This window comes from Lycium ferocissimum, chromosome 5 (assembly GCF_029784015.1).
Source record: "Lycium ferocissimum isolate CSIRO_LF1 chromosome 5, AGI_CSIRO_Lferr_CH_V1, whole genome shotgun sequence".
In the NCBI taxonomy this organism is placed as follows: Eukaryota; Viridiplantae; Streptophyta; class Magnoliopsida; order Solanales; family Solanaceae; genus Lycium; species Lycium ferocissimum.
Window position 1 is genome coordinate 7,059,306 of NC_081346.1, and position 135,362 is coordinate 7,194,667.

At 34.6% G+C, this 135,362-nt stretch overlaps 10 protein-coding genes across 12 annotated transcripts; 5 read left to right on the forward strand and 5 right to left on the reverse strand.

Annotated features, from left to right (window-relative positions):
* Positions 1-6,692: 6,692 nt before the first annotated feature.
* Positions 6,693-15,501, forward strand: LOC132055707 (uncharacterized). Its single transcript, XM_059447657.1, has 18 exons — positions 6,693-6,998; positions 7,094-7,198; positions 8,417-8,499; positions 8,656-8,740; positions 8,828-8,914; positions 9,302-9,363; positions 9,463-9,644; positions 9,727-9,787; positions 10,131-10,308; positions 11,791-11,829; positions 11,917-11,978; positions 12,095-12,131; positions 12,644-12,693; positions 13,238-13,307; positions 13,793-13,865; positions 14,321-14,397; positions 14,484-14,552; positions 15,054-15,501. Exons 1-18 carry the CDS (start codon positions 6,930-6,932, stop codon positions 15,111-15,113), a joined length of 1,449 nt encoding a protein of 482 aa, XP_059303640.1. The 5' UTR covers positions 6,693-6,929; the 3' UTR covers positions 15,114-15,501.
* Positions 15,502-16,912: 1,411 nt separating this feature from the next.
* Positions 16,913-20,032, forward strand: LOC132055705 (probable receptor-like protein kinase At5g61350). The gene has a single exon (XM_059447653.1). It carries the CDS (start codon positions 17,148-17,150, stop codon positions 19,710-19,712), a length of 2,565 nt encoding a protein of 854 aa, XP_059303636.1. The 5' UTR covers positions 16,913-17,147; the 3' UTR covers positions 19,713-20,032.
* A 259-nt stretch (positions 20,033-20,291) lies between these two features.
* On the reverse strand, positions 20,292-27,025 carry LOC132055706 (serine/threonine protein kinase OSK1-like). Of its 3 annotated transcripts, none has more exons than XM_059447655.1 (11): positions 26,957-27,025; positions 26,275-26,473; positions 25,947-26,131; positions 25,664-25,846; positions 25,442-25,573; positions 25,154-25,339; positions 24,595-24,684; positions 22,024-22,107; positions 21,177-21,302; positions 20,875-21,102; positions 20,292-20,621 (listed from the first exon to the last, which is right to left on the reverse strand). In XM_059447655.1, the coding sequence occupies exons 2-11, from the start codon at positions 26,456-26,458 to the stop codon at positions 20,505-20,507; spliced, it is 1,515 nt and encodes a 504-aa protein (XP_059303638.1). In that variant the 5' UTR covers positions 26,459-26,473; positions 26,957-27,025; the 3' UTR covers positions 20,292-20,504. The 3 variants fall into 3 exon arrangements, with proteins under 3 accessions (XP_059303638.1, XP_059303637.1, XP_059303639.1); XM_059447654.1 differs by having other exon boundaries at positions 26,275-26,486; XM_059447656.1 differs by having other exon boundaries at positions 26,275-26,462; positions 26,957-26,989.
* Positions 27,026-37,444: 10,419 nt separating this feature from the next.
* LOC132055708 (uncharacterized) lies at positions 37,445-39,033 on the forward strand. Its single transcript, XM_059447658.1, has 2 exons — positions 37,445-38,686; positions 38,777-39,033. Exon 1 carries the CDS (start codon positions 37,717-37,719, stop codon positions 38,683-38,685), a length of 969 nt encoding a protein of 322 aa, XP_059303641.1. The 5' UTR covers positions 37,445-37,716; the 3' UTR covers position 38,686; positions 38,777-39,033.
* A 3,252-nt stretch (positions 39,034-42,285) lies between these two features.
* Positions 42,286-58,847, reverse strand: LOC132055709 (formin-like protein 20). Its single transcript, XM_059447659.1, is given in 18 exon segments — positions 42,286-43,208; positions 44,436-44,502; positions 44,601-44,669; positions 45,357-45,473; positions 45,551-45,622; positions 48,809-48,903; positions 49,852-49,936; positions 50,009-50,059; positions 50,129-50,209; positions 52,497-52,538; positions 52,674-52,772; positions 53,681-53,752; positions 54,034-54,160; positions 54,240-54,918; positions 54,921-56,601; positions 56,697-56,918; positions 57,002-57,708; positions 58,314-58,847. Coding segments are annotated over 18 exon segments (4,491 nt in total). The 5' UTR covers positions 58,387-58,847; the 3' UTR covers positions 42,286-43,056.
* A 9,062-nt stretch (positions 58,848-67,909) lies between these two features.
* LOC132055711 (protein IMPAIRED IN BABA-INDUCED STERILITY 1) lies at positions 67,910-75,576 on the reverse strand. The gene is made up of 9 exons (XM_059447660.1): positions 74,984-75,576; positions 73,512-73,796; positions 72,910-73,227; positions 72,350-72,577; positions 71,659-71,756; positions 69,742-69,832; positions 69,064-69,594; positions 68,752-68,881; positions 67,910-68,385 (listed from the first exon to the last, which is right to left on the reverse strand). The coding sequence occupies exons 1-9, from the start codon at positions 75,353-75,355 to the stop codon at positions 68,366-68,368; spliced, it is 2,073 nt and encodes a 690-aa protein (XP_059303643.1). The 5' UTR covers positions 75,356-75,576; the 3' UTR covers positions 67,910-68,365.
* Positions 75,577-85,598: 10,022 nt separating this feature from the next.
* Positions 85,599-88,014, reverse strand: LOC132055712 (eukaryotic translation initiation factor 5A-1). Its single transcript, XM_059447661.1, has 5 exons — positions 87,793-88,014; positions 86,579-86,701; positions 86,422-86,478; positions 86,266-86,340; positions 85,599-85,899 (listed from the first exon to the last, which is right to left on the reverse strand). The coding sequence occupies exons 1-5, from the start codon at positions 87,913-87,915 to the stop codon at positions 85,798-85,800; spliced, it is 480 nt and encodes a 159-aa protein (XP_059303644.1). The 5' UTR covers positions 87,916-88,014; the 3' UTR covers positions 85,599-85,797.
* Positions 88,015-90,468: 2,454 nt separating this feature from the next.
* Positions 90,469-93,107, reverse strand: LOC132055713 (uncharacterized protein At5g01610-like). Its single transcript, XM_059447662.1, has 3 exons — positions 92,962-93,107; positions 91,224-91,278; positions 90,469-91,034 (listed from the first exon to the last, which is right to left on the reverse strand). Exons 1-3 carry the CDS (start codon positions 93,061-93,063, stop codon positions 90,655-90,657), a joined length of 537 nt encoding a protein of 178 aa, XP_059303645.1. The 5' UTR covers positions 93,064-93,107; the 3' UTR covers positions 90,469-90,654.
* Positions 93,108-97,377: 4,270 nt separating this feature from the next.
* LOC132058152 (WEB family protein At1g12150-like) lies at positions 97,378-100,750 on the forward strand. Its single transcript, XM_059450707.1, has 2 exons — positions 97,378-98,108; positions 99,047-100,750. The coding sequence occupies exons 1-2, from the start codon at positions 97,998-98,000 to the stop codon at positions 100,571-100,573; spliced, it is 1,638 nt and encodes a 545-aa protein (XP_059306690.1). The 5' UTR covers positions 97,378-97,997; the 3' UTR covers positions 100,574-100,750.
* Positions 100,751-113,804: 13,054 nt separating this feature from the next.
* Positions 113,805-117,910, forward strand: LOC132055714 (probable LRR receptor-like serine/threonine-protein kinase At1g74360). Its single transcript, XM_059447664.1, has 2 exons — positions 113,805-114,330; positions 114,516-117,910. Exons 1-2 carry the CDS (start codon positions 114,261-114,263, stop codon positions 117,725-117,727), a joined length of 3,282 nt encoding a protein of 1,093 aa, XP_059303647.1. The 5' UTR covers positions 113,805-114,260; the 3' UTR covers positions 117,728-117,910.
* Positions 117,911-135,362: the final 17,452 nt, after the last annotated feature.

Consider the following 135,362-nt stretch of genomic DNA (forward strand, 5'->3'; position numbering starts at 1 on the left):
AACTAAAATTAAACCTATATAAAGATCTACAACCACAAAAAGAAATTATAGTTAAAAAATAATTAATGTATATAATTTGACATATTTGTAATACAAAAATATAGTGTTTCACCATGTGGAAGAAACGAGCACACTATGAGCCTGTTTGAATTGACTTATAAGTTGGTCAAACCAACTTATAAGCCATTTTAAATTTATTTGGGTGTTTGAAAAAAATAGAAAACAGCTTAAATTAAGTTAAAAAGTGCTTAAAATAATTCAAAATTAAGAGGTTCCTCGACCCCAACTTAATTTTTTTTGGCTTGAAAGCTATTTTGGTTTGACCAACAACTTTACCCTTTTATCCCTTATATATTCTATTAATTCCAATATTGCCCTTACTTATAAAAATCCTTTAAGCACTTTTTTTCAAACACGTAATTACTTATTTATAAAATAACTTTCAGCACTTAAAAAGTATTTTAAGCACTTATGCTTAAAAGTCACTTTTTTTCCAGCTAATTCAAGCAGGCTCTATAAATTATGATTGTGAAAAATATTGGGAAAAAAGGTGGTAGGCTTGTAAATTGTTTTTCATAGTTCGATCCTTTTCAGTAAAACAAAACGTATTAAAATTCTAATAGTTTTTGTGTGAGAAAGGAGAATAGTTTGATGCCCCGACCAGAAATGTCAAACGTAGACATTCTCTCTTTTTGTAAAATTCTTTATTTGGCAGCACTTCCATCTCATAAGAGGAAAAAGTAGGAAAAAGATAAAGAAGATGATGATGAATATCAGTGGCGGAGCCATCCGATCACCCTCGGCGGAAAAAAACACTGTTTCTATAAGGTTAAAATTATTTTTTATGTATATATAATAGATGTTGAACCCCCTTAGACTTATTTTTTTATATTTTGAACCCCTCGGCGAAAATTCTGGCAACGCTACTAATGATGATAATGATGGAAATGGTGGCAAGCGGCTTCTCAAGTGTTTTAAATGATTGATTAGCCATCGAGAAACCACAAAATCACGAGTTAGATATTCCGTGAATTTTGGCAAATGCTCTCCCATTGGATTTACCCTTTTGCCCCGATGAAATATGTGAAAAAAGATCAGCTGTATTTTAATATCTGAAGATATCTTCCATTTAAAAATTTAGAACTAACTAAACAGTGGAGTCAATTCATGAATTTCTTTCGTATGATACCAAACCTTTGTTTCATGAATTTTTTAATGACTATAACTCTATAAGGAAAGAAGATAAGTCTTTTGCTTGAGGTTGCGTCCATAAGTAGAGTGGGGTTACATGTTTAATCCACCACGCGCGCGCGCACACACCAAAAAAAAAAAAAAAGAGGAGAAAGACACGTCAAAAGTTGTTTGTCTAAATACTTATATTGGTGAAGAAGATAGGAGTATATATTATAGACTAGTTATGTGAGGCTCAAGATATAAAAGTAGATATTTTAATTAAAGAAATATAATTTGTGTTAGTACAAGTACACAACAACAATAATCATATACCCATTGTAGTCCCACAAGTGGGTAATTACGTTAATAATAATTAAATTTCATATAAGTATATTTTCAATATATGAAAGCATATACCCATTGTTGTTGTGCACTTGTATTAACTTTCATATAAGTATATTTTCAATATATGAAAGCAAAACTTTCATTCCACTCCTTTAATATTTTAACTTTTCATTTTGATGAAATTATTTACTTCAAATCAAATGCGAAGTCAAAATTTGACATTTATAAGTTATGTATCCTAATTTTCTGAAGTTATTTAGTTCTAAATAAATAATCTATACATAGTTAATGAACTTTTAAGACAAATACATAATTTAACTTGTGCAGCGGATGGAGCTGTTCCTCCCTTAATTAGGGATTAGGGGTTCGAACATGGATATGGAAAAAAAATCTTTGGAGGAGGCGCTTCCCAGAATGGCACGATACGATGCGAATTATACGGATTAATTGGGCTCAAATGCGGATATCGAGCACCAAACAGAAAACCAAAGAACATGAAAAATGAGGTAGGAGGTTCGATAGCTTTTGAAAAGTAGACCTTGAAAACAAAAAAAATAAAATTGACTTAAATAAATAAGATTAGGACCTAAAAGTAATTAATTAAAAAGTTTAAAAAAAAATTGAAAATTCTTGTGAGGACTACAAAAGTCCCTAAGTTTGCCCTTATATATAGTAGTAATATAACGAGGAAATTTTTGTACGTTTGCCTCTCATTATATTATTCATGATGAAAGAGAAAGTAAATTTTTCCGCAGATGATGATAATTTCCACCCCTGATTCGATGTGTTTAACCAAAAAAACTTCTTAAATTAAGAAAGAATTTCATTTATAATTAACTTGTATCCTTTAAATGAGTTGGAGCGGGGGGAGGTTGTATAGTAGCGGTGCATCATTTAGGGACAGAGTTAGAGAGCTGTGTAATGGACGACCATTTTGCGTTGTTTGGGAGACACTTGAGTCAGCTGCCGGCGTTTGACCCCGTCCCTTCTTTTTGTTTTATAAATTGGCGAATCTAAAAGTATAAGATTTATGTCCACTAATTTGTAAAATGAAAAAACTTCATACAACTTGCTTGAGTTGTTCAGTTGTGTGACACACATTAAATGGAATCTTCGGATGCCCTGAAAAAAAATATGAGGTGCTCGAAAATAGCCGAGGTAGTTGAATATGAGGGTTTAATACCAGCATTTTAGTTCTTGCATAACTTGTCTCTACCAAATGACCCCTTTAAGTTATAATGGGAACTGGGAAAGAACCGAAGAAGGGACTACGAAGAAGTAAGCTTATTTGCAGAGCTACTTGGCCAGCAGACAAAAAGGAATTGATTGGACATCACGTCACAAAGAAGTTGAAAACAAGACTAGATTGTAAATGATGCTTGGTTTGTTTTGATAACAAAACAAGCCGTGACAGACAACTCTTAACCAATTCCTAAAATTCTTGAGACTCGACTAAAAGTCGTAATATTTGCATTGCTTTCGTTGTCTGCCAGAACTCTAGACTGCACATATTGAATCTCGACATTGTAGGTTTTATTTGTGGCTGTCCTCCCTATTAGGTGTCACAATTCAATCTGTACAAAGTTGTCTAATTTAGCTTATTAAATTTTCATGAGTCCAAATTTAAACGGGTCGACTACATATACTTGTTTTTATTTTATTTTCATTCGGTATTCGATATTCACTTTGGGTCTTGATTAATCCATATTTGTGTCGCGTAACTCAGGGCTCAAATCTAAAATCTTTGATTAAAGGTAGAAGAATCTTATTCATCCTACCACAACCCTCGGTGATACACTAAAATATTTTTTTATTGATGAATCAGCTTGAAAATTAGTTAATTAATTTAATTACAATTTTGGGTAATTTAGACTATATATCAGGGAGCTAAACTGATCCATAATACAACTTAGTTTTGTTGCGTTTTTGTTTCTTTTCTAAATTTTTACACATAGAAACACACACACAGTGTGAGGAAAATAATAACCTTTCTAGTGGTTTGTGATTAGTTACGCTAATAAGGAAAAATGTAAATGAAAGAACAATTTCGAGTTAAGCGAGCTGAACTATTTTTGTAAGCTCAAATTGACACAACAATCTCTATCTAGTAAGGCTGAGCGGCATGTATTTCCACGGTGCTCATTTTTTTAATTATGAATCGTGGCTAAGTGATCCAACTCACATTGGGCCTAGTGCCCAGGAGGTTTGGCCAATAGTGGGCAAGAAATATTAAATGGTGACGTAGGCGGGGGTTTTCCGCGAGATGGGAAATGAAAACGATTTTCCCCACACGAAGTTTGTGAAAAAATGATTGTCTGATAATGAGTAAGAAATATCTGTCTTTCTGCTAAACTGGATGGATTGAATTCATAATTCATTAGATGCTTTTTATGAATGTCAACTAAGTATTGTAAGTAATTGCTCCCGGTTGTTCAATCATTTGATAACCGAGTCATTCTTTGATAAATGATCACTATGAGTCGACTCAAGAATTTGATCAATCCTATTTTCTCCGTCGTTAAGGTGGAGAACTGAACCAAGAATTCTCTTTCTTCATCAGCAATCGAATCACTATTCGCAACCCAGGATTCTATTTTATCATCATTCCAATCCCCGTTCACGTTTTTTTTTTTCTTATCAATGAATAGATCTCTTTACGATTCTGTTATAATTTTGACGAAAAGAGAATAAAACAAAGTAAAAAAATTCATGTTTTCTCTTTGGATGGATTAGTTTGATGAATTAGGTCATGATATTTTGTTAATTCAATTCATTTTAATTTGAGCAAGTTTGATCTAATTCGCCTATTTGACATCGCTAAATTTGTATAGACAACTTATCCTATATTACTATGCTCATCTTCAATCTTGATCCAAATGAATTCAATAAGAATATATTAATTTATAGCGGGGAAGAATCGCTATGCACATGGTTCTACATCCATACAGTTTTCCATGTTTCTTTTTCACCATCTGGTGTTTTGAAAGACGATACACCAGGATTTTGTTATGTTCTTTTTTATTATATATGTCTATGGGACAAAAGATTTTGCTTTGAGGTATTTGTTGTTAGGATCGTCAATAGCTGATCGGCTTCTTCCAATGTTTATAAGGATCCAACTCATCCTTTGAGCTTTACTTAACAAACAGTGTGAAAGTCAGCGCTAGTGCTATTTCGAAAAAGTTCAGTTTATTTTATCTTACATTAGCAACATGACGCCAACAAAGTGACAAATCGCCTTAACTCCTCCCCCCTGTCACCTTTCAATAATTTAGATTGTAAATAGGATCAATTGATTCTATAGTCTTTTAATAATTTATTTTTAATTCATATCTTTTATGAGAAAATTTCAGTTTTACATGCAAGAAATTTTAAAATTCCACACAAGAGATTAAAAAGGGTTATTTTCTTATAAGCAGTCATAAGAAATCATTTCGTAAATATTCGTTAACTCGTAATACTCTCCGATTCGTATTATCTGTGCATAAAAGTATTTTGTCTCTTTATAAAGACATCTAATAGCTCAAATTATAAGAATGTTTGTCTAAATTGTGATTTTTCTCTTCATTAAAAACTCATTTATCTCTGCATTAAAAACTCACTTAATCAATACTCCAATAACTAGAGCAATATGTAAGGTTATTTTTTACTGATCTCATGGTATCAGAGTCAGACTTATTCTCAAACATTGTTTAGTTGATGTCAGACACTATCTTATAATAATGTTGTTCATGCTTTAGATATTCGGTTGTAAATATGTAGGGAGGGTTGAGTGGAGGTAGATTATGTGCTTCTATAATCTTGAACATTCTTCAAATTATGAATTGAGTTTTGAGTGATTTACAAGAATGACTTTGAAAGTTTGTGGCCTTGAATTTTTGCCCCGCTTGATCCATGACCGAAACTTGAGTTTAACAAATTTTGATTTTCAACCGACGAAATTTTATCCATGTGATAGTGTAGATCAATGGTTCAAAATCACCGATTTTCAAGGTCGAATATAAATTTTTATTAATTTTTGAAGTCGAATTAGATCAAAGATTCATTTTCTTTATCACTTATCGCCTAGCTACCATATTTATCGAAGTACTTTGGTTCCTACTCCAAGGAAAAAATTTATACGCACTAATGACTCAACCATACTTACTTGGCAATTTCCACCTGGCCACTTCAAAAGAGTTGTACTTGCGAGGTAGGTTACGGATGACAATTTTTTTTTGATGCTCCCAAGAGAAACACCCGAAAGCAAACAACATTACATGAATTATTTTTCCACAGAACAAGAATTAATCCTCCATTATTCTCATCATGCACTTGTCATAAATCATTCATATGTTAGAATTAATATTTTATACATTTTCAAATATATATTTATAATAAATTGTAGTTTACAATATTTAATAATAACTTTTAAATATAAAATTTCAAGTTTAAAATATTATATTTAAATATTGACATTGAAAATTAACCTATTATTCCCAATTTCAATTTATGTTGACGTGATTTGATTCCACATGGTGTTTAAGAAAATATGAATGACTTTTGAACCTTATGATTTTAAATATGTCATTATATTTGTGTTACTATAAACCTTTTGACACTTATGATCTTCAACTTGTCATAATATCTGTGTAAGTGCGACTACAAAAGCTTTTCTTCCAGGATTAAATAAGAAATGCAGAATAAAAAAATTTCAAATATAAAAATAACACTAAGCTCCCGTTTGGCCATAGATTTTGAAGTTGAAACTTGAAATTTGTGTTTTTAAAGTAGTGATTTTTGAAACTTGAAATTGTGTTTCGATGTGCATTTTACTTGGAAAAATTTGAAGTTTTGTGAGTGGAAGTCCTAGAAACCCAAAAATTAGCCTGGATCAATTTTGGGAACTTGAAAATTTATTGAAGACAGATTTTTAAAATCTGATCCAAAATCTATGACCAAACGCTAGCTAATAGTATTTATTCTGAGCTAATCAATTATTTAAGTGGAGTACTTTGATTGTCTTTTATTACACACGGCTGGCAGGTGCTTCAGCGGATGGTGCAATTGTGGCCTATAAAAAAGTACGAAAGACTTTATCAGTGAATCCCTTTTTCCCCAAGTGAAAATATTTGGGTGGGCCTTTACATTCTTGTTTATTCTTGAGAACGAAAGCTCTCGCAATAACTCCAAATGTATCCGATTGACATCTAGACAGATAAATTGAAGACCAAAGAGAGAGAAGGACCACGTAAACGAATACAGTCCATGTATATAACGAAGGATTCTTGAAAGAACACGATATAACTCTTCTTTGCTTTTAAACGACGCCGCTAATCGTTTTATTTTGTTATACTCACCAAGGTTCTTGAGACTAAAGTACTTCTCTTACAGCTCTGTCTTATTTTTTTTTTTCCTCTTCTGGCTTAACAATGTCTGGCGAGGCTTCTTCATCTGGGTTTAATCTGGAAGGCATTGATGATGTTCAAGATTATCCATGGGTCAGTTTTCTCTCTCTTTCAATCTCAATTATATGTTGACTCTTCTCGGGCTTTCTTGTTAAATACTTGTCTGGAATTTTTGTGAGGAAATGCAGGCGAAATCAGGAGAAGTGCCAACTATTTCGTGGGACAGGTATAATCATCTATGTGAGATTGTGCAGACGGGTAACAAAGCATATCGTGACAACAGATGGGACGAGGTAAACCCAATTCTCTTTTCATAAATAAAATACTTCCTTTAATTAATGAACCTCTGTCCTCCGTTATTCTTTGTCTACTGGTGATTATAAAAGAATTGACAACTGAAGATTTGCTATTCTTGTCCGTCTAACATATCCCTATAATTGGAAAACATAAGAGAATGGTTTATTGGGTCTGCATTTCTCTGTTTGTCTGGAGTGGAGTGAAGAAGAAGTGGATCTTTTAATATGATTATGTGTTAAAGACTGCAATTGGTGAATCCTATGAACATGACTTGTTTCCAGGGGTAACCTTAAATAGAATTGATCACATGTATTGGGACCACTATATTCATCTTGCACTGTCATGAATCTACATGTACTACCTAGTTCCTTGTGCCAAATAACCATTAGCTAGTGATTCTGCCTGTAAGTCTAGGAAGTGTTTCTGCTCTTCATACCTCACAAAGGCGGGTTTTGAATGGAGGAAAATGTTTTCCATGTGGGAAATCATCTTATGGATCGGTTTCTAGCAAAAAGATTGAAAATAATGTTTATGTGTTCGTTGAAGCAAGTGATATAGAATATGCATTAGTGATATATGGAAAGGAAAAATGACCTCCGCCCAAAATTTATCGCAAACATCTCTTGGTGACTGAATACTGGAAATGATTGATCATGAAAAATAGTTTTCTCCATACTAAAATAAGCCCTTGTTTCTTTCATTGTTTTCTTATTTCTAAGAGGTACGATAACGTACTGTATTCTGTAACTTGAAATTTTTACTTCATAAGCCAGCAAAGGTTTACTCTTAGGAATAGGAAAGATACACAAGATTTAAAACCAAATTGTTTATGAACTCTCTTTTTCTCATGGCTGATGAAGAATGGACTAGGTCTGTTGTTTTATACTTGGTTTTGTGAAGAAAATCTTGAGACTTAGGGAGCTAAAATCAAGTGCATGTGGTCCAATATTTCTGCTATAACTACCTGACATAATAGTTGAAGGTGGTTGAGGGGCCTCTGGTTTGGAGAGATGTTCTAGAGGTTGTTTTGACAACATACCAGTGCCTAGTCTAGTGATCAACTTTTTTCTTTAATGTTGTCTGTTAACTCAAAAACCACCTCCTTCAACGAGTAAGATTTTCAGGCTTTAACTGTATTATTTGATCATCGTAAAGTGTCTTTTATGCTTGCTTGTATCTTCTTGTTTTCTCAATAAGTCTGCTTCCTTGGTCAGGCTATCAATCGTTATACAAGAGCTAGCAACATTAAGCCGAATGATCCTATTATTCTTAGCAACAGATGTGCTTCATACCTCAGGTGAAGTTTAGTTTATGCCTGGTATTTCTGATGCATATCGAATGTTTTATTGCATGTCATCTCTGTTGACATTGCCATCTTTACGTTTTGAGTCTATGTGAATGCTCACCATTTCTCAAGTAGCTGAACTTAGTTTTTTTATGACTGAATTTCCAGGTATAGCCAATTTCTGAAAAGTAGATCTGCATCAGATTCAGAATACAGGCCATTGAGTGGGTTGGATCCTACAACATATGCTGGGGTGTGTGCTTTTTGCTATTATCTATGATTTCAACCTTCTCAGTAGAGGGTTTTGCAGCAAATTTAAATTGTTTTACTTCAATATCAGCTTGCGTTAAAAGACGCTGAGAAGGTGATGCATCTGGAGAACAATTCAGTTAACTCACATATTTTGAAGGCGAACTCACTCATTTTGGTAAGGAGATTAATCTGTTGTGCATCATTAACTTGAAAAACACATGATTTCAACGTATGTGGACTTTGGAACATAGCCTTATTTTCTATTTCCTTTTTTTGTTGTTTCCTAAACTCTTATACTTTAAGGGTGGGGGAAATAACTAAAAACAGGTTTGTTCTAGTGTGTTGGGACCACCTCGTAAACGTTGTTCTATCATGAGAGTAGCAAATACTTCAACTGTCTAATTCACTCAATGGTCTTATGTTATCTCATCAAATGCTTATTTCTTTATTTATTCTGCTGGCTGTTAGTTTGTAACTGTTTGAATGTAGTGAAGGAGATTGCCATACTTCCAATCACTTGTTAAATTTTTGGACACTCATCTCATATTTCTTGAATTGGCAGTTGGAAAAATATGAGCTCGCCCAAGAGGTAATCCGTTCAGGACTTCAAATGAATCCTCTAAGGTAAAGCACATTATGGTGATAAGCATAACTATAACATACTTTCTCATCTCATTATCTGTTCAAGAAAGTTTGTTAATTGTTGTTTCTTCTGCAATATAGCAATTCCCTTCTAAATTTGGAGAAATCAATCACAGCCACACTTGGAAGGAGAAGCCACGGGAGACCACAGCGCAGTGATGATTTTGACTGCACTCTGTGCTTAAAGCTATTATATGAACCTATAACAACTCCCTGTGGACATTCTTTTTGCCGTGCATGCCTTTTCCAGACAATGGACCGGTGTAAGTTTTACATATTGAAGTACAATCATCATATTTTCTTCTCTTACTCTTGTTCCTTACCCTTTGGATAAAAATTTTGTAGATAACAGATGTCCATTGTGCCGGACAGTTCTTTTGATTAGTCCCAGGACATGTGCAATCAGGTTAGTAGCTTATGGTACATCCTCCCATTGTAGTTGTTTTACACTTTACTGCTGAGACTGCAGCTTCTGTATTTATCTTTTTCTCTTTTACTGGCATTCAGTCACATGCTTTATTGCTTCCTCTCTTGTAATGCTGTTAAAAGAGAGTGATTTCTCTAGACCACAAGCCTTCCTGCAAAAGGAATAAAAAGAATATTGCATCTGTACCCTTGCATTCCTTGATGACTCTTCACAAAATATTAACGGGTTAATTGAACTCATTTTGTCCATGGGGCTAAGATTGCTTTATCTATATTTTGTCTTGTGTGGATAATATGCCTCATTCTTATTTGCACTTTTTCAGTGTAACATTGAATAACATAATACAAAAAACTTTTCCTGAGGAATATGCTGAAAGGAAGGCTGAGAATGACAGTTTGATAAACCTTGGTGTTGACTTGCTGCCTCTTTTTGTCATGGATGTAATTCTGCCATGCGAGAAACTTGCACTTAACATTTTTGAACCTCGTTACAGACTTATGGTGAGTGTTACTTGACTCTTATTTTCTTGACTATTAGTGTAGAATCCAGATATGCCTTTTACGTATGGGACCTAGATGAACCATCATTGTTATATTTCTATATCTTGATGATTATGATTTATTTAGGTATTCTATTACCTGTGGTCCGAATCATTGTGTCTTAGTTTACCATATATATAATTTAAGAAGAATAGGTCTGAATAAAACTTTTCTGCTACTTCATCAAAAAAAAAAAAAAATGAACTTTTTGTGCTACTTTGACATAAGAAAAAGATGAGGTAAAAATGTTTGGATATTGGAGCTTATCACCAATAGTAGAGGTGTTGTTCTATTATTAAAAAAAGTACGATTATCCTATTTTAGTTAATTCTCAAAAATAAAAATAAAAACAACAGCAACCACGACTGAACTTCGCGCCCAAATTAAAACTGGGATCTACTTTACCAATCCTATATGTCCAGCCTGCGCACATTTGGACCCCTATCATATCCCTGCTCAATTAATTTGTTAGACATCCTCTAAAATTATATTTTAGGGATTCTTTAAATATCACACTTATCTCTATACTTCACGCAATCTAAGAAAATTAAAGAGACTCATGTCAAATCTGGACCTAATTTAAGTTCCCGAAAAGAGGCAAAATTTGAAATCGGGATATTTTAGATGTTGTTTACTTTTTTGTCTACGCTTTTTGAAGACATGATACAATATGTATGCCTGGTTAAGGAGGAGCAGATCTGGCAATTGTGGTTTTCTTTTGCAAATTTGTGCAATTTTGAAAAGACATCTAAAGCATCTCTGAGAGATGGCTCCTGCAAGTAATCTAAGTGTATTATGAAGTTATACATGCCTGAGTAAATGTACTATCTGGTTAAAACAAAACGTTCATCAAAGTAACTACTGAGCATGCCTCAACTATTGCTAGCTTTAGCTAATGAACGATATGTTTAGAAGCAAAAGAGAGGGAACGAAGTTTGAGAATCTTCTTCTTCTTCTTGTTTGATTGTAGAAAGATAAGGGAACAACATAAGAGAGGATGTTTTTGCAATTCTTTCTCCCGGACATAGAATAGGAATGTGGAATGTATTTTTCTTTCTGACTTTCCAACTCGGACAAAATAAATGAAAAACATTAATACTTAGAGCCTGTTTGGATTGGCTTATTTTAGGTGCTTTTAAGCACTTTTGTATTGTTTGGGTAAAATAAAAAGTGCTTTTAAGCACTTGTTTTTAAGTCAAAATGACAAAAATAAGCCAAAAGCCTTCTAACTCATGACTTTTAGCTTATAAGTCAAAAGCCGTAAGCCCATCCAAACGGGCTCTTATTCAGTGCTTTTTTTTTTTCCTCATATTTATATTTATTTTCTCTTGTTTTCCCTAGATTGCAAACAAGCCTTTCAATCATGCATAGTTGAGATGGAACTTCATAGATCTCATGTGCATACTGTCTTGCAAAAGCTTACAAATTTTGTTGTTGAAACAGGTTAGGAGGATAATGGAAGGAAACCGTCGAATGGGAATGGTAATTTTTCCTTTGGTTTTCCCCCAGTTGTTATAATTGGTTTCGCAGTCTTCACTTTTGGCTGACGCTTCACCGTTAATCATGCAGGCTGTTCATGATCCTATGACGGGTTCGGTAGCGGATTATGCTTGTGAAGTGGAGATTATAGAGTAGGTTTTTTGCGAGCTATTCAGATTTTGGGGATATCTTTAATGTTATTTCGTCTCAAGATTCCATCATGTTATTCTTGTTCGTAGAATTTGATAACCTGCGTCTCTTCGTGTAGGTGTGAACCACTTCCAGATGGGCGTTTCTTTCTGGAGGTGACTATCAGCTTTTTGTCCCATTATATGCTTTTCTTTTTGTACCATGAGTCTGCCTATTAGCATGGCGTTTATTTACTACATACGAGTTCATTAACATGAGGGTGCAAACTGCTGTAGGAGGACTTTAAAGTGTAAACTAGTCAAGGTTCGTCACCACACACACCAAGTCATGTATAATATTGCATCCATGTAAGATGCTGTCGGTGCACCTGACGGTTTGTTCAAAGTGAACGCTGTAGCTACTTTTGCCCATATATGTTCTTCTTGAACACTTTGAGCATTTCTCCTTTCAGCACATTTAGAATTCAATTTCTTTGTCAGATGAACCCTGGTTTTGGTTGTTTCTCTTTTGAGTATGAATTCAAAAGGCTATTAGTTCCACCAGAGGTGGTGTCATGTCTTGATATCCCGCCATAAGAAAGACAAATTTCTGCTGAAGCTTTTCTTTCCTCATAAAAGATCTTCAAAGTTCTTTTAACTTGTATCTGATTTAGCACAAATTTATGCAGATTGAAAGTCGACGTAGATGCCACATTGTACGACATTGGGATCAAGACGGGTTAGTTCAATTATTGACTCTTTATTTGTGGAGATGGAAATGGGTAATTAAGTTTTAGAAGTAGTAAGAAGGGCACAGAAACATAGGTTCAGGTACCATATGGTTGCCAAAGGAAAACAAAAATGCAGAAAAGTAATTTCTGACCTTTTCTGTTCGTTATGTAAGCAGGAGATTCGTAAGAAGAACAGTTCAAATAGTTCACAAGAAAAAAAATTATCAATAATAAGTCCTGGCAAAAGTGTAGGAAACCTTTCTTTTCCTTTCATATAAACGTAGTGAAGAAAATGATTATCCTTTTTAATTTATTTCTGGAAAGTAAATTCTCAAACTTCTTATAGAAGAGGCCAACAATTTTAAATTCTAGAAAGTGAGGGGATAGTAGGAATCTCTGGGTTGGTCCAATTGTTGCTTTGCGTTGAGTCAGGAGGTTGGATCCAATATGCTATCCCAAAATATTATGTGCAGCACCTACACTAAAATTTTCTATTATTTTGCTATTTTATGCTTGCTTTTTTATTTTTTTTCCTTGGCCATTATTATGAAGGTATCGTGTTGCTGAGGTTGAATGGATACATGATATATCTCCAGCTGAAGGAACAAGAGAGAGGCATGAAGTAAGTTGTACTGCAATGCCTCTGAGAGAGATTTATCGATCCATTTTATATATGATCCTTATTTTTGTGCTATATTAATCTTTTCTTATTTTACTGCTAAAAGAAAGATTCTTGTTTCTTGTGTCTCTTTTTGAGGATTTTGGGGCAAACTGTTTTTATTGGGATTCCTCTGAAATCCAACTATTATTGACTGCCTTATATTTCATATGAGAGAATTTTCTGTTCTCTCTTACTAACCATGTAATTCATGCCTTTTCAAGTTGAATTATGATGGAAATAGCTTGTTTTCCTCTCTCTTATATGCTTACTGATATATACTCTGTGCACATTTGTGTGTATGTAGTACTTGTATACTGTGTGCACAATTGTGTGCCTTGCTTTTCAGGAACTAATACATTGTCAAGCTGTTAATGCTTTCAAACTCCAGCTTGTTCGCTCAAGTTTCTTAGCTTGTATATTAATTGTTATTTGTCAATTGCTGATAGTTACTGGAGATGACAAATAAGGCGGCGGCATATGCTCAGCAATGGTTGAGGAACGCACAAGAAGTAGCTGGAGGTAAAGTCAGTATTAGAGTTTTTCGTTTCTGGTCTTTTCTTGTGGCAAATGATTGTAGTAGGTCCATTTATAGGATGACATTTGATGTCTTTTGATCCTTCATACATAGCTACAACACTTCTATAGATAGGTTTTGAAAGTAGATGTACCACTTGCATAGATAGGTGTTAGCTTTTTGGGATGCTTGATGTACATGCTACAACACTTCCATAAATGCTACACCTTCTTGGTGCGATACGTATGGAACCTTCTGAATTATCAGAAAAAGATGACTTTATCAATCAAAAGCGGTGAACATGACCTGGAAACTTGTTGTCCCTATCGATCTATATTGGAAGGCTTTAGGCAGAATGCTGAGCTTTATGTTTCTGTTTTGTGTATTTTAGTACAGCCTAATTATTCTATTGCTTAATATCCTTTCAGTATAAACATCATAACCTAGACTTTGCCTTCAGATCGTAGACGTGCAGAACTCTTCAAAGCTGAAGGATTGATGCCATCTCCACAGGATCCTGAGCGCTTAAGTTTTTGGGTACGCACTTGAATCCATGTTCAAGTTAAAAACAAGAAGTAGATGTGAATTAGAATTTTTATATTTTGGTGCCTGAACAAATGCAGCTTAACACTCTGACGAGTCGTAGACCAACAGAGAAATTAGACCTGCTTCAGATAAGAGATACACATGAGGTATTTGTTCTTTCACATTTCATTTAAATCGTCTTTTTCTTGAGTTCCTTTATTCGATAATAAGGTTTTGCTACACGATGGAGCTTGCTTGTAGCACGTCGTGAGACTAGGCTAAAAGGCAGTTGAGCAACTCAAGCGAATTGCCTTGTTCTAACGTAGGACAAGAACGATTTTTTTTTTTTTGATAAGGACGTAGGACAAGAACGATTAGAAACATACATGTAGAAATAGCAATCAGAGGGGGGTGGATCCAGTGCTTTCGCACTGGAACTTAAATCCATTATTCTAAAAGTACAACGAGTTCCATACTAAGTATCTTAAAAGTTGAATCCATCAAATTAAAATCCTTGATCCGGCTCTGTCAAAAGCCATGTTTTATGGCACTAATATCCCTAGAATAACTCAACTATACAAGCGGAGTGTTCTCTTTCTTTTTCTCTCTGATTCTTTCTTGATTAGTCGCTTTTATTATCTGTTGATTGTGCTTAATTTATTCCGCAGAGGATAAGGCGAGGCCTCCTGTACATGAAACAAGAAGAGCAAGGTTGTCGACTACAATAATATTTGGTGAACATGTAATTAGTTCCTTTTACATGAAAGCAGGAGAAGGCTGCCACCTGCTACAAGTTTTGGTCAACCCGTAATTAGTTCCGTTAGTTGTACTATCATTGGTTGTTGTGTAAAGCTCATTTTGATTTCAATATTTTTTGATCCACATTCTGGTGGATCCTCAACCCAATTCTCCTTTCATAGAGATATATTGTTGACTTCAATTTTTTCTTTATTGTAAAGGCCTGCACTGTTATTGAATTAGACTATTCTTTTTGTTGTAAACAGTGGGTCGACCCCGCAATACATTCAGTAAAGCCAAAACGACGATTATGTAAAGAGTGGATCTTTTCGTTTGGGTAGCAATACAATCCATATTGTGTTTGCTTCCTTCACCAAATCCATACCTTGTTGTTTCTATCTAATTGCTGCTACTTGTATCGATTCCTTCAAGTTATGCTCTGGAAGCTTGTTCAAGATCATCAATAAGATATTTACTGTTTTTATCATCTACTTTTCCGTCTTTATTCTGATTTTCTCTATACTTGTGGTGCTAGTGTCGGTTCTTCGTAATCGTTGGGTTTTTAGCGCAATGAGATAGGACTGTGAGTTGTGTTTCTGGAAATTATCTGTTACTATGTGACAGCTTTTTCATGGCATACAAGGAAGACTTGTAAATTTAGTTCATGGAGTAGTGGCTAGTGGACTTATTTCTATATTTATTAGGGCAATTGGCAGGAATGCCCTTATTACAGGGTGGTCTTTAAGTTTTGCCCTTCAAAATGGTGGTCTTTAAAGTTTAAAGCCCTTTAGGGAGCCATTTGTCGCGGGTTAAACCCCCACCTGCGCGAAAATTAATTTTTTTTTTTTGCAAGGCATAGAGTTATAACTTTGCCTTAAGACAGAAAGGGCAGAATTTGCAGACCCACGCAAGTTCTGCCTTTTTTTACAACTTCTGTTTTGCGAAAAAAATTTAAATTTTCACTGAGCGGGGGTTTGAATCTGTGATCAAGGGGTTCCTAGTGAAGGGGCAAACCTTAAAGACCACCAATTTGAAGGCAAAACTTAAAGACAACCCCAAATGAAGGGCAATCCGCGCAAAAAAAAAGTATTTATTACAGCTGCACAGCTTAGATTTTAGCGTGCAAGGAAGCAAAAACATTTGAAGGCTCTTATTTTTTTTTTTTTCCACCGTCACTCGTTTTGACTAAAACGATCCTTGTTTTACAGCATAAAAATCCCAGAAAATCAGGTGGTTAATGTATTAGAACCAATTTAATCACGTGAATGAGAAAGAGCAACATTTGACTATTTGTGTCGTAAGACAGACCATAATCCGAACTTACTTAATTGACATTTGAGTAAAAGTTATAATCACTAACGATGTAAAAAAAATTCAACATTATCCATGTAATTTAACGTGTTATAGTACGTTATTTACTCTATTTTTTCAGGGTATCACGTCTGGTTTGTTATCAATAGTTACTTATTATTGCCCGTGATTTAACCTGGCAGTGAAAAAAATACTGTACACGGTTAGTCAAAAGGTTAAACTCTTGGCATTAGTAGAGAGAAATTAACATACCTAGAAATTCGGTGATTGGTCCCACATCTTGCATAACCAAAGGCTGATTATCTGATTCTTCTGTAATGATAGCCGTTTCCCTTCTCAAAGGTCAACCAATAAAAGAATTTCTTCAAGCATTATATTCCCAGCTGGATACGCGGTTTGGACTTTTGTGTTTGTTGGAAGTTAATCACATCATTTCTTAATTATAAAACGTTTTGAAGAAACAGTTTGTGGATAATTAACAGAATGATAATTCTTTCCCGAAAAAGTCTACAACTTTCAAAAACTACAAGAAGGCACGTTCTATCCTAACATGTTAACAACAAATGTTCACAATACTCTTCATTACAACTTACAAACATAAACGTGCTACACTCTCTTTCAAGAATTGCCTTTCATCATTTGCTATTCCTATTATGTCCATTCAACAATTTTAGTGTTCTGACATCTAACATCTTGCTCTCATACAACAAAAGATGAGAGGAAGAAAACACCCTTTTGTCACTTTTGCCTTTCTCGTAGTACTATTTTTTGCAAATGTAGCCACTTCAACTTCAAAGGGGACAAAATTTACGCCAGCCGATAACTATCTGATCAATTGTGGATCCCCTGATACCACTTTGCTTGATGATGGAAGGACTTTTAAGTCTGACCCTCAATCTGCTTCTTACTTGTCCACTGATGAAACTATTTTAGCTTCTGTTAAGTCTTTACAAGAAAAGGTCACTTCTTTTTCCTCAGAATCTTTGTTATATCACACAGCAAGAATATTTGAAAGTGAATCTATGTATAGGTTTCTTGTTTTTCAACCAGGCAGGCATTGGGTGCGTTTGTATTTTTATCCTCTTTCTCATCCAGATTACAATCTAACAAGTGCTATGTTCACTGTTACTTCTGATAGTATTGTTTTACTTCATGATTTCTCAGTGAAGGATACTAGTAAAGTTTTGTTCAAAGAATACCTTATCAATATTACTTCATCCCAATTCACCCTCAAATTTTCACCTTTGAAGAAATCTTTTGCTTTTATCAATGCCATTGAGTTTGTCTCAGCACCAGATGATCTCATTCCTGATTCAGCTGCTGCGGTTTCACCTGTTGGTGATTTCAATGGCTTGTCTCAGTTTGCTTTTGAAGTAAGTTATCGGCTAAATATTGGAGGGCCAATTGTTACACCTAAAAATGACACATTGTGGAGGACATGGTTGCCTGATGATCAGTACATGTCATTTCCGGAAGGGGCTCAGAATGTGTCGGTTCCTCTAAAGACAATCGTATATCCAGATGGAGGGGCGACGTCTTTGATTGCCCCGAAATCTGTTTATGCAACAGCTGATAGGATGGTGGATGCTGGGGTGCCAAACTCGAATTTTAAGCTAACATGGGAGATGGACGTTGATCCGAACTTTTCCTATTTGATCAGAATGCATTTCTGTGATATTGTGAGCAAAGGCCTAAATGAGTTGTACTTCAATGTCTATCTTAATGAGATGGTGGGAGTCTCAAGTCTTGACCTTTCAACACTGACTTCAGATTTGGCCACACCTTATTACAAAGACTTTGTGCTCAATGCCACAGCCATCACCAACGGCTCGATCATCGTACAGGTGGGCCCCGCGTCAAACGTTCAATCTATCCTTCCGAATGCCATCCTCAATGGCTTGGAGGTAATGAAGATAAGCAACATAGCTGGAAGCTTGGATGGTCTGTTCTCGTCTGGCAGACCCCACCCAGGCGTAATGCCAAGATCACGCGGAATGAAAATTGCTGCTGCTTTTGGATTAATATTAATGGTTACAACATTAATATTGCTTGTGATGTACATTGTTCGTTGGCGAAGGAGGCCAGCAAAGGGTTGGCAGAAGCAAAAGACATTCTCTTCATGGCTTCCTCTTAATGCCAGTTACTGCAGTTTCATGTCAAGCAAGAGCAAGACTAGTTGTTCAACAATCATATCCGCGGGCCTAAACTTTGGCCGCGTCTTTACTTTCAACGAAATCAAGAATGCAACGAAAAACTTTGATGAGAAAGCAGTCATTGGTGTTGGAGGCTTTGGAAAAGTGTACCTTGGTGAATCGGAAGATGGAACGAAACTAGCTATAAAACGAGGAAATCCATCATCCTCTCAGGGCATCAACGAATTCTTAACTGAAATTGAATTGCTATCCAAGCTTAGGCATCGACATCTTGTTTCGCTCATTGGTTATTGTGATGAACAATCAGAAATGATTCTAGTTTACGAGTACATGTCTAATGGTCCTCTTCGTGACCACATTTATGGTTCCGATTTGCCAACTCTAACATGGAGACAGAGGCTCGAAATCTGCATAGGAGCTGCTCGAGGGCTACACTATCTTCACACTGGATCAACTCAAGGAATTATACATCGCGATATAAAAACTACAAACATCCTCCTGGATGAGGACTTTGTTGCAAAGATGGCTGATTTTGGCTTGTCAAAAACCGGTCCTTCATTGGAGCAAACGCATGTCAGCACAGCAGTGAAGGGTAGTTTCGGGTACCTTGATCCTGAATACTTCAGAAGACAACAACTAACAGAAAAATCTGATGTGTACTCATTTGGGGTTGTTCTTTTCGAGGTATTATGTGCAAGGCCTGCACTTGATCCTGCATTGCCAAGAGAACAAGTGAATTTGGCTGAGTGGGCAATGCAGCAACACAGAAAGGGGTCTCTAGAGAAGATCATAGACCCTCATCTTGCAGGAACCATTAGCCCCGAGGCTTTAAGAAAATACGTAGAAGCGGCAGAGAAATGCTTGGCAGAATATGGGGTTGATAGACCTACAATGGGAGATGTTTTATGGAATTTAGAGTATGCTTTGCAGCTTGAATCAGCATCCCCACAGAGTGGTCTTCCATTGGAGAATGAGAATGAGAAGGAACATTCCAAGCCAAGTTCTTCAGAACAGCCTGTGATGAATTCGAAGGGCAATAAAGAAGATCAGCTCATTGACATCAATGATGATTCTGGAGTGGTGGTTGGTTCTCCTTTGTTTTTAGAAGGTTTTCAAGGAAGATAACTGAAATAACTTCAATCAAAGATGATCAGCCTTTTTATTTTTTTGGTTTTTCTGCTTTTATGTTTTTTTCACTTTACTTTTCAAGCAATCTTTGGGTTCTCTGTGGTTGATTTCCTGTTTAGTTTATGATGACTGGAGACATGCCAGATGTTTGTCTGTATCCAAGGATCTAATTGACTTTCCCTTCTAGTGCTTGTAGTTGTATTTTACCGATTTATCTTCGCTCAGGTGTTAATTTTCAAAAAGTAATGTTGCTATGTGATTTAGTATTTATAAACCCACTAAACTGTAAAATGGTGAAATATATGGTAGAAGCCATTCGTTAACACATTTGACTGGAAATACGAGTTACGCTAATTCTTGTTGGGTGGCGTTTCGGTGAATATATCGTCTTTCTACGCATAAAAAGAATAAACGCAAGTATACCAATAGAACTTCTTGTAGTAGTATTGAAAATACAGATGTAACATGCATCACATAACAAAAGCAATGACTTTTTGAAACCGACTAAAAAGAAAAGTAAGAGAACTAACGACTCTAATTGAAAGGAAACGCCATAACAAGTGACTGTCGAAAATCCTAAAATTAGTTGGAATGAGAGACCCACACTTTTACTGAGAAAGTATATCATGTGTGCACATCTGGCAAAAGCCAGAACTATAGAAACATGATCACAAAATTGTTAAAAGTATAGGAAAGGAACATTACAAACCCATTAACATTGATATGTACAACAAAGTTTCTTATTGTTAACAAAATACACAATTGCACCAGACATCCTCTTCTTTCCAATCATTGTGGTGCCTCCAGCTGAATAATGAAAACAGCACAGAAATCCAGGAATAGGAACTGTGGACCGCTAATTCTTTGGAGATCAAGCAGGTATTTTTCGTCCTGAGTTTTGTAGAGCTGTAACAGTATTTTTGCAAATCCACATTAAAAAGATTAAATAAACAAAAAAAACTCCTACTAGTAGAATCAATGGAATTTTGTATTTAGTTGGTCTCCCTTTTTTTTTTTTTTTTTTTTTTTTTTTGGTGAACGCAAGTTCAACAATCGATGCAACTGAATACCAGAAGCTAAAATTGTTGTCCAACATTATGCCTTAAAAAAGAAACCACTTTGTTGAGAGCAAAAGATGATTTAAAAAAGATAATCATACCTGCATTTCAAACTTCACAGCAGGTTGTGGCTGTAAATGTGTACTTATGGCAGTTGCATTGCTAATAAAATGATCATCATTCATATGATTGCTGGTCATGCTATGAAGATCCAGATCATGACACCATAAACACCTCATATTATAGTGCCCAATTTTTTTCCATCGAACATTTAGTTCTTGTAGAGTCCCAAGAACCTGATTCATGATCTCCCTTGGATTTGCTGGAGACTGAAAAAGTAATCAACATCAAAATGAGGAAATTCACACAATATTTCCATTACATATACAGCAAGAAAACTAACCTGAAGTCCAACTAGCCATTTTTTCTCTTTGGAAAATGGGTGTCTCAAACTCGATTCTTGAGAAATTCCGTTCCCAGTAGACAGTTGTAGATCAAGGTTTGGAAACAATCCTGGGGAATAACAATCCTGAAGAAACACAGGAAAGTAAATTACAAGGACCACCTAATGAGGGTGGAATACCTAAGACTATAGTAAATAGTTATCTGACATTTGAAGAAGCATAGCTCTAAACTTAAGGGAATAGGGTACGGAAGTTACACAAGTAATATTGTTTAAAGCCAGAGCCCAACTACAGTGCTCTCAAACTTGTAGTAAGAGCGAAATGTGAACCATAGTAGTGTATCTTGAAATTAGTCATATGCAGAAGACTATGACTCTTGACATGCTTTGCAGTTTTCAACTTCATATTATAGGAAGCCAACAGATTCAATCAAGCAAATATCAGGGTAACTGTCCCAACCGCAAACATGAAAGAGGATGGAAAATGCGCCACCTACTGAATTATAAGATTATTTTTAGACTCTCATACTATCAGTAAGAAGTTCAGAGGTAATAAGAAATTACAAGGTGAATCTAGAGTTAGGATATAGTTGGAGAACCGCAGAACATAGTAACATCTCTTCTTCCTTATTTGTACAAAAAGAGAGCAGCATGACTGTAGTCGGAGTATCTTCATTGTTATGGGATTTTCACAAATTCTAATTTTCCTATCTGACTCGTGACAATCACACAACAGCATGAACAGTTCTGCAGTTCACATATTCTTGTTGACAGAATGGATAGTATATGCAAGCCCAAAAAATTTATGCTATGAGAAACAATGAACTAAAAATAAGAGAGGGCATACCACAGATTCCTGAAACTCAGCTCCTAGATAGCCACTGGAAGCCATGGAACGGTTGTCGTACAGCAGATAGTATGCAACAGTAGCCTGGGACAGACACATAAAGGTATAAAGCAAGCTGAAGTAATTAAAAGGTTTACTACATTTCATCCCTTTGCAATCAATTTGATTGAAATCATGGAATGCGACCTCAAACTTAGTTGAATATATCTATAGATACATATACACTCACAGATATATATATACATATATATACTAGCAAACTATGCCCGTGCGATGCACGGGGCCCAACATGATTAATTTGGTTACTCAATTTAGTTAGTCTTTATGGTTTGTATATTTTGCAAAGGATACCGTGATTCTCCTTAGTGAGTCTCCATATTTTTTTCTTTTCGTCTTATTTTTCCCCTTAATTTCTCAATTGTTGTTAAAATTTGTCTTATTTTGGTTATGTCCGCCTTTTTTTATATTTAGTAAGTTGACAATTCAAATATCCTACATGTCAAGTTTATAATCATAAGATTCAAAGGATGTTTTATTATATTATACACATTTTTAATTTAGAACCACAAGATAGTCTATCTTTATTTCTTAAACTCCGTGTCTAGTCAAACGTAGACATTTAAATTGAGACAGAGGGAGTATATGCCAAATGAAGGAAATGAAAGGATAATTGAGACACTGCGGACACGTGGGGACTTAAAAAGTAAACACACATGAGGTAATATTAATGTTACCTCATGTGTGTCTATCTTTATTTCTTAAACTCCGTGTCTAGTCAAACATAGACATTTAAATTGAGACAGAGGGAGTATATGCCAAATGAAGGAAATGAAAGGATAATTGAGACACTGCGGACACGTGGGGACTTAAAAAGTAAACACACATGAGGTAATATTAATGTTAAACTTCTGAAATGTCCACATGTTAGTCCTGGCTTAGAGTACAATTTCAGTTGCTTTTTGTACAACTTATTGTTGCTGTGTTCGTCCACTTGGGCGTTTGTTGTTAAAAAATACAAAAAAAAATTATCTTATTTTGGTTATGTCCGCCTCTTTTTATATTTAGTAAGTTGATAATTCAAATATCATACATGTCAAGTTTATAATCACAAGATTCAAAAGATATTTTATTATATTATACACATTTTTAATTTAGAACCACAAGATTTGAAAGTCTATCTTTATTTCTTAAACTCCATGTCTAGTTAAACGTAAACACTTAAATTGAGACAGAGGGAGTATATGCCAAATGTAGGAGATGAAAAGACAATTAAAACATTGTGGACCTGTGGGGACTTAAAAGGTAAACACACAAGAGGTAGAATTAATGTTCAACTTCTTAAATGTAAACATGTTAGTCCCTGCTTAGAGTACAATTTTAGTTGCTTTTTGTACAATTTATTATTGTTGTGTTCATCCACCTTGGGGGTTTATATATAAGAAGAAGAAAAATATAGAATAGAGTACAATTTCAGTTGCTTTTTGTACAACTTATTATTGTTGTGTTCATCCACCTTGGGGTTTTATATATAAGAAGAAGAAAAATATAGAATAGAAAAATAGACATGTACTTTTAGTAATGTGGCCAAGTAATATGGGACGAAGGGAGTACTTCATTTATTAATTCTTAAAGAACGTGAAAAGTCAAGTAATGTGGCCAAGTAATATAGGATGGAGGGAGTAATTTATTTATTAATTCTTAAATAACGTGAAAAGTCAAAAGTGAACAAGTAAAAGTGCACGGAGGAAATAAATGTGTCGGAGAATTAAAATTGAAGTGCATACATGTATACATGTGAAGAGAACAAATATTCAGCAAGAACGTGAAAAGTCAAAAGTGAACAAGTAAAAGTGCACGGAGGAAATAAACATGTGTCGGAGAATTAAAATTAAAGTGCATACATGAGAAGAGAATAAATATTCAGTACTATGACATATATCAACGTGAGATTTATTAATTCTTAAAGAACGTTAAAAGTCAAAAGTGAACAAGTAAAAGTGCACGGAGGAAATAAATTTGTGTAGGAGAATTAAAATTGAACTGCACACGTCTATACATGAGAAGAGAATAAATATTCAGCAAGAACGTGAAAAGTCAAAAGTGAGTAAAAGTGCACAGAGGAAATAAATGTGTCGGAGAATTAAAATTGAAGTGCATACGTCTATACATGAGAAGGGAATAAATATTAAGTATTATGACATATGTCCACGTGGGATAAAAAAAAATAGTTGGGTAAAGTGTACAAGTTTTATGGCTTATGGTACAAGCATTCATTGCGTGTACAGTTTGTAAAGCTTTTGGTACAAGTATTTGGTGTTGTGTTGGTCCTCCTTAGAGGTTTATATATATATATATATATATATATATATAATCTCGCCCCAAGGGTCAGCAAATACACTGAAAAGCCTCAATCTCTAGTGTAGAAATGTAAAACACAAGTATATCTACAATCGCTGGATTTTTTTCATTTTCCAGTGCCCTATTATCAGGCATATGCAATATAGGAAACCCACAAGAATAGAACAGTAGCTACGACAAGAGACAGATTCACAGGTGTAAGAAGTAACATACATCATCTTGTATTCTCTTTTGCAAGGATTCGAGCAACTGGTCTCTATCAAACCCCGTCCTAGTTACACGCTGGACAATTTCCTCGTCAAGCTGCAGCAAGACAGCTTATAGTTACAGCAAGAATGAGTAGATAGACAGAATTGCATAGCATAGTATTTAACAAACAGACAATTATATGCATGAGGAGCGAGGTATACGGGATAGATGTGACAAGTTTTTGGCATCTCCAGTCAAAACGAGATTCTCTGCGATGGCAGCAAGAAACATAAGTTTTCCCTGATCCCGTTAAAAGGAATTGAAGATTGATAACAGTGTTTTGATGTTCGTTGGAAGTATACTTGATGATTCTTTTATGTCACCACTTGAATTAATACAAGAGTAAAAAGTGGAGAAACCACAAGAGTCAGTGTCCAGTATGAGTTTCCAGATATGCAGCAGCATATCTAGCAGGATTTGAAGGTAGCAGTTGACAAAAAGGGGTAAAACCAATTGGAACCGTTTCAGCATCGTACAAGATAATCTTTGTTATTACTTATTAGCATAATAATGTTACAGTTACCTTTTTAAGATGTTGCGTAGCATCAGGTGGAGGAACCGCCAAATAACGAGGAAGATGAATTTTGAACCACTGGTGCTGACGAATATCAGATATGGATATGCGCTTCATAGGGTCAACAATTAGCATCCTTGGTATCAAATCCCTAGCTAAAGGTGACAGATGACTTGGAAGGGTGTAGAGTCCACCCTGAATGAAACATGGTCAACCATGTAAAGAACCACTACCTCAAACTGCCAAAACTTGGAAAGTCTAGGGAAACCAGACAGAGAAGTAGATCAATGGATGTACCTTTATTTTCTTGAAAAGGTTAGGAATATTCTCATCATCGAAAGGAAGTGTACCACAAAGAAGAGCATATAAGATAACGCCACAACTCCAAACATCTACCTCCGGACCAGCATAAAGTTTCCCAGAGACAACCTGCAAATAAATGTTGTCTATTGAACTTCGGCCCTCCAGCTCAAAAGAGAAATGGTTATCTTAAAAATTACAAACTGTACGGTTTTCCACCTCAGGAGCTGCATAATTTGGACTTCCACAACTTGTCTTCAGAAAATGGCCATCTCGCATAATGTTGCTCAAGCCAAAGTCTGCTATCTTTACATTGCGTCTTGCATCCAAAAGCAGATTTTCAGGCTTAAGGTCCCGATGAACCACCCTATTCCTATGGCAGTACTCCACACCAGCAATAATCTGTCCCCAGTGAAACAACCAAGATCTTGTAAGACCTAAAGCCACTGTTAGAAGTGTCATTTGCACTATCAAAAGACCAAGATAAGAAAATCAACTCTACCTGCTGAAAAAAATGCCGAGCTTCTTCTTCCTGTAACCTGCCCTTTTCTACAATATAATCAAAGAGCTCCCCAGACTTAACATACTCCATCACAACATATATATCTGTTGATGTCTCTATCACTTCATAGAGTCGTATGACATGTGGATGCACAAATAATCTACATATTTTTATTTCTCTTCTCACTGCACAAAGATAATCATGGATGATCATCTAAATTATTACAGGAACTAACCAAGATGCAAAAATATATCATGGTGGAAAGAAAAAAAAAAAAAAAACCGAATTTTGTAGGTAACTTAATGATACCCAGGTATGAGCTTCTTACGTTTTTCCTCCATGTCAGGAGTCTTCATTTTTCGACGGTTAAGGATCTTGATAGCCACTTTGTGGCCAGTGAGCAAATGCTCAGCAATTTTGACTTTACCGAAGGATCCATGGCCAAGTGTTTTTCCAACCCTGTAGTTCCCTAGAAAAGGACACTCTGGAGTTGGACCAACTCTGTTACTCATTTCCCTACACAACACCTGATTAACGCCTCTACAAATTTAGTCAAAAGGATTTTGATTACCCAAAAAGAAAAAAAATCAGTCAAGACAGTTAAATACCTAACTTTTCATTTTGAATTACACAGTAATTCCATTCTCTAATAAGGTCTTAAACATAGTTAACAACTTTAATTATCACATGACAAAATTAAGTCAATTGAGCAAGCCGCCGATTTTAACGAACAAGTAATCCGATCCCAGAAACTTCAAGTTATCAACTTGAAGATTCCGTAATCGATGATCAAGCTAAACGATTAACACCTAGATCAAGTTCAACTCATAAACTGTAATTGTTATTTCAAAGCACAATTTTTCTCAATAATTGACCGGAAAAAAAAAACACAAAAATAAAGAATTTTGCAAAAATAGACACAAGAAGTAGCAGAGAATTAAGAAAAAAGATAGAACAATACCTAGAAAATGTATAAAATGAATTTCTAGATCAAGTAAAACGATTAACACCTCGATCAAGTTCAAATCATAAAGTGTAATTGCCAATAAAAAGCACAACTTTGCTCAATTATTGACAAAAAAAAAAACACTAGTAGAAAAGTAGCTAGAAAATGTATGAAATGAATTAGTGAGAGTGCATGGGGGAATTATTGTGGGGGAAAGAAAGGGAGAAAAGAGTGCGGTGAAAGGAAGGAAAGTGATTGGAGGTTTGTCCTTCTCAGGTTTGGAATCTGACTCACCAATACGTCACTCGGATATCGTTACATCTCTTCCACTTTCTATCGGATACGACAAAAGTTTGCTGATGAGGCCCATTACAAAGGTCGTCCTGGTCCATCTCATTGTTTAGGGCCTACTTTGTCTAAACCCAACAATATACTAATTACGAAGACTAGTCTGTAATGTTATTTATACAGGCCTGAAATAATACATGCCAAAGCTTGGTAATATTTCATTTTTTGCGCGGATTATGCTTCAAACGCGCTGGACTTTAATTTTGGTCCCTCAAATAGCAGGTCTTTAATTTTTTTCCTCTGCTAAAAAATTTTGAGATTCTAAATAACTCCAGCTTAAAAAAAATCGCGCGACTCTCTCGTAGCAAAATTAAACCTATTCGGGAAAAAGTTAGGCATTACGGCCTTAAGGTCTTTAATCTGTTTATGAATTATTATTTTTTAACTCTATCGATTCTACAGAATTAGGCATTAAGGCTTAACTTTTGCCCGAATAGCCCTAATTTTGCTAAAAAATTCTATCTTGCATTTTTTTTATTTATTTATTGAATCTGGGTTCGACCCCAGAACCTCGAGGTATTTTAGATGAAAGGTAAAAATTAAAGACCACCCCCGAATAAGGCCAATTCATGCAAATGGCCCATAATATTTTCTTGACATCAAACCATGTCCAAAATCTCTATACGGCTACGAAACTGAGAACCATCCATCACTACTACTGAACAGGTCTACGGGCCAGTTCCCATACAAGTCCAACTATTTTGACGGGCCTAGTCTTTAGTTGTACTCCTTGACGACTGGGGAGATTTACGCAAATAGGCACTTCTAATGTCAACGTTTAAGTTTTGATCTCGTTAAGAAAAGCTTTGCAAAAAGAGATTCGCAACCACAATTAGAGAGAGAAATCTTGTAGAATCACCAGGATTTCAATTTGATTGGCAAATCTGCCTTTTCAAAAAAATCGTCACGATTTATCATCACAAGAATTTTGGCCGCAAATCCTGACGGATTTCAAATTGACGGATGAGAAGACAAAGAATGGAAAAGGGAGAAGAAAGAAGAGAGTCTAGTGATTTCTTAACAAAGTCAAATTGACGGATGAGAAGACGAAGAATGAAAAAGGGAGAAGAAAGAAGAGAATCTAGCGATTTCTTAACAAAGTCAAAATTAAACAGTACTTTTTAACGAAGCTATCCCGTGAAAATAACTGTAAAAACTGTGCCCATTTCAAGCAACTTAAGTCATTGCCGACTAATTCATTTCAAGCAATCATAGAGGATGCGACGTCCTTTCTAATAGTTGTTTGGATATCACAACCAAGATTTGTCATCCATATTAAAATGCACACAGCTCTCACAATCCAAAAGTATATAGCATAAACATTACTGAAAAGATAGAAAGGAAGGAGTTAACCTGTCTTATTCTCTAAATACAGACAATAAAGCTTCTATTAATGTCCTTCTAAGAACTACTAATTTATTTGCTCATCCCAATTCATACATTTTTTTATTTGACCTATCAAAATAATTGGGGGCCTACGTATTTCTTTATTAGATAAGTTGAATGCTAAACGGTCTACCTTGTTAATAGAAATATGTTATAAATTTGAGCCAACAATAATTAAATTTTTAAAAATAATTTTAGGTCAAACAAACAAATGTTATATTGAATAATAATTTTCATTAACATATCAAGAAAAATTATATTCACCTTTTTATTGGTTAACTATTTATATCACTTGCTTAAGCGTGCCAGTTGCTTCTAATCTTAACAACTTTTTCTTAGTAACTTTCAAATAGTATAAATTTGCCAAACTTCTTTTTTTTTATTCCTTTTTTTTTTTTTTTTTTTTTTTTTTTTTTTTTTTTTTTTACACCCACAATAGTATAATAAGTTTGATGTATGATAACTTTTATCCATGTCTCCATAGCCCCAAAGATCTCCATGTACATAGCCCCAAAGATCTCCATGTACAATTACTTAAATTGTTATTGTACAAATAACAAAATTACTAATTTTTTCCATTATTAAATTTCAAAAACTCTAAATATTATTATTTACAATAACTAATAGCATTGTTTTGGAACAACATATATAATTACCAATAATATTTTTCTTTATCCCGAAATTCCTAATACAACTAATGTCTTCAAACAATATTTAGTTTATGACCGCGCGAAGGGCGGATACATTGACTGGTCTCTAATATATTAGTTTCATCGGAATATTTTGACACTTTCATAAGGTGTAAAGGCACGTAATTAACTAATTAAGTAGTTAATTTTTCTATAAACAAGTTTGGTAATTATTTAAAGGTATAGGGTACTTACACCAAACTTTAGGAGCCGTTTGGACATGATTTGAAATCATAATATGAAATCATGATGATCTGAAGTTGAAGTTTTGTTTGGACATGCAATTTGGATGTCTGACGAGGCCAATGTGTACAGATTTTTCTGCTCGTACTCTATCAAGTTATAGTAAAGTTTAAGATATCGTCCCACAGGGATTGGAACCACCTATGCTACAAATTTGTATTATCTTTGGTACTATTTGAGAGAATCAAAATGATGAAAGGTAAGTTTGAAATTATAAATTACTTAAATTAAAACAAACCACTTCCGGAAGATTTATATCTAAAAAAGAGTTGGGAATTATTGAATTCACTTGATAAAATTATTATAATAAAATCTCAGTTTACACATGCATTTCTCTAAAGAATAATTGCTTATTGCTAATTCAATTATATTTTGCTCATTAAGAAATAAAGACCTAATTAACACTCCGTGAGGTTATGTCAATTAATTGATTTATTACTAGTGACGATTAAACCAAAATACTTTTCTTACTTGAATTGTGCTACAGGAGTAAAGACCTCTTACGAATAGTCTTTAAATCAATAAACTTATTTGAGTCAATCCCTTCGTGAGAATTAGGACCGGAAAAAATAAGATAAAAATTGGAATAATAATACTAAAAATTACTCTCTCTTCTATTTTACTCATTGGTTATTATTTATTAATTTTTCTCCGCAAGAATTAAAAAATTAATATAACAATAACTTAGAGATAAAATATGTAGACGTGATAATAATTAATTGAAATTATGATTCCAGCACAGTTTGAAATATAAATTGAAAATTTCAAATCAAGAATGTTTTAAAACTGAGGTAGTACTATAATATACCAAGCTTCATCAACTATCCCAACAGAAAAAGATTACTCCATTATGGAGTAAGAAAAACTAAATAGAAATTTAAAAGACTAAGAAAATACTTTTACTACAAGAAAGGGCCAAGAGCCAAGGCTAGTTCTTGTGTCCACTTCCATTACATACAAGGTGGATGATTTTTCCTTACAAACATGTGCATATTTATAGGAAGTTCCTACGGATGTCTAACATGTTTCATAACGGTTTTCAACATGCTTCAAGACGGTTTTCAACATAGTCCAAAACAATTTTCAATATGCTCTAAGACGGTTTTCAACATGTTCCAAAACAATTTTCAATTTATCATGAGGCTTTGGTGAGAATTTGACATGGCCAATATATTATTTAAGCTTGGTGAGAAATTCAAAGGCCTTGGTGAGGAGGAATTCCATGACTTTGTCTTTATTGCCCTTGTGTAGTCTTTTTGTCATGGATGCATCTTTCTTCCTTGACTTTTGGCTTCTTTCTCTCTTTTCTCGTTTTTCATGCATTCTTTTTTCTACAAGATTTGTTAGAAAATATAGGAGAATTGAATATGTTTATTCATGTTTTTATTTAAGAATACTAATTTATATACATGAAAATACATGAATAATTTATATTCATCAATGTCTTCAGTTGTATTTTTTCTCATAGACATAAAAACTCCACAAGTTGTGAAAACCATCAAAACTTTTCCAATTCTTATACAATCTTACACAAATGAGCAAATCATAGTTCATAATAAAATTAATACGGGGCTCGAAGGCCTTTTTGAAAAACACAACATCAAGTGATCGAACTTTCGTTCAATAAAAAGGAAAATTGAACATGAGTTGTTTAAGTAGATACAGTTGGTAAGAGTAAATTTGTTACAAATATACTACCAACGTGCAGATCTTTTAATAGTTGATATAAATGGTTGGTAAATATATCTGCCAACTTATGGATATTTTTATTACAAAATATAAACTTATATATGGGTCAAGTTTTACATTTAAAATAATTTGAAATCATGATTGGAATCCCAAATCATACCTTTTTGAAAAAATTGGGATTTAAAATCATGATATGAGGTTGAAATTGAAATTTTGTGCAAATTGCATAAACAAATGCTAATTTAAAATTAATATATGAAAATGATTTCATATCGCATGGCCAAACGCCTACTAAGTAATTTAATTTTAGGAGTTACTAAGTAATTTAATTTCAGGAGTTACAAATTCAAGCTAAATTACATTTCAATTAACTGTGATTAAGAGATATATAAATGCATGTATGAAAGATTGCATCACATGCCTCAATGAAATCCATATATTTGATGTAAACACAAGGTACTGATAAATTTTTAGCTACAAATTTATCACAGTAAAACTTCAAATCCAAATTATAACACAGTCGTTAATTAGCACACCTTTTTTTGGTTTGAGTATAGCTATATATTTTTTCTCTTCTTAACCTTTTCGTATGAACATATAGATTTGATCATTGCGTTGTAAGAGCCATGTGGCTGTCCTCCTATTCTAATTAACCTCCATTAATTAGTCTAATCCAATAGTTACTCAAAAAATAATCACTTTAGCTTTGTTCGATATATAATACTACTAAAGAGCGTGGCAAAAAGAAGAATTAGAAATTTTCCAAGACTTGGGACTGTTTTAAAACAATAAAATGCAATGCACAATTAGGTATGAAATAACTATGTTGTTCTAAGTTGGAATACTACCATCTTGGGTAGTTTTAAGTTTAAAATAGCTTTGCTTATTTTCCTAAAAGAATTATTAATTAAGTTGACTACACACCATATGAGTACATTATGTACTGGTGCCACCAAATCTAAAACTCTCAAAGCTAAGTGGATTAAGAACTATTCTTATGTTAGTTAGCACTTAGCAGTATCATTTTTATATATATAAAGATTAGTTAACATGCAATATGAATCGATTAAACTATGGAATAATATGGGAGTGAGTGAGATTAATTATTATTGTCAGTTAGGAGAAAAATCATAAGTACAATGACTGAACACCAATAGATCATACGTCTATGAATATCTATCTATTCCTTACAACCTAAACAACAAGGTGGAATATGGACCCTCAACTAATTAATCTTACAATAATCAACCCACCTTTCAAGTGTTTTAGTTTGGAAGACTTTGCACCAACTTCATAATGATGACTACATATGTTAAATCATCATTTTACTTCAATATCTTTGCTTTCCTTCGCTTCAGCCCCAATCAACTCTTCTATATTCAATGGCCAACTTGAAAATAGATTAATATTTTGAGCCAGAAATTTATATAAAGTGAATTAAAAAAAATTGCTAGAATGTCACACTTGATATTTAAAATTGTCATGACCTAAATCAACCTTAAAAGCTGTTGCTACACTAAAACTTTCCTTTTGTCAATTTGATTCAACGACTCTTTATATATGATAATGAAAAAGTCCTATCTGCGCAATTTATCTTTCCAACAAGGGGATTAATTGTACCCTTTTTGTCTCTACATAGCTCCACTGCTGAATGATTTGTTGTAATTGATTAACCTACAGTAATAATATAAAAATTATTTACACTAACAACAAACCTAAATTCATAGAATAATATGCACCCACAAGCTGAACTCAATCCTTTCTTATGGTGCTAGTTATAAGTTTCCACAAATTAACCTGTTATTGAATGTTTTGGGCAAATCAAATATGACCAGGATGATTAATCCTTAGACTAGACAATGAATTTGAGAGTTACGGGTGCTTAAGAACCCACAAAGAATATTAAGTGGAATTATGTGTCATCTAAATATCCTTTATATGAGGTAGTTAGAACTTAGCCATGCATGCATGATGCATGTATCACGAAGAATTAGTAAATTGATGAGGAATTATTTTCCTTAATTATTAATCGGTTGCATGGGTCTTGTTTTTTCTTAAAAGCAAGGGAGAAGACAGAAGCTGCTTCAGCTAGGAGATAAAATAATTAAACGAGCATGCAAAATCCATATATAAAAAATGTTTTGATCTCTAACTCTAAGATCCATGAAATTAACTATATTGGATTTACTTTAGACAGTATATATTAACAATGTAAAATAATTTTATACTACCAATAATTGTATACGTTGTAACAGTTTATCTGTCTTAATTTTTTTATATAGGTAATTTAAAGGTGTTTGGCTAAATTTATAAGTTGATAGCTTATAAACACTTTTTGGGCTTATCCACATATATGTTAGGTACAGGGGCAGACCCACCCTATTAGGAGGGGGTCACGTGCCCCCTAACATTGGGAATACCTTGTAGATATATGGTGTATATACCTTAAAGAACGTGTATATATATATATATATATAAAAGGACCCCTGAGAGATCTCCATTGCTTTGGTGCATGGTTGTTGTGCCCCTCAGGTCCTTGTATGATACCTGGGTTCGAGTCTCGCTTGCAGATTAATAAGCTCAAATACTTTTTTTTTAATTCTTTAGTCCTCCCTTTACCAATCCCCCGCCCCCAACAAACACCCCCCCCCCCCCCCACACACACACACAAAAGAAAAAATTAGTAAATCTTTTTCATTCTAAACCCATTTTCCTTCTTCCAATTCTGAAGTTTATATTTTAAATACTACTTTACTTGTCATAATTATTAAGTTTTCAAAGAGTTGCATGCCAAACTTTCACAGTAATAATTGATATATCTATATTAAGGCATTGGTCATTGATGCCCCCCTCTACGTCAAAATTGTGGGTCCGCCTCTGATTAGCTAAATATCAAAAGTAGTATAAGCCAAATGAATATAAACTAAAATTAGCCAAAAACCATTAGATGATCACTCCTAACTCATGATTTTATAGCTAATTATAAGAACATTTGGTTTGAGAAACCATGATATCTTTTATAGTCTTAAAAATACATTACTAAAACATACTTTTAATTATCTCTCTATTTTATTTCCGTCATTCGTTCCTTTTACTTTATTTTTTAAAGGCCAAACCCATCGACAGACACCTGTGGTCGTCCACTTCTTTCACTTGAACATCTAAAGTGGTCCTTGTTTCATTTAGACACTTCAGGTGGGCCATTCCTATTCCACTTAGACACTTTTTGCACCGTTATCGGAGCAAAACCAACACCAAAGGGGGCGCCACCTCATTGCACATCCAACCAGCCCAAAAGCCCCAATTTTTAATGGTCAAAACTCCACGAATTTACAAATTAGTGAATTTACAATTAAAATGAGTTGACACAATTTAATTGAGTTGGCACAATTTAAATGATCGTAGCCAGTACAATTTAATTGGCCACTTAATCCACGTGAGACGATCGGTGTTGGTTTTTCTCCGATAATCTGATGCAAAAAGTTGTCTAAGTGGAATAGGAATGACCTACTGTTGAGTGTCTAATGGAACAAGGGTCACTTTAGGTGCTTCAAGTGAAAAGTGACGACAATGGTGTTTGTCGATGGGTTTGACCTTTTTTAAAAGAGCTTTATATCTTTTATGAATAGCTTTAAGGACATCTCCATCATTTTAACAAAAAAATATTTATCAGCACCTTTTAAACAAACAAACAAATAACTTAATATCGATTTCACACTTCTATCTAAATACGTAACTAATTATTTATAGAATCAATTTCAACACCTAAAAATACTTTTTAGCACTTGGTACTTATCAGCTATTTTTAATCATCTGACTCATACGGGCTCTTAATTCAACTTAATTGTTATGGATAATTCCTTATAGTTATTTTTTAAGCAGTGTAAAAGAACATTTGAATCAATATGTAGATGCAAAATAATTTGGATTATAAAGCACTTTGTAGTTGAAGAACAGGCCAAGAAAGCACGGTCATCAAAAACATCATAAAGAGGATGAGCATTGAACAAGTATTGTGAAGGTTATGACTTATATGAATGAGCAAATATTTGACAAAGAAAAGCACACATAATATAAACTTGTCTATTTCGAAAGATGTATATTGCGAATTGCACACCGCTTGGGTTTGTAACTTCTGTGTTCGTTCAGTCCAAGAAAAAGCACAAGTTTCACGTCCAGCTGACAGTGTAAGGGGTGATTAGCAAGGGATGACACAATTGAAAACGAAAGGTAGCAGACAAATTGCAAATTTGCCTTTTTTTTTTTTTTTTTTTAAGAATCAAAAATGAAATTAACGGCTCTGCCACCTACCCAGCTTGTCAGTATTCATCTATTTACTCATCATTCATCAGCCCATTGTTCTATTGCATATATAATAGAGTATCTTTTTACATAAGTCAACCATAATTGATATTCAATTATGCTAACAAAGTAAATACTTCATGTGAATTGAGAATTCCTCATGAAACAAACTTGGCAAAGTACTACCTATTGTGATGTCCAATCCTTTTATGGGAAATGAGATTCCTCATTAAACAAACACAAGGAAGTACTACTACCTATTGTTATGTACTTAGTTAATACTCCCTTCAGATAAAAAAAAAAAAAAAAATCCACTTAGCCTTTTTTTTTTTTTTGATTAAAAAAAGAGTCCACTTAGCAAATCAAAAAAGAATTAACTTTGTTTTTTCATATTTGCCCCTATTAACTGTTATATGGTCAAATCTCAATGCCTATTTAATTAGGGGTAGTTTAGTCAAATTACCTATTTTTGTCTAGGAGTTAATATTTTCTTAAGGGGTGTGCAAATGGTTAAGTGGACTCTTTTTTTTGATCCGGAGGGAGTACTAACTTCCTTTGAATTCCAAATACTACTCTTTTATGGCAACCGAATTTATTTCGAAATATTTAACGTGTTAATCCCTTCATTTCATTTTACTTGGGCCTTATTAACTTGACACTCTCTTTAAAAAAAAAATTTATTTGGGGTCTATTTTACTGATTATAATCATTAGTTGTGCTTTATAAATCTAAGTATGAATACTATTATTTTATATAGTTACTTAATGGTAAGTTAATATTAAAAGAAATAATAAATCTCTCTTGATTTGCTACAAAGGACAAGTTAAAAGGAAAATCTAAGGGTTACGTAAAATAGTGGGGGGGCAGTAGAAAAGAAGAAGCATTTGCATATGTTATTTTTTTCAGATTCACCCTTATTGCTCAATTTAGTAATTTAATATATTGTTAATTAAGAAATTGCTAATTAAGAAACAATTTTTTAAAGTTACCTTGTTTAACGATTGATATAGTTGGAATAGTCTTTCCATGTTAGCCTTTATATGGATATTCTGTCAATTTTAAGGGATCCCCTAAAGAGTTTCCTCTTTGGCATAATCCCACCGATATGATGGTGTTTTCAAAATTAGATAAAGGAAATATTTTACTATAAAAGGAAGAAAATATTAAATGTCCCACTTTACTTATTTCCTATGCTAGGATATGCATAATGACCACAAGTGTTGTGTAAGATAAGATAATTCCCAATTAAACATTTGGTTTTTCAACACATTGAAGTAAATTCCAAGAAAACCAAAAAGTTCTCTTTTCCATCAACAAGCTAGACATGAAAAAAGCCATAGCTATAGCAAAGGTTCTCAATTGTTAATGATTTAAATGCTTTTCGCATAATTGAAAAAGGTGCAACCATTTTAACCACCCGAAAAAGAATGTGCAACCCCCTCCAAAAGTGTAAATGTCAATTTCCATTAAATTCAGTAGCCAAAATCTATTATATTGGACGAAAATCTAAAGTGCTCATTTTATTTACGAATTTAGAGGATCAAAACTACTAAAAATATATTTAATGACCCATTTCGAACTTAACCCCAAATAATAAATATCATTTTCATTGTATTTAACATTCCAGGTGGGATTTTTAAAGAATCCGATCAGAATTACTTTTGCTATAACCGAAGCAAGATAAAATAGAAGTAATTTTTATGTTACAAAAGAAAGAACATTGTTCCCTTTAGGTAATAAGCACATCATGGATGACCACCCATGAAATTTTCTCTGTAGAAAAAGAAAGAAAAAATGTCCTTCAAAACCCCCCCCTTTTTTTTTTTTTTTTTTTTTGTTAACCTTCTAAACCCAAAGTTAAGCCAACTAAGGAAGAAGTTTTTGGAGAACACAAGGACAGAATTTAGCACCAAATTCCAACAAACTCACTGGTAAAAACAAAGCAAAAACAACTCCCACTTCAAACTCCTCTATGTTTTTTGTTATTTTCTAGTTGTTGGCCTATCCATTCCTCCCAAAAAACCAACTCTCCAAACTATTTTTCCAAACCACCATTGAAGATTGAGATTCCCCCATTAAAATAGAAGCCTAAAACCTCAATATATATCTCATTTTCTTGATATTCCCAACCATCTTCACATCCCAAAAGAAAAAAGCACCCAAAAAAATGGAAGATTACTCCCCTGTTCCAATGCAAAGAACAACCAAGATCATCAGAAAATCAATCTTTATTTTTCTACAAAACTACCAATTCTTCACCATAACAGCAGCTTTTTTCGCCATTCCTTTTGCTACCTCTACTCTTTTACTACAATCATACATCCCTTCATCATCATTTTACCCAGTAATCTATGAACGTTTGCATTTAATTTTCGATGCTTCTGGATTTCCATCTTCTTCAGAATTCTTCACACTTCTCAATTCCAAGATTTCTCAAACAATTGCCATATCTTTTCTTGCATACCCTTTCACCATTTCATTTTTTCTCTTCAGCAAATCTTTAGTAATTGAATCTCTCAATTACTCAAAACCAACACAAAAAACTACATTTCCTTCATATTTCCACCTTCTTCTTACCCAACTTTGCAACTCTCTACTCATCATTTCAGCAAACGCCACGTGTTTCACTCTCCTGTTTTTCAGTTTCAATGTTGTTGATTATTTTTTCGGGCTTTCAAATCCAAGATTAGTTCTTTTGTTATCTGCAACAGGAGCTGTAATTTGTTCAATCATTCTTGCAAACACTTTAATTATTTGTAACTTAGCATTGGTGACATCAGGATGTGAGAAAATTGGAGGATACATGGCGATTCTCAAATCTTGTGTTTTAATAAGAGGAAGAACAGCTACAGCATTATCACTAGCAGTGCCATTAAATTTGGCTTTGGCTGCAGTTGAAGCTTTGTTTCAATACAGAATTGTAACGGCTTATTATCAAGAAAAAACGGAGTTGTTTTGGTTGGCTTTAGAAGGAACGTTCATTGCATATATGTATTCAGTTCTTCTTGTTCTTGATACAATAGCCAGCTGTGTTTTCTACAAAAGTTGTAGAACAGATGACGTGGCAATTTTGCCAATCCAAGAAAGAGATCAACATACAGTTCTGAAGATAAAGACAGTAGAGGAGTTCCCTTAAGGTTTTTGTTTTTTAATTTTTTCAGTGATTCATCAGATTCTGCTTTCTGGTTATTTTTCAATTGGAAAATAAAAAGGCCTGCTTTCTGCAGGAGTAAATATTGTTGGAAAACAGGAAGAGACCAAGCAATTTCTTGGGGTCATTAATGTACTTTTTTTGTAATATCCAGAATATCATTTGATGTAAGCTTTACAACCCCATTATATTCTCTGTTTTTTATTCTGTTCATGTAAAGTAGCAGTTTTTATTATGTATACAGTTAGGAGAAACTCCGGGAAAAAACTCTTGTAAACTGTGTATATTTCAATTTGTAATGCAAAGAGAAAAGAATGCGAAGTTCTGAGATCAGGCTTATAATCTAGTGATATCAGTGAAAGTCCCCTGCATAATTGATTGGGTTCGGTTCACACTACCCCTTTTCCCTGCTCCTTCCCGTTTGTTCGGTGTATTAGGGAAAAAAAAAAAAAGGAATGAGAAAATGCAGTTTAGTTGTATCAGTGGAAGCATTCCACACTTTTACATTGCTCGAATCCTCTAAAAATGGTGTCACATGATTTTCCAAAAATGCATAGCTTTTCGGCCAACATAATTTCACACAATATGTATGAGTTCAATTTTCTTATGGTCCCCCGACCTCTTCCTTGATACCCCAATGTAATAAAAGAAATACAATAAATTCCTTTTTTTTTTTTTTTTTTAATTACAATGTAGAATTGAGGTAGCTTTCAATTGAGCCATGTTGAAGGTGATAGCTTGTATTGTACCTAAAGTTAGACGGGGTTTCACTTTGCACAACGTAGCAGTCAAGCTATGTTTCTGGTCATAACGTCTATTGCACTTAGAGTTATGGCCGTGCAAGTTAGTCAAGGTTTTTTCTTTTCTTTTTTCTTGTTTGTTTTTTTTTTTTTTTTTGGTGGGGATTGGGGGTGGGGGTGGGGGTGGGGGTGTTGCTCAAGGTAGGACAGTATTTTCTTAACATTTTAAGAGAATACTTAGCAAATTTGTCACGGATATCATGAGCTGATGCCAAGTGAAACGAAGACCAAATGTGAAGGTTTGGCAGTTAATAATCCTTGGACTGGTTTATTTATTTCGTTTTGGGAGTATTAAGAACATTTCTTTTAAAATTGGTGGTTGGGGAGTTTGAAGATCCATACAGGTCTCTTTGGCAAGCCAGACTTATTTATTTATGTAATTATTTTCTTACTAGAAGGCCAAGGTTACCACTTGGGAAAAGGCTTAATGGCATTCTAAGTCAACCTGGTTGACCAACATGTAAGTGTTATAATCTATCACCGGCAAAAGTGTTGTGAGATGATTGGAATTCCTTCTTAATCATATGTCCAAAGTTACCTGCAAAATGAAGAATCTTTCAATAGTAAGCGTTTTACCCGTTAGTGGACTTACTCGGCTTGAATCTGTTTTATTTGGTCCAATATACTTCAAATACCAGATGATTAAGAAGGAAAAAAAATGTGTAACTATGATCTATCACCTAGGTTGTTGACCTTCACTTGAGTAAGCCAGAGCCCATTATTTTCACTTAGTTGAACTACTTAAAGAGGAAAGAAATTATAGTGAGTCATTTGTGGCTAAACTACTACTTCTTCGGAATGGCTTGGTTTAAGTAATATATATGGTCGACACATAGGTCATGCGTCCTATTTTGGTTGAATCCAATTATCTCACGAAATTCAACCATAAAGATCAAGTTAGTTGAGAATTAAAAAAAAAAGGGAGCATTGAATGTTTTTTGTTTCACGAAGAGAAAGTTGTTGGGGATTCTTGGCTTTATTTCGAACTATACATGAAAAAGCGCCTAGTTACGTTTAAGGGGAAAGTGCCTTTCTTTTAAATTTTTACAGTGGAATTTAAGTATTATTTCTTCCCACCACCAAAAGAAGACTAAGCGTCGGTCACCCAAACCCTTCTTGCAGTTAGGTGAACTTTGATCAACTTTCTCCATAAATCTCATACAAATTACATTTGCTCAACTTGTGAAAATACACCCTGTGAGCTCATATTCTTGCTTGGGGACAAATATCAAGGATGGCCACTGAACTTTATTCGTTGTATCAATACACTCAAACAGATATTTTTTACATCATTAATATCATTAAGCTATGTGTTAATTTCTCAAAAAGTACTACTGTATAGAAAAAATTCAAATTTCTGGCACTTAAAATACCCATGTTTTAGCTTTTGTTGCTCAAGATCTTTTTCGGGAAAGTAGCCCCAACAACTGTATTTTTTAAAGAAATTAACACATGATTCAGTGGTTTTGACTGAGCAAAAATAGTTTTGCAAATTTTATTATACAATTATTAAATTCAGTGACCATGTGCCGGAACTAACCCTTGCCTTGGTTGGAGCCCAGGCACCAAGCTTTGGGTGCAAAGGGGTTCATATGTACCCTTTCATTAAAAAAATTACACTGTATTACATGGATCAATATTATATTTGTGTACATATTAGAAGTTGAATCCTCTTTATCTCCTTTGTATGTCTACTTTTTTTTTTTTTAAATTCCCTCGGTGAAAATCCTAATTTCGCCACCAACTCACTGGAGCCCTTTCAATATAGTCATCCAAGTTTAGGGGAAAATGGATCCAAATTTTTATTCGCATCCTATTTTATTGTCCCTAGAGGAACGATCTTTCCAAATTGAAACGGGGTGTTAAAATGCACATCCTATTACCGTAATTCGCTCCCTGTTTGACACCAATTATTCTTTCTAGTAAACAATAACTAGGGGTTTTACACAGAGATCGCCCCAATATAAGGAAGAGTAAAGAATGAAACAGGGATTGCTTTTGAAAGTAAAAATGTAAAGAACATCAATCATGAACATTTGTCTTAAATTTGTCTCTCTGATATTCGAACCTGTAGTCCTCCATCATATGAAACAAGGCGCCATTGCTAAAAATCAACTTCCTTAGAGAGCCATAAGCTTGCAATGAAATATGAATCCCTCAAAGCTGATTATTCTTGATTCCAGGAGCTTGCATTTGATCCCACACAGCACAATGATTATTTTGGTACGGGGAAACACTGTTGATCTCTCGCATGTGTGAATAATTAGTTGAATATTATGCTTAACTTTCAAAACTGGTTTTCTGGATGTAATAGGTTTATAACTGGAAAACGACTTACACAAAAACTAAAGAGATCTCTTCATTTAGGATAGTATAGAAAGGGATGTCGGTCTCTACATTATCAGTGATCTTGATGTGTTATCTAAGCACAGTTAACCCTCTATTAATGTAATTTTACACCCTGTTTCCCCCACTGATGAACTTCTGTTAAAATAGATAATGACTTTAACATGTGAATCATCGTATAATTAAATCAAAATTGTCCAACAATTATTAACTTGTCTGAGACCCCACATCTGACAAATAAAGATTAATTCCGCCAAGTCATGTTGTAAGGATCAAAGTAAAATGTCAATTAATTGAGGGTCCAAAGCTCAACTTGGGAAAGGAACATACACAGACGCATAAATCCGAGATCCTTAACCCAAGTAGCTGAAGTTAGAAATCTGGATTAGATAACCTGCTTGAGCACGAAAAAAGCGAGACCTTAAAAGGAAGAAGGAAATGCAGATAACTCGTGTGATTTGATTAACAAATAAAGATATCAGAAAATTTTCCAAAACTTGTACTATCTAGGAAGAGGGGGAACTAATCCTACAGCCTACATATTGACACAACACTATTGCTAAAAGAACCTATCCCTATCCTCTCCTATGCTTTCTGTACAATCAATTTCGTGGCAGGTTCCCATAAAAGCTGCCATAATAACGAACCCCTTTTTCTACGTTACAATGAAAAGAATCAATTTTGAATCTAGATACACTAGCTAGGCTTTATACAAACTGATGTTACACTTCTAATTTACAGTTGACTTGGCATAAGAGCGGTCAACGGTAAACGTTGACATTGTGGCAACTACATTTGCGCCAACACAAAGTCCAGCATGTTGCTCCATCCAAATTTGCACTCTTGATTGCAGCATCTGTTTAATCATGTAGCAAATTTCTCCGGGTTGGATAGCATTCATGATCACCTGCCAATAACAAAAATCAAGGCGATCAATTTATGGAGCGACAGGTTGCTTGCATCATCCAAAAGCCCCGACAATGATGTGTCCGGTTCAGCTTCCTATCAGCAAAGCATTTCACTGCACTCTGGTTCACAAGCCTGAACATTCTTTCACAAGCCTGAACATTCTTTCACAAATAAAAAGAATGCCAAAGCACTTACATTAGGAGGCTTCTGGTCTGTCTTTGCAAGATATCCTCACTTAACATGGTTAACAGACAGATCATTCGACACCCAATATTCCCTGAAATAATGAAATCATTCCCATTCACTTGAAACCCTTCTTTGTTAGATTAATTCCTTTGGCATTCTCCATTTCAGCCTCCTTCTGAACTTTCTTCCTTTCTAATTCAGCCTGCTTCAAGTTCTCTTCATGGGCTTTGCGGAACAGCCTCACAAAATTTAAGAGGGTCGCTGTGACTGCATAGATTGTCGAACAGATGCACCAAATAGACAAAGGAGAAAAAATCAGCACCAGAAAACCTCGAACTATCAAGGGCAGAAGTTAATACAAATGAAAACAGGGGAAGCATGATTGAAGCAAACAAAGGTAACACAGATCCATCACATCCATCTCCAATTGAAGTAAAATGCAGTTATATATACAAGTTCTTAAGTAATCATCCACACACAACAAAAAAGAGGTGGTTCATGCTCATTCATATACAGGAAACAAGTCCTTTCTTTTCTTTTTCTTTTTTTTTTTTCGAAAAAAACTTTATATTGGTCTTCTATTTGTAACATCTACATCCTCCCCTTGTTGGAAACTGGTAGATAATCTGGACAAGGTTTAAATGTGCTGAGTTGCACTATTTTTTTTTTTTTTTTTTTTTTTTTGATAAGGTAAAGTTTTATTAACGGGAAGTACCAAGCTGGTACAAAGGATACATCAGAAGCAGACAATGTCTACAGAAATAAACATCCACTTATATTTTTCCTAGCAAATCTAGAAAGTCCATGTACGGATCTATACTCTCCACTAAAGACCTCTTACACCAATAAAACAGATTTTGAAGACAAGTATTCTTTTATCTAGAAGTGTGAATCTTTTTGTTCTCAAAACAAGCATCATTCCTTTCTTTCCAGATGGTCCAAAATATGCATAATGCAAAGTTGCACTTTAAATATGGAAGAGCATGTTGATGGTGCCACTAACTTCATAATCTCATCAGTTTTTTCTTCCAATTGGCAAAGAGATGCAAAAAATATAAAATTTGTCATAAAGGACAAAATAAAAACTTATCTTTAGCTCAAATATGACAGCTTAAGCTCTATCTCATCTAATGCCCTAAATAGTTTGCTAAGCTCTAGACACCGGAAACCTCAATGAGGAAGTTCTCAGATGTATTCCAGATCAACCAAATCTCATAAAATTAGCATACTGATTAACAACTCCAGCTCTGACAGAGATAAATAATTGCAGTCATATCTTTCCATAAAATTATGGAGCAGTTTCTATGTCCAAGAGGATCGACACTACACTATTTTTAACACTCTTATTCATATCTTGTAGTTAGAATAGTAAATGTGTTGGACATTCAAGGCAACAAAGTATAGTCCAAAACTCTTGAAGAAGACAACTTTCATCCACTCAATTTTGCCAGCAGTGTCATGGACGGGATTAAAAGTATATTGTACATATGTTACCTTGCTCAAACGGACAGCGGGCAGGATCCTCACCGAAATATAGTGCAAGTGCATCTGCATTTCTGCCCTGTGCAAGTTACGACAATTAAACATTATATTGGCATATAGGGAGATGACTCTGCAACATAACATAACAAAGAGATAATAAAACACAAAGGAAATTACCGCAACAGAATATAACTCCTTGACAGAGCCAACCTGTGCTTCAGCCACACCAACGAACTCCTTTAAGGTCTGATATGCAGGACAAAAGAACAAACCTATAAGGACCAAAATTTTGTTCTTTTTACCCCCTTTTCACAGAGGGATGGAATGCACTTATGTCATCTACAGAATGATGATAGTGTGCACAGAAACTTAGTACACTTCAAGAAACAATAGAAACAGAACCCTGTATGCTGTTATTACATGATTCCATCAACCCTTTTGTTAAATGAATAAAAAGATAAAGCAAAGAGAGGAGACGAAAGGTAAATAAAGTCATCCAATTTCCAGAAATATAAGAGGCGGTACATGAGTTCAGACTCTTTTCATCAAAAGATGCATGGATTTTTACAGCGGCAGCTTTATGCCATAATGAAGTTAAATATATCTTGATTCACAATATCTTCATCAGATCAAAGAAATAATAAAATAGAGCTAATCGGGGAAATCATAAGATACAAAACTTTGAGACAATAGATCCAGAAGCAGATCTTTTGCATTTAACTTTTTAAATCTCACAAGACATCAGGAGGATATTTGAAAGCCTAAAAATTATGTCCGAGCTAGAAGTAACATCTTAACGTGATGAAAAAAGGAGTGCTCTTAGACATACTAACACCCATGTAGAATAGTTGCACATATAAACAAATAAAACTAAGACAGTTGAAAAGATATACAACCACCATCATTATTAAAAAAATGCAACCACCATAATACCTTACGAAAAATTTCAGACACAGGGCCATCAGTCTCGGATGCCTCCAGTTCCTTTTTAACTTTTTCCAAACCCTTGATGATTGCTTGCATTTCTTCAGCCAGAGACTTCAATTGTATCTGCAAGGAGAAACAAATTTCTAACCAATCCTGATAAATTCAAGGATATATAATCATAAAGAGATAAGACAAGTAACCTTTGACGCAGCTTCCAGGCTCACAAGATCTACATGGAAGTCTAAAAGTGCTGGTGACTTGGCAGCAAGAACCTGAGCAAAGAGATTAATTACTAACACCACATTAATTACTAACACCACACTATCTCAGATAGTCACAACCACATTTAAAACCTGAATTCAGGCAGAAAATATTAAGAGGCCTTTTATCAAACAGATAGTATGCTCAGGTAGATAAACAAATAAGTAAAGAAAAAGGAAAATATGTCTCAGATACAGAAATGTCCAGACCCCTGAGGAAAGAGGCATCTCATGCCAAGAGAATAAAACTAAGAATAGTAGGAATGTCTACGTTAAACCCTTTACAAACAAAAGAGAGTCTATAACCAATGCATAAGGAGAAGTAACCTTTTAAAAAGTATGCCTTAATTTGATAGCTTTTGAAATATTGTGACACATAATCAATCATGCACCAAATAATGCCTAAAACTACAGCGCTTTGGCAAGGTGCAGCAAACTATCAGATGATAGCCGATGGCCTAAAGGGGACTAATTTGAGTTATACTTCCCCTAAATTATACTTTCCAAGCGGACCATCTATAGAAAGTCTAATCACACTTGAGCACTTATGTAGCGCAGTAGCGGAATATAGCGATCTCAAGAGTTGTTTTGAGTTTACCTGATAATTTCATTAAGTAGAAAAGAGTTGAATCATTTATTATTTGTTGTCACCTATTTATATGTATCCTTATATTTACTCTAGGAGTCTACATGACTTGCAGATAGCTTCAACGAGTTGTGAGTTGCAACATCACTAGATGGGATGGGGAGTTTTGGAATTTTGTTTTTGTTTTTAAGTACTCTCACGTCCTAAAGATGAAAGTTGCGGAAATGAGAATGTTGCGATGGATGTGTGGGCACACCAGGCGGGATAGGATTAGGAATGAAGATATCCAAGATAAGGTGGGAGTGGCATCAGTGGAGGACAAGATGCGGGAAGCGAGACTGAGATGGTTTGGGCATGTGAGGAGGAGAGACACAGATGCCCCGGTGCAGAGGTGTGACAGGTTAGCTATGGATGGTTGAGGTAGAGGTAGGCCGAAGAAGTATTGGAGAGAGGTGCGACGACAGACATGGCGCGATTCCGCTACCGAGGACATGACCTTAGATCGGAGGTTATGAAGGACCCAGATTAGGGTAGAAGGCTAATAGGTAGGCGCAGTTTTGATTTATAGTCTATTGTCCTTTGATTCTTGCTACTATATGTTTTCTTGTACTTCGATTATCTTATTTATCTATGGTAGCTACTGCTTCCTTTTCTCAGAATGCTCTATCATGACTTTTTCGCTTTCTTTAGTTTCATTTTCATTTTGCTTTGAACTGCTTGTACGTATCTGACCTTTTCTCGTCGTGTTTTCTCTTGAGCCGAGGGTCTTCCGAAAACAGCCTCCCTATCTTCCGAGATAGGAGTAAGGTTTGCGTACACTTTACCCTCCCCAGACCCCACATTGTGGGATTTCACTAGGTATGTTTTTGTTATCAAATCAAAAGCACAAGCGTAAAATGGCGAAAAGTAAATGGATGGACCTGCACCTACTTGATAAGGACACAGATACCTGCTCAGGCAGCCATCATAATTTATATTTTGTTTACATAAAGAGGCCAGATTAAAGGGTGTGCTCCTAGTGAAGAGAAGATGGACCAGAGGAAACCAGCTTTGGCACCTCGAATACACATTTGTTTCATTGGCTTCACACAAGGGAGCTACTTAAAGAGAATGTTTTTTCAGCATGGTCAGTTACTTCAGTGAATGATGCAATGCTGATTTCATAGATTATCACGAACCAACAAGGCATATATGCAAATAACATTTGAAATCCCTGATACAGAATTCCCTCTATCAAATCATAGGTTTGATTACATCCAGGCTCCACAACAGGATGTACTTAGCATCTCTGGACAGAAGATACCAGATCAGATGCAGACCGTCTCAGAGAAAACTGATGAAATGCAACTTGAACCAAATAGCGGTTGTAATTTGACTAATTAGATTCATTTAACCCCTTGATTCTCCCTGCACCCAAATATTAAACTTCGTTCTTCAGTCTGTTTCCACAAAATTCCATTCTGTAAACTTATTACTCCGCCCTTTCCAACTTATGTGATTTTGTTTGACAGGCACAGAGTTTAAGAAAGAGAAACCTTTGAAACTTGTAGTCTAAAACAAACCATAGATATTTCTCTGGCTATAAAATATAAATCATCTCATCAAGGGTAAAATGGGTGTTAAAGTGTTTGACCATCTCATCTGAAAGCTTAAGCTGTTAGAGGGAGCATACATTTCTTTACTTAATTATATTATATCTCAACACGCCGTCTCACATGCGGGCTTGATTCTTTTTCGTCATCCAAAACACGTGGAAATTGTTTTTAATAATGAGTAGTGGTGAGACTCGAAGCCACTACCTCTGCCTGCTCTAATACCATTTTAGAATGTGTGCCCATCTCATCTAAAAGCCTAAGCTGTTAAAGAGGGCATACATTTATTTACTTAATTAATTATCTATCAACAATGGGAAGTTTAAAGGTAAATTGTTTCTAAATGTAAAAGGATATCACTCTTTTTGGAACAAACTAAAAGGAAAAGAAGTACCACATAAATAAGAGGGCGTACAAACTATGAATAGGTATATAGTTAGATATGAAATTTATCCTTTCTGGTCTTTAATGTGGTACAAAGTAGAACTGAGACAGTCCACCAATGCATTACTCCAATTTTCTTTCAGTGCCATGTCTACCATGTAAAATACTTGTAACCAAAATGAAATATGCATGACGACGGACGTCATTTTCAACTATATGACCTTTATGGCAAGCCCAATGAAATGCATACACACATGCATCAAATTGATCAATCTTCTTGCGCGAGGCTTCCTCGCAGCATTTCTAACTAAGCACTAGTGTTAAAATGATGAAATTTTTTTACACCATAGTAAGAGCAGCTTTTGCAAATCGTCACATCTTTTCGGAATCTCATCCTTTTTGTCCTCTGAAGTTAATCTTTTTACAGTGCTTTCAGGCAGTCGGCCAGTGAAAAGGAAAATTAATGGATGAATTTAAGAAGATTCAACATCCACAGTGTTTTCATGAGGTGGCATTGCTGAAAGCATGATCTAACGGTACCATTTCTCAGAGTATAGTGCTAATTGGAAAGAAAGCTGAAATAGTTTAAATAATCCCTTTGAAACAACAAAAGTGAAACTGAAAGTACATCCACACCTTACAAAGATAATGCATGAGTGTCATCTTGTTGTTAGTAGCACGTGTATCAGTCAGTTTCAAAAGACTGTCCAACTTAAATCCAACGGCAGAACCTGAATTAAAGAAAGTACCCGAACTTAGCTTTGGAATTCAGTATCAAAAATTCAAACTGCTTGACCACATACATACATCAGTAATATGAGACGAGGTCCTTAAGAACTATTTTATATGAAACAAAACAAGCTCCATTGGAATAATAAACATAATAAATCCAAGAAAAGAAACTGAACTGTCCTTGTCAAGGCAAAGAACAATTACTATCACTTTTAAGTAAGAACATATGCTAAAGGTTTCCAGATCTCCAAAATGCGAAAATCATCTAGCTCACGAGCAAAACTATTGAGCAAAATTTGTTAATCCTCTAGTTCCATCATATAGAACAATGTCTTAAGTCCTCTAATTGATTTGGAACAGCTAACAAGTAAGATAACATAGTTCATTTATCAATCAACAGAAAAGTATTATTTTATCTGACGATTAAAGTCGAAGGAATAAAGTAAGTCAGGCACAACTCCTAACTGATAATCAACGGTCCATTTGGTACCCATTTTAGCAAATATTATTCATCATCTACATAAATAGTCTAAGCAGAACTTTTTCCGCATATATTCTGTACTAGTAATCCGCACATTGATGAATCTCTCAATTTTATCTAAACTTCTTGTTTGCAAAATTAACAAACTTTAACAGCAATGAATCAATTCTGTGACGTAGAATATTAACTTGTATGAGCAAACCACCACTTTCAGGGTAAAAGCTCGTGTCCCACTCACTTCAACAGGACTGAGAATAGACAATTGAAACCTCTAGATGTGGTATTTCTAGTCGGGCAAACATTGAATTTAATTTATAAATTGGAAAAGCCACAAGTTTCACATGGCAGCAACTGAATTTGTCATACAAGTTTATCAAACTTTCCTGCATTAGTCCATATTAAGAAAGCTGAGATTTTGAAGAATTACAAGAGGGAATGGAGAAATTCAGGCAACAGAAAGTCTTACCTCTGGCAGTTCCTTGGTTTAATGTATTCCCTAAATACAATATTTTCTTCAATATTTCCTTCAATTTGAGAGAATGTCGGACCTGCTACAAGAAAACTGAGTTATACTAAGAAAATAGAGAAAATAGAGAAGACAAATATAGAACCTAGAAAAGTACCTCTTCACAAGCAGAGTTCACAGTGTTTAAGTTTTTTTTGAAGTCCTTGACCTGAGATAGAGCTAATTTCAGATGATACAGAAGATACTTATTTCAGAAGATTACTAGGTGCAAACAAACCTGAGAGTTGAACTGGATCTTGAAGAGAAAAACTCTCATTTTTGACTCGACTCGAGGCACCTTCATGAGCTCCAGGAAAAACTGAAAGACAAACAATATCAGAAACACCACCAGTGCATTAGGATTGAGCCATCAAGGCAGGGAAAAGACCCCATGACTACAAGTATTATCTGAAAAAAGATAATGGAACAAGCAAATTTATCATAAACCAAAACAAAAGCATTCAAAATATTCTACAGAAAGACAACAATACAAGAGGGTACAATTGATTATAAGGAATATCTGACACCTGCCAGCCTCTCAAATTAGTTTTCTCTGAGACACTGAATATAACAATGCCATCATTTCTCATCTGGAATAGCACAAGATATCGTGATAATCTGGATAGAAGCCAAACTGTGTGGTATAAAAAATTTTGGTTCTTGTGGTGGTTCTTTGACATATCAGACACAAAAACACCCACTTGTAATTAAATGTTAATAAAAGCAACAAAGTGTCATATGGTAAACAGGTGATAATACACAGAGATACAAAGATACTAAGTCAAAGCAATTTTATTCCTTCTTTCTTCTCCACATGGTCGGGGGAGTTATTTTCTTTTCAAGATCAGACGATCCATTTTCGATTTCTTCCTTGGTTCTTTCCCTTTTTATCCAACTACTCATAATCCAGCGGATCTCCCAAAAAAGAGACTTTATATCGAATAAAGTATATACTTCGACTTTCTTGTGCTAGAACTTTAGCTCGGAAACACAAAAGTACTAGCCCATGAAATCAATGCTGTCACTAGTCAGACCTTTTCTCTCTTACATCCCATCCGCCTCGTTATCAACATTTACATGCTCCTCTATTCTCTCTTCTATCTCCTCTTCACACAGACACAGACACACACACAACGTTTCACAGGACAAGATCTCCACAGAATATATCTCCACAGCTACCTTCAGATGTCCCAATTCTTCCAGACACTTATATTTGGCGCAGGCAAGAAAATGCAGCACATTTTGATGCTAACAGCTGGAACCAACTACAGCTAAGATACAAATCAAATTTGACAGGATAGAACGTTCACATTTAGCAATCGGAACACTAGAATTTCCTATCATCTATTTTCTGAATTTACAAGTCAGGTGTGAATTCTGTTTCGAACAGAATCTGGTATAAGTGTTTCAGCAAGTTGAAGCTAAAAATTTAAATGACAACCAAAGTGAGAAAAAGGTTTTGAGTTACTTCACAACCAAATTCTGTTGTTTTTAGCTCAAACAAAATTAGTTAAACTGGAATTCAGTTGCCAAATTATATGGGTGTAAAGTAACCATACCATTGTTTTCTTTTTTGGGTTTCAACACCCTCAATGGACACAATATATTCAACCTTGCACCCCGGTTCCCCAAACTTTCTCCAAAAATCTGGAACAGCCAGACCTTTCCTCACTGAATCACTAATCCATTCCTCATCCTGAACATTGTGCCATTTAAGACAGCCTTACAAGCAAGCAACAATATCTACTTCCATGCTTTGTCAATCAATTAGCAGAAGATGGTAAACCGCAATGCTCTCAGACTTTGCTCATCTTGTACTTGCGCCAAAAGACAGTCTTACAAGCAAGCAACAGTATCTACTTCCATGCTTTGTCAATCAATTAGCAGAAGATGGATGGTGGATCCCTATCTCAGTAATTATTAGAAGAAGAGTTAACCTAAATAACCGTCCACGCAACCGTTTAAACTAAAAATAGCCGATGAATAATATGTGTATAATCAAAGTATAATCTACGTCTACCAGCTAGGAAAAGTAAACAGTGAATCTGGCTGGCTATTTGTGTAAAGATCCCTAATTACTAGTAATTACCAAATCATATACCAAAGCCAAATTGCAGTAAAGGGTTTTCTTAATTTTTGGAGTACGTGAGCAAAGCCAAAAATTGTGAAGAAAGCATATTAAGTCCTCTTAAAAAAATTTATCCACTCCAGTTCCTCGTCAGCCAAAAAAGAAGCAGAAGGGTTGTTTGCATTTATTGATGCTGGTTAATGGTAAAAGAGGCCTTTTGTGTCAGACTGCACTACTTTCAAATTGCGGGTCAAGGGCGGCTACCATGGCTAACCTAAAATAAGATTTATGTATAGCTTCACCATTTAAGGTCCACGCATCAGCTAAAAGCTCACAAGCACTATTTGGCATCAATTTTCATTGCCAAATGCAGCTGCTGCAAAATGTTCAGATGTTCTCTCTGTTTTTCACTATACAAACCTACATATGGCAGCATATCACAGTAAACAATGGAACTTGCAAATAAAGAATACCAATCAAGAAATAAAACCGAGAGGTCATGGACTCAGGAGACAACTATAGAACATGATTGGCTAACCTGTTCACACTTTCCCAGGAGCTCCTTGTCGCCAGCGTAATTCTGAGCAGTTGTAATAGCAAACATTTAGAAGAAATAACAGCGAAAGACTCAATTAGTAGAGGAGACAGGGACAGGAAAAGAAGCACGAAAACAAAGTTACAGCTAATAGAATAGCTGCACAGTACTTAAGTTCACCTTCAGAAGTTCCATCTCATCTTTTGTAGGACAAAACTTGATAAGATTCTCCACCTGATCAGCATCTAAAATTGACTCATCCATTGCGAGGGCAGCTGCCTGCATACCAAAACCAACAAACGTACTTTATTTTTTTATATAAGGTCGGATAAATCAACCACCACATTGTGAAACAATTCCCAACTAATACTTCTACAATCACTTTCACTCTAGTTTCAGGTTCTACAATCTTTCACTTACAAAGCACAGGATCTAACCTGAATCTTTCCACATTGTTTATCATATGCTAAAATTGAGCGAAAAGAAATAGCAGAGAAATGCAGGTTGTCTAACGGCTCGAAGGAAAGTATTCTTATTTTTTCTTGATAAGGAACAGGTGAAAGGAAAGTATTACGACGTCTAAGCACATTTCCTTGCGTCCAGGACCATTAGGACCACAACAAAGCATCTCAGTTAACCATGGGTAGCTACGGCCACATACCACACTTTTAAAGCGGAACATGAGAAACTCACCTTCTCTAACTTCCGTTGAGAACAAAGGTTAGTTGCATTTAGAGTCTCATAAGCATGTCATTTCTATTCTTTTATCTCCTACTTCTTGTGTATTGTTAAAATTATCCAGAAAAAAGTGTACTGTTGCATGTTTTCAGTCTTAAGCATCCTTTGGATGCAAGGTTCCGTGACATGACTTGACATTGAATGGCGGTTCGACTGGACCCTTGACATATTACAGAACATCTTTATGCAATTTAGATTTTAATACAGAAATAAGGGCTTTCTCATGTGTATTCCAAGTTCACAGAGAAGCGGAATTTACAGCCTTTCGGATATCAAGCTCCTCCAATCTCAAACACAGTATATAATTCCAGGCTATAGTCCGAACATGCCGACAATCAGGAACTTTTCTTTCTGCAATTATCAGGACAGGTATGTTTCTACTAAACCATAAAGCAAGCCTCTTTGAGAAATGGAGAAAGAAATATTGAACAGAATAGCACCAAACTTACCACCATGTCAGGCAGTGGCATTTTCACCTTTGTGAGCATAATTTCAGTATTATTTGCCCTCCTTAAGTCAATCTACCAAAAAAACAAAAGAAACGAATTACATAAAGGAGAAATGATAGTGTAACTTACAAAAAACAAGAAGATAGAATTCCTTCAACCACCAAAATCCAATATGCAGGTAACACAACTACAACCATTCATCTAGCAGGTATCAAGAACAGGTAAAAACTGAAACGAATGGAACAAATAGAAGCAGGAAAATCACAAGAACAAAGAATTGGATAAGTATCACTCAGAACTGAGATTGTTAGTAAAAGGCCTAAGAGAGGAGGATATTATATCATATTTCTTACCAGGTGAACCTTTTCTGGTTTAGACCCAACAGACTTCCTTCTCCCTCCAGATTTACCCGCATTGTCTGACTTGGGGACTGTAGCAGAGAAAAGAGTCTCAAGTTCTGAAAAATCAAATTCTGGTGACCTAGATTTGAAGCAAAAATATTAGTAATTTAATTGAATCGAGTATAAGCAATGTCAGACATAAAAAGCATGAGACATACAATTGAGACTCTCCGTTTCTTTGCAGCTCATCCCATAAGCTTCCTTGCAGTGCCCTAGTTACCTTGCTCCAATGCAACGGCTTTAAGTTAGATCTTCGAGGGGCTACACCACCAGCTGTGCGTGAAAATCCCTGACCTCTCCCTGCGGGAATGCCTCTGCCAACTGCACCAGGTCCTTTAGCGCCAAATGGTGGTGGTGGGGGAGGTCCACCACCTGGAGGTCTTGGAGCTCCAGGTGGAGGAGGTGGACCAGGTGCGCGACCTCCCGGAGGGGGTGGGGGAGGCGGACCAGGTGCTCGTCCTCCCGGAGGGGGTGGGGGAGGCGGACCAGGTGCGCGTCCTCCCGGAGGGGGTGGGGGAGGTGGACCAGGTGCGCGACCTCCGGGAGGAGGAGGTGGTGGAGGAGGGCCACCTCCAGGAGGAGGTGGTGGAGGTGGAGGCCCCCGCATAGGAGGAGGTGCTCCAGGAGGGCCACCTCCCGGAGGAGGTGGAGGAGGTGGAGGCCCCCGCATAGAAGGAGGTGGAGGCCCCCACATTGGAGGAGGTGGTGGAGGTGGACCTCCAGGCGGTGGAGGAGGTGGTGGTGGTGCTCTAGAAAAAGGAGGGGGAGGTGGAGGTGGTGGAGATGGTGCAGATGGAACATTGTATAAAGAAGGCGGAGGAGGAGGGGAGGGGGAGCATATTTTGAAGGAGGTGGGGGTGGTGGAGGAGGAACATTTCGCAAAGGTGGCGGAGGTGGTGGAGGTGGAGCAACTTGCGAGGAATGTAGTGTTGGTAGCGGTGGAGGGGGAGGTGGCGCTGAAGAACCAAGTAAAGGAGGAGGAGGTGGTGGAGGCGGAGGAGGAGGAGGGGAATAACCAGTACGCATAGGAGGAGGAGGGGGAGGAGGAGGAGGGGAATTGCCAGTACGCATAGGAGGAGGAGGGGAATAGCCAGTACGCATAGTAGGAGGAGGGGGAGGGGGTGGCGGTGATGGTGTGGAAACCCCAAAGCTGGCTAATCTTGGTACAGTGGATGCATATATAGGTGGAGGAGGAGGAGGTGGAGGCGGTGGAGGTGACAATGAACTAGATACTACTTTTGAGGAAGTTCCATACCCCACCCAAAGGGGTGGTGGAGGGGGTGATATACTAGATGATGTGGGCAGAGGCGGAGTAGGTGGTGGCGGTGGGGGAGGAGAGAAGGCACCCGCTGGAGTCATCCTTGAGCTAGTTGATGGTGGAGGCGGAGGGGGTGGGGGAGGAGGAGGTGGAGGAGGTGAAAATGACTGGACATTACTTGAACGTGGAGTTGCAGAAGCTGATGGTGAATTAGTTCCTGCTACAACAGTGTCAGGCGTTTCATGAGATGAAGTGCTCGGTGATGGAGAAGGCAACGAACTTGGAGGAGGTGGATGACCCTGTAGGGTCTGGTGGCTTTCAACTGATTCTGGGGCAGACATTGTAGCAACAGATGCCTCAACCATTGACATACCCGATGCAGGACATGAAGAGTCTTTCCCTGGAACATGACCTGCTTCAGCAGAAACTATAGCTTCTGAAGAAGCTCGAGGAGATGGTGACTTTGATTTAACCCCAGATTGAGAATCCTTGGTGAGAGCAAGCACAGGAGGAGCACTGTTATACCTTGATGGTGGATATGACACATGCATTGAACTAGTATAAGAACCTTTGTTGGGAGGGATCCACCGGGACACCGCATTAGGCTTTGCCTGTCGTACAGTACCTTGGCTATCCTGCTGTTTTGATTTATTTTTCGGACCTATGCCATCGACGGCAGGTTTTGCATTGGAGAATGATTGTTTCTTAAGAGATGAGACTGTCTTGTCACTTTTTTGTTTATTGATATCAGCACTCATCTTCTGTTGCAAACCTTCCCTCTCCAACTTCTTCTGTTTCAGAGTGCCTGCTTTATCTAGCTTTAGCTCCCCATTTTCTGATGCCAAACAATCCCCAGACAATACCAGTTCTGATTCCATGTTGCTAGTACCATTGGTAACTACAACGCTGGAGGGTATAGAGTTGTCTCTATCTCCTAAAATATTGGTTTCTGATGCAGAACGATTAGAATCCATCTTTTTTTCTTGCTTGTTATTTACTTCGTCTGACGCACAATCTTGAAATGCATGATGTTCCACCTCCTCTTTCCAGATTATTTCAATACTATCATCATCCTGCAAACTTTCCTTAACAATGTGGGCTCCAGACTCCCCCTTTCCATCCTGCCCATCAACGGCATTGCTGAATATCTCTTCGACTTCAAAAAACTCCTCAGGTGAAGCGCCTTCGGTCCCATTCTCATCCTCACTTGGCACTTCTTCAGTGACAACAGCTGAAACAGCATTAGGATCCGAAAAGAGTACCTGATACAGATATGAGTATTCTTCAACTTCGCAATTTCATGAAGAATATTGAAGGGGGGATATAAGATCCAAAGTAAGAGGAATAAATACCAGACCTCTGCTTTGAACCCTCTAGGAAATTGGTCTTTTGCATCCCACAGGACATCAACTTCATCACGCATTAACATCAAAACATTTGAGCGAATAAATGTGGTGTGGAACATGACCCTGAACATCATTTCTTCCCTTACTAGGTCATCTTCCAAATGGACACACTCGAGAACAACATCTCCTTGGACGCGACAATGGATGTCTATTTTCACCAGTGAACACTCTTCCTGCAGTGAGGATTTAGCAGACCACTTCAGATTTCAGCTAACTTATCTTCATAAATAGTCTCAACTTTAAAGCTGGGAATTACCTGTTGGTAGAAGCGAGCATGTTTCTTTGTCTTTGAAGTTGAAAAAAGGAGCTTAGAGCTCCTATTAGAGGTTGTTGAAGCAGGGTCCTGTCCATAGACGCGAAGTACAGGTCGACATCCTCTCCCGCCATCAAATAGCGGAGGGAATCTAAGTATAATGCAATCTAACGCAAAGGGAGTATCTGATGGCAGCCATTCTGAGCCAAAATTCTTTCTGGAGATGTACTGGAGATATCTAAGCTGAGATGGCTGTGGATTCAGAGGCGACAAAAGATGGAGCAGCTCCCTAGGAGCTTGCTTGTATACCATTTCAAGAGTCTTATGCTCACCAGTGTACTGTTTTCTGTACAAAAGAAGGCCAGCAAGCATGAAAGCAAGTACAGGCCAGCCTCCCCTCTCACAGTGCATTAACAGGACGTTTTGCTGGCCCTCAAGTGAAAGCCAGCTCTCACTCGAGCGCAAGAAGTGGTGAATCATCTCCAGGGGCAATAGTGGACACCCTTCATATTGCCGAGGATAATCCATCACAGTCATATCATATTGGGACAATATATCAGATATTTGACTCCTCTTATCACCTTCCCTAAAGTTAAAAACCATGAAAGAAGCATCTGCATAGTGGTCCTGCAGCTGAGCTACAATCCCTCCCATATATGTCTTGTACTCATCTTCATCCAACACGTCGGTGGAGAAGCAACAATCAAACACTGCAAGTACGAAGTACAAAGGAAAAAAAGAGAAAACATCAATATTTGCTCCGAACAACTGACCACTTTGACATAATGAAGAAAGTAATATGGTTCTTCAAGAAGAATAGGCGCCCTCTATCCACAAAAATAACACCTTAGCTTCAACTTCTAAGCTAAAATAAGCTAAGAGCAACCTGAGTCACTAAAATTTAGGGTACTAGATTTGCACATTTATTCACAATGAGTTTCATTTCCTCTACTTAGGAGCTCCCGCTTTTTGCTCCCTTGGTGACTCGAACCCATAACCTTCGGGTTGGAGGTGGATGGTGCTTACCACCTGAGCAAACCCCTCTGTCACATTTCCTCTACTCTAGTACTTCACTTATATTGAAAAGCATCAGCTGTAATTCCAAATGTAGCTAACCGGGATAGTGATCAATAAGGAACTCATAATTGCAGAGAAATATCAAAAATGGTAAACATGATAAAAGCAAAGTAAGTCCCAAGTAAAATGCAGAAACAAATAGTTACTGGAAAACCTTCTTAACACAGTTCATCAGCTAAAAAACATAAGGAAACCCAAAATTGCATACATTTGGGCGAGAAAAAAAGCAGCAGCTTACCGTAGACCCGCTCAGAAATCTCGAGAAGCCGATCCGGCGGCTTCCTATAGAAGAAGCGTCTGAACAGCGCCATCTAATGGCGCTGTTTCGCTCCCGATCCAATCCAAACCACCCAATTTGAGACGGTCCAAACTTCACTTCAGAGTACCTAAATTGATACCTAAAACAGATCTCTTACAAAATTCCCAATTCAACAGCTCAATTCACCTCAAATTGGTCGCAGATTAACTCACTTCGAAAAATGAAAAGAATTTACTTAATGTAGTAAAAACAGCTGGATTTCTTCGAAGTTTACCAGCTCAACGAAGAGAATTCTCAAGAAAACACAGGATTTTAACTAGAAAAAGCAAACAGTAGAATAAGTAAGATCGAGGTGAAAAATAAGTCGTAGGGTTTGTGAGTTGAAAAAAAAACCAAAAAATGAAAAGAATAGAGGGGAATTAGATAAGAAAGGGAGAAATGATCGTTGCCATTGTTTTTAGGAAAGTCATCACATGGAGAGAGAGAAAAAAAGCGAGAAGAAACGTAGTGGACTGAAAAGTTTGAGACGAGTCGTAAACATACAGGAAGTCAGGAACAGTAGATACGACCATTAGACCCGACCCGAACCCGTCTACGGACGTTGTTGAAATTGAACAACCAGTGCATGTGTGTGTGTGTGTACACGTGGCATATATGGACAGACAAAAGGCCGACAAAAGAAGTGAGAGATAAGGATTTGGACAAAAGCCAATTTTAACTCACATGCGTCACCTAATAATCCAATAAGTCCAAAGCACCCGACCCGACTCAATCGGATTCACTCCTCTCTTTGTCCCAATTTTGGTTATTTTTTCCTTCTAAATTTTTCTCTCCACCAACCACTTCTGGAAATAGTTAATTGAACTATTACAATTAAAATTTAAAAAATGATCATTCAAATACTTTTATTGTGTTATTTTAAGTAACTTTTATAAATAATATAAAACTAAGGAAATTATTTTACACTATCTTACTAAGAGTGAATAGCACTAAGCTGCCAGGTGCCCGTCAACATGTCAGTTTCTAGTAGAAAAAAAATTGTTTTTTGGACATTCTGGTAAAACTTGACATGAATAGTAATGTAACTACTCTTTAATATAATCCTCCCACATAGTAGACATAAATAATGGTTGGTGGGAGTAATTATTAAAAATATCTATCAACTTATGCGTCTTTTTTTACAAAATATAAATTTATGGGTCAAGTTTTATATTTAAAAATTTTGAAACCATGGTTTGAAACCCCAAATCATGCCTTTTTGGATGATTTGAGATTTCAAACCATGGTTTGAAATCATGAGACGAAATGAATGTCCAAACGCTGATTTCAAATCGCATGTCCAAACGCCTATTTACTCTTCTACTCACATTGAGGAGGTCATTGTAGGTGATCGTTTTATTTTATTTTTTATGACTATAATTATAAACAGTGAATCCTTTGTTAAATAGGATAGGAAAATGAAGACTAAATCTATTTTCCTCATCTGTTATTGTTTGTTAAAAAGTGATAGAAAAATGGTTCGACATTTAGTAGTGCATATTCCTTTCTATTCATAGAAAAATAGTACAAGAAAATATTAATTTTCACCTGTGTTGTTGCTCAAGACAAAACTACCATTTGATTTCCAGAACGGTAAAGATTTTCATTAATTGCGATTTGATTTCCGCCAATAATAAATGTATCTAATCACTAGTTCAATTACTCCTGTTAGTTCATATACTCGATCAAACAATCAAAGCAAGCAAGATCCTATAAAATTTCCACACCAAGGTAAACCATTAAAAATAATCTCTGATCTAATTTTTTGTCACGTGGTAGCTCTTTTTTTTTTTTTTTTTTTTTTTTTTTTGTGACAGCAGTCAGTGAGAAGCATGTTTGTTAATGGCTAGCGGTATCTTAAGGTTTATTACTTTATTTGTAAAAGAAACAAATCAGAAGATAAAATAAAACTAGAAAAAAGGAAGTGTTATGCAAAACTTTGGATCACAATTAGAGGTGGAATCATAATTTTAAGTTTATGAGCTCTGGATTCTAATCTTTTAAGTTATTGGGTTCTAAAGGAATAATACATGTATATTCAATGGATTATAAGACAGAGATAAAATTTGAACCAAAATATTAAATTCGGCTAAACCCATAACCGATACTCTAGCTCTGACCTTGATCACAATATTCAATTGTTTCTCAGTTTCAAACATTAACGAAATTTGAGACGGTAAACAAGGTTGATATCCAACTAAATTGCAAGGCTATTCACGCCTCACACTTTCAAAATATATATATATATATTACAAGTTGTGCTTTTGTGTTCACAATATTTTCTTTATCTATTTCATGTCCTAATTATTTAAGGGCTCGACTAATCCGGGTTCACTCCAAAAAAATTCACTTTAGAATAAAGCGTTTCTTAACAAAGACAATTTTATTTTCAAAGCTCGAATTTGAAATCTTCAATTAAATATAAAAAGATACGTACCATGTCACCACAGAACCTTAAGTGATGTGTTTACATCATATAACTTCAAAGTCTAGGTTACATTAATAAAAAACATTCGGTTTATTATTTGCAAGAAAAAGTTTATGCATTAATGGAATTTTAATTAATATCGAAGGCGTTATTTAATCTCATTTCCAACTCTTGAAATATTTAACATGTCATAAAATGAATGACAAGATTTAAGTGTGAAGGTCAAAATGCTTATATATCTGAATTTTGAATTGCATTCGAACATTTGATTAGTTAAATTTTTTAATACAAATTAGTACATAATCTGGAAATATGTACATCATACGTTACAATTTTCCTATTTAAATGATTTTACTAACAAAAAGAACATAAACCGTAGTAGAAAGTTTTTACGATCGACATAAAATAATAGTATCATATGGAAAAGTGACACAATTGAATTTTTCTAATGATTTAAACACCCAATTACGTGCATTAAAGAATTAATGTAAACGTTTCCATCGAGGGAAATGATGGAAAACAGGTAAAGTGGGGGAAGGAATAAAAAGAAAATGTTTCAATTTTGGTTTCCTGTATCATTTGTGATATTTACTCTTTCGTTGCAACGATTAAGTCACACTACTACCTTGTTATAATACTATCATTTTTTTCAAAAAAAAAAAAAAAAAAGAATACACAGAATACTCAATTTAAAATACTTACAACCTTGGTGAAGAAAAACACGATTCCTATGATGATGAAGTAGTCGACAAGATCGAATTTCTACTATTTTATTTGTATTGATTTATGGAAGAAAAAAAATTAGTAATATTCTCGGAATAGTATATTTTATTTACTTTATAGCAATGGTATGGCTAAAGTGGTCAATTTATTTTTACCTTGGAATTTAATGAGCCCTAGGATAGGAGGTAATTGAAGAAACACTAAATACTTGAAGCAGAAATATACCGAACTCTGATGAAGTATATTATTATCATTGATTTATCTCTCTCTCTCTCAGATTATATATATGCACATTGAGTTTAAAGTACTGATCATGTTATAAATATGATAGTGGACGAATATCAAATTAATTTTCGAGATAGTTGACTAATACAGATCATATCACATAAAAGTATAAATCGAATAGTTAAATGAATTAAAATTTCCAACAATTGTGAAAAAAAAGTATCTAATAATATTGGAATAATGTCAAACATGGCCACGATTTGAACGTTAAATATTGAATAATGTCATATAATTAGGACATGCGAGCAACGTAAAAGTCAACAGGTTTGCATTACCTTTTAATTCTTTTTTTCATCGACAATTGAGGAAAAGAAAATGATTGTGCTTTGATATCTCAAGAACGGAGGAGGAGGAGAAAAGAAGAAGAAAAGACAGGAACATACACCAAGGTTAGTTGGGGGTAGGCATGATGATCGATCAAACAAAAAATGTAGTAAGAATCAAACAAAGTCATGTGATCATAATTTGTTGTCATGTTCATGAAAATGACATTAACAATCATCAGTGTAGTATATATATACTCCAAAGATGCATGGCCATGGAACATAAGGTGGCTCCCGCGAAAGTGAACCTTTGGACTCGTATTGAGTGTTAACATCAAATTATACTTTCTCCGTTCCATAATAAATGGTTCTTTTAACTCATGCACACCCCTTAAGAAATTGTTCACTCCTAAAAAATTAAGAGTGTTTTTACTAACTTATCCCTAATCAAATTGTGCTTACATAATTAAATACCTAGAAAAAGAAAAGGTAGTTAATGAATATTGATTATTTAATAAGGGAAATTTTGAAAGAATCTGCCAAAGTATTCTTAAAATCCTAAAGCACCAATTATTTTGAAAAAAATTGAAAAGCCTAAAAAACACATTATGGAACGGAGGGAGTATTAGTTTATCATGATTAAGTAACTTAATGAGATAAAAAATATATATTATTTATAACTTAGTGAAAACATATATGTACAAATATATAAAGATACATTTATTGGTTTAATGTAAATTTTCGAATAAGTATTCAATTTTAGTGGCGGAGCCATCTTTATTCAAGAGGGGTCAATTGACAATCTTTTGTTGAAAATTATATTGTGTAAATAGGTAAAGAAAAAATTACATAAATATATTATTTATTAAATATGCTTGACTATTTTGTGTGTTTGCTTTTTTTATATTTTAATTCTTCTTAACAATTTTTTTCTTTTTTTTTTTATCTCCGCCATCGAGTTCTAACACCTAACATTAACTTGCAATTTACCTTGTTCCGGCAGCAAAAGAGGAAGTGAAATGTAGTGCTAGTTAGAGTGGTAAGTAAAATAGAAAGGTGAAGGTGGGGTTGGTTGAAGGAGTGGGGACCCACCACGTGTTTGTCATATGCTAATAAGTATTTACAGACACAATTAGTGAAATTTTATAGAAGATGATGATGGTATAAGTTTAAATTAGAGAAAAAGGGGGGATGTGACTGATGGTGGTAAGATTATAACTAAAAGATTTGACAAAAGGTGGTAAGCTTTTCGAAATTTCCAGAATATTATAGAAGTAAATGACGCCCGGCACCATGTGTTCGCCAAAATTTTGCCGAAAACATAGATACCCACTTAAATTTAACCTCTACTGTCAATTTATAAAATAACTATCTAGCCACCTCAATTCGTTTTATTATGTCAGTTGGACACTCCAACTTATAAAATAATTTTCTAGATACCTTTAAAATTTACATATCATGTCAGTGTCGGGTGTCCACGAGACACATCAAAGACTACTTGAGATATCTAAATGAGCATTCTCAAAATTGAAATTTAATTGCCGGTCGAGGCCAAGATAAGGTATTCATTTATGTATTATGGCAATTTCTTTTGCTGATGCGTAAGCAAGAATTTCACCCTTTCCATTTATTTTTTATTTTTTATAAATAGTTATGGGATAACTCTATTTGTCAAAATTTTGATAGATAATTTTTTTTTCCGCGGAATATCTTAATGTTCACGTAGAATTGGACTTGAAACCTCATATTTACCAACTCATTTAATTGACAACTAGATCACACCTCACACACCATCCTTTCTTTTATTATTTTCTTTGAGATCTATCTTTTACTAAGAAAAAATTATTTGGGCAAAATTAGAGGGGAAAAGTAAATTTTTTAAAATTCAGTAAGATAATTAAGTCGAACTTGATGTTTTCAATTAATAAGCAATATATTTACGAACTTCTTATAAAAATTAAGCAATATATTTATAAACTCTTTGTTACAAAACCAATAAAAGCTTCTACTGATTTGCTTTTCAATCCATTAATTCACTGCAAGTAAAGTCGATTAGAAAATTGCTACTCCACTTGTACCACTTTTCTTCTGTTTTACATATCACACAAGTTACGGCATTATTGGAAATTCTTTTTGTGCATGGCTCTTCCTAATGGATTTAATTAGCTGAAGTCAAAGGGGGGAAATAGATCAGAGAATTTAGGCATTTGCTTCTTCCGACTTTCAAGGAAGTGAAGTACAATACGTTTTGTCTTCACTAGTGAATTTGTCCGCGCTTATTTAGCAGAGTCATACAAATCTTATTAAATTTATGATATATTTTTTCCCGAATACATAAATATTAAAAGTAATCACAATAAATGTTGTGAAATCTAACATATCCTGTTGATTTTCATTAGATAAACTAAACATATAAGTTTATAAATTCAATCCTTATGTATATTTCAGTACTTAATATATTTGAAAACTAAATAAAAACATCACCAACATTCTTAGAGAAAATAAAAAGAGTAAACACAGCAACACAACAACAAAAAAATTGACAAGAGGGAGTTGCTTAGATGGTAAGCGCCCTCCACTTTCAACCCGAAGGTTGCGAGTTCGAGTTACCAAGGGAGCAAAGGAGGGAGCTCCTGGGCTGGGGAGGGGGGGTAAAATAAAAAATAAAAATAAAAAAAACAACAAAAAATTCCTGAAGTATCTTCGGCATCAACAAAACATATAATATATTGAGAGAAAGAGAAAGAGATGGATGATACAGCTTTCAAAGATTGAGAAAACTTTAAGAAACCAAAAACAGATCTAAAAATCTAATTCTTTTGTATCGCATATACAATATCAATAGGGTTGAACCTTATGTGAAAAATAAAAAAATATTACGAAATTAAACACACAGAAAAAAAAAATAGCCCCTTCTCCTATCCACAGCAGAGTCCAATTTGACTATAACAATTTTAAGAATAACTATCGCTATATAAGAGAATTCTCTCATCAATTTAACACTATGATAGGCTCAATCTTCAGTTCCTTCTCCTTATTCCTCTCGACTCGTCGTTTAAGATTTCATTATCTTGAAAGCTTCCACACGCCTCTAAAACACAAGGATAACTAGTAAGCTCTTTTTGTCTCTAAAACACAAGGATAGTGATTCCTACCTCCACAAAATTAAAATCTTGCCACCTCATATATTTTCATCGTTTGATCTGTCTTGGATTTTCATAAACTAATCAGGGTGCACAACTATAACATCATAAAAAAATTACACATTTACAAAATAACAAAAGAGAATGACATTGACAATTAGTTGATTTTAAGGAAAAACAAATACAGAGAGCCAAAACAACGTTATAAGATGTGCTATCACATGTAATAAAAGAAGATAAAAACAAACTAAAAAAGAACAAAATCATCACCGAAATAAGAAATAAAGCAAGGATTTCATCACCCAAACTCATATATGCGCAGGCAAATTCTAGTGGCAATTTAGAAGGTGTACAAAAGTTCTTTTTAAAAAAAAATGAAGAACCTGTGTCCAAGAAATGCAAATTCTAACAATATATATGGTGAAATAAATATCCTCAAATTTGGTGATGGGGAGAAGGCACGATGGAAAGCTGATGGGAGACTTTTTAATTCTCCATTTGCTTACAATAATTATTAATAATTAATGATACTCAATAAATATGTAGAATATATGAAATAATTATCCTTAAATTTGATAATGGGGAGAAGGCATCATGGGAAATTGAAAGCTAATGAGGACTTTTCAATTCTCCATTAGCTTACAATAGTTCTTAATAAATAATGATTAATGATACTCAATAAATAGGGCAGAATATTGTTAACCTTTTAATTAGAAAATACCTTTTAATTAGAAAATATGGGAAAAGTAGGGAAAAGGCCAAAAAAAAAAAAAAAAAAGAGATAAAAGATAAATAGGAATGGTGGCCTGAGAGGTGCCACATCATCTTATCTATGTCTAACTTTATAAGTATTATATATAGATATAGATTCTCTTTAAACTTTAAGGAGGGTGAAAAAGAAGGTTACGACTTTGTAGATAAGTGTTAATCGTTCTTTAATTCACTTTACTTTTAATTTCATTTGCCCCAACAGTTGGATATGTGAAAGGAAATTGGAGCAGAAAGAATTATTGCACGTTACAATGTGACTTGAAGGTGGATAAAGTTTTACTCTCTCTCCATATTTCAAAGTAAATCAATAAGTAGTAGAAAACAAGTGTCCTGCTTATAAACCTTTTTTTGCCTATGATTTTTTGGGGAACGCTGGCCTTTTGGTAAAAAAAGAAAAGTATGTGTGGGTTACATCAGAGATTCGAGGGGTGAAACTAATGTGTAAACTTTATAACGAAAACTAAGCTATATTTACAAATTCCATGAAACGGTATCTTTGATGGTGTACATATATATGAAGTTAATTAATTCTTTTATGGAAGATAATTTTTTGGTTGTGGGCAAAATTATAGGTCATATGAGTAGATGGTTAATGGTGAGGAGTCACGAGATGAAGGAAGTGGTATGTTTACAGATCTATACTAATGTTTACAAGATACTTTTGAACGCATGACATATGTTTTTCACATACATTTTTATCACATGTCGTAGTAAGTAAAAGTGTATTACCATCTCAAGCTTTTTAACCAGTAACCATGATAAATTTGCGTGGAAGTATACACAATGGATTTGAATAATATTTGTTGTTGTTTTTATGGTAGTTGACTAGTTGTGTTAGCAAAGGAAGTAAGTTGTTATCCCCATTTGTTGTAACTATCTTTTCTTTTCTTTTTTTGAACTTTTTTTTGTAATAGAATAAGACAACTTAAGATTAAATAATGATTTACTTCATACTAAGTGCTTTAATAAATCCACTTCCGATGGACCAATCTTGTGGTGATAAAATATAACCATACTTCTGATGTTAATTGAATTAATTATTTTACTTCATAGACAGTTTTTGTTACAAGTTTTTACCTTTAGGATGTTGTTGCAAGTGTTCAATATATTTTCCACTTTCATTTTTAATCTTAATTTCCTCTCGTATTCAGCATTTTCTTTTTAATTTAGCTCTGACAATAATTCTATTATCACCTCGAGCTGGAATCGCACCATTGGTATCCGCGTGAGCTCCTAACCATAATTACAGAGTGCATCATCAGTGTCGCCCAAAGTGAAAACCAAGCAATAGTTGAAAGGCCCTTGAGAAAATAGCCCATTGGCCCATTTCCAAAATAATTGCAGTGGTGGAGCCCAATTATAGTAACTGAGATAGCAAACTCCCATGTCCATGATTTGATATCATGTCAAATTATTATCCTCCAATAGATGTGGTCATGTGGTCCGGGTGACATTACTTACCCTAATATTACAAGCTATCATTAATCACACTCTATTATCTTATATTAACCCCTCAATTCTTGCTGATCAAACTTGTGATGCCCATGACGGAGGGCAGGTCGATGAGGATGGGTCAAAAAGAAATAACAAGCTTTTAGACAGGCTAGCTTATGAAAAAGGATACATATGATGCTTTAGACGAATCCAACATCGAGAAATGACGAGCTTATAAGGCATAATACAAGTACATGATACACACGCTTTTGGACTAGACGATGATGTACCCCGAGGGACAAGTTTGTGAGGTCTGTTGGGCCAAGGTGGACAGTGCGTGCCATGAGTTTGGGTCATGACAAAGCTATTCATATGAACTGGTGATTGACCTTCTGGGACTCATATCCTCCCAAAACTATGCATCTTTATCCTATATCTACTTGGATTTTCTTGGCAATGACAATGGAGTTTCTCTAAAATGCCACAACGCAGCCGGAAAATTGCATCAGCTTCTTAACTCGGTCCCCTTGGAACAAATATATGTATCAGGGCTATCACCAAGGTACAGAATACACTCACTACTCTGTGATGAAGGGTAAAAATGAGTGAGTTTTGACAGCTAAGAACTATATACATTGAGGCCAGGGATGAGAGGGGAGAGACAATTCTCAGGGAATTTATTTTCAGGGCCTTAAGAAATTGAAAGAATGAAGCATGTTCAGCCCTTGCTTATTTTCTTGAAGCACTTTCAGCTCTTGAACAGAATTTGGTTCTTAACTTTGTTAGTCTCCTGCACACTGCTAGGGATCGAGATCAACAGCTCCACTTTGTTAGTCTTCTGCACTTTAGAGTATATGAAACTTCTAGTTTGTCGTGAATCCACTGTCAAAATTCCTGTACCTCATTTCTTTTCTGTATACCGTGTGAAACTGGAGCACCATGCAATCAGTTTCCATTTTTCCTCACTGAAAAGGAAAATAAATAGCTCAGTCGGCTGGTGGTGAAAATAGTTAAGAAAAGAAAGGAAAGCAGATTTCCAACTGTATGGAATAACAACCCTCAATTCGTATATGAATTAGAGTATATGACGAGAAGACCATCGACAGTATATTAATAACTGATTAACAATATATTGAAAAATATAAATAAAAGTGATAGCAATTGTTTGAGTGCACGTTTGAGGAGTATATTCTCTTGTCAACTTCTAAACCTAACTACTGTAGCAAGAAAGTTAATTATACCTAACTTATAAATTCAGGGGCCCAATATAATTCAGAGTACACACATAGTTGTGATTAAAAGGGATCTTCCAAAGTAGTGAAACATTTTACCTCTTTGGAACCATGATCGTCGAACAGCTTGGCGGACCTGGCGCTCATGTTTCTCCAGGAGTTCATCAACTCTGTGTGATTGAGATAGTATGGGTCCTGAGAATTCAACTTTGTCCATAGGATCCTGAACCTGTTCAAGGTACGATTTAAAGATCAATTTAAGCCCAATGACTCAATGTCCAACTCCAGTCTATGAGTTTGCAATTGCCATATTATAATAATCTTATCCCTTTATCTTAAGCAGGTGTAAACAATGAGAATAGAAAATGTGTGTTTAATATATTTGAATCCTTAGAGAAGTTTTTGACTCACCACGTTGATCCTCTTGAAAGCTGTTTCCTCTTTCAGATAGAGAGCCAGCGACAGTTCTTGTGAGTGGTAACCCTCAGAAGCATCAAACGAATCTGTTTGCTCGAATTGGCTCCAATGTTGTTGCATTGCATATTTGGTGGATTCATAGGTGTCACGACCCTTAGAATTGGTGCGACTTCCATTTTTAGCTTCACAGTTATCTTGTCTTTTTAGCTCCGTGTTATTTTTAATATGAAGTGCACCTGAACAAGGTTCAAACTTTAGGCTTCTTGAACTTGATTTACTCCTTGATCTCATTGATGAATCATCAAAACGTCTTTTCGCCCATGCAAAACCACTTGATCCTGAAACTTGAAGAGGGCCTGAAAAGGGAACGTCGCCTTGAGATGCATTCTTAATGTGGGAAGCCTCTCCCTTCAAATCAACTGGTGGCTTAGGTCGCTCGAGACCTATAATAATGTCTCCTACTTTTTGAGTACCCAGACTACTGCCATTACTTTTAGGAACACCTTGCTTTTGGATGGGTAACTTCTGCAGAGGAATAATTCATTTAGTTTTCTCTGCCTATAATATGCAAAGTGAAGAAATAATGCACTTCAAATTTTTGAGACGAAAGAAGAAATCAACATGCAGCTGTATATAGGTAACGAGAGAGAGATAGAGAGAAAAGAGAAAGACCTCTTCAGGTGCCAGTTTATTGGTCGAATTCTGTTTTTTGATTGACTTTCTGGTTGTCTCAGGACCACGGGCTCTTCCACTAGGCTTCTTCCTGAAAATTCTCATATAATTAAATCACAACTTTGCAATATCTATGCCAAAGCTAGAAAACGTAGCAAACTTAGGAGCAAGATAGTGTTGACCTTAGATATTAGAGTTAATTCCGTAGATGGTCACCCAAGTTTAGAAAATTCCCTACAAAAGTCACTTTTGTTTCATTTAGGACAATAAGGTCACTCAAGTATCACTATTTTCCCTAAAAAGTACCTAAACACCTTAAAAGACTCCTTCTCTCCTAGTTGGCATGCCACGTCATTAGAGCCCCATATTTTTGAAATAATAGACTTATTTAACTCATAAAATTCATATTTTATATCCAATCAAATATGACCCGGTTAAAAAGCGACAAAGGAACAAACTAGCATGTAATCTAAATGAATTAGAATTAAAAGATGAATTTTTTAAATCTATAGATAAGTTTAAAAATTAAAATTAAAATATAAAAAAAATAAAAATTGAGTTACTATAGAGCTTTAGTTTAATATATTGCTAGATATTAACATGACAAGTTGGAATATCTATAGCATAACATGAAATAAATTATGACTATATTAAATTTCATATAAGACTAATAATATAATATTTTAAAACAAGTATTATAGTAATGAAAATTCTATACCTTTTGGATGAGAAAAAAAAAGACTTCGATGGTATGGACATGGAAATGCCAAAAATTACACACTACATATATAAGAATATATAACTACAAATAAAGAGGAAAAATTTACACTATTTTTTTTTTTTTAAATATACAATTTAACTAGCTTTTTTAAAAGTTAAACCGATATGAATGTAATCTCTGTGTTATCTGTGTAATTCTATTTTAATGTGGAAAGAATATGTTGTTTAATGTGGAAAAAATATGCTATTCAAAAAAACTTGAATTTGAATAGAAAAATTAAATAACTTGAATTCTAATTTAAATTAAAAGATAATATATTTGAATCGAGATTAAAAAAAAAATTGATTTGAAAAAATGGCATAATAAAAAGTATGATTTGATTCTTTTGCCCCTTTTTAACCGGATCATATTTAATTGGGTATAAAATATGAATTTGGCTAAATGAATTTGATGAGTTAAATATGTCTAAAAGGGCAACCCGGTGCGCTAAGCACCCGCTATGCGTGGGGTCCGGGGAAGGGCCGGACCACAAGGGTCTATTGATGTATGCGGCCTTGCATTTACAAAGAAGCTATTTTCACGGCCTCGGACCCGCGACCTCCTCGGTCCATGCCACGTTGAATCGTACGAGTTAGGCCAAGGCTTCCCTTCGAGTTAAATATGTCTATTATTAAAAAATAAAAAAATGGGCTTTAATGATATGGCATGCCAACTGGGAGAGAAGGAAGCTTTTGAGGTGTTTAGGTACTTTTTGAGGAAACTAGTGATACATGAGTGACCTTATTGTCCTACATGAAACAAAAATGATTTTTGTAGGAAATTCCCTAAACTTGGGTGACCATCCAAGGAATTAACTCTAAATATTACTATCACAGTGTGGAAGTAATTGTTCTATCAAAACCAGTTTCGCCATTCTAGTCAGACAAGCTTATACTTCTTTCTCAGTTATCATGGGTTTACGAACATTATTGACTTGATTTTGGCATAATCATACCGTTACAGAAAAATGACGGATGGAAAGCACGCTTTCTCCTCATCCTTTTGTGTAAGGTTGGTTTTAGGGGACAGAGCGCAGAGGGGCACTGGACAGGGTATATCCCTTTTTCCCAACCATTGTGATTTTCCGGTAAATGTAAATATATCCAGAAAAATGTTCAAAAATTGCTCCTCCTAGCAGAATATTATCAAGTTCTCACCTTTTTGCTTCTTCACAATGTTTGGCATCAATCTCTTTGCTTGGTGGGTACTTTGGCAGGCTTGAAGGATCACAGGGATGAGGCTTTGTCTTGAAGTACTAAGATAAAATCAGAAAGTTACGGAATTAGAGATTTTGAAATTTATGTACTTGTAAGATAAAACAGGTGGAAGAGGAAATCATTGCAAAAAAGTTACTCGTATTTAAAAAGGAATATGGAACTATTTTTTTAAAAAAATTAATTAATTTACAAGGTACAGGCACGATTATTTTCTTAATCATTCATCAAGAAGCTCCCACCAGGGAAAAAAAGGAAAAAAAAAATAGTTTTACACGAGAGGGAGGATACAGGCATTTACTATTAGCTAAAATTAACACATAAATAACTTATCAGAAAAAAAATAAAAAAATAACACACATAGATAGTAAGATAGCAAAGGAAAGAAAGTATAGATTAACATTTTTAAGTCTTGGAGAAGAGAACACGAGAAAGATGTCAAAATGCGTCTTGGATGAAGAGAACATCAGAAAGATATCAAAATGCACTTGAAAAATGAAAAAGCGAAGAACAAACCATAAAACAACACTTACAGGTTTAAAGATACTGAAGAAGCAAGACACAATGATAAGATAGAGAAATTATCATTACCATATCAAAAAAAAAAAAAAAGAGAGAGAGAGTAAAACAATACCTCAGATGCAAGGGCAGAAGAAGCAGTTCCTCGTTTGGGTGGCTCCACGGAAAGAAGAGTCTCTATGAGTGAGACTGAACTTTTGGTTAGATCTTTAAAGGTGTCCCACAGACAGCTCTCATAAGGTTGTTGCGGTTTAAATAGAGTTGCATGAGGAAGTTTAGATTTCTTCCAGTACTCATCTGGTGGAGATCCACAGAGCTTGAAAATTTTATGCAGTTGTTCAACCTGTAGCACAAAAGAACGATTGTTCAGCTATTAATCATGCAGTAAAATACTAAGAGAGTTAATTGGATAGTAATGAATCAGTTCACCTAGAAACCTAAACATGGAGTTTGAGCTAAATAGGCACATTGCTTTACTAGGGAAAGAGGAGGATTAACAGTATGATCGGTAAAGTCAGAAAAGTATGTTACTGATCTTCTATTCAAATAGGGTAGCTATGAGACAAGGTAACTTGAGCAAAGAATTATTTTAATATCAATTGCATGCTTGTTTAACAAGATTGATGATTTTGACAAGTTCAGTGTGCTAAGAGATCTAATCATTGAAGGAGGTACCTCAGTTCTCCCCTGAAGAATAGGTTTACCAGTGAGAAGTTCACCAAACACGCATCCAACACTCCAAAGATCCACAGAGGCTCCATACTCTGTGGAGCCCAACAGAAGCTCTGGAGGACGATACCATAAAGTGACAACTCGGCTGGTTAGTGGTTGCTTCCGTCCAAAGTTACAGAAGTTTGCCAATCCAAAATCTGCAACCTTCAATATTCCATCATTATTTACCAGAAGATTTGCACCTTTGATGTCCCGGTGCATTACACCTCGTGAATGACAATGCTCGATTCCAGACAACAACTGCTTCATGTAGCATTTAATCTGTAAAATGAGCCAGCTCATCTTTAGCTCAACAAGAATATTAAGAGCTCACTAGGTGGAAAAAAAGGTAAAGTTTACCAAATAGCTTTACAAACCAAGAAATCAGAAACGAGGAGGTTTTGCTTAGATATAGGCAGATAACCCCCTCCTCTTTCACTCACAAATTTGAAACAAAACGAATAGGATTTTTTTAACATATATTGGAATTCTTTTTTACGCGAACTTTTTATTGAAAAGATTCAGTTGACAAAGCTGCAAGGTAATGTTATGAAAAGTTAGCAAACCTGTGATTCGCTGAACTCAACTTCTGAACGAGACAGGAGTCCTGAAATATCATGTTCCATATACTCGAACACAAGATACATGCTACAAGACAATCTGGAGGTAATTAGACCCTCTAATTTAATGATATTGGGGTGATCAAGCCTGCGGAGGATCATAATTTCTCGTGCCATAAATCTAACACTTTCTGGCTCGAAGTTATCGAATCGCACCTTCTTCAGGGCAACTGTCCTTCCATTTTCTAAATCACGTGCTCTGAATACGCTGCTGTATGTACCCTGACCTATCTGTTAGAGCAGTGAAATGGTATAGGATAAGTATTCATCAGTTAGAAACCTAAAGTTAAAGTTGCATAACAGTATTATAAATTGTTAAAAAGTCTACCAAGTAGGAAGAAGCATATTGACCCTAGTCAACCGATGAGCAGCAAACTTGAATTGGTGCATACCAAAAAAGAAGCAGTTTTATTTTTCTCCAAGTGTTTTAAGGTGCTTCCATCATTTAACATTTCTTTATGTCAATAACACTCATAGTAATTCTCACATTTCAGCACAGCAGCCTTCTTCTCTTGATTCCGAAACGTCGCCAAATAGGTACTAGTAAAATTTTCTCAATTTTTTAAAACTGGTAAGATTTTTCAGCTACAATGGAACGGTGATCCAAGTTAAATATATAACTTTAAACAGCTGGAGTATCAATGCAACAGTGTTCATGGATTCTTTCAGAGAGTTAATGACTTAGAACCTAGTTGCCTGTTGCAGAAACGTGTATTCTGGAATCCGAATGATTATATTAAATAAGCCAACAAAACCGATCCACTGCAATCCAAACATTAGTGATCTCCAAGGGAAAGAAGCAAGTTAACAACTCAACCTTTATACTTCTCTGGCTTTAAGTTGAATTGAAAGAAGTATACTAAAAAGTTAAAACTTTTCTCATTAAGCTAGCAGTAAACACTACTACCTCCCAATTCTTTTTCCATTTTCGGACAATGCTTTCAACTAACAAGCAAAAAGTCCCCAGGAAAGAAAAGAACAAATCTTTCATCTGTTCTTCCTAATTCTAGTTTTTCGCCTGCCTGCCCCACAGAGCCCTATACCCGGAAAGAAGAAAAAATAGAAGATATGACGCAGTGATTAGTAAGAAAAGAGAGATACATAATTCAATAAATAAGAAAAATCAGTAGAAACTATCTTAAACAGACTTTGAATTAATTAATTTTTCATGCATTTTGTATGACAAAGAGGACAAACACTGCTCAATTTCTAAATCTAATATTCCTAATGAAAGTTACCTGATAGAGCACAATCAGATGACAAAGTACTTATGAGACATCTCTAAGCAACAGTAGTATAAGGACAAAAATCAACTAAAGACAACTAATAAGAACAAACTTCTGCAGCAACATAGATTTATATTATATATATAGAAAAAGAAAAAAAAAAAAAAAATATGCTTTTAGCAACAAACAAACCTTTTCCAATTTCTCAAAAGACTCAGCTCTGAGAGGCACCCATCCTTGTATAGCTTCACCTGCAACAGCACTTAACCAAGCAGGCCAACCAGCAGCCGCTTGTTCACCTTCCACATATTTATGCAAATTCCCTAACCTAAAACTAACTGACTCACTACCACACCCATTTGAACTGACCCGACCCGACTCACTCAACTCACTCCCCCCACCACTCAGACCCGAATCCCCCCTCTTCTTCACTTTCTTCAAATCAAAATCCAACCCGAACCCACCACTCCCGACGCGGCTCCGACCCGACCCGACATCTTCACCTGAATGATCAAATGCAGGTGTTACAGACACGGTTTTTTGCTTGGATGCCACACAACCCATTGTGAGACAAAAATGTTAGTAATCCATTTTAGTGCAAACAAAGACTGACCCAAATGAAATTAGACTAAATCTTGACGTGGGTCAAGCTTAGTTTTGAAGTAGCACAATGCAAATTGTGAAGATCATTGAAGTTTATATATTTATACAGTGTTTCACTGGAAAAAAAGACCGACACAGATGAAATTCGACTAAATCTTGACGTGGGTCAAGTTCAGTTTTTCAAGCAGAGATCGTTGAAATTATACATATTTATATGATCAAGAAAGTGAGAAACTATGTTCAAAGTCACTTCTTTTATGTTCTAACTATTTTATTGCGGCAATTGCGGAAAGATGAATAAAAACTCAGGTTGTAATAATGGGTTAGCAGTGATAGAAACACTGGAATGAAGCGTAATCAACGGGGAAAAAACACTGAACAGGAAGTAGCTGGCCTTTTACACTGACGTTTTGTTGCCTTTGTTTATAGGCTGTTTCTTCTATTTGCCATTATATTTTTGTGGGAAAAGAATTTATGAAAAGGAAAATGACAAGAATGGGCAGTATTGACTTTTATTATGAGCATTGAGCTATGGAAATTTAAAATTCTCGAGGCTTTGTTTGTTCTAGTATGCGTAGTTTTAAAAAAAATCCCATATGAAGTGGTTATTTTTGGATATAATATTGGCAAGTGTAGACACTGACAAAAAATAAGGCTGACAATCTCTATAAGAAACAAGTACCAAAGAAAGTGTGAGTTGCCAGTAATGTAACGCGTGGTATAAACTCTCTCTGTAGGATGTTGGAGGAACTTAGGAACATGTAGGTTGAGTTGGTGTTGACTAATAACACTGTGTTTATACTACTTATTTGTTTATAATTAAAAACTAGTGTATGGTTTGGTTCAATTTTTATGTAACAGTTGTGGTCTTAATGGAGGGGCTGGCACTGGGCCCAGCCTCGATAATTTTCTATACGCGGTGTTTATACTAAATCATATAAATTTATTATAATTGTATTATTTAATAAGACACATAATAAACTAATCATGATTAAATATTAGAAAGTTATATACAAGCATATATCATAGGTTTATTGACTTGATATAAATATCAGGTGCGCAGAATAATTTTTATCCCAACATTCTCTATGAGCTTTGAAAGAGAACGTTGGAGCAACGACAAAGTTATCTCCACGTGACCTATAATGTCACTTATTCGAACCGTAAAAGCAGCCACTAATGATTATATTAGAGTAAGTTGTCTATATCACAATCATTGAGGTGTGGTATTTGCCTGAATCATGCTAACGCGAGATGTTTTATGCGCCGGACTTCCTTCTCAAAGAGCTTTGGGAGGATGGATAAGAAAGGGACAAAAATGAAGTGAGAAAAGGAAGGGGCAATTGGCTGAATAAAGAAATGAAAAAGAAAAGGGAAAGTGAATTGAATGATGTAAAGAGGGGGAACAATGAGAGTTGCTTTTTCCTTTTAATGCTTACTAGCTGTTTCAGTGTTTTTCCACTTATTTTTTTTTTTTTTTCGTTTTCCCACATACATTTTTAGACCCCCTTTTAAGGCTAATTACTCAGTGAATAAGGGGAAGGATTTTGTTTAGATGTGATTTATACATCAAAAAATAACGGATAAAATAGAGTTGTGACAGTTAGACGACTACTTAGATAAATTTCAGCTGCTTAAGATTTTGTTTTTATCTGTTAATTTGTGAAAAAAAAGCATAATTTTATTTTTCTAATTGGTCAAAAAGACTTAAACAGGTACTCGACACAAGATGTTTGAGCATGCTTGAGCCCAATTTCTTGGCTTGATTATGATGTCAAATCATTTTCAGTTGCCTTTTTAAATATAATGATTACCATCCATGTGAAAAAATATACACAGTGGAGTGTCACGCTTCTGTTAGAAAACATTCTTGTTTGCCTTTTCTTTTTTCTTTTTGGTGAGTGTTTGCCTTTTCTCAATTTCCATTTGTCTTATAGTAACCACATTTGTTTTATTAATGTGAACTTAATTATATGTGATGACCAAATCTAAACATTGCCTACCAAATTCTCATGCTGCTTTGTCACATGCAGATTTTTTCGTCAGAAAAGTATTTTGTGTCTAATTAGTTATATTCAGACTCTTGGCAATTGGTACTTTTATTAATCACATACTTAACTTTCTTAACTTTCCACATGTCCTTGCACATCATTGACGAAAATAATTAATGATCCCAAGACTTAAGAATCTAATTAGAGACCCAAAGAAGGTTACTTCAAAATCTAATCTTGGTATAGAGTAAACCTTGGGGTGGGGTGGGAGGGCGGGGGGGGGGGGGGTGTGTGTGGAGACTTGGAAAAAAACATTATGAGATTATGAAGAAAGTAATGAATTGTACTGGTTTTCACGGTTGGGACCATTTGAATTGTACTAGTTTTCACGGTTGGGACCATTTTTATGTAGGATGAGTGATTAGCTACCAACTTCTCCTATTTTGCATTAAAAATGAATAAGCCATTGCTAGGATAAGTTAATAAAAAGCAGAAACAAATCCATTCATTAAAAAGTGGAGGGAGAAAATCATTACATTTGATCTTTTGGTAAAAAGTTAATCACACATAATATTTCTATCCAACAAATGAATGTAAAATATAATATTTTTTACTTTTAAAATTAAATTCTTTAATTTGACGTTAAATCAAATGCGAATAAATATTTAACAGAGTATGATATTTTTGGGTCCAATTTCAAAGGATGAAAAGTAAGCAGGTGGTATTTTCTCTTTTACTTTCACCCCAACCAAACACCCGACTCAACATTTAGTAAAGACCTACATGATCGATCTTTTCTTATAGTTCTGACTTTAAAAGGGCGGCAGAGGGTAATTATCAGCTCAAAACATATGGAGTAGTAGAACATGTGTGAAGTGTCAATAATTAAATTTTCAAGTGCCATATAAAAAACAAATTGATTATCATGTGAAGAGTAGGTGTATAGACCATTACTCCTTGTAATTTTATGTGGCGGAAGTTCCTGGCAATTATGTAGCACGATATTTGACGTTTGATTTTTAAGGGGGGAAAAGAAATTTAAAACGGACCAGTCCCCATAAGTATAGGCTATAGGAGTTGGTTGAAATTTGTACGGCATGAGTAACGTGGACCAAATTAAATATGCCAAATGCACTAAGGTTAGGGATAAATAATAATATGTCCTTGAAAGTCAAATATCTCAAAGGGAATAGGTCTGTTGTTTTACTGAGTTTAGGACAAAAGTTAAATTGCCAAATTGGTCCCAATGTATGGGATATTGCCACGATTACATTCCCATCAGATTAGTATTTTACTTGAGTTTAGCTTATGTGCAATGATGACATGTTTACTTCATCAAGTTAAGATGATTTGCAATAACATGGTTACAAGTGTCTCAATTTGAAATTCGACTATATTAGAGCGAGGACCTTTTTTAAGAAATAAATGTCATAGATTGAGATCAAACAAGGGAGATGGAATAAAGTGGAAACATATCTCATGAAATTTGGGATTAATTTGACAATTTACTCTATTGGAACAAGTGGGATTTGACTTGATACCTAATCACGAATATTGCGGTTAAAAAAAAACTTTAAACATACTTATGAATGATTGCAACACTTTGTGGTCCTGTGAACAATGATTATCGATCAATTGTACTCTGAAAGCTATTCATATTTAGATTTTTTGGCATATTATGCTGAAAATTGAGTATTACGTACTTGAGAAATCTATTTTTTGTTCTTTAAAGAAAAGGTCCCTCTGGCAATTAGGGGCGAAGCTAGGAATGCAAGGCGACCCATTTGAATTTCCTTTATAGGGTCAGAACTATAATTGTACATACGAATTTGATAAAATTTTAATAGCTTTAATACATACCTTGTATTTATATTAAAAATCCGCTTTATATGTATTATATAAATCAGCTGGAATTCAATAAGTTGATTTTTCTTGAATTCGAAATCCATAAACTGAAAGTTCCTCTGCTAATATAGTCAAACCTCTTTATAATGACAGTGTTTGTCGAAAATTTCATGGCTGCTATAGTGAGGTGCTGTTATGTATGTATATTGACATTTGATATTTAGATCTCATTTAGCTGTTAGAGATTAAAGTAAGCAAACAATTATTTTTCTGTACTTTTTATGTTATAAAAATGAAAACAATATACTTGTTAATTTTAAAATCTAAATGATTTTCATATATCATTAATTAAAAACTGAAAAGACAAATAAGTTACTAATAAATCCATAACTAATTATACCATACCGATGAAGAACTAAAATCTAAGGAACGTATGCATTTAGAATTAATTGAGAATTTACATAATTCAATTTTGATGTAAGAATTAACGCAATTGTAGGTTGTTTTGTATATTCCAATCTCTTAATGATAATTATAACGCTTGAATTGACGAAGAATTTTGTCCAAACTTTCAGCAAAGGGAATTCAATAGCTTTTCCTTGATGGCTTTACAGTCTACTATGTCCATGACATTAATGATGATTACCATAAAAATTTTAATATTTTATTTTTATACATAATATATTTCTTATAAAATATAATTACACAATATTTGAGTATAACTGTTATAGAGAGGTAATTCTACAAAGAGTGTACCGCTATGATGAATGTTACTGCTATTATAGGTAGAATGCTGTTATAAGAAGTAAAATATAACATGAAAAATCGGTTTCGGAGAAAATCAGGCCGTTATAGTGAAATATTGTTATGTCGAATGACAATTAGAGAGAGGTTTGACTCTGTGTGTGTGTGTATATATATACTAGTTATGTGAGGCCCGTGCTAAGCCCGGGCCAAAACTCAAGATATAAAAGTAGATATTTTAACTAAAGAAATATAATTTGTGTTAGTACAAGTGTACAACAACAACAACAACCACCATATACCCATTGTAGTCCCACAAGTGGGTAGTTATATGAAAGCAAAATTTTCATTCCACTTTTAATATTTTAACTTCCATTTTGATGAAATTATTTAATTCAAATCAAATTTGGAACCGTAATTTGACATTATAACTTATGTATCCTAATTTTCTCAAGTTATTTAGTTCTAAATAAATAATCTATACATAGTTAATGAACTTTTAAGACAAATACATAATTTAACTTGTGCGAGATGGAGGTCCTCTTAATCGTGATTAGGGGTTCGAACATGGATATGGAAAAAAATCTTTGGAGGAAGCGCTCCCCCGAATAGGCGCGATGCGGTGCAAATTATATACGATTAATTGAACTCAAATGCGGATATCGAGCACCAATCAGAAAATCAAAGAACGTGAAAAATGAGATAGGAGGTTCGATAGCTTTTGAAAAGTAGACTTTAAAAACAAAAACAAAAAAATTGACTTAAATAAATAAGATTAGGACCTAAAAGTAATTAATTAAAAAGTTTTTAAAAAATTTGAAAATTATTGTGAGGACTACAAAAGTCCCCAGATTCGATAGCTTTTGAAAAGTAGACTTTAAAAATAAAAAACAAAAAAATTGACTTAAATAAATAAGATTAGGACATAAAAGTAATTAATTAAAAAGTTTTAAAAAAATTGGGAAATTATTGTGAGGACTACAAAAGTCCTCACATTTGCTCTTATATAATATAGTAATATAAAAGATTAAAATTATTTTTATAAGTATATATTGTAAATATTAGATTCCTTGAGTACATCTTAGATATTTATATTTTTAACACTCTTAGTGAAAATCTTGATTTCGCCACTACCGGCTTCCCCTCCAAAATCAAATAACCCAATATCATAAATTTCCAAATTAATTCCAAAACCTAACTTTCCATAAATGACACCAAATTAATTGGGGTACAAGTAGTACGTGTCGTTGTACCTCAAGAACAACGAGGTCAGCACTCAGCAGGTTGCTTTCAGAAACCTCCATAAATTAGACTACATGAACAAACAGTATATGAGCTCATTTGTACAACAAGTTTTAATAATTTTGGCAACTACTCGTAGAAATAAAATCATTATCTCTACCAAAATAATAAATGGGCTGGTAGAAGTATCTTGGGTATGCCACCAAAAAAAGATAAGTATTTATTTTGAAAATTGTGGAGGGCACATATAAATTATTCAAGGCTATAAAATATAGTAGCAACCTATATTCTCTCTGTTCCACTCAAAAAACACATAACAGTGCGATATGTTAACCCATTTTTTAGAACGAAACTGGTGTAAGTAAATTTCCAATAGAACCTAAAAATACGGATGTTTTCTTCATCTAATTAGCAGCAATGGAAAAGATGAGCAAAGTTAGTGAAACATATATCATTAATCAGAAGTCTTGAGTTCGAGTAATAAGGAAACTCAAAATACAAAAGGATAAATATACGAAGAAGTCAATGGAGTTCAACGCGTCTTGGCTTATTATATATATACATGGAAAAACTAAGTTTGCCTTATACATACAATGTTATTTTTCAGTGAAGCCACTCCTCGGTTCAAGCTTTGGGAATTAAAAAATCCTAGTAGGAAGCGTTTCTCCCTTTAATAGATTTTACATGACACGAATCTGATTTAGTTGAGCCCAAAACGATAACAAACTGGTGGTTCTATTACCAAATCAACCAAGAATTGTGTGCAATTTCTCAAAGTTGTTGAAACCCTATTATGGTCTTCATATGACATGATAGTGGAAGCTACTTTTGTTCTAGTTAGCGTAATGTTAATGATTCTGCTTCCCATCCGAAGTCGTGGATCTATCTTATGGAGCACTTGATCAATTCTACTCACTGTGTCTTTTTTCCTTTTGCAATTTTTCGGTGCAGAGCTAGAAATTATTATTATAATAATAACTTATTACTGTTACTAACTGGTTAAAATGTAGCCAACTCTTTTAAAGCTACTCTTCACTGATGACCTACTTTCTTGATGAAAAAAGCTCATAATTTAGCAACAGCATCTAAAGTTCACATTGACGGATTTCATTTACTACACTAGTACTATGTCCGATTCATATTAAATGTCTTTTAAAAAATTTATACACCCTTTAAAAAAGACATGATTAATCTTAATCATAAGAATAATGTTTAAACGGTTAATACCTTTAATATCTCTCTTAAACGTCTCAATTAATTAATATTTCACTAATTTAATTTAAATATTTATGAAACAAATTTGGTTTGTTAAAACAACTTATACATGGGACCAGAATAGGGGTAATAATTATTCAAGAAATTACAAAATCAGACCACATTAAAATGGAGTAAGGCAACCAACTCAGTGTTGTATTCACGCAACTACTTCACATTAAACATTGTTTGAAGAAGTTTTTAATGTTGAGAGCAATAGTATATCCATTCTTGAGCCGGCTAGACATAACAATGTGGACAAGTTTGCACCTATACATCTTTAAATGTTGTTGCTGCTTCCTATTTTTCTTATGAACATTCACTGCCCTTGCTACTAGGTACTAAATACCCTTGCTACTAGGTACAAATGATAGGCCTTGCTTCATAGACAACTTCTGTAGATTTAGGTGAAAGAAATACTTCATGTTTTATTAGTACTCCCAAGTCCAGGGGTGGAGCTAGGGGGAGGAACTCCCTTTGCCGGAAAATAAAACATTATAATAAGGTCTGTATCCCCTCTGCTTCTTTATGTGTTTATTTCTCTATAGTTTGAATTCCCCTAATGAAAATTCTAGTTCCACCACTGCTCCCAATCCCTCCAAATTGGTTAGTGCGTACTTAAAAAGCAATTAAATTACTCTAGATGACCACATTAGATTATACAGTTTTGGGGCTAGTTCTTATCCTCGCATTACATTATTAATTGATGTCAACCAAACTCCCCTAGTCACTTATAATTTAGACACACACACACAAGTATGTCTGGTGGTCAGTGGTTCTAGATTTAACAAAGTGTTCTCCCACAACATTTCATTCGATGTGGATCTGAGATTAATTAAGAATAATGTAATCGAGCAAAAGAAATTTAGCAAACAACACCACCATATTGAAAAGAATTGAATTTGGAAAATGTTTACTACTTTAATATATCAGCCCAAATCTTGTCTTCACTTTTCTGCTACAAGGAAATTTTCCAAAGATGACAAATAATTAGCAAATACGATAAGCTATTATAGACTGAAAAAGACTTGAATTAAAAAGTTTACTTGCAGGCTAAAGCTGTAGCTCAAATGGTCATCACCCAAAACACCAATTACTAGGACAAACCAACACAAGCCGAATGCAAAACTGATGTTACTACTACGGGAAGAATCAATAAGAAATGACTAAAAATTAGTGATGGACTGAAATATTTATAATAAAACTAGGCCCATATTAAGAATTTACTTGCTGGCTCAAGCTGTACACCTATATCCTATATTGCTCAGACTCTTCAAAGTGATGATGTCTGCGTGTCGGATTCTCCGTGCATTTTGGGAGGAGGATCCGATATGACTTCAACAGTTGAAAAGAATTGAATTTGGAAAATGTTTACTACTTTAATATATCAGCCCAAATCTTGTCTTCACTTTTCTGCTACAAGGAAATTTTCAGCGTATGGGCCCCTGCAAAGTGCAGCCCAGTTTTTTGACTTGTCTGTGTCCAATATTTCAACAACGGTGCTACAACGGCATTGGACCCCGACTGTAATAATCCCATAGACTGCAATATCATTTTTTTGCGCGGAGTGCCCTTCTTTTGGGGTGGTCTTTAAATTTTGCCCCTCATATTTGTGGTCTTTAAATTATGCCCCTCATATTGCTGGTCTTTAATTTTTGCCCTTCGCATTGCAACTTTTGAGCTTTCGCGAAATAATGAGGTTCTCGAGTTCGAATCCCCGCTCAAGTATAAATTAAAAAAAAAAAATCGCAAGACAAGGTTTGGGTCGCGTGTCGCTTCGGACCAAGATACTTTTGTTAAGGAATTACACATTTTATGCCGACCAAGATACTCATGCCTTATGGGATTTTGGTATAAGTATGTCGGGTCCGATAACTTTGATAATTCCTTCACAAAGTTACGCCATGGGGCATACTTTTAACGGGCAAACTTTTACGCGAATCTCGCATAACTTTGTGAAGGAATTATCAAAGTTATGCCGAATCGTCTAAGATACTTATGCCAAGTCCCGCCCATAAGGCATAAGTATGCGTCCGCATAACTTCGTAATTCCTTCACAAAGTTACGCCGGGGGCATACTTTTAATGGCAAACTTTTACAAGTTTGATTCAAGATAAACTTTTGAATGAATTATCAAAGTTATGTCGACCCGCATACTTATGCCAAGTCCGCCCATAAGGCATAAGTATGCCGGTCCGCATAACTTTGGTAATTCCTTCACAAGTGTATGCCGTCGGGGGCATAGCGAAATTTAAACTTGTCTTGCGAATTTTTTTTTAAAATTTTGACCCAAGGGGTTCGAACCTGGAACCTATGGGTTTATGCGAAGGGCAAAATTTAAAGATTTCAAATATGAGAGGCAAAATTTAAAGACCACCCCAAACGAAGGGCAATTCTGCGAATTGCCCCTGCAATATCAATTACTGGTGTGTTTAGTCTTCAGCAAAAAGTCATTTTGTTTGGCAGATAGGAAGTCTTTTTTTCATCCGAAAGAGATGATTTCCCTCACTTCTACGACAAAAGCCATTTACCTTACCACTACTTAAGATTTTAGTTTCATATTCTTTGTTGCAACTAACAATTCTACATCAATGCTAATCACTAGTACTCAATACTTTAATCAAAACATTCTCTGATTTGTAAATGTTCTAAGTAATCTTCAATGTATAATTTTAAATGAAAATGTTACTCACCAACCAAACACTAGTAAACATTTTCCAAGACGGTATTTTTTCATGGAAAGCAAAACCCTGAAAGATATTTTCCATGGAAAATGCACCCTACATTACGCTCTTTTTCTGCCTGGCCCAATACTCCCAACTGTTCAACAAGAGTTCTAAAATGGTATTGGTTTACAGTTCTATATCGAACTCCTTTTCTGCATTGGCCAAAATCGTCCTTATCGCATCTTCAGGCCAAATTTCAGGACAGCGTACAGGCACAGCATTAGCCTAGGCCCAGCGTTCAGACTAGAGTACAGTACCACACCAAATGCAAGGCATTTCAAGTTTTAACACTGCAATGGCAAAATGATGCCATTGCAGGGAATCTTTCTAAAATTGAACCCTCTCAATGATGGAACAGTTAAGAGCTTATGACCAAATAGCTTTATGAAGCAGAAACAGAGCTTTTCCATGTAGACAATATTATAAAGGTAGCAATATAAAGGAAATACGTAGTGAGTACAAGAATCCAGTCACAACATATAGTTGAATAGCAGTTATGTGGAACAACTGCAAGTGCAAGAAAAAGTAAAGAAGTTTTAGTACTTCTACGTAATACATCTTTTTTTGAAACTTTGTAACATACACTACCCACCACCTGCAGTTACTTGGGGCCAATGTCCTTGATACCACAAATCTGCTCCTCTCCCATGGCAGACATCACTGACAGAACCAGGTCCTTCCCCTCAGCAAAACCATCTTTGACCTATGCAAGTAATTTGGAAACAGCGTTATTTTTAACAGGATTGATGTCTTAGAAACACACAAACTTATGTACAAATATTATCTTGCATCAAAAGGAATTTACTGGCCATGAAATAATCAAAGGAAAATAAAGCATTCATCTGCTTTTTGATCTTCAAATGAAAAAGCTAATGCCTTGTGGAATATAAATCTAGAGGCTACTTCTTAAACCATTGACTACAGAAAAATGGCACTCATCAGTAAATGTTAGTCTTCTATTAGTTATAGCCTGTTTCCAAGTATCATTCACTTTAAATTTTTGTGTTCATGAACATAAAACAGGTAGCAAAAGTAACATGCATGAAACAGATAGTACAATTATGTTTACCTGGGCCAGAAGATTATCATCAGTGGGGAGCCTCAAATCATCCTTGGTGTTACCATTTTCAGTCAACAGACTCACCTGAAACAATATTATAAATTAGATAGACATCAACAAGGAGATCCAATACAACAAGAGTAAAAGTAACAGCAAAATACGTACAAATCCATCCTCAGAGATATCAATAAGTTGATAATCAGTCCTATTCACATGAGGAACCTGTAAGCAAAACAGACATGTTTTAGTTTTCGTAATAATTTAGTAACAGAGCAAGAAGAAAGCAGCAAGGGAAACAATATAACTAGAGTCAGTTAGTTACATCACAATTGTGAGAAGAGGGAACAATATCTTCAAGCTTCTTTCCAGTGAAAATGTCAATCGCCACAAAGTGACACTTGGCATGACCGTGCTTGCCTGTCTTGGAAGTGGAAACTTCAACTACCTTCAACAACAAACCAGACTTATCAGTGCTCGTTATTATGAACCAAACAGAGAATATACAGCGTGACTGACAATGGGGAAAAAAGGGAGGCATATCAAACCTTGGTCCAAAAGCTTGAGCCTAGATGGATGCCCAAAACTTATATTACTGGAACTTAGGCTGCTACAGGGAACTCTTTATTTTGATAACCGAGAAATCCCTAAGGACCAGTGGTGTACAACTCTAAACGAAGTGGGACATATACATGCATCTATATATACATCTATATATATACATATATACACTTGTTATTATTCTGTACCCAATTGTGTATAGAGATGAACCTAGACTCTAGAGTCAGAGAGTTTAGAATCAGTGTGATCTTATTGTGTATATTTTTAGAAGGGCGTCATCTTAAAAAAAAGGGGAAACCCGGTGCACAAAGCGGGTCCGGGGAAGGGCCACAGCCCAAGGGGCAAGGGGTGTGAAGTAGACAGCCAACCCTAATGCAAGTATTAGTGGTTGGTTCGACGGCTCGAACCCGTGACCTATAGGTCACACGGAGACAACTTTACCATTGCTCCAAGGCTCCCCTTCAAGGGTGTGATTTTATATACACATTTAAGATGTTATTCGTATGACAAATAGTAGTTCAAGCAGAAAACAAGGGTTCAGTTGAAGCCACCGAGAAACCCTAAATCAGCTTCAGTTAATATATATAGCAAATATATTAGATCAATACAGGCACTTGTCCAACCGTTAACAGAGTACAAAACGTATATCAACCTTTTCTTTTTAAACTCTGGGTTGTACCAGTGTCTGGAAGGTGGTATTTCAACAGATGCAACCACTAAAAGCAAAACAAAAAGAATCCATGAAGATCAAATATCTTCCAGAAAGAAACCCTAAATACTCAATAGAGAAATACACTCAGAGCCTGACACGAAAAAAAAAAAAAAAAACAATAGATGACCGTGACACCCAGCATATCAACGAATTCTCAGGTATAACAAATCTAAAATCAGTATCACAGAAAATAAATATCAATAATCCAAAAACTAAAAAAGCACGAAAACCAAACTATAAGGAGAAAAAAAAAAATAGAGAGACACCTTGCAAGGACGATTTTTGATGACGATGTGACCATTCTTACGAATAGTACCAGCTTGTTGAGGATATGTTTTTGAAGCTCCAGCATCGGCCTTGGATTCGAACTGGTGCTCTTCGTCCGACATCGTTTTGATCTTTTTTTTGGCTTTCAAGGGAGAGGAATAAGGAGGATCCGAAATATAGCTCTACTGAGTAGTGAGGGGCTGCCTTTTCTTTTGTAGGCTACAAGAGTTTTTTCAAATGAGATGCGTTCAAGTGACGCAGTGCTCTTGCGGTGACATTTTGGAATTTTCATTTTTCATCCTTATCCTATTTTTCCCTGTCCCCTCACGTGACCCCATTGTGTTTTACTCCCTCCCTCAGTCCATTTTTAGTTGCAAAATAAATAAAATGACAATTTTATTTATATCTTCCTTTCGAATATAACAAATTCAATATTTTAAAAAATGATTATAGTTAATAATAAAGGTAAATTATGGAGTAAATGAGAAAATTAAGTCTTGATTTTTCAAATTGAATAAATAAAAGTGGATATCTATTATAATATAGTGGATAAGTAAAAGTGGACGGATAGAGTAATAATCAACTTAATTGGTGAATCTGAATCTAAAATTATGTTGATTTTCAGGTTTTATTTTATATTTCATAGTAATATGTATTTTGTTTATTTTCAAGCTATTGACTTATCGTATACTACTAGGTAAAGTAAACCCGTGCTCTGCACGGGCCCAACTGCATGTAAGTTTTCTAATGATACTTAAAAGCCTTTGAATTTTTCTTAATTTGAAGTTAAACTTGAACGATCCTAATTGTACATTCCATTGTCAGTTTTCCCCTAACAGAAATAAATTTCCGTTCAAGAAAGCTAAATTATTTTTTCTTATTTTCACTAAGTGATCATTTTGATTTTGCACCAAAATTATCTAATTTTCAAATTGCTACTATCACTAATCCCTTTACTTAAATTTTATTATAATGTAATTTGATGTATAGAGTATGCAGATATGCAAGTAATTACATGCACTATCAACACTATCAACGTGGATGATTTCTTGTTTAATGTGATATTTGTGCTAATGTGTTAAGATTTCTCTCATTTATCTAACTTCATTTATAATGGGATGTTATATTTAAAAATGGAATGTTTGTTTCTTTTACCATTTTGGCTTCTTCAACATTTATTTCTTCGAAACACTGCTATTTACTCCCTGGGCATGTAATTGTTACTTTGCTAAGTTGAAGTTTATATATGTTAAATACTCCCTCCGTTCATTTTTACTTATCCCATATTTCCTTTATAGATTTTGATTTTTACTTGTCAATTTTCACATATCAAGGTAAGACAAAAAAAAATTCCTATTTTACCCTTAGCATTTATTACTCATTTCAAATCATTTTTCCAACTCCAATACAATTATACATCATTTAATAGGAATATTGTAGTAAAATACCTATCTTAATCATTATTTTTTAAATAGCGTGAAAAATTAAAACGTGATAAGTAAAAGTGAACGGAGGGAATATGAGATAGATCAATTAAATTAATAGATAAATGAAATTAAAAATGCATGTGGAGACCCAATAAGTATTACTCCTATGTGTACAATGAAAAACTGAATGGGCCCACCGTTTTAATAGTGTGTGAGTGAAATGCAGACAGAAGCAGAGAGCTCTCATATGTGAAAGGTCAATGGGACCCACAAATATAATGACAGGCAATAGAGCAAAATAAAGGACATAAGCTCAAAGGGTATTTCCGTAAATTTATATGAACGGGAAGCTCCTCATTCGCTTCTGTTAACAGTAGTAGTAAAGTAATAGTAATAGTAATATCCATATTATTTTTTTGATTCTTTTATTTCAGTATTCCTTTTGAGATTTGACTAATCTACCTCACGCAAAAATTTCATCTTAGGGGTGAGACATTCGCTATTAAAGACGATTTAATTCATCAAAAATAAAACGGAGACTACTAATTAATAGTAGTAGAGAATACTTACAACTCATTAAAGTAAAATTTCATTCTCCACCCAATGTCTTTAATATATGGAGTACATGTTATCTTTTAAAACAACATTATATCTGAGCCAATCGAGCCTTGTGCACTGCTTGAGAGCGAGGCCTATAAGTCATCGTTCATGACATTGATAATTACCCTATAAATATTCTAGTAGTAGTTGGTGGCTTATCCACCTCGTAAAATACATCATGTTCCTAACCCTTCCCAAACTTTAGTGTACTTTATTAACCACTTCTCTAGTTCAAGATCATAAATATTCTAGTAGTATTTGTGTATCTAGTGCATTGATCAAGAATGCTAGATGACAAGATCATTGAGCAATAATTCACCTTTCTCTATCAACAAAACCAAAATAAATTTCATTTTCACCTTTGGCCAGATCAAATTATGGTCGGATGAGCTAACAGTAAATTGTTTTCACATATTCAAAGATTCAGGGACACCAATGGTTGGATTATAGGAGTTCCTTTCTTCAACAAGAGTCAGCATATCACCATCTTCAGATCTTCTTAAAATTCAAGGCACCATCCTAGATCACAGACTTAGTACAAAAATGTCAATTGTGTTGGATAATCATCGTAATACCCATGAATTAATGTTCTAATATGTCGGAATTGGATGGAAACATCAGACTAAAGATCACAACAGTGCAACACACTAAAGCAATTAATGAGAGGACTAAAATTATCTAGAAGATATGTGAACATGCACATTGCTTTCTTTATAAATTGAATATTCCAGGTGAAATAAATCATAAGAACAGCAGGTTCAGGACCATCATCTACTTCACCAAACAACAAATTATCTTCTTTGAAATTTTTACTTTTTGCTCTTTGTCGAAACCTCAAAATTCTTCAACTTTAACAGCATCACGAGGCATTTCGTATGCATCTTTGGACCTCGATTTCTTCACTCCAGCAGTGAACCACACCTTATCCGACTTGTAGCTCTCGACGTTAATACTCGTGACTTTGACCCATACCAAGACCTTGGTCTTCATTCCATCTATTCCAGTGAGCTTTCCCTTTGACAAAGTTCCTTTGACGCGAGTAGCATACCTCGTAACGGATGAATCCTTGAAGCAGACCTCACAGTCTGATGGCAGGTAGACAATGAGCTTTGTGTTTGACTCATCAAACTCATAGGTAATTATGTTTTGGGGGAAAAGACCAGGAGGCAGGTTGTATTCACGCAGCAGATCCGGCAAAGATTTTGTAGGTTTGCCTAGCAAATTACAGAATAAGCCATTCTTTGTCATCCACATGGACCAATGACACGAGTGTGCTAGTTAAACTAAGAATTGTGGATGTAACAGTAAAACTGTCTACTCAGGATAAAACTATATGAGTATGTATTAAATCATAGGGAGACAGAAAATGCAGAATTAAGTTGATTTTAGAAGTAAATGCATACCTTTTAGCTTGTTGAAAATCCATTTTGCCTTTTCTTCAACAGTACATGATAGATTCTGAAACGTGTGAAGTCAAGCAGAGTGATGAAGTGGTAACTTACAAGTTTATCTACATATATAAGTACAACAAACTGAATTGCCAAAACTCTAGCAACAGAACAGGGTTGTTGATTTTACTATTTGAACAGGCTAGACTTTTGTGTCAATGATATAAAAATGATGCTGTCCAGGCATAAGTAAACAATGATGAAATCCTTGCTAATTTTAGCTACTCTCATTAGAATTTTCTGCTGTGAATCCAGAAGATATGGTTAGAGATTAACAGAATGCTTATAAAAGTCGTTGATATGTTCAGTCTCACTCTCCAAAAATGGAGACGGAAGCATTTCTTTAGAATTTATTGCTTTCGATTCAGAAGATATGGGTTCAGAGAATAAGGGAAAACAACATCTTAAGTGGAGTCTTAGGTTAAAGAAGATGTTCATATGTTCAGCCTCACACTCCAAAAGAGAATTCATTCCAACTGTTGAACTTAGTAGCTGCTTTTCTCATACCAAAAAGGGTGACACAACCACATGTATAATATGATGTAACCAAAGGAAAACAACACACTTCAAATGCTATGGGTTGTTAACATTTTCAATGCCATCATAATTGATCTTAGTTTCTAATTGCCTCAACTCTCTTCTTATTCTCTTTACAACATCCTATCATTTTTAATACCATCATAATTGGTCTTAGTTTCTAATTGCCTCAACTCATTTTATTCTCTTTACAACATCCTATCTTTGTTACACAGCTCGGATTCTTTTTACTTCCTCTCATTTACCTCCTATCGTTGTCCTCAAAAGAAGAGTCATAACGGTGATTGACCAATATCAATGAAAATCACGATCATTCAATAGACAAGAATGGAAACAAATCTCCAGCACCTTACCACCTAATGACAGAATTCAGAAGGCACCATCAATTTGTTAAGCTTTGGTACTAAGTATAGACTTAATTGAGGGATTAATTAACTTTCAATATTAAGTGAAACCCAAGGAAATTTTCATACAAAATTTAAAAGGGAGAGGGAAGACAGCTATTGTTCTTGCCTAGATCCCATCTCTAGATCAAAACTGGGACTTCCAAAATCTACAGCCCTGCATTAATCTCTTCTCCCAGTCCCTTTACCCAGTGGCCAGGTTTTTACTTGGGGTGTTTGATGAAGATTATTCTCAGTTCTTAATGAGAGGGAAAAAGAAAATACAGTTTCCACAGTATCCCAAAATTAAAATAAACTAGTAAACCAGAGGCAAGTACACACACAATGTTTAGCACCAATTGCAAGTATCAATCTAGTCTCCGAGCACATAATCCTTCGAGCAAAGCATGTACTTTCACATATTTCATGCTAGAAATGATACAATCAGGAAGGTGCATTGACCACAAAAAGAAGAAATCGGATAAAAGTAAAAAAAAAAAAAAGGCACACATACACAATAAAAAGTTCTTTTTCGAAGCTAAATAGTCGGTGGACCATAAATTGAGAATCCTGTTCAGGTATTGCAGAGTTTAAGATACCCAAACCCCAATTTGGTGCTTCACTGATAAAAGATAATCACGAAAAAAATATATACTTTCGATCAAGCAGCATTAGAGAGCCGACTTAGCTAGAAGAATGACACAGCCATAAATGCACAGAACAAGAAACAAAGAAAGAAAAATAGCAAAGAAGACAGAGAAAAGAGAACATACGGAGAGGTCGTTAGAGATGTTGGAGATCTCTTGTTTGGCCTTCTTAGAAACCCAAAATGTACTTGATTTCAAGCTCCCTACTTTCGTCAAAGCTTTCTCCATTGCACTTCTCTAACTCTCTTTTGGCTTTTTACTTCTCTATCTGTTCCTTTCTTCTCTCTCTTTCTGGGAGTGTTGATGTAAATTTGGCTTGTTTGGTTCTTTCTGTATCACTGGTGTCACACAACTCATCATTTGTTACCATTACCAAAAATAACGCCGCTCCTGTAAGAAAAAACAACAATTTTGGTGACAGTAAAATGATGGTTTTTCCCCCCTTTTTTTTTTTTTTTTTTTTTGGGATTTCGGTCTGTTTACTGTTTTGTCCCTTGGGCGCCTCTAATAAGTGACACAAACCCATAATATTTACTAAGGATATACAAATCATAAAGAAATTAAGTGGATTAAACAAGTTTTATAATTTTGATTTTTTTAAGATATGTCTATAATGTAATTTGGATGAATTACTTGCGCCCTGTTTCGGACAATTTGTTAAGTACTAGTGTACTACTACTAACAAATTACACAAATGAACTTTTATCAATTGGATTACTTGTAATCAGATTCCAAAATAGTGGAGTATGAGATCTGTATGATTGCGTTTAATTCCTCCTAATTTGTTTGTTTCTTTTCCGATACATACAAAAAACTAAATGGGTTAAATTCTATTGCTAGGAAATCTAAGTAGAAAATAGACATGTAATTCTCATCTAGTGTAGAATGTCATCAACAACTAAAAGTTGAGTTAAAATGGAAAACTACGTTAATGCAACTTTCCTTCCTAGTTAATTTACTTGTAGTTGTGTGACTAACTTTCAAAAGTTTAGGCTTAACATATTTTAAATTGACGCAGTGTCAGAAATTGCACAAAAAAGGAAGATAATATATTTCCTCTCTCTCCTAAATTTATTGCCTTTTTAGTTGTATCTTTTTTATTTTATTTTTGGAACATGAATTGTGTTCATATCTTATTTAGGTGGCAAATAGCAATCATGTGTTTTAGCCTTAAATCCAATTAGGCAATCATGTGGAATGTTTAGCATCTATTTGGAAATCATGTGATGGCGGATGCCCACCCAAATAATTCAGAAGCATCTCTATTTCTTTGCTTCCAAGGCTATATTAGTAGTTAGAACACCATTACGCTTGAATTTGATTTTGATTTTATTTTTAAAATTATTGATTTTGGAAAGGATTTTGAAAATATTTTAAGGAAATAATTTTGTGTTTAGATTAGAAATTAGATTGTGTTTTACTTAAGAAAAAATTCAGAAACAAAAGAGTAGATTGTTCTTTAGGCCGGAACAAAAATGAATTTGATTTGAAAACCTTATAACGTTGAGTTTATTCTGCTTTTAAAAAACAATATAATTTGATATATTTCGCAAGAATTAATTCGGGTTTTTGAACCAATAAAACCTGTTTGGATGTGCTTAAAAAAGAAGCTTATAAGCTGTTTTAGATAAACAAACGAAATTTCAATTATTTTTTGGGCTTATTTTAAGACAAAATGAACTTTAAAATTTACCAAACACTTTCAAAAAAAGGCGAAAACAAATAAGTTGTTTTTGAAAGAATTATAAAGCCTAATCCAATCCAAACGGGCTCAAAAAAGTCAACTTCTGTTTCCTTGAAGTATTTTGAAACCAACACCGTCTTAAATCCGTGACAAAGGAAATTCAATTTTCTAATATGTTTTACACGATATAGAGTAATTAGTTCTACTCTAGGACTTTTGTTGCTCTATACGTTCTATTGTGTTTATAGGACTTTAGTTGCTCTATACGTTCTATTGTGTTTATAATCATATCGTTTTGGGCCTTTTGAACATTTTGACATTCAATAGGATTCACAGATTTGGGCAACTTGCATGTTGATCCCCTAATTCTTTACATGTTTGTTACATTTATTTCTCCAAATAATATCTGATTTAGTATAATAAAAAATTTAAATACATGAAATTTTTTGGACATAGCTAGGTCATATTTGTTTTTATTAAGATTAAAATGTCTAAATCTGAATATACATCTAAATATTAAGTTGTGCATTAAGATTTGAATGTCTAAATCTGAATACACATATGAATATTAAGATGTTATCTAAGATCGGAATACTAAATTATTAAGACTATTTTTTTCACCATTTGAATGTATAAATTTTGTCTTTATTTAAAAAATAATAAATATAAAAAAATTTAATAAAATACTAAATTAATTTAATACTACCATATCAACAAAATGTATTTTAATAACTCTATGACGGTTTGTGGTGGTGATGGCTAGCGGTGGTGGTTGTGGGTGTTGACTGGGGATGATATTGGCTAACGTGGTGGTGTTGTGAGTAGTAGATAGTCGTGACGGTGAGTGATAGTAGTGGTTGATGGTGGTAGTTGGTAACGGCTAATAATTGTGGTGGTTGATGGTGATATAGCTAATGGTGGTGGTAAATGATGACATTATTTGGTAGTATATAGTACTGACTAATGGTGGTGATTGACGGTAGTGATTATCGTTGTTGTGGTAGTGATGTTGGTGGTGATGATTGTAAATGATGGCTAATGGCGATAACGATTGATTGGTGATTGACATAGTGGTGGTTGTGGATGGTGGCTTATGATAGTTGATAATGAATGGAACTGGTGAACTATCATCTTTGTATAAAATTTTGAATATAGATCTTAATGATATTAAAACTTTATTGCAGATTTTAATTATTCATATTTATTCATACATATTAAGTGGTTGAAACAATAAAAAAGAACAAAAAATAAATACACTTAGTGGTAAAGATATAAATGATTAAGATTTATACCTGGAAATAAACATACTTAATGAAATCTGAAAGATTAAAATTAAGACCTATATTAACTGCAAATAAGTGAGGCATAAGTGCTTAGAACAAAAATAAAATTTGTCAATGTTTGAAGGATTAAAGCAAATTTCAAAAAGGTCAAAAAAAAAAAAAAAAAAAGACAAGAAAGAGGGGAAATTTAATTAATGGTGATTTTCTAGTTTCAAAATTAAGAATGGGCGACTCAAGTTTTTTTTATTAGGTAGGGTGACTTTTTTGAAATTAGGGTTAATGACACTAATTTTAAAAGCTCCCAAGTTTTATTATTTACACAATGAACCTACCTCCCCCCTCCCTCTCTCTCCCACCCACCCCCCCCCTTCCCCCTCCTTTGCCGCATCTACCTTCACCGCCACCGCCGCCACCACCACCTACTTCGGTATCATTATCTCCGCCAACACTTTTTTTGTCTCCTTTTCCTCTACTCCACCTTCTCCACCACCTTCTTCACCTTACTTTCCACTTTCACCTTATACAGAAAATCCAACAACTTTGGAAAATTGTTGCAAGAAACTTTCATAGTCGTTGCAACAAGTTCAATAATTGTTGCAACAACTTGACAAATACTGAATTGCTGCAACAAATTTCAGTAATTGTTGCAACGACTTCTAAAATTGTTGGATTTTTTCCAAATTTTCTCCATAATATAAGACTAACAAAGTAAATATAAGACTAACAAAGTAAAACAATCTATAAAATAAAATAAAAAACTAGGAGAACAAGAAGAATACGCCATGAAAAAGATGAAGATGACGGCGACCAAAAAGAAGAAGAAGAAGCAAAAGAAGAGAAAAAATAGCTGAGAGAAGGAAGAAGAAGAAGAAGAAGAAAGAGAAGGAAAAATAAATATGAAAAGATAAAAAGGAGAGGGAAATCTTTTTAAAAAAATCAAAATTCTAATCGTACCCCCTAGTTCTTGATTGTTAAAGTTAGACCCACATTTCATTTAATTTGAGTTGACCAAGTCAAAGTCACCATTTCTAATTGGGAAAATTTCAGAAATATACAATTCGCTGATTATGTTGCAAAAATATAGCCCAAAACTTACATTGCAAAAATATAGCCCAATAACACTTTTATACAATGTTATACACTTATATACAAAAGACATGTACATTATATATAGAGGTGTATGAAAGTGTATAATGTGTAGGCATATACACAAAAAGATATAATTATACATGAAAAATATGCATTTATACACAATTATACAATATTGTATAAGTGGGTATAAACATAGATACGAAATTTCGGTTTTGAATAAGAATTGCACTTTTATACAAGACAGATATATTATGTATATAGGTGTATAAAAATGTATAATATTGTATAAGAGGAGTGTATACACCCATATACACCCCATAAATACAATCATATACAATATTATACACTATTATACCGTAAATCTTCTATTTTCCGCAATGCAGCTGATTGTACCTCAACAAAATCCGCGAAATTTGATTCACTTGTTCATATAGCAATTACTCTCAATTACAAGTATCTTTGTGGATCAATCGCAGCCGTACATTCGATTCTACGCAATTTTAGATGTCCAGAAAACATATCTTTTCACTTTTTGGTCTCAACTACCAATCTTGAAACCCTAATTCAGTGCATTTTCCTGAATTGAAGTTCAAGGGGAGAGAGAGAGGAGAAGGGAGTGGGTCATGTTTTGTAAGATTTAAAAAGGTGGTCAAATTTTGATAGCATTGTTACCCTAATTAATATACAGTGTAATTTTTCCTTTCTAATTTCAAGACTTAAAAGAATACCTTTAGTTAAATTGTCTCAAAAAAGAGGATACAAAGAGGGAGCGCGCGCAAACAAACGTTCAAAACGGCCGAGGGGAAATTATACATAGCAAAACATAGAACAAAGCTGGCTGTTATCCTGTGGGAACAATGCTTCTCTGCTGGATTTTTCCATGGAGACAGAAATTTCTTGTTCGTATCGGTCTTTTCCAATTCTCTCACTCTTTCGTGCTTATAAATCAAATGAAATTCTCAATCTTATTGCTTCTCACCATCAACAATTCGCTAACTTCAGCTAATCTCTTCTGCATCTTTCTCAAACTTTATTAAAGTTCATTACTTTATTGGAGATCCGCAAAAGGGGTTTTGTTTTCTCTCTTGGAGAAGGAATTAGTAATGGGAGAGATTGATACAAAATCAATTGAATCAGTCCAAGCCGCGCTTTCTTTGTTTGGAGAGAAATCATCTGACGTCAAGAAGAAATATAGATCCACTTCATGTATTAATGTAAGCCAACTGACCAAATCCTACAATGCTTCACGAAATTTATTACTCTTTTCAACTGGCTTTTGTGCTCACCATAGTGTTGTTGATCAATTATCATACCAAGATTTAGATTGCTCGAGTCTATTATTTTTCCAATTAAGTTTCTTCGTCGTTCCATCAAGATATGTTTAAGAATGAAGAGTAATTGTTGCTGCAAGACTATAATTGAAGTATACAAAGTGTTACTTTCCCCATTCCAATTTAAAAAAGAAATAAAGACTTTTGAAACTTGTACTCTTAAACACGTCATAGCATTTGTATGGTTATAAAACTTTTGAAACTTGTGGACTTAAACATGTCATAACATTTGTGTGGTTGCAAAAGCTTCTCTAAGGGTATAACGAGAAGTTAGAGTGTGTCGTAATTTTTGGAATTGACCAAAAAGGAAAACATGTCAGATGTACTGAAATGGGGGGAGTATAGGTCATAATCATCCCGAATTGTTATCAGAACTTGAAATTGCCTACTTTAGATTTGTGGTATCTATTAATCTATGCAATACTCCACAGAATTGTAACGAAATGTTTGCTTTTTGTTTATTTTTACGCAGCTCATTCTTCATGGATTTTGGGACGTAATAGAAAGTATGCAGTATTGCAGTGTTTAGGGGACTATGTAATTAAATAGTAAGAAGAATAAATAAGATGTCTCGCAAGATGTTGTATTCTTGATGATGTGTGAGATGCTATGTTCTTTGAACAAATTGATATCTAGATCTTCACAGCCAAGTCACCCTGTCTGATTGGTTTATCCAGATCGGAACTGGACTTAAATGTCTTTTGATCCTGCTTAGGGCCGGCTTTCACAACACTTTCACTTTCATATCAGGAACGTCGACTTACACTTGCAATATCGAATTTGACTTCTTCTTTTTTCCCTTGAACTGACAGGAGATGGAGATGGAGATGGAGAAGGAAAAAGATATTGGAAGTGTATTAAAATACTTGGCAAATCTGAAAATTGAACTTGAGGCGAAGGATTCTGCACACAAGCAAGCACTTCTTAAGCTAGACCATAATGAAAATACAGTTGATGAACTATACACCCTTTTAATGAGCTCTGAACTCGAGAAGGAGATTTACACGATAGAATGTAGAGCGTTAAGGATTCATGTACTTGAACTTGAGTCAAGAATTCAGAAGATGGATGACCGATTTTTGGAGTCTGTAATGACACGAGGACAGCTCTCACATGCCATCGATGAGTTGAAGGCCACACAAAGAGAACTAGTGGGAGAAAGAGATGCTAAACTCGAAGCCTTGACACAAGTAGAAGTGATGGAAAAATCTTTGAGCAAGGAAAAGTTAAAGACTGATGAGCTATTGAGGAATGTTTCAAAGCTCAATGAGACCGTTTTGCACTTGAGAATGACTGCTTCTGAGGCAGAAGAAAGCACTGCTCTTTTGTATGAGAGAAAGGCCGAGTTGGAATTAGAAGCAGCAAATGCAAAGGAAGAAATAGAATTTATGAGCCATCACTTCGAAATAATGCAGAATTTGGAAAATGAGCTATTGAACAAGTCTGCACTTATCGATTCAATGAAAGCAGAATTCCAGGAAGTAAATGAGCTTTGCTCTTCTTATGAGAAAGTCACTTCAGATGCTGCTAGTGAGGTGAAAAAGTTAAACGAGGCTCTCGAATTACAAGAGAGAAAGAATTGGGATCAGTCTGGTTATACCAGTTTATTGGAGTTGGAACTCAGGCAAGTAAAAGGGGAACTCAATAAAGCCAACGAACAGGCTGCTCGAGCCAATGCAGATGTTGAGACGATTAAAAAGGAAATGGTTGAGACTAGAGAAAAGGAATCAGAAGCACAAGTTGAGATAGCATTTCTAAAATCTGAGCTTCACAAAGGGAGGTCGAAAATTGTAGCAGCGGAGGTTGCTGATTCATTATCCAATAGTGAGAAATCAGCTTTACATCTTGCAGTTCAGCAGCTTGCCTTAGAGGCTGAAGAGGCCAAAAAGGAAAATAAGAGACTAAAAGAAGCTAGTAAATCATCTGAAGAAAGTCGAAATGAAGAATCAGAAGAGGGAAACGGAGAGGCTAAGGCCTATGTCACAGTACCAAGAGAGGAGTATGAGCGAGTACTCGAGAATGAGCAGTTGATCAAGAACAAGGAGCCAGTTCATGAAGAACCAAGTGAAATTCAAGTACTGAAGAAAGAACTGAAAACAGCAACGGTGAAAATTAGCGAGTTGAGGACGAGAGCTGAGCAGGCGATAAGCAGAGCTGAGGCAGCTGAGAAGGGTAAAGCTGCACTTGAAAATCAGATAAAGAGGTGGAAGGAACATAAAGAGAGAAAAAAGGCAGCATTGGCAGCACTTAGAGAGGAGTCCATTTCCAGAGAAATTACTGAATACAAGTCTGATACTTCTCCTAAAACATTACAACCTCTTGGTAAGGTTCTCAGGATGAATTTCTAGTTACACCAAATCTACTGCAAAACTTTTCAATAGCAAGAAAAGCTTTCTGTATTATAAGTTTGCTAGTTTGGACTGGTAGTGCAATGTGATTTTATTGATCTTGTTACTTTTATGTCCCATATTCTTGTTAATTGTTCTTGGTTCAAGTTTAGATGTAGTATTCATACATACTATGTACATTAGTATATGTTGTGAAATGTTATACTTACTCTTTGGAGAAAAAGTTACAACTGGGCAGAATTCTAAGTGATTGAAAGAACAATCCTTGAACAAATTCTGTAAAGGTTGATAGAGAGAGAAAAGGAGAAATAGAGATACATAGAGAAAAACTTTCATCCACATTTCACAATGCCTTCTTATTACAATTTGAACTTCTTATATAATGAAGCTATTTGTAGCTGAAGCTAAGGAAGGAACCATTAACAGATTAACATTACACTATACAACGAATACTCCAATCTTTATTTTTACAAATTTTAGCCAGTATAATAACTCTGTACACTAATTATACACTTGTTATACACTGAGTATACTCCTACGAGGTCCATATATATTCTATTACGGCTAGGAGGGTGATTTTTTTTAGCCAGCTGGCAGTAAATATTAAGATCCCAGTAAATTCGCCAATAAAAATTGGGTCCTCTCTTGATTAAGATGCACGAATATGATTTGGGTCCTCTCAAATTTAAAAGGATTTGTTCCTTTACCGTTTGGCCATGAATATGATTTGGGTTATTTAAAAAATTAAAATCATATTTCAAATAAGTGTTTGTTTGTTCATTAATTTGGTCCATTATTTCAACTTCAAACTTGAAATCGAAAATTTGAGGTTTGAAAAACTGGTTTTAGGAATATTTCAATTATACACTAACAAAACTTCACATTTTTCCCATGTGGGCAGCTTTAGAATACCCCTTTTAACTTCAATTTCAAATACTTCTGTTTTTTTTTTTTTTTCAAATTTCAATTAAATCATGTCCAAACACCAAAGTTGCTAAATTAGATTTGATATGGACGAGGGTCATTAGCACTTATGCCTTACTTTTTGCTGATCTTTAATATTTGTCCCCATAATAAACAATTTTTTTCGGGGCATAACTTTTTTTTTCCGCATCATAATATCTTATAAGTTATGCCCGGCACCCTCAGAAGAACTTCTGTTCACTAGGCATAAGTTCAATTGCTAAAGGGGCAAAATTAAAGGGGTCATTCTCACAAATGCCCCTCAAAATTGTGGTCTTCAATTTTTGCCTTGCGGCACTTTTCGCGCGGCATAAGTTTATATTTCATTTTCACAAATTGTGCCAAACACGATAAAACTTTCAATACTCAACATAAAAATGGCCAAAATACATCAAACTCCACAAAAACAGGCACAGAAAAGGATAAAGAACATATGCCCAAAAGACATAATTCAACACTACAACAAATTCTGAAAATACCACACAACTTATGCCGCATAACTTAATTCCTACCGAACTTATACCAAGCGAAGCAAAGCTTCAGTTTTCGAAAATAAATGTTATAGATGTTATGTCGAGCGAAGCAAGTCTGAATATTTTCATTACGCAGTAGCGGAAAAATTACAGACCACATATATGAGGGGCAAAAATAAAGACCGATGCTTTTGAAGGGCAATATGTCCAAAAACTGCAAATCAAAGACCAACCATTTGACATTTATTTGCGCGGATTTCCCCTATTTCGGGTTGGTCTTTAATTTTTGTCCCTCAAATCGCTGGTCTTTAATTTTTTTCCCCTGCTTCTCATTTAATGAAAATTTGTGAGTCAAAGTACCCTTATCTATGACCTCATTTCGCAAGACATAAGTTTCAGAATTTTGCCCTTGCTCGACATAAGTTTTGTAAGAATTAAGTTATCCGGCATAAGTTTAGAGCACTTTTCTGAAGGAACTAAGTTATGCCTTGTAAGGAATAAATTATGTTACATTATGATGCGAAAATATAAGCCTATGCATGCCGAATTAGGCAATACATAACTTACGCCAGATAACTTAATTCCTACATAACTTATGCCGGACAAGACAAAAGCTCTATAAACTTATGCCTTGCTAAATTAGATCATAGATAAGGGTATGCCTAATTAATATTTTTTTGTTTTTTCGATGTATGGAGTATTTTCGGTCACTTTATTGTTACTAAAAGTCTGTCCCATACGACAGAACTTTTTTCTTAAGGCATAGACTTTGCCTTATAAGGCAAAATTTTAGTTATGCCTTAAGGAAAAGTTCTACCTTATGGGGTAGACTTTTAGTTAAGGCATAACTACAAGTCTGCCCCATAAGGCGGAACGTTTCCTTAAGGCATTGATCTTGCCTTATATGGCAACTTTTAGATGCCTTAAGGAAAAGTTCCACCATATGGGGCATACTTTTTAGTTATGACATAACTAAAAGTATGCCCCATAAGGATGAACTTTTCCTTAAGGCATAACTAAGAGTTTGCCTTATAAGGCAAAGTTCTGCCTCTCCGACAGACTTTTAGTTATGCCTTAAGGCAAAGTATGCCGCATAAGGCATAACTTTTTGCAAAGTCTTGTCTTGCGATTTCTTTTTTTTTTTTTTTGACTGAGTGGGGGTTCGAACTCAGAATCTTAGAATATTTTCGGTTACTTTTTCAAGCGAAAGGCAAAACTTAAAGACCAGCAATTTGAGGGACAAAATTTAAAGACCACCCCAAAATAAGGACAATCCGCACAAAAAAATGTAGACGAGTGGGTTATAGATTTTATTGGGCCAATAAGTTAAGCCTAGTATGGCTGACATTTTCTGTCTTTAAGAGGGAGCCCAGCCCAAAAGGATATGTCTTCGCTCATGCCATTTGCTATTTTCAGATCTGTGTTGCCATCTTTTCCTTTTAAAGACTTTGACAAGTTAGCAAAAATGAATTTTTTTTGGGCAATTTGCACGATAGTCCTTACTCGGGGGTGGTCTTTAATTTTTGTCCCTCAAAATGCTGGTCTTTAATTTTTATCCTTCGCTTAAAATACCCCGAGGTTCTGGGTTCGAAACTCGGTTCAATAAAAAAAAAGGAATAATTTCGCAAAGCAGAATTTAGTAGCAAAATTAGGCCTATTTGGGCATTTGTAGAATTCCAGCAGAGTAAAAAAAAAAAAATTGCCTTGAAATATTTCGCAAGGCAAACTTTTGCCTTAAGGCAGAATTTTCGCGAAGCTTTGCCTTGCGAAATTGTTTTTTTTTGACTGAGCTCGGTTCTAACGCAGAACTTCGGGATATTTTCGGCTACTTTTTAAGCGAAGGACAAAAATTAAAGATCATCAATTTGAGGGACAAAAATTAAAGACCAGCGCCTTTGAACGGCAATCCGTGCAAAAAAAATGATTCTTTTTGGGCAATTTGCAGGATTGCCCTTCGCTAGGGGTGGTCTTTAATTTTTGTCCCTAAATTGGTGGTCTTTAACTTTTGCCCTTCGCTAAAAATTCCTTAGTTTCGGGTTCGAACCCCCGCTCAATAATTTTTTTTTTTAAAAATTCGCAAGGTACAGTTTGGATTCGCACGACAGAATTTGCATAGGCAGCTTTAAGGTAGAGTTTTGAAGCAAAATTCTGCCTTGCGATTTTTTTTTTTACTGAACCGGGATTCGAACCCACAATCTCGGAGTATTATGCGATAGACAAAACTTAAAGACCACCAATTTGAAGGGCAAAAATTAAAGACTGCCCCAAATGAAGGACAATCCACGCAAAAAAATGATTCTTTTTGGCTTATTTAAATTATTGAATTCCTTGACAAAAGATAAAATTCTAGAAAGTGGCAAAAGAGTTGAAAAGTTACTTTAAATCATAGGTTCAAAGTCCCAAATATGATATTATTAGTGTTTTTCTAAATCCCCTTGTATAAGAGTCCGTTTAGATTAGCGGGAAAAAAATGGCTTTTAGGCATAAGTGTTTAAAGTATTTTTTAAGTGCTGAAAGTTATTTTATAAATAAGCAATTACGTGTTTGGATAAAAATGCTTGAAGGGGTTTTAGAAGTAAGAGTAGTATTGAAATTAATAGAAAATATAAGGGATAAAAGGATAAAGTTGTTGGTCAAACCAAAATGGCTTTTAAGCCAAAAAAAAAAAAAAAGTTGGAGTTGAGCAACTTCTTGGTTTTGACTTATTTTAAGCACTTTTCAACTTAATTTAAGTTGTTTTCTATTTTATTAAACACCCAAATAAGTTAAAAATGGCTTATAAGCTGGAACTCAATAGCATCGGCAAAAGGCATAGTAGGTAAAAATGATATTTGGTTGCTTTTGTTTCCTTTGTCCTTATCTTGAGTAGGTTTTAGGTTGAACCTCAACAATATCTTCGATCAGAACCTCATCTTGCTAGAAATGGCCCGAGATGAGAAAATGTCGTGAAAATGACAGACTCGCCATACATGCACAACCAAAGTTAATCTATGATCACATGTTTTATAGGTTCAATTCCTACTGCTCCTTTCCCACTTGCTACTCCAATACTCCAAAAGAAAAAAGAAAAAGGTACCAATTCTGAGGTTGGTCGTAAAACAAATTCTACCCACGTTTTCAACGGTCTAGTGTTAGTGATATGTTTAATTAATGATGAAAAAGACACAAATAGGGATTAAGACTTGTACATGTTTAAGACAAGAAGAGTCTTGGGGGGCAAGGATTGGTGGGAAAGTACAGAATGGTCAAAGGTCAATGGCAAAATGGTAGCTGTAGTAATCTTGTTGAACACAAACACTCTTTAGTCCTTTGAACCATTTTTTCTCTATTAAAAATTATACACGGTGTGTGTTTTGGACCGTATGCCATCTTTTTAGACGCAAGCTTTCTTCTTGGAATAAATTTAATTTTTGTATATTGATAGCGTAATTTTTTTTAATGTTATTAGGATAAAATTCTTTCATTAGTGACTTAGAAAATAAGACTAGTAGTAGTAACTTCTTAGAAGTGGTTAAATTGCATGGGTTTAAATTCTATATACTGATAATATAAAAGTTCCTCACACTATCATTATATTTTGACCTGTTATAGAAGATTGGTTTTTGTTTTTTTGAAGTAAGCAACTAATGTTTGTAAAAAATAGTCACACATAATTACCTTTTAAATAACCTAATTGTGTAAATTATTTCTTGCATTAGTGCATATAATTTATTTATTAGTAAAAATTTGTAAAATCATTTCCTTGTATTCAAATTGTAAAGAATTATATTCACCTATTTCCTCGTAAAAAATTTACTACACAAATAGTGCATATGAATTGAATCCCTTTAGGATATACTTTTCCTTTTGCCTTGTGTGGCAAAGGCATATAATTGTCCTCCGCACTCCAGAAAGGAAATACATTTTCCCCATATGATAGGCTACGCACGTCACATTCATACCCCACTATTCCAAAAATATTTCACTAATTTGAACCTTCAAAATATCATATCCCCAATGCCTTATTTGCTAAGGACATAAACCCCCCGGCCCACCACAATCCTGGGTCATTTTCTCCATCCTTTTTTATTCTGTTTTGTCATTACCACCTTTTTGTTGCGTTTATATGAATCTTTGGCATCTTCTCATCAGAGGCAGATCCAGGATTTGAAGGTTCGGAATGTCATATATTTGAACATGAACATATTACAAGTTACATGGTTCAAATAAAGTATACATTTAGTTGGTTTGATTTATTTACGTTTTGGTTCAGGTTATTCGTCTTTTCATTTATATAAATAAATCGAGCAAAAAATTTACGTAGTACTAATTATGATAACTTGGGAAAAAGCATAATTTTTCAATTGGAGCATGTGTTTTGTACAAGAAAAAGGGCTCATTAGCAAAAACTTTATACTAATAAGCCCTTTGAACTTTGAAACAAAAGCAAGTTTAGAGACGTTTTTCAACTCATTATTTTTTATGAAAATTGACTCATTCAAAATTATATACAATTATCCTTCTACCAAAAGATTATCTAGCAAAAAATAAACTTTCATCTTTGATAAAAATAGTAACTTATTCAAGAATTTTTATTTTCTAGGTCTCTGAAATAGATTTACAGGAGTTGTGCCCCTGGAGAAAAATAATATTTTTCTATCATCTACTAATAAATCATCGAAGGAGTTGGGAAAGCGCATCACTGCGGAAGAAAACCTCTATATTTTATGTTTAATGTTTAAAGAAAAATGAGAAAAAATATTCAAAAATGAATTAAAAAGACCAGAGAAAAGGTTAGTACTAGGAACTAAGCAATTAAAGGAAAAGAACGAAGAAACAAAGGAGAAACCGACCTCTTTGTGGTTGTCCTAACTCCCAAATGCTAAAATGCTGCAAAATAAAGCTTATATAAAAAGTGTGCTAACAGAGTAACAGTATTCGAACTCCTGCCACAAAAGTGAATAATTCAACGCATTGCCAATGGCATCACACACCCTTTTGGTGATCCGAGTGCCAATTAAGCTATTCAGCCTATTTTTTCTATGTATACATATCACTACTAAAAAAACAGAGATTTCGACTAATAAATTTTGACCACACTTTTTGATCGAAAAAAATAGATCACACGAGGTTGGAAGTTTCAGAATTTAATTTAATTTTTTTTTTTTTGGATTTTAACCTCACGGGGTCGATATTTAAACGGGAAATGAAATTTCGACCACATGAGGTCGAAACTTATTTTTAAACAAATAATAAATGTAAAAAAAAAATCATTTTATAAAAAATTAAATTATATAAATATAAAACAATTAATTAAAAAATAAAAAAACATATTTCTACCGCATGCAGTCGAAATAATTAAGTCAAATTTGGTCAAATCTGACTTAATTATTTCGAGTGCGTGCGGTCAAAAAACTTAAGTAAAAAAATCAATTATACTCCCCCAAAATCAGATCGTTTTAGTACTCTTCTAAAACCTAAAATCCCAAAATCCCATCCTCACCTCACCCTCAAACGCCGCCGACGCCCCATCCCCACCACTGTTTGTCCTTGTTGCCGCCCTACCTTGTTGTCCGCCACCACTAAAGATAAGTAATTTTTTTGCCATTTTTTTTTCAATCTCATTTCTATCATTATTAGTTACATTACTTTGTAATTGGACACTGTATTTTCTTAATGTAGGTATAATTTTTTTAATAATATTTAAATAAAAAATGCAGTTTTCGACCACACAAGGTCGAATACTGTATTCTCTTAATGTAGGTAGAATTTTTTTTTTCGACCTCGTGTGGTTGAAAAAATTCGACCACATGAGGTCAAAAAAAATTTCACCCTATCAATTAATGACCTGCCCTTGAGGTCGAAAATTTGGTCTAAAAATCGGCTTTTTCAACCTCATGCGGTCGAAAAATTTAGTCGATTTTCACTATTTTTTTTAGTAGTGTATGTGTATGCTAAGTCTCGACCAAAGTTAGCAAGTGCCATGGCACTCCCTCCCATACATATACATCCGCCACTGCTTCTCATGATATTGCTATTAACGGAGAGAAAAGCAACGGTTAGCTAATAAGGCTTTAAGTTATATATCGCGTCATTTTCTTTTAAAATTATTAGTGAAGTTTAATTTGCGATAGCAAGTTAGTAATTATTGTAATCAAATTGTTAATTAATGTTTATCGAAAAATCTATTTATAATTATCTACTCCATCCATTCGCTTTTACTTGTTCGCTATACTAAAAGTAAATTTTCACTTTTACTTGTCCACTTTAGCATATCAAGACAAATACTTTTTTTTCTTTTTGTTTTACCCTTAGTATTAATTACTCATTTCTCAAATCTATTGAGACTGTACACCAATTAATATGAGTATTATAGTAGTAAAACATATATTTCATTTTTAATTCTTAAGGGGTGTACAATGTCAAAAGTGAACAAGTAAAAGTGGACAGAAGGAGTACTAACTGATAGGGTTGTGTAAGAATATTTTTTACAGTGTCAATGTCAATACAATAACAGTTCAACTAATTATAAATTGAGCGATTCTAATTAACTCATTGGCTGAGCAACGCACTTCGGTAGTCTACAAAATGATATTTTCAAGTAGTGGCCCGTAGTATAACCTAGTCATTTGAAGGGGCAATTTGAGTGTAAGTATTGCCTTCTTGTTAGTTTATTTTTTTTAGGTAATATAATGGCCATCAGAAAGAAGAAAAAGGGAACTATGTGCTTCTCCTTTTTACTCTTTTTCTTTTATTTTTTTATTTTTTTTTATACTATAAATTTAATCAACTTCTGGATTGTTCGTTGATGTCCAATCAAGACTTGGATTTTTGAGCACCAGCAGTTGGAACTTTGACATCATGGATTACATTTAAGGAAAAAGAGTCAAAAGGAACCCTGCTTCCAACATCATATTATATATATTCCATGCATCTTCCTCTTTAATTTTTCGCTTTTTCTTTTTGTTGTTTATGATGAGAATTACATATTGCATACAAGGTTGTAATTCTATGCGTGAGCCACCACTCAAGTTTATATTATATTTTATTTCATACTCTTCTTCTTCTTTTGTGTTTCTTTTCTTGAGGCATGAAAATCTCGATGATAGGAGCGGAACTAATATTACGAGTACGGGGTGGGTAGAATCCAGTAATCTAAACGCATGCTCTGTTTTGTCAAAATTTAGATTCATACACTCAAAATTCTAATTCTGTCTCTGCTTGATGAGTGAAAAAAATTGATCCATGAGTATTGAAATTTAATTAAACTTATAATATTATACAAATTACTAGTAGTAACGAGATTTAGCACTGATCCATTCCGGTAACCCTTTCTTCTCAAACATTAAAGGAATCCCACCCTAAAGGAGAAAAAAAAAAAAACCACACCCAACTCCTTCACTCCACAAAAGAAATTTATATTTCAAAATTTTAAATGTGAGATATGGGCAAGCCAACAACAGGAGGTGGACTTTGAACGACCAGAATCCAATTTTGATTTTGCCACGAATTACTCCCATTGTTTCAATTTATGTGACCTGATTGAAAGTAAAAGGTTGCACTATCTAATTGTTGGTGTGAATTTGGATATAGAATCTTTAAGTTTTTGAAAATAAACTCTTCATATTTACAAATTACATAAAAAGCAGTATATCTCACAATAGTTAACAACAATGGCAAATCCAGGATTTTTACTAAGGGTGTTCAAAATCTATATATGTACATAAAAAATAAAAAAATTACCTTATATATACAGTGTAATTTTTTGCCGAGGATGTTCGGGTGAACACCCTGGAAACCCCTAGATCCGCCCCCGATTAACAATCTAAAACATTTAAAAAGTATTTGAAAAAATCATGTTCAAAGAAAACATCCTTTTGACTTTCTAAATACCAACTAGGACACACAAATTGAAATATAGAGAGTACAAGAACATTCAAAATATGCAAAATACGTAGTTGACTGAATTTCATTAGCAGTCCTCACATATATCCGTATTCACTATACATGTTTTACTTATGCACGCCGATACACACACCAATAAAAGATAGAATTTTCATCGAGGGAGTTCAACATCTATTTTAAAAAGAGAGAGAGTGATTAAAACCTTTTCCGATTTCTCTCTCTCTATGGTTTATATGCATAACGATGCATGGATCTTCCACTTGTTCACACGTGATTTTGAATATATCTTTTGTGTGTAATTAACAAGTTGTCCAGATTGATTAAGTCTGGATTTCCGGCAAAGCCAAATGAAGAACAAAAAAGTTAACTTGATTAAGGTCTTAATCACGGGCCGTCCTTGTGATTTTTGCCGTTTAACTATGTGGAATTAGGTGAAAATGTGGGAGATTTAATTTAGTTTACATAGTAGTCGTTTAATTAGAGCCAAATCACGGTCAAGTGTAAGTCAGCAGAACGGCACGCCAATATATATATATATATATATATATATATATATATATATATATATATATATATATATATATATATATATATATATATATATATATATCATAGGTTTAATTAATGATTTTAATTTGATTTTATTGTATTCATGACAAGAGTGCCAGAATCTAACATACCAGTAAGTAAGTGTGATAGCATTTGTTGCAAAATCTTATAAGATCTAGACAAGCAACAAATCTTAAATAAACATAATTTATTTTATTGAAGCATGCATGCCAAGAGGGTTAAATAATATATCATGAAAATTAGGAAAAAAATGTACGTTGCATCACATAGAGCCCGCTAAATTTTTTATAAAATTAATCTACAAGATGAAAAGAATTAACCACTTAAAAATATACTTAGGGCCCGTATGATTTGAAAATCTTTACCTGATCATTTGATATTTTTTCTATTAATTAATTAGTCAAACTGATTCATCACAATCAATGTACGGTTATTAAATGTGAAAAAATATTTTTTTTGTCAATTTACACGTGGATTCTTCCTATTAATTTAAGGACTTTATATAAATTAACTATTCAATTTTTTTTTTTTTCACTTTGTCAGATTTTGAAACTTAATTTGGAGGATGCTTAAGACAATAAGGATAAACTTAAAGCTAGATCCACTCGTGCGGACATGTCAGTGTCTACTTGTCTCTAATTGCCAAACGAAGTTAGCTAGTGAAAATGATATAGTCCCATCTTAAATTATTTTTTATCTGCTTAAACAAATAATTTTGTGAAGATAAAACAATAACAACCCTAACCACTATAGAAAATAAATATCTCTTTCCTTTGACCAATTTTGTCCATGCGTCCATCAAGGAAAAGAAAACCAACTTTATTTTAATATATCTAATTAAAAAAATATATTAAGTCAGCTCATATGCATGGAATTTAACAATTGTTGTATTAATTATTAATAACATTTTGTTGAACCATTTTTTTCTTGCTTCTCACTATGTTGTATTAATTATTTATAACATTTTGTTGAACCATTTTTTTCTTGTTTCTCACTACTATTGAACAAAGCCTAGAGTTAACTTTTTATTGCCGGTTTCCGAGAAGCTGGTCACTGATCCGATTAATTTAATTTCGTGTTCGCAGGATCAATTCAGAAAAAGTTCTTTTTTTTTTTTTTCATTAAACTCGAAATCTTTAATTAAATGTGAATGATCATGATTCACGGATATTGTTGATCATTACTTTGTAGTCTTTGTCTGTTTCGCTGAATCAGGGTGGAGGAGATAGTCAAACATTTGATTTGAATGAGTTCTGAAATTGTCTTTTTGTTCTCTCTTTTATTCTGTAAATGTTTTTGTTTGAACATTCAACCAACTAATCAAAATGGCTTTCTTTTTCAATCATACTCTCTAGCATAGCCTTGATGCCATATGCCCGATGCATCACTTTTATTGTATTTGTAAGTGTTACTAATATGGATATTATTTAGTAGAAAACAAACATAGAGAACTTATAAAAGATGGAGTACTTATAATATATCTGGCTTTTGTCAGGACTAATACATTTGGTTACGTCTCGGGGCATTTAGATTAGTTTATTAATCATGCATCCTGCCTCTGTTTTTTTTTTCTCTTTCCAATTTCAGAATGACAGTATAATTAATTAATTATCGCCAAAAAGAAAAAAGAAGTTCGGTAGATTTATTCGAAGAACTGATGGTTGTTTTGATAAAATATTGCAAATTACAACCCTCAGTATCCCTTCTTTTTGTGTGACATATCAGTGTAAATTTTGGTTTATTTTTAAAAATGTGGAATTTGAAGATGTGAACTACATTTAGAAGTGACAGCTTACTTGTAAATATTCAAGAAAATATATTCCAAAGTATGTAAAAAAGTATCAAAAAAATCGGCTTCACTATATTCTCGCAATTGTTCTTATTATGAAATATTAGCACGACCTGATTAGCTGTAAACCTTGACAATGTAGTGTTATATTCCATTTAATACAACGTGGATCACAAATTACTTTTCGGCAAATCGTGACTATCATGTGTGTGATATTAGAAAAACTCTATGGAAGACTATAGCCTCGTAGTGCTGGGTTACTTTGTTCTTCGTTTTACTTTTAGAATTATAGTTCACACGAGGGAAGAAAAATTAGGTAAAGTTTAATGTTCTCAGGAAAGAATAGTTAAGCTTTTGGCATAGAAGGATAATACGAAAAATGAACAATGGATGGATGATGTACAACTTTGCTTTTCTTAATACACTTATTCAGCGCAAATTCAAACTAGTCTTTCTAATGAACTTTGTATACCGGATGATAAAAGAAAAATTAATCTTAATTTAGTTTGAGGATTATAACGGCTAATTAATTATTTAAAGATGAACGTTCAGGCAATTTGAATTAAATATGAAAATTCCGGTTTAGATCTTCGAAATTCGATAAAATTACATTCCAAATAAATTCAGCTAGGACCCATTTTTTTTTAAGATCGACTCCAATTAATCAGTTTGATATTTTGAGAAATTGCGATTTCGAGCCTATAAGTTGAGTTGCTTCTTCTTCTTCTTGCAAAAGTAACATCTAATTAAAGAATATTAGTGTTAAATTGCCTTAATAATTCATCATTCCTACTACAATCATCCAAATAAAGTATTCATGCAAGCAATGAAATCAATATCAAGGAAATTCTTAGAAGCATTAAGACCTAAGGATTTAACAAGTCCAAACATAGTAAAACAAGCTAGAAACTATTCTAACAACCAACTAAAAGTTTTGGATTTTAGGATTAGCGAAAATCCGAAGTACTAAATCCTTAATCCAATTTGAAACCAGAAATTTGTAGAATTAGATCTGAAATCCAATCCATAATCCGAAAATTCAAGCAAAACATCTAAACACCCCTAGTTCAAATCGGCCAAAATGATTTTACTTTTCAAGATTGTATGCACAGGGGGTTCAAAGTCAAATATTTCTTCATTTTGAAGGTAAACGCGTCAGCCGCCCCTTATGGAAGAGGGACCATTTTAAGTTTCATTCAACTGAGCTGTTAGTTGAAGCTTTTGAACGGGGAGCAAGTCAAGAGTACGAAACTGTGAAGAAATTTAGTGGAAACAAAATTTGGTCATTAAATTCTAGAACTAGCAAATACAATTCGAAAGTTTCTTTTTTGGTTTCTCGCCAAGTGTTCAATATGCATATTAGAACCGATCTTGATTCGCGGTGGAAAATCCCACATCAAGAACACTCCCTAACAATAAATTATATATCCTAGGCGCTAACTCGCCTATAGCATGAGACAACCATTTTTTTTCTTCTAGAATTATCACATAACATAACTCTATCACCTTTTCTTCCCCTTCAAAATGGTGCACAAATGGTCAATTTGGGCGGCATTTTATATGGCTAAGTTTCCAAACAAAAGTTCCGGTCCCTGAATTTCAAAAGCCACCTCCTCATCTTTCCACCAAAAAAAAAAAAAAAAACAATACTATAACTACAGGACAACCACAATAAACAGACCCTTTAAAAATTTAATAACCAGAAAACAAAAACTACTGCAAAAGCATATAGTATTAAATTATTCTAGCGTACGTGCATTTGTCTTAAAAGTATGGTTTAGTCCATCTGCAGGCCCTCTGAAATTCAACTACAATTTCACATGTTTATTCCTTGCACAGAGATATTGTTTCTGAACTACCAAAACCTTTTTCTTAAAATTACCTTTTTTTGCACAAATTTCTATACCCCTGACATAACAAGAACTCATCTGTCAACTCTGTGACACAAAGAAGAAGAAAGTACATAGATAGGAGAAGTAGTACTGGAACAGGAAAACAAGATTTAGTTATGTCAGAAGAGGAATCTGATATTCTTCTTCCTGTTGTATTATTCCACTTCTTGCTTATAATCACTACAGGTTTGTATTCCTTATGAATCCTAAACTCTCTGCTAGAAACATTTTGTATTGTCATATCTATAAAAGCAAACGTTTTTCGATCATATGCTTATAAATTTTCGAGATTCTTGCATATTCAAGACTATTTTTCTTAGCTTCGTTGACTTGCAATTCTAAAGTTTCCATTTTTTGTTTGTGAATTATAGTTTGCGGAGACACCCTCGAGACTGACAAGCAAGTGTTGCTGAGTTTCAAGACGTTTCTTGAGGAGCAAAATCCAATTAATAAAGGATACAGTCACACAAAATGGGATTCCTCGGACTTATCTCCGTGCAACTGGCCTGGAATTTTATGTGATGATGGTGTTAATCGAGTCATTCAAATCAACCTCTCTGGTGACAATTTGGCTGGAAAAATGTTTCATAATTTCTCTGCCATGACAGAGTTGACACATATTGACCTGTCCATGAATACAATTGGAGGGTCCATTCCTGCAGACTTAGGAAAATGTCAAAATCTGAGATTTTTGAATTTGTCACACAATATTATTGATGGGGAGCTGAATTTGACTGGGCTGAACAAGTTGCAAGTTCTTGATTTGACCATGAACAGGATTCATGGTGAGATCAGTTTAACTTTCCCGGGGATTTGTGACAGTTTGGTGGTTGCAAATATTTCGAATAATAATTTCACTGGGGAGATTGGAAGCACCTTTGATCAGTGCTGGAATTTGAAGTATCTTGATTTGAGCTACAATAACTTGACTGGAGAGTTGTCAGTTGGTTTTGATAAGCTGAAGGAGTTTTCGGTATCTAAAAACAAGTGTACTGGCTCTCTACCTTCGTCGTTTTTCACTCCAAACTGCACCTTGCAGGCTTTGGATTTATCAGAAAACGAATTCGTTGGAGGATTGCCTAAGGAGATATCGAATTGTAAGAACTTGGAAGACTTGAATTTGTCTGGAAACAACTTTTCAGGGCCAATTCCTAAGGAAATTGGATCAGTTATGAGTCTTCAAGCACTTTACCTGGGAAGCAACAATATTTCAAGGGAAATTCCAGAGACTTTATCAGGTTTAAGCAACTTGGTGTTTCTTGATCTCAGTAGAAACAACTTCAGAGGAGAAATACAAGAAATTTTCGGGCGATTTACACGGGTAAGGTTTCTTCTGTTGCATGGTAACTCTTATACTGGAGGCATAGTTTCCTCTGGAATTCCCAACTTAGTGAACCTTTCCCGGTTGGACTTGAGCGATAACCAGTTCTTCGGTCCATTGCCAGTTGAACTTCACAAGATGAAAGGCTTGAAGTTTCTGATTCTTGCATACAACCAGTTTAATGGAAGTATACCATCTGTATACGGTGATATACCGACACTTCAGGCCCTTGATCTTTCCTCTAATAAGTTAACTGGCGTGATACCACCAAGTTTAGGGAAGTTAAACTCACTTTTGTGGTTGATGCTTGCTAACAATTCACTGACTGGTAGAATCCCACCCGAGTTGGGAAATTGCAGTAGCTTATTATGGTTGAATCTTGCAAACAATCATCTCTCCGGGCCAATTCCACCTCAGTTAGCAAGAATTGGCTCCAATCCTATGCCTACTTTCTTGTCGAATAGGGCCAAGGATAAAGTCACCGCTGGCTCAGGTGAGTGCTTCGCGATGAAGAGGTGGATACCAGCTGATTATCCTCCATTTAGTTTTGTATATCCTCTTCTTACCAGGAAGAATTGTAGAAGCCTGTGGGATAAATTGCTTAAAGGGTATGGTTTATTTCCAGTGTGTGAACCGAGCAGTAATGTTCGTTCGAATCAGATATCAGGCTATCTTCAACTTAGCAACAACAAGTTTTCTGGTAGGATCCCTCCTGAAATTGGCAGCCTGCAGAATTTCAGTATGCTTCATTTAGGTGTAAATGAATTCGCTGGCACGCTCCCTTCACAGATTGGACAAATGCAACTAGTAGTCCTTAATGTTTCACAGAACAGAATAGCTGGTGAAATTCCAAGGCAAATTGGCTACATTAAGTGCTTACAGATTCTTGATCTGTCCTACAACAATTTCTCTGGTCTATTCCCAGCTAGCTTTAGTAACTTGACTGATCTGAGCAAGTTCAATGTCTCTTTCAACCCGTACATCTATGGTACCATACCAGAAAGTGGGCAATTAGCCACATTTGAGAAGTCATCATATCTTGGCGATCCATTGCTTCGCCTTCCATCTTTCATTGACAACTCTACGAATAATGCAATAAACAAAGGTGGAGGTTTCAAAAGGCCTACAAAAGTCGGTATAATTTTGGTATTCTTGGCTCTGGTACTGGCTTTCCTAGTTTGTGGACTTATGACACTCATTGTCTGCCTCATCCTAAAATCTCCAATAGATACACCAGGATATTTATTGGAGGATTTAAAGGGCCGACATGATGTGGCATCGAGTTCAGGTGCATCCTCACCGTGGTTGTCTAATGATGTTAAGGTTATCCGTTTGGACAGAACAAGCTTCACACATTCTGATATATTGAAGGCCACAGGCAGATTCTCGAATGATAGAATTATAGGTAAAGGAGGATTTGGGACAGTTTATCGCGGAGTCTTGCCTGATGGAAGGCAAGTGGCAGTGAAAAAGCTACAAAGGGAAGGAATTGAAGGGGAAAGAGAATTCCGAGCTGAAATGGAAGTACTAAGTGGCAACGACTTTGGTTGGCATCCGAATCTCGTAACACTTTATGGTTGGTGCCTTAATGGATCAGAGAAATTGTTAGTCTATGAATACATGGGAGGTGGAAGCTTAGATGACATTATCACAGATAGAACCAAATTCACATGGAAGAAAAGAATCAACGTGGCAATTGATGTGGCACGTGCGTTAGTCTTCTTACACCACGAGTGCTACCCTTGTATTGTCCACAGAGACGTTAAGGCTAGCAACGTGCTACTAGACAAAGACGGAAGGGCAAGAGTCACGGATTTTGGCCTAGCTAGGGTTATGGATGCTGGAGATAGTCATGTTAGCACAATGGTTGCTGGTACAATCGGGTACGTTGCACCAGAATATGGACAGACGTGGCAGGCTACAACAAAAGGTGACGTTTACAGTTATGGTGTGCTAGCAATGGAGTTAGCCACAGGGAGACGGGCAGTAGATGGAGGCGAGGAATGTTTAGTTGAATGGGCCAAGCGAGTGATGGGAGACGGAAGGCAAGGATTTACTAGAGCCATAATACCAGTTTCTCTTTTGGTATCTGGTCTAGCTGAGGGAGCAGAGGAATTGTGTGAATTGCTTAAAATAGGAATAAGGTGCACTGCTGATATTCCTCATGCTAGGCCTAATATGAAGGAAGTATTGGATATGTTGATTGCCATTTCTCGCAGACAAAGATCAGGATCCAGTCGTAGCAATTCTCCTTCATTTTGATGAACATTTTTGTTTGAATCAGCAAATTAAGTGTCAATAATTTTTACACATTTGTAATATACATATAGCACATTCTTCTTGTATACAGTTGTTTTAGATTCTTTATTCTGGCATTTTGTTTTGTTAGGATCCCACATTTTTTGTGAAGATTATTAGAGTTGAAATGTGAATTAACTTTTCAAAGGTTTTCGTGGAAAGTTTTATCTCTTGCTTTCGAGTTTATGTTCTGTGCATCGCACTATCATATTATATACAACAACGGGTAACTCTTCATATCAAGCCTGATGTCGTAATCAGGAAAATAGAGTAATACTTTGACCTTCTTTATTAGATTAAATTGCACTTAATTGTAGTGGAAATTTTATTTACACTGTGATTTATATAACTTAAACTCTTTGATTTAGTACTTTTATTTTTCCAAGAACCGAATGAGTGTAAGCCTGTTATCCGGTTTGAACCGGACCGGACCGGTTAATAAACCGGCCGGTTTCCGGTTTAACCGGTTAAAAAAACGAAATCGGACGTGTACGGTTCGAAACTGTCCAAAACCTCCTTTTTTTTTTGTATAGTATTTATTAATATATTGTAGGTATATTTACATATGCTATATAAGTTTATAAGTAAAGTTTATATATTTACTGACTAACAGCAATACAACATATACGTGTATATATATATATATATATATATATATATATCAATTATATATATGTTTAAGTTATATGTATACTTATAACTTATATATTATAACTTAAGTTATTTATAGCTTAAGTTTTTTCTAAGTTTATAAATTCGTATTTTATAAATAAAGTATATTTATATTATAAGTATATTCTTAGTATATTTTAGTTATTTTTCAAGTATATAACTTTCTAGTTTTTAATTTAAATAGATGTATATTATAAGTATATTCTTATATATTTTAGGTATATTCCTAACTTAATATAAGTAAAATATGAACACAATAAATAGAAGAAAGCTCAATGAGCCATATATTTTATTCATTCTTGGATAACATTTATGTCACGCCCCGAACCATGGTCTGGGCGAAACATATATATATACATACCGCATGTGACCGAGCGAACCACATGGCTATGCCGAATCATCATGAGGCATAAATGAGCGAAAATATAGCATGAACGTGATGAGCTTTTATAAAACATGAGATGTCATAATAATTTAATGAAATACTATATAAATCATGAATATATAAATAACGTGAGTGAGCCAATGGCTATACGACTCCGAATACTCGGACATAACATAATATATTGTCTAGTCTATGAAACCTCTATCATGAGTCCGATATATAAAACATACTTATCAGGGACAAGGCCCCCATACCTTAGATGCATAACTAATCATAAAACAAAAGTTAACTAAACCCCGAATGAGGCGGGGCTCACCAATATATATACGAGCAAATCCTACCGAGCGTACGCGGCGTCCGTAAATACGTACCGCATCGTGAAATGCAGCCCCGGCAAGAAAGGGGACGTCAAAGCACATTGAATGTACTGGTATGTAAAGCAACCGAATGAAATAACATGGGACATGAAATAACATGATAAGAATCGAAATCGAAAACTCCGTACATGAACATGAACATACGAGTACGAGTATAAGCATGGATACATATATAGATATAACATACGTAAAACATGATAAGTAGGGAGAGCATTTCATAAACCGACCATGTGATATCACCACGTGGGTACGTGGATATATGGTACCTCGTTCCCAGAGCCCCCATACCTTGCCGTGGGTATGAGGCGGTATCGTGCATTGGATCCATTCGGTAAAGTTAAGGTATCGTCCTATCTCGGGGGAGCGATCCTGTCCTACGGTGGCTACGTAGTTTCAGTTATCCGAGCCTTCTAAATTAATGCAACTCCCAAAAACATGAACATAATATAGTTGGCTAAGAAGCCCATGATTTTCGTGAATTAACTTGTACTTGTCTTGTAATCATGATTTCACGAAATAACTTGTAAACATGGTTTCATGAAATAACTTGTAAATATGGTTTCATAAAATAACTTGTATTTAGCATGTATGTATCTCGAGTCATGGTATGAACATAATAAAATACAATTGCATGAAAACTTGTAGACATATAGGATATCATGAAATAAGCATTTTTTATTCAAAAACATGCATACAAGAACCCATGGAATACAAGATATGGGTTTTCATAGATTACGGACGGATTCTCAATAATCATAAAGAAATATTAAGAACACAATGATGGAATTATAACAATTCATACATAATATAATCATGGACACGGACCTAGGGTTATCATGAGCATGGTATTGAAACCCTAGTTTTGTATAAACCCTAGTTTAGTAGAGAAATCATAATTTTATGGATTTTGAGGCGCGGGGAAGAACAATGATGTTCCCACACGTAGATAGTAACTCTACATACCTTAGTCGCTCCAAAACTTGAATTAAAGACTTGAGCTTTGAAGAGAATTTCCAAAATCTTGAATTCTTGAACCTTGAGATGGGTTTTCTTGAAAACCCTAGTTTTAGAATGATAATTTCTTGTTTAGATTACAAGGATATGTATTAGAATTGAGTTGGAATAATTAGAGTAAGCTTACCTTGGTATTCTTGATTACAAAGAAGCGTAGGAGGTCGTTCTAGGTCTTCAAGGAATGAAAATAATGTTTTGAACTGATATGGACGAGTATATACTGTTCTGAAAAATAAATTTTTCGAGAGCTTAAAAATCAAGCTGTATTTCAAAATACGGGCCGTATTTTGAAATACTTCATAGTATTTTGAAATATGGACAAATCTTTGCTCTGTTATATATATGGCCATAACTTCTAACTATGTCCGTTTGACCCCGTAAGATACCGTTGGAAAGGTATTTATGCTCTACAACTTTCATCAAGGAATGTTTTCAAATTCCAAACACGTTTTGAAATACGGGCCGTAAAGTGAAATACGGTCCGTATTTAACCATATGACCAAAATGTCAAATTCCGGAATGTTCGGAAATTCTTGGTTTTTTAGTTACGGGCACCGTTCATGGGCGTAAATTAGAATACGACCACTGTTCATGGGCGTAAACCACCATATCACGACCGAACGGAAAAATATCAATTCCTACATTCTTTATCCGATTTTTCGAGTCTAGGATCATGGTTAAAGCTTAGGTCAAAGATACGGGGTGTTACAATTTATTTGCAAGTTGTAGTTTTTTTAACTTGCAAATGATACATGAGTTGCAAAGAAATAGTAGAATAATAAAATCACCAATTGTCAATCATTTGGTTAATTTCTCCCATATCATATTCGGTCATGGAGATATCTTCAAAGTCTTCCATTTGGCCCGCTCCACTTGCTATCAAATCTTTAATCTCTTCCTCTTCGCCTTCCACAGCTTGTAAGTTTTGGTTGCGTCGCTCCGATCTAATCCAATCGCGAATGCACACTAGTACTTGCAAGCTAAATCCGGATAATGAGTGTCTATGGTCTCCAATTTGTTGTCTTCGATGGCTAAATGCACTCTCCGAAGCCACGGTTGAAATTTGAACCGTAAGGATATCTCGAGCCATTCTTGAAAGTATCGGATAACTTGCCTTGTATTTCTTTCACCATGCTAAGACGTCCAAATCATCTAGTTCATTGATATCCACATTTGGCTGCATCAAATAAAAGCAATATTCATCAAAGTTTGCATTATGAGAAAGAGTTGGATGTGAATGTAAAACTTTTAAATGCGACAAACCCAACAAGCCCTTTTTGCTACTTTGAGAAGTAGTAGGGCGTGGAGCAACGAGTGTAGCATTTTCTTCCAAATTAGAATAATGACTAAATTTTTTTCCAAACTCGGCATCAATCGCGAGCTCGGCGTCAGCTAAAGATGGTTCAACTTCTTCTTCAATTTCTAAAAAGGTATAAATTTGACCAACTAATGCTCTCGTATAAGACATTTTTAAATAGGGATTTAAAAGAGAACCTAATATAAATAAAGTTGGGATGGGAAAAAAATACTTCTTAAATTTTGTTGTCATATTAAAAATAATAGTCGCTTGATAATCGGATTTATTTTTATACTCTTGTAAAACTCTAGCTATTTCCACTAAGTAGGCTAAAATTCCGGTTACCGTGGGATAGAATTGTTTAGAAAAAGCAAGAGTTGCATTATAAAAATTTTCTAAGAGTTCAACATATTCCTTAACATCTTCCCAATCCGTAAAATTTAACCAATCATCATTATTAATATTATATTTGTTGTAAACTTGTTGTATGAGAATCCTATACTCATATGCTTGTTGTAGAATAATGTAAGTGTAGTTCCACCTAGTCTCAATTCCTACTTGAATTTTCCTAGGTCTAAGGTTATTTTCCACATAAGAATTCTTAAAATCTCTCGCCTTTCCCCTATTAGCATTACAAAAAAGAAACGCAACCGCATCTTCTAACTTTTGAATAGAATATTCAAACACACAAGACCATCTTTAACAATTAAGTTTAAAATGTGACAACTACATCTCACATGAAAAATATTTTTTAACGGAGGGTTTAATTCCCTTTTAAAAGACCAACCGCCTTTGTATTATTAGAAGCATTATCTAAAGCAATACAAAGTGTTTTTCTATAAATGTTAAAAAATCTCATAATAGTAGACATTGTGTAACATTCCGTAAATCCGAGTTAGGTATCAATGTGAAATAATTGGGGTTTGGATGTCATTTTAACCTTTTGGATCCCTTGGGATGGATAATGGTGTTAAATAATCTTTTCGGGGTCTAATGAGATAAGGAAGTTCCTTAGAAATCTTTAAATTTGTAAAGTTTGAGAGCATGCTTTTCGCTTATGTCCAAATATGCGGTATTTGCGTTTGACATTTGGAAAAACTCAAAACATAGAAGTTGTAGGGAATTAAAATACCTTTTAAAAAATATATTATGCAGCCCAAACAGACGTGTGAGTAAAAAATTATGACCGATTTACTGAAGCTGCGTAAAATAGAAATCCCAATTCTTGTAAGATTAGGTTTTAAAGCCCAAGCCTTTATAATAACCTATAAATACAACCCAAAAACGTCCAAGGAGAGGGTTTTTCCACCAGAGCCATGTATCATCTCTTTAAGGTGAGTTTTTACTCAAATCCAGATTAATACCGAATCATTATATGAAATCGATAAATTGTGGAAACTTCATTCAAGGTCAAATATGGGATGAAGCTTTAGGATTTCTTCAAAAAGGTAACACCCTCACACTTTTATGGATATATGGAATTATTATTATGTTTCAGACACGGAATAGTTGGTAGAATCATGAAATAGGATTGATTTAGATGCACTTTATTAAAAACAAAACCCTAGTATTTTTACTGTTGAATTTCCTCCGACCAGCCATATTAAATCGACGTTTCCCGCTTATCTAACCAGTGGATCGAGCCCAAATTTTAACTGAGTGGTCCCAACATATAGGTCTTAATTGTGAACGGTGGAGATCGGATTTCGAGGTCTGTAGCTATGCGTTTCAAGCTATGAACAGTAGCTGTGAATTTGGTGAATATCTATAGTTTATTGGTCATACAACCCTCAATTAGGTGTAGAATGATTCTTTGAAGCATGGAGCTTACGTTTGGAATATTTTAATGGGATTTAGGGTATGTCTCTTTTAAAAATCATTTTTGACTGTACAGGTGATTTGTATGTCTCTTTTGAAAACTTATTCTGAATGAAAATCACTTTTTGGAACTATTGTTGGAAGTATAAATTTTATTCCAAATTCTTTAATGAATGAAAGGAAAAGTAATCTTTTCATGTTTCTTGAACTCTAATTCAGGTCTAAATGGTGGTTAATGTGTGTGAGGGAACAAACCCACATTAAACCTAGATTGTAACAAACCCTATATATGTATAAGATATTATGAATATTTTCCTCTATGAGAGATGCTTAATAATGATGGTTAAGTTGGTAATGACATTCTCATTGATGAATTGGGACAATGAAATCTTTTTGTAAAGTTAGTTATACGTTTTTTAAACAATGATTGGAATGACTTATTCTTTCGATATGGCATAATGAACTTTAATGTTATTGATGATGTGACTACTTTGAGACAAATTGTGAATCGGCTTCTATGTCATGGACTTTGTTGTTGTGTTTGCCTTGCTATTCGGGAGGAAGAGTACCCACTATGGATCCTAGTGTATTAATTGCCTTGCCATTCGGGGGGAAGACGAATTCGCTGCGTAGGGTGTATTAATTGCCTTGCTATTCGGGAGGAAGAGTAGCCATCGTGAATTCATATTCCGGTGTATTGCGCAGTGTGCCTTGCTATTCGAGAGGAAGAGTAGCCACCGTGAATCCATATTCCGGTGTATTGCGCGGTGTTGTTGATATTGAGTCGGGGCATATATATGGCGATCGTGATATCCATCTTTATTATGGAACTGGTATTTATGCCTGATTGATTTAAAGCATAATTGAAACTGAGATTTTGAAATGGCTTTATAAACTGTTTAACAAATGATATTAAGAATCACAAAGTGGAATGATTGTTTTTATACTATTTTTTCAGAACTGATTTCTTTATGTATTATTATATTTTATTTTTATATTACTTGTTGTCCCCGAGGCATTCACTGAGTACGAAAATACTCAGGCATACCATTGTTGTTTTTGATGGTATGTTGTGTGACGGAGAAGAGCAGGTTCGTGATACTCTCGACGCTTAGAGAACTTGCCGTCGCTCGTTGATTTGGCGAGCTCACATCCTCGTGGGACACTTCCTCGTTTCATTTATTATTCTAGATTTTCGGGCTGTGTCCCGAAGTTAGATTATTGTTGTGTCTCTTAGAAGCTCCATAGATAGTTGTCAGAATTGTGGATAGATTGTCAAAGTCTAGTATGACTTAATGGGTGTTTCCCACGTTTATGACTATTTACTTATATTAGACTTCCACTGATTTTATTTCTTAATTGTGATCCTCATATATGCAGTTACTTATAACTTTGTTTAATTTAATAAGGAAAGATTATTAAAAAGGAACTTGATGTTACATTTATTTTATAAACTGTTGGAGGCGAGTATTAAACCTGGCGGGTTCAAGTGTTATTATTGTGTCGTTTAGGTTCTTCCGATGTTGTTCATGACGTCGAATGCCGATCACGTCTAGGGTGGGTTTTAGGGCGTGACACATTGAATCCGCTAAAAAATTTCGATCGTGACGACCTTTCTCTTCATCATAGAAAAAAGTTATAATTCTTTTTTGCATAACCCAATTATCATCAACCCAATGACATGTAATAGCAAAAAAAATCTAACTTGTTAAGACTAAGACCCAAATCAGCGGTAAGAGAAACATTACAATTTAAAGAATTAAATACATGGCGCAAATAAAATCTATATTTTTTATACAAATATATAACATCCGCTCTACAAGTACTTCTAGGAATACCCTCAAATAACGGATTATAACAATGTTGAATGTAAGTAACAAACCCCAAACCCAAAGGAAAGGAAAATGGTAAACAATCATAAGCTACCATTTTAGCTATTTCTACACGCTCTTTTTTCTTGTCATACTTAAAAATTTTACCGGTTCGTGGGTCTATCGTCATTTGAATACCCCTCACATTTGAACCCGTTTGCTCTCCCCAAACATCCATATATTCCTTTCTCATATGACTATTTAGTGTACCCGTTCCACTATCCTTTAGCTGTTTGGCTTTCCTTATCCTTAGTCATAAAATTTCAAATTTTAGCGGTTGGCTTACGAGTTCTAGACGGTTTGTCTTGTGTATGTGATTGTGCAGACTCCGTATCTCCTATGGGATTTTCGGGGGCTTGTGTTTCATCATCATCATTATCATCATCATCAATTTCATGAAAAGTGTCGGTATAATGTTATTGCATTGCCTCATGATCTAAAAGTGATTTATTTCCACCAACATCAATACCTAAATTAGGTGTTTCTTTCACAAATGTTTCCTCATTAAACCCACCCCTAACAATACCACTACTACCGGCACCACGTCTAAATCTCTTCGCCATTATTAAATAGAATTAATTTAAATCACAAGAAAATAAATTGAAGCAAATTAAATTGCTAGAATTAAATTGCGTAAATTAAATTGTGAAAAATAAAGATAGAGTTGGAACGAAGGTACCAAATTGCCGGACTAATTTCCAACAAAGTGAAGGCGGCTAGAATTGCAAATCCACCAAAGCTACTTCCGATTGTTGCAAAATCACCAACTCCACCAACAATATTATAATTGCAAAATTAATAATTGAAACTATAATAAGACTTTATAATATTTAATTGAGAGAAATTTAAAGTGGTTATTTGTTGCAAAGTAACTATAATTGAGAGATTGAGAGAAAGAAGGTTGAATTGGTGTGATTAAAATGAAAATGGAAGGGGTTTATATAGGGGTGATAATTAAAGTGTTAAAAAAAAAGTTGGGGGGGTTGGGGCCAAATGGGGGTTTGGAACCGTTTGGCAACGACCATTTTTGCAAATGGACCGTTGCTAACAAATCCGGCCCTCGCCAACGGCTACATTTTTAATTTTTTTTTTATTCGACCGGTTTAACCTGTTTAACCTGGCCCCGTTCGCTTAACCTGCCCCAAAAAATTGAACCGACCAAGATATATTAAACGTTGACGGAACCGTTTCCGCTTCAGGCCAGTTTAAGCCGTTTGAACCGGTTGACGGGCTTAAATGAGTGATAACAACAATTTGAATATATGTTTCTCTCAAGAAATGTTAACATTGTGAATTGATTTAGTGATGTTAAATGAGATGAAATATTAATCCAAGTAAAAGCAACAAAAGGAGACAAGTATTGACCCACCAACCCACCCACAAAGCAAGTGTAAAACCCAGTTATGTTATGGATTAGTGCCTTCAGAAAATATGATCATGGTGATCATCATCATAATTATTTAGTACACGGAATTTGTTGTTGATTAGGTCATCAAGTCTTGTAATCACCATTCTTTTTCATAGTGGATGGCGTCAAAAAAGGAGAAAAAAGAACACGAGCACTTGGAAAATACATTTATCTTTGTGGTTACTATCCCCATACTTCAATAATTCAAGATCATTTACTTATAACAGTAGCTAAAAACTGCTGAATTGATCAAAATTTGATATGTTTTGTACAGTATATGATGCTATAACATTTTGACATGGTGGGTTTTGCACAAAATTAACCAATGGAGTCAAATCATGGAGTAATCACCAGTTGAAGTGGATCTAGAAGCTTAATTAAGGTGAATATCACTAATGGACTATTCTAATGCAGCGGATGCATTGAATTTTCTTATTTATAAACCGTGTTTAAGAATCAAGAAAAGTTTAATGTCTTACATTACCTTTCAAGATTTATAATTTCTCCTTGAATTTCCAAGTCATTCAATGTAAAAATTCCAAAGCCTATCGCCTACTTTATTAACCTCAGAATAATCCACTCCCTCCATCCAATTTAAGTGTATTAGTTTGACTTGACAAGGAGTTTAAGAAATAAATAGAGACATTTAAATCTTGTGACCTTAAATTAAAGATGTGTAAAGTAGCAAAAAGTCCTTTGAATCTTGTTGTTTTAAACTTGCCTTGTAGGATATTTGAATTGTCAACTTACTAAATATAGAAAAAGACATTCTTTTTGGAACAAATCAAAAAAGAATGTAAGATACTTAATTGGGACGGCGGGAGTATTATATTTTGGTTCGTGGAAATTTCTTTCTATTTTCACAAAACCGAAATTTAATCATAGTTCACTCTACTATACTAATCACAATTTTGTAGAAAAAAATAAACTATAACAGGAATAAACAAAATTAGTTTTTTTTTTTTTAAAAATACAAAAAAAAAAAATGGTAGAAAAAATGAGCCAGAAGCCTAAACACGAAGAAACTGTGAGGAGAGGACGTGGCAGAAGCCTAAACACGAGGAAATAATTCCCTTATTATTATGCTTTACAGCTTTTATTAGTCAAGACTCACAATTTTTTTTTTCCTTTGGTTTCCTGAAAACTTTGTTTTGTTATTATCAAGTCTTTTATTAGTAACAAATATGTTGAAAAACGCAGATTTACCCTATTTGATAGTATAAAGATGCTGCATTGTTGAACCTTAGTAGCTTCAGATTTGCTCAAGACTTAATTAGAGATTGATAAAATTGATGACAGAAAGGGCCAAAGGGATAATGGCTGAAGATAAAGGAGTGGAGAATGCAAATGCAATTCAGCTTGAGGTACAATATATACAGAAGATTGCAAATTTATTTCCAGATAATGTTTTGCCCTTAGAAGAGGTCTGTTTCTATCCATCTTGTCCACTCCATGAGCCTGTTAATAGTTAGCAAAAAATACTAACTCAAATCAATAAAAGCATGACATTATCGTTTTGGTATAAGGTTTTATCATATGCATTCAAATAAAGAAAACGCGTTTGCACTACATCCGATGACCAAAATGTGCGTACTACTTTTATCTTTTGTGTTACAAGGATTTACTAAGACCTGATATATCCTTGATACAGATACATATAAATTAGTTTAGTAGTTTTTGTTCGATGAATCCTGTGAATTACTAACTCTACATATCTGGTAATCTGTGTGTCATACATGCGGCCTTCTAATAGAACATCATCCTAAGTTTTAGGAAAAACGATGGAAAGCTTCGATTTCCAAGAATAAGAGATCCACTGATGAATTAATAGATTGCAGCCCAACAACAACACCAACCAATAAATACACCAAAGTTTTACAGGAAAGAATGAAACAAGAATCTGATGGAGAAATTAATGCTATAGGTAGTTCATCTTTTCTTTTCGCTTCTTTTTTTATCCTGTAAGTAAAACTAAGTTCTACAAATATCAAAGCAATTGTTGCAGAAAGTTACATTTATTAGCACACACTGTACAGTTTTATTTACTGCTCTCTGATCTTATGATTTTTCCTCCTGTCAGGTACCATCTCAAGGAGCAACCCAAATGTAAGTATTGAGCTTCCCTTCCCAGGTCCATTAACTGATTTTGTTCACTGAATGGTGCGAGTTATCTTCGTATATCTGATGTTCTGTGTATCAAATAATTATACACCTTAACTTGACCTCAACTGGCAGCTAAACACTCCAACTTTAGGAATGCGCATCTAGATACCTCAACTCGTTCTCACTGTATGTAGTGCACCCCCAACGCTGACGTGGCACATAAACTTTTGAGGTGTCTAGATGACCGTTTGTAAGTTGGGGTGTTCAATTGACACAGAGGGGACGAGTTGGTATCTAGATGTGCATTCTCAAAGTAGGAGTCTTTAGTTGCCAGTAGAGGTCAAGTTTAAGTGTCTACCTATGTATTATGCCTATTCAGATCTAATAAAAACATCCAAGTTTTAGGTAAAAAGACAGAAAGCTACGATTTCCAAGAACAAGAAATCCGCTGGTAGTCCAACTTGTAGATACACTGGAGTTTCACAGGATACATTAAAACATTTGGAATCTGATGGGGAAAGTAAGTAATAGTACTAAAATCTACAAATATCACAGCAACTACTGCTAAATATTATTTTTCTGGGGCACATTGCACGTTTCCATTTCTTCTGTTACAAAAAACTTCATCCTGTCAGGTACCATCTTCAAGAAAAATTCAAGTGTAAATGCTGAAATTCCGTCTTCTGCCCCTAATGCAGCGCTACTGCCAAATCATTTTCCAAGTATGATCTCGCCACCACGTCCATCATTAAGCCCTATGTTTGCTTACTCATGTAGAAAGGAAAATGCAGATTCCGGCAACTCTGGCTTTGTGTCACCTCAACAGCAGCATACACCAAACATAATGCACTACGGTAAAGACTCTGGAGTTTACTGCTCTGGAGCTCTATGTTATGAGCAGCAGTTGAGAGGTGAAAAACACAAGGCACAACTGCAATGCTCGCGAGATTTAAGTGTCAAGGAAAGAAACAAACAAGTGAGATGTGACTTGTGCGAAATTTACTGCCAGGATGAAACTTTGTTAGAGATGCACCTTAAAGGTAAGAAACACAAGGCTAAAGAACATGAGCTGGAAGAGCAGCATACTCCAAACATAATGCACTACTGTAATGACTGTGGAATTTACTGCTCTGGAGCTCTATGTTATGAGCAGCACTTGAGAGGTGAAAAGCACAAGGCAAAACTACAATGCTCGCGAGATCCAAGTGTCAAGGAAAGAAACAAACGAGTGAGATGTGACTTGTGCGAAATTTACTGCCAGGACGAAACTTTGTTAGAGATGCACCTTAAAGGTAAGAAACACAAGGCTAAAGAACATGAGCTGGAACACGGAGAGAAGATTAAAGATGAGAATGGGCAGCAATTCTGGTGCGAATTATGTCAAGTTCCGTGCATGAATGAAGAAACTTTCACATTACACTGCAACGGGAAAAAGCACCGTAAACATCTGTTTGTTTTTGAGGAGAAGAAGAAGAAAGCTGAAGCCAATGCCTAGTTTGAATCCATATAACAGAACGGGAATCGGTCACTAGGGTGAGAAGCATGCCAACTGTTAGCACAAAAACTTTATTTAGCTTCGTCCATTTAGTCATAACTTCATCTCAATGAACTCCTCTGGGGACTATTGAGATTCTTAGACGATTGAATACATATTACCTCAGTAGCATTTAATCACTGATATGTCTAAACTAAGCAGAATCTTGATGCAATCAGCTCCAAGTACTAGTTTAAGGTTCTATAGTCCCAATGTGGTTAGAATTTTAAAAGGCTTGTTTGTACTCCTTTCTTTAGCCTCATTATATGTAAGTAGTAATTACTAATATAAGATTCTTAGTTCCTCTGTGTACATCTAGACATGCTTTGCAGCCAGCCCAACTTAGTTATCAATGTGTGATATATGTAGATGGAAGTTTTGCTGGGGAAAATGCATTTTAGCACCACTTGAAGCAACAATAACAATAAAACAAAATGGCAGGCTTTTTTGGGGCCACCTTCATAAGTGATTTTTTCCATTTTGTGGATACATTAGGCATTTTGATTATCAAGACTATCCTAAGAGCTGCTATATTAGACATCAATCATATCCTGCAAAGCATAAATTGCATAATGGTTTTCATGAAACGTAGTAAGCTAATGAAATTGGCATATATATGTGCAATCTCATGAGAGGAAAAGACATTGATGCTTGTGTTGCGGTAGGCTGCCTACATCACACTCCATTGGGATGCGGCCCCTGTGTTAACGCGAGATGCTTCGTGCACTAGGTTACCTTTTTATTTCAGAGCCGCCTAATCCAGTAATTACAATCAAAAGTAAAATACAAAAGTCAAACCTTATCTTTGATGGTGATCCTGTAACAACAAAAAAGAAACACCTAGGACTCAAATTCACCACTTTTCAACAAGTTGGAGGTAAGCTGGTGCGAGAGGAACATTGCCTAAAGAGAGACAGAGATAGAAAGAGATTATGACAATGATAAAAGAAATTGAGGCTGGTGGGAGTGGGTGATATCATAGCAAGTCATTGAATATAAACAATAAAATTAGCATATTTGCAATATCTCAAGCGATTGCTGTTTTGAATGTTATCCCTATAGGACGACCCTCTTCTAAGTCGATAATTGTGTAACATATGATAGCTGCAAATTCAGCCTCACCATGTCCAGCTTAATAATATCTATAATTAGGAATGTATAAGAGACCGGGAGACATAGAACTATTGCTAATAGCTTTGAGATGGAGACTTCCCATGAGCATGATAGAAAAGCTAAGAAATAACTTAGCAGAGTTTGCCAGAGCTAGAGGTTGGGATCAGTATCTGTCCTAGGAACCTTCTCCTAGCTTTGGAAAGCCTATTAACATGTCTTAAAATAGATCATAGTGTTGAATTGTGTCATCATCTCATCATAGAGCTTAAATTGATAGGCCTAATGCTTAATTTTATTATGTCTCCAATGGAGGGGTTCCTTGAAGCAACCTAAAGTCATTTCCACGTGACCTAGTTTGGGCCGTGGAATCAATCACTAATATTTTAGGGCAGGTTGCATCCCTTGGGGTGCGGTCCTTCCCAAATCCTACATGAATCTGGGTGCGGACTATTATGTCTCAACATGGTGTTCCTTAAGAAACCTTATTTTGTTTGTCTTTTGTTAATTGTTAGATAGTTTGTAATATATAGAGGTCTTAAATTGAACATGCACATTTTTCGTGAAAGTAACTATTTTGAAAAGTCATCTCTTGAGTTTTATATATATATAAGGACTCTCTTGAAGTAGCGTAAGAAAAATCTACAGGTATAAATATGAGCTTTGTTGTATCCCGAAGGAAATTATTTGTATTTTTTCCAATCTGTACACGAACAATATCTCTTTAAGGAAAGTCGATTCTTCCACGCTTCAAAGTCATTTCTTCTTCACTATCCTAATATTATAATATAAAATCTATTATTGAACACTCGAAAATATTTTAAACTAGTGATATTGACCGCGCGAGAAAATTTAGTGAAATTTTTAATTAGTCTTTCTATAAATTTAGTCAGTATAGAAATAAATATTTCATCCATATGCACACAAAAATTAATGCATACAAAAATTAATAGTAATAAATTGACTAAATCACAAGTACAAACATTTTTTGAGATTAACTTCGACCTCGTCATATTATCAATTTCGTGAAAACAGTGAATAACTACGACAAAAATCGTTATACATACACCAAGAGCTAAATAAGAATGTGAGAAAAGAAATAAGTTGATAACCACTAAAACAATGTCAAAGCTCACATTTTAGCTATTAGAAGTTTGGAGACTTAACCCCCGTTTGGACATGATATGAAATTAGCGATTTGAAATTAGGTTGATTTGAAGTTGAGGTTTGGCTTGGACATGCAATCTGGATTTTTTAAGTTGTATTTTTTCTCATAAATATGAAAACTATCGAAACTTCCCCAACTCTTATACAATTTTACCAAATGAGCAAATCATAGTTCATAACAAAGTTAACACGTTATTGATCGAACTTTAGTTCAATAGAAAGGAAAATTGAACATGAGTTGTAGTGTAACTACTCTTTAATATAATCCTCCCACATGGTACGGACAATCTCTTCACTTCGAGCATGTATTTCCGATCAGATGACCGAGAAGACGAACCAACATTGTCACTTTGAGTCAAGTTTTACATTTAAAATTTTTTGAAATCATGATTTGGTCTACCTTTTGGGAAGTTTGGGATTTGAAATCATACTATGAAGTTGAAGTTGAAATTTTGTGCAAATTTCATAAACAAACGCTGATTTGAAATCAAAAATGTAAAATCATGATTTCAAATCGCATGGCCAAACACTTAGTTATAAATAGAAAATAATTAATATACCTTTTTTAATTAACGTAATTTGACAATTACGGTGTAAACCTCTTTCAATTTAATTTAATTTGGTGATTACTATGTAAATGCTTATAAATAAGGGAAAGAAGAAAAAATAGAAATTGTTGGATGTTTGGACAAAATGAGAGATAAAAGCAAAAAGAAAAAGACAAAAAGATAGTTAAAATTCTCTTCACCCTTTCTTCTATTTTTATAATAGTAATAAAAAACCTAAAGAAGAAGAAATAATTAGAAAAAGAGAAAGCAGAAAGAAAAAAACAATGATAGCACCACTTCTTTTACCCTTGTCGGTAAATCTTTCTTTCAAAACCGTTACTTCGTTTCCAAAGCTTTTTCCTCTCAAATCACAAAACAAACCTCTTGTTCTTTTTCCTTCTAATTTGATGTGAAATTCAAAATATGTTAGTTTCTGCAAATAACGTTTCCTATACCATTTTGACACACTGATTACTCTTCTATAAATCTAGTCTCTCAAAAAGAAATGTATTTGGGAGTGTGTGATTCTTATCCTTAGTAAAAGAAAATTTAGTGAAACCCACTTTACGATTACCATGGGAAGGTGAAAAGTGTGTAGATATTGTGACTAATTATTAAACCCACTTCATGATTACCATGGCCTAGAATAGCTTGCATGGTTATTCTTTTCAGTATTTTATACTCGTATGAGAGAATGAAACGAAGAGTTACACCGATTCACATAAATTGAAGGTGAAGATTTACACGATTGGGCCATAGCAGGATTAACCGCATTTTATATGTTTCGGGTCTAATTACTTACTTTTGAAGGACATTTAATCGTTAACGATACTTCTTTATCTTTTGACTTGTTCTGCTTGTTTTAGTGGAGGAGCGCGCTATTAGTTTACATTCATTAGTTTGCAAGGGATTCGACTCAGATTTTGATGGAGATCAAATGACCGTTTATATACCTTTATCCTTGGAGGATATTATTATTATTATTCTATTTTTTGAATTTTGTTCACATCTTAGATCTATAAATTGAGTCGTCTCTTGAATTGAAGAGTTACATGTAGCATTTGAGAACTAAACAAGTAGCATGTCCTGCAATCTCCTATATAGGTGCCAGCCATTAGATTACTTAGGCGATAACATAAGGTGTGTTATAATATTACAAGATATATCCATATACCTTCCTTTAAAGAATTGAGTTTACTAATATATTTTTGCTGAATGCAGATAAAAATACATATTAACAGGTAGATAGCATCTAGCAATACTTCAATAAGAAAGTTGAAGGATATTTCCAGAAATTATGTGGGAAAAACAAAACAGAAATAAAAAGAGCAACTTATACACACAAAGTTAATACCTTTGGTGGAATATCTGAACCTTGAAATCACAGATGTTTGATGACCATTATCGCAGCCTAATATAATTTGCAGGGCTATTCGTTTCATCCATTAATAAACTGTCTTTTACAGAGGCAACTATTAGTGAGGGGTGTAACTATTTAAGAGTTAAGAGAAAATAATGGTTTGAAAATGTGGCTAGACCACCGAACAATCACTTTAGATTTGTAAAAGAATGGAATTTAAGGGAACTAATACTAGAAAATTAGATAATAGCAATTCTGGCTTATTAGAGTGCCACGTCATCGGCCTATGTCCTTGCTTTATGTAGATATATAGATTATTCTACTAATAGCATCTTTTTCATACAACATTCACGTTAACTATTTCGGGTCATGTATTATTCATTAGGGGAAGTTTTACACAAACTCTTTTGAGTTATGTTGGATCAATTCTTATTCCGCAAAGTTTACGTCTTTTTTTGAATTAGCGACTCTTAAACCACTTGCCTGGTACTTTGCTTTTTTGGAAAACAGTAGTAGCAAGGATACATTTGATTGACAATATTTAATCTAAACAATAATTTTACCCTTTGAGAAACTATCTGATTATTTGCTAACATAGAGACAAGCATGTAATTGATTTTAATTATCGTGTTATATTGAATGGCCTCTTTCTCTTAAAATATAAGATTTGCCTAATGAAAAAAATTCATCATAAAGGGCGTGTTTGTTTGAAAAGTTTTATTATGTGCCTCACATAACTGACATTAGTTGTGTTTGCTTTTTTGTGAGACAAAAAGTAGACTCACATCTTACTTTGGGTCCACATATTTTAGGTCCACTTTTTTATCTCACAAAAAGGAGCCTCACACAACTAATGTCAGTTATGTGAGGCACATATTAAAAAAAAAATTGTTTGGTAAGGAGGAAAACATTTTTCAATATTTGAAAATATTTTC

What these genes read in the sequence shown, in the direction of transcription:
- LOC132055707 (XM_059447657.1), top strand. Translation starts at nt 6,930, where the DNA reads ATGTCTGGCGAGGCTTCTTCATCTGGGTTTAATCTGGAAGGCATTGAT. An exon ending in ATCCTACAACATATGCTGGG is followed by an intron (nt 8,741 to 8,827) that starts GTGTGTGCTTTT and finishes CTTCAATATCAG; the next exon opens with CTTGCGTTAAAAGACGCTGA. An exon ending in CTGAGCGCTTAAGTTTTTGG is followed by an intron (nt 14,398 to 14,483) that starts GTACGCACTTGA and finishes GAACAAATGCAG; the next exon opens with CTTAACACTCTGACGAGTCG.
- LOC132055705 (XM_059447653.1), top strand. Translation starts at nt 17,148, where the DNA reads ATGAGAGGAAGAAAACACCCTTTTGTCACTTTTGCCTTTCTCGTAGTA.
- LOC132055706 (XM_059447655.1), bottom strand. Translation starts at nt 26,458, where the DNA reads ATGAGTAACAGAGTTGGTCCAACTCCAGAGTGTCCTTTTCTAGGGAAC. An exon ending in CTCGGCATTTTTTTCAGCAG is followed by an intron (nt 25,847 to 25,946) that starts GTAGAGTTGATT and finishes CACTGGGGACAG; the next exon opens with ATTATTGCTGGTGTGGAGTA. An exon ending in CTGTGAAGTTTGAAATGCAG is followed by an intron (nt 20,622 to 20,874) that starts GTATGATTATCT and finishes ATACTGTTACAG; the next exon opens with CTCTACAAAACTCAGGACGA.
- LOC132055708 (XM_059447658.1), top strand. Translation starts at nt 37,717, where the DNA reads ATGGAAGATTACTCCCCTGTTCCAATGCAAAGAACAACCAAGATCATC.
- LOC132055711 (XM_059447660.1), bottom strand. Translation starts at nt 75,355, where the DNA reads ATGGGTTGTGTGGCATCCAAGCAAAAAACCGTGTCTGTAACACCTGCA. An exon ending in TTCTTCAGGGGAGAACTGAG is followed by an intron (nt 72,578 to 72,909) that starts GTACCTCCTTCA and finishes TTTGTGCTACAG; the next exon opens with GTTGAACAACTGCATAAAAT. An exon ending in CTTCTGCCCTTGCATCTGAG is followed by an intron (nt 71,757 to 72,349) that starts GTATTGTTTTAC and finishes ATTTTATCTTAG; the next exon opens with TACTTCAAGACAAAGCCTCA.
- LOC132055712 (XM_059447661.1), bottom strand. Translation starts at nt 87,915, where the DNA reads ATGTCGGACGAAGAGCACCAGTTCGAATCCAAGGCCGATGCTGGAGCT. An exon ending in TCAAAAATCGTCCTTGCAAG is followed by an intron (nt 86,702 to 87,792) that starts GTGTCTCTCTAT and finishes TTGTTGTTGAAG; the next exon opens with GTAGTTGAAGTTTCCACTTC. An exon ending in CCTCTTCTCACAATTGTGAT is followed by an intron (nt 86,479 to 86,578) that starts GTAACTAACTGA and finishes TTTTGCTTACAG; the next exon opens with GTTCCTCATGTGAATAGGAC.
- LOC132055713 (XM_059447662.1), bottom strand. Translation starts at nt 93,063, where the DNA reads ATGGAGAAAGCTTTGACGAAAGTAGGGAGCTTGAAATCAAGTACATTT. An exon ending in ACATCTCTAACGACCTCTCC is followed by an intron (nt 91,279 to 92,961) that starts GTATGTTCTCTT and finishes CACACGTTTCAG; the next exon opens with AATCTATCATGTACTGTTGA. An exon ending in GATTTTCAACAAGCTAAAAG is followed by an intron (nt 91,035 to 91,223) that starts GTATGCATTTAC and finishes GTAATTTGCTAG; the next exon opens with GCAAACCTACAAAATCTTTG.
- LOC132058152 (XM_059450707.1), top strand. Translation starts at nt 97,998, where the DNA reads ATGGGAGAGATTGATACAAAATCAATTGAATCAGTCCAAGCCGCGCTT. An exon ending in GATCCACTTCATGTATTAAT is followed by an intron (nt 98,109 to 99,046) that starts GTAAGCCAACTG and finishes CAGGAGATGGAG; the next exon opens with ATGGAGATGGAGAAGGAAAA.
- LOC132055714 (XM_059447664.1), top strand. Translation starts at nt 114,261, where the DNA reads ATGTCAGAAGAGGAATCTGATATTCTTCTTCCTGTTGTATTATTCCAC. An exon ending in CTTGCTTATAATCACTACAG is followed by an intron (nt 114,331 to 114,515) that starts GTTTGTATTCCT and finishes TGTGAATTATAG; the next exon opens with TTTGCGGAGACACCCTCGAG.